At 40.0% G+C, this 144,179-nt stretch overlaps 4 protein-coding genes across 13 annotated transcripts; 1 reads left to right on the top strand and 3 right to left on the bottom strand.

The window, feature by feature from the left end:
- Positions 1 to 3,227: 3,227 nt before the first annotated feature.
- Or10h28 (olfactory receptor family 10 subfamily H member 28) lies at positions 3,228 to 4,178 on the bottom strand. The gene is given in 1 exon segment (NM_001447220.1): positions 3,228 to 4,178. A coding segment is annotated over 1 exon segment (951 nt).
- A 17,555-nt stretch (positions 4,179 to 21,733) lies between these two features.
- On the top strand, positions 21,734 to 37,120 carry Zfp955b (zinc finger protein 955B). 2 transcript variants are annotated; one of them, NM_001432290.1, is given in 5 exon segments: positions 21,747 to 21,848; positions 31,509 to 31,635; positions 31,853 to 31,910; positions 32,752 to 33,329; positions 33,423 to 37,120. In NM_001432290.1, coding segments are annotated over 5 exon segments (1,533 nt in total). In that variant the 5' UTR covers positions 21,747 to 21,827; the 3' UTR covers positions 34,172 to 37,120.
- A 19,066-nt stretch (positions 37,121 to 56,186) lies between these two features.
- Zfp81 (zinc finger protein 81) lies at positions 56,187 to 79,983 on the bottom strand. 3 transcript variants are annotated; one of them, XM_087559632.1, is made up of 4 exons: positions 79,844 to 79,983; positions 62,382 to 62,508; positions 62,118 to 62,172; positions 56,187 to 61,291 (listed from the first exon to the last, which is right to left on the bottom strand). In XM_087559632.1, exons 1-4 carry the CDS (start codon positions 79,844 to 79,846, stop codon positions 59,881 to 59,883), a joined length of 1,596 nt encoding a protein of 531 aa, XP_087415758.1. In that variant the 5' UTR covers positions 79,847 to 79,983; the 3' UTR covers positions 56,187 to 59,880. The 3 variants fall into 3 exon arrangements, 2 of the variants coding, with proteins under 2 accessions (XP_087415758.1, XP_087415759.1); XM_087559633.1 differs by having other exon boundaries at positions 79,608 to 79,983; XR_015625099.1 differs by lacking the exons at positions 56,187 to 61,291; positions 62,118 to 62,172; positions 62,382 to 62,508 and adding exons at positions 68,871 to 73,449; positions 74,156 to 74,954 and having other exon boundaries at positions 79,608 to 79,983.
- Positions 79,984 to 89,686: 9,703 nt separating this feature from the next.
- Positions 89,687 to 105,063, bottom strand: Zfp239l1 (zinc finger protein 239 like 1). 7 transcript variants are annotated; one of them, XM_087555313.1, is made up of 6 exons: positions 104,916 to 105,063; positions 104,650 to 104,727; positions 96,114 to 96,240; positions 95,876 to 95,921; positions 91,255 to 92,390; positions 89,687 to 90,302 (listed from the first exon to the last, which is right to left on the bottom strand). In XM_087555313.1, the coding sequence occupies exons 1-6, from the start codon at positions 104,934 to 104,936 to the stop codon at positions 90,286 to 90,288; spliced, it is 1,425 nt and encodes a 474-aa protein (XP_087411439.1). In that variant the 5' UTR covers positions 104,937 to 105,063; the 3' UTR covers positions 89,687 to 90,285.
- Between the last annotated feature and the right edge of the window lie 39,116 nt (positions 105,064 to 144,179).

Raw genomic sequence — 144,179 nt, forward strand, 5'->3', positions numbered from 1 at the left:
TCAGTTATTCTTCTGAGCCAGGGCATTTAACTGAACCTGGTTTATTAAATAATTAGATAGTATGCTGAAAGTTCTCCTCTAGTTCACCTACACAAACACATCTACAGCGTGCGTGCACATACACATGTGCACACACACACACAATCACATTCATACACTCAGGTACTCATGTGCACACACAGAGAAAGAAAGAAAATGAACTCTCCTATCAGCATTTCCTTATCCCATTCCATCAATAATGGGTATCCAGGTTGGACTAGGCTTCTCGCCACCTAAACATTTCTAGAAAATTGAGTACGATGTCTAGATATATATTTTGGTGACAACATCATTCCTATCTCTGCCTTTATGGAGTTTCTTTTAGATTCATTTGTATTAATTCTCTCTCTCTCTCTCTCTCTCTCTCTCTCTCTCTCTCTCTCTCTCTCTCTCTCTGTGTGTGTATGTGTGTGTGTGTGTGTGTGTGTGTGTGTGTGTGTGTTTGTTAGTGTTTGCTAGTGGGTCTGTGTGAGTATATATCAAATGTGTGAAGTTAGCAGATGCCATCAGATATTCTGAAGCTGTAGTAATAAGTAGTTTGAGACCAGTGTGAGTGCTGCAATCCATCCTGGGTCCTCTACAAAACCAGCAAATTTTCTTAACCATTGAACCATCTCTCTAGCCTCTTAGCAAGTTCTTGACAATGTACAAGTTTCATGTGTGGTTGGGGAAGAAACTGCCCATTGGATGTTTTGTGATTTCTCTTTTATATAATTTTTTCATGAATTTTGTTTGCTACATTGTAATTGTCCATTTTTTATGGCTCACAGTGTGATATCTTATCATTTTTAGATTTTTTTCTTACATTTTTTGTGTATGTGTATGAGCATGTGTGCTATAGAACCTTTGTTTTTACCACATGTGTTACTAGGGACAAAACTCAGGATATTGGGTTTGGTGGCAAGCACTTTTATCTACTGAGCCACCTTACCAGCCTTAATGTGGTATTTTAATGCATACAGTCTTTGGGAAGAAATCAAGGTATTTCTTTTTATTCTTACTTTTCTAAGAAAATGTCTCATTATGTAATCTGTTAGGAATTGGTTCTAATTCTTTGCCTTAATTCAGCTCCCCAAATCAGGAATCTGCATGTCCAAACAATGAGGATCCCCACCCCTAGTTGGCTTTGGTAGTTAATAAAGAATTATAGCCAATGGCTGGGCAGTTAGAAATAGGGGGGGGCGTCTAGGTTAGGGTTGGAGGGGGAGCAAGGAGAGGGCGAATTGCCATTTAGAGCTGCAGAAGAAAAACCATCCAAAATGTAGGTGGATAGGAAAAGTGGCCCAAGGGGAGGAAGTGCCCAGAAGGTATCAGGGTAGCCAAGAGAAAACATAGAACTAGAAAGCATTAAGCCAGGAGTAATGGAGGGAAATGTATACTAGCCATGGGAAGTTTTAAAGGTGCTCAGGCAATGAGCTATCAAGGCATATCAAAATCAGTGTGTGTGTGTGTGTGTGTGTGTGTGTGTGTGTGTGTGTGTGTGTGTGTGTGTGTTTTATTTGAGAATCCAGAGAAAAGAGTTCCTGGGCAGGTACAGACCTGCTGGGAGCCAAAGTGGTTGTCTAATTCACTGCTACAGCAATCCAGACAATGGGTTTAAATGCACAGTCTTCTGTCTCAGCCTCCTGAATGTGGATTTGACTGATAAATCTGAAAAAAATTATAATGGTCCGATCTTGTCCAACATATAAACTCTCTAATACTCATATCTTGTGAATATTACCTGCAAAATATCAATGGCATGACACAGCCACTACAGAAACACTAGGCTTGCCCAAGTTTGGATTGGTGAGCAGTCCATTATGAATTGGGGAGGAGCTCATAGGACCCTATTCCTTCCTGATGAATTATCAGGTACAGAATGATTCTTGGAGGGGAGGAATCACCTTTTATTTTCGGTTGTGTACTCACTAGTAACCCACCAAGCTCCAGTTAATATTTCCAAACCTGTGGTAACACAGATGACCTTGATTAAAACTAATGAGTCATAAAGACATAAATGTGGGGAAAGGATTTTTAGAGAGGAGGTGGAATTTATATAGGTTTGAGTTGTGAGTAATTGAACCACATTTTACATTGTTATGAAAAGGTTAAAGAAAAATTAAACAATAAAATTAATTAACTAATTAATTAATTAATTAAGAAAACTAACCTGGTAATTAAGAGAAGCAGGTAAAGGGGCCTGCTGAACAAGCCTTATGATTTTAATCAGTTCCCTGAATCCCATGCCAAGGTGGAAGGAAAAGCTGGCTCCAAACAGTTAGTATCTGACCTCCACAAGGATGCTATGACACATAGACCCCTCCACACATCATGCACATACACAATTTTTAACTAAAATCAGACTATTTACCCATTTTTTAAAGTGAAGACACAAGTAAAGGTCACTGAATATAAACCACGACGGTATCTTTCACTGCATATTTAATCCGCTGTCTTCACAGCCTTGCATTTCCTAACCTCCTGAACTGTGAAAATGAAATGCTGTTTATAAGCCACCTACTTTATTATATTTCTATCACAAGAGCATGAAGAACTGACATGGTAGCTTTAAACACTGTTTTTTCTATGTTAGTGGTGAGGTAGCCATAGGTTATATTTGCATTCGTTCATTTAATCTGAATCATGTACATGACCAAATATATGTATGTCATAGTTCCTTGTCCTCCTAAATTTATACACCACTGCCTTAAGAATCAGATACAAGTTCCCCCACAAGAACTGCTTTTCTTCAGATATTGTCAATTGGTTTATCTGAAGCACAATATAAAATATAAACCTTTACTTGTAATCGAAGAATTAAGAACTCAGGGCCTATGAGCAGGGGCAACTGACACAGATAGGGGGGTACATATATTGTACTTCAAGAATATCTGCTAAAAATTAAGGAACTAAGTAGAAGTGTACAATATACCTAAAAATGGAAATTTTAAGTGCTCATAAAATATAACAAATACCATGCATGCATGACATGATTACAATGAAGGTACTTGGAAGGATACAATCACACAAGATCACAAACAGAGGAACACAGCTTCCTGAGATTAAGGAAGAAATGTGGGAAAAAATCACTAGCATGGATCAAACACAGACTTACATGAGTTCATCGTTTAAAGATTTCTAGGAAAAAAAAGATTTCTAGGAAAATCTCACCCTTCTATCGTATTTCAGAACAAGAGAATTGACGCTTAGAAACTTTTTTGGCAGATATTCCTGTAGAAGCTTTTATTTATAGCATTTTTCAGCTCCTTATTCCTGAGGCTGAAGATAATTGGACTAAGGAAGGGGGTGAAGACCGTATAGGTGGTGGACATGAGCGTATCAGTGTAGAGTGAGTGGAGTCCCCTGGACTTGAGGTAAATAAGGGAGGCAAAGCCATAGTGCACAATCACCACAGTGAGATGGGATGCACATGTGGAGAATGTCTTGTGCCGGCCCTCAGTAGAGGGGATTCTCAAGATGGCAGCCACAATAAATATATAAGAGAGGACAATGAAGACCAGGCATCCTATGAGGGGTGTGACACACACGAGGATCACTGCAATAGTAACAAAGGCTGTCCCTTCCCCACAGGCCAACTTTAAGAGGGAAAACACATGACAGAGAAAGTGATGGATCACATTAGAGTCACAGAAGGTAAGTTGGAAAATTACTATTGTCAATGTCATCCCAATGAGTGAGCCTCCAGCCCAAGACCAGGCCACAAGACGAGCACAGCCTTGGATGCTCATGAGCACATGGTAATGCAGGGGGCGGCAGATGGCTACATAGCGGTCATAACCCATGACCACGAGCAGGAAGGAGTGAGTGTAGCCAAATGTGAAGGAGAAAAACAATTGGTTAGCACAAGCTATAAATGTGATGGATCGATGGGTGGACAGCAAGTCAGACAGCATGCGTGGCGTGATGACGACAGTGAAGAGAATTTCTGAGATGGAGAGGGCACACAGGAAGAGGTACATGGGTGTGTGGAGTCTGTGTTCTGTCCAGATAGCAGCCATGATGAACAGGTTCCCCAGGAGTGTGAACAAATACATCAGCAAGTACAGCAGGAAGAGAGCAGGGAGCATCTGGTGTGGGAAGGCTGAGAAGCCAAAGAGGATAAATTCTGAGATGGTGCTGTAGTTCTGACCAGGCATGGTTTCTGAGGCTGATGAGATCAGAAATACATCAATGAAAACACAGCTCCAGAACAGAGCAGCAGCAATCTTAAAGGCTTTGTGTTTGACAAACTCAGTGGACATTTCTCATTTTCCCTAAGATTGTGACCCCAGTGAGTTTACAAATGAGTCCTAGTAATTTTTGAAAAACCAGTCACTTAGTATTATTCTAAAGTATAGAAAAGATAATGCTTCCTAGATGATTTCATCATGTTAATTCAATCTCCTAAATCCATGTAAGAATGCTTATGGGCTGTCAGTTGTTGTGGTGCATTCCTTGAATCCCAACACTTGGGAGACAGAGGCAAGTGCACCTCTGAATTAGAGGACAGCTCATTCTATAAAGTGAGTTCCAGAACAGCCAGGGCTACATAGGGGAACCCTGTCTCAAAAAACCAAACCAAACCAACCAAACCGACCAACCTACCAACAAACAAAAAAGTATGTTTATGGGTTGGAGCTGGAGAGATGGGCTGGAGAGAGAGATCACATACTGCTTTTGCAGAGAACCAGAGTTGAATTCTCAGCACCTACATTGGGCAGTCACAACTGCACGGAACTCCAGGGGTCTGACAATTTCTCTGGCTATGGTGGGTCCCTGCACGCACGCACGCGCGCGCGCACACACACACACAGGCACAGGCACATGCTCACACACACGCGTGCACACACACACACACACACACACACACACTTAAAATAATGAAGTAACTCTAAATAAGAATGGGTATGGAAAAATAAAAGTATATGCTCTAGTTAATAAACAGGGCATACTTAAGGTTTTTGTGGTCAAGTGGTATTGGTTTGACTCTTAAATGACAAGGATGATTCAGTGTCAGGAACCCTGTCTTGGGGTTCATCACTTCAATCAATTAAATAGAAACACAATATCATTATTTTAATCCTGATGCAAACACATTTTAAAAAAATGTAGCAGGGTATTCTTCTCTTGAAGTTCCTGCTACTCTCAGGAATTCTTTCTCACATTTGTTCATAAATCTACATTCACTTTGCTTTAAGATACAAAATAAAACAAAAGTTAATTTTGTATCGTGACTCCAAAACACAAAATCTCCATTGAGCACACACAACATAAAATTGACTTATATGAGAGTGTATGAAGAAATGAATTATTTTAGGGTTGAGATACTCACTGTCATGGCTATCCTTTTCCATGTAAATAAGTAAGCTAGATGTGGATTATGAGGGAAGAGACAAATTTAGGAATGGTAAGATAATCAATATAACCAGTTAGTACAATCAAAGGCAACAGGTGCTACAAAAGAGATTGATCGGAAAGAAACAGCACTCCTTACATCAAGAATCTCCCTTCAACTATATCATTTAGATAAAAGTAAACAATGTCCCTTAGCAAAATAATTGTGTGTGTGTGTGTGTGTGTGTGTGTGTGTGTGTGTGTGTGTGTGTGTGCATGTACGTATAATTGGATCTCTGTGAGTTTAAGACCAGCCTTGTTTACAGAGTGAGTTCCAGGACAGCCAGGGCTACACAGAGAAATCCTGTGTCAAACAAACAAACAAACAAATAAATAAACAAACAAACCCACAAAAGAACACCAGTTCTCAGATTTTGCTTTTTGTTTTAACATTCAATAAAAATTGAAGATCCTAAGAGCCTTCTCAGTTGGTTTAACAACAGCTCTTTTTTTAAAAAAAAATCATATTAGGGGCTGGAGAGATGGCTCAGTGGTTAAGAGCACTGACTGCTCTTCCAGAGGTCCTGAGTTCAATTCCCAGCAACCACATGGTGGCTCACAACCATCTGTAATGAGATCTGATGCCCTCTTCTGGTGTGTTTGATGACAGCTACAGTGTACTCATAAAAAATAAAAATAATATCTTTTAAAGAAGATATTAGAAGTTTAAATGGAGAATGTTTTAAATTATTTAATATTTTCATAATTATATAATATGTCTGGGTTAAATGTCACACATACATATACTTCTGTTTTTTATTCTGTCTGTAGAAATATATTAATTAATTGAAAAATGACCTCCTATGTGTCATTCGAAAGAACCCATGAAGACAATGATATGGTTTAAAGATATCCAGTAGATGTTCATGATATTTTAAAACATTGTCTATACAATATACATTGGTTTACCAAAATACTGTAATACTTACAAAGAAGAAAATGTTGTGTTAATAAAAGTATAAAAGGTAATTTAAATATCCAAAGTTTACAGTTATAAGTGAATGATCTTATTTGATATCAGCTCTGCAAATCACCTCCACAGTGAAATTTTATTTGAAATCTCAGTGATTCAGATATAAAATATGATCTTTAAAAAATCTTACCAAATTGCTCCAGGAAAAAAAAGACTGATACTAAACAAATTATCTGAAACAGAAACAGAGCCAGTTTCAGGGACAATTATATAGTCAAAATAATTTATTTTCTTGTATTGAAAATATATTTTCTTATACAATATATTTTACATAATAAGTTTTAAAATATAATATTTGTATTCTTTGACAATTTTATGCATACATGCACACATGTAATCATAATATATTTTGATAATGTCCTACTCCCATCTCTTCCCCTAACTCACTGTAGAATCACTCCCCACCTCTCTTCCTCGCAACTTCATGATGTCCTTATGTTTTCAACATAATCTACCGATTTCAGATTGTGTTCCCATATACTGATCACTAAGTGATGTTGATCATGGATAGACCTGACACCCTTAAAGAAAACTGAGTCTCCCTTTCCAGCAGCCATCAGCTCTCACGTGCTCTTCAACGAGGGATAGGAGTTCCTGAGTCCTTTCCCACACTGTGCCATCATCAATTTTTAAAGTGCAATGTTGAAACACCATGAAGGCGATTTAAACTCGTTAGAAGATTTAAAAATATTAAATTATTCAAAACTAAACATAAGATTTTAAAACAAAACTTGGCATTCCATATGAAGAGAAAGATGTAGATTGTTTAGTCATTTGTATTAGGAAAATGCCTTCAATGAAGCTGTGCGAATCTCATTTGCGTCCAATCCCATGATAAATTGGAATCCAGAGAGATTAAAGGTATGAAAAGTAACTATTAAGGTATTAAGTACAAAGTTTAGGAGAATGAGTTTGCTGTCTTAGGCTGTGAAAGACTAAAATATGTGAAATTCCAACATCAGACAATCATCACATTATAGGGCTCTGGTTGACAAGATAGCTCAGGTATGTCAGCAAATAGATGGAAAATAGTGGAAAAATTAATGGAAATTAATTACATTGTCTAAAATTGACAAGATAAACATATATGGAAAAAATTAAAAAAATTTTTGATGCAAAACTGAGCAGGAATATAAATAGAATGGGCTTAAATGGCACCAGAAGAAAGGGAATATTGGTAGGAATTAAGAACAAAAGCAAATGAAGTCAGGCACTGAATTAACTGTCTGGAGCAAAATTCCATAAAGCAGAAAGTGTCCCATGTTGGCTGGGCTTAGAGGTATGGAAAATCCTCAGAAATGCTGCTGGGAGTGTAAAAAGAGGAAATTTATATTTATATTAAGCATATGATTGCTGAAAGGTAAAGGCACTTACAGCCAAGCCTAATAACTGGAGTTTGATCTCTGAGAACCACTGGTAGAGTGAGAGTCCTTTGACCTCCAGATACACCTCCATGGCATGCCTTGTGGTCCCCAACCCTAGCACGTGTGTGTGTGTGTGTGCGCGCGCGCACACACACACACACACACACACACACACACATGCATATGCACACACACACGAGAAATCAGTGGAAAGCAAAATAAAATTTAAAAATTTACACAGGGTCATGATATGATACGTCATCCAGTAAACATCTCCCAGGTGTCTGTAATAGTTTTCAAACCGGCCTGTGGGTGAGCGTACAGCAGCATGTTTTCTGTGGTATTCATTTCAGTAAGGGGGCTTGCTTTAGTGCCTGCTTGTTCATAAGTGTAGAGAAGGCGGGCAAGATGGAAAGGAAGTAGACAGGGAATCACTGCTAGGACTTAGAAATACACACAACAGTGTAATGAAGGAATAAAGCAAAACCATGGTAAACTCTGGAACATCACTGTGTTTGGGGATGCTGGAATCATGAGTTTGGAACTATTCTGTGTGGCCCAATGCTGTAGCAAGGCACAACTGTGGCAGCCAGATACATGCAGCAGGATTTCTCAACATCACTGGGAGTATTTGAGGCTGGTACTTTCTTATGTGGAAGATGTCTTGTGCATTGTATGAGGTATGACAACATTCTTGACTTCCACCCACAATATGCCAGTAAATCTCTATCTTCCTTTCTGTCTCTGTCTCTCTTTCCAGACATATTCACTAGAGCAGTATCACCACTTACTGAAGGCCTTTAGCCTTGAAGTGAGCACCCAAGAGATTGGATGATAAGGCACTCTGGGCAAACACTCCAGGCAGCCTTGGAGCAGTAAGACTCCCTTCTGTCTAGTCCTACACACCAATACCAGGCTAGGCCAGTCTACAGAAATTAATACTGTTGAGCCTTTTTATCCGGTCACCTGGATCCTTGTTACCTGGGCGAGTGCTCTGTGAGGTTTGACAGCAAAGGAGCTTCTCTTGCCTGGAATGGTAATGTGAACTCCACAGGAAGATTTAGTGGCAAGCACATAGAGTATTTTGAAGTGATTCTCTGTCCCTTCTCCATGTTATGCTTTCCTACAAGCCATTCCCACAGGACTCATCAGAATCCAGCCAAAACACTTTCATTCAGCATCTGGGAATATAAAAGGACCTCAACAGGCCTTCAGGGACCAGAAGTCTTGACTCCTTCCAACACATAACAAAAATTCCCTGCCACCTCTCTCTCCTCAGAGAATGTTCAGCATCTGCCAAGAATGAAGCATGCCTAATCTTTAGAGAGATAATCTTTTGAGACAGATGACTTCAGTTCTTTCTGGTCAAGATAGTGTCACAGGGAAGACAGGAGCTGGGGGACAAGGGCAGTGGGGAGGGGGGTGACGAGAGTGGAAAGCTACAACTGTATTCTGTGGTAAAGGCAGTTTAAAGGCTTCCAAATATCAAGGCAGTTTGAAGCACTGTGTAGAAGCATGCCTTTTCCTGGACATTATATCCCTTCAGCATTTTTTGGTCACACCAAACAGCCCAATCTCTCATTGGTCACTTTCACTCCATTTTTCTAGTGATGAAAGTCAATCTAACACAAGTGATGAGCCTTAAGGATATAATAAAAAAAACTAAAATAAATGGAAGACTGTCCACATTGGTTGACTATCTTCTACACTCCAGAGCAAATGTTTGAAACACCTTGTATACTATATTTCAATAAATTTTAATTTATAAATTTAGCACAGTAAGAGTAACAATATTTAATTTTTTAAGACCACAAGGATTTACCAATATATTAAACAGTCCTGTGAACGTGATCTTAGTCACAATATATCATATCACCCATCTTCTTAATTAATGATTATGATTTATTTATTGTTTATTTTTTGCATTTTAAGAATTTAAATATAATTACATGATCCCCCTATTCCCTCCTACAAATACTATCATATCTCCATCTTGGTTCCTCTCAAATTTATGTCCTGTAATTATTGTTGCAAATATAATGCATAAATATATAAATAAAACTTCCTGAGTTCATTAGTGCTGCTTGTATGTATGTGATTTCAAGAATAACCACTTGGTATTCTCTCGCACAAGTGTTAGGTTGCCTGTTGTCCTTTGTCTAGGAGCGGATCCTTGAGATTTCCCCTTTCCATGTTAGCTTTCCTGTGGGCACTGACATTGTTCAAGTCTTATTTAGGTAGCCATATTGTTGACGTATCATAGGCATAGCTTCTTTGTCTTCTGTAGTTGATACAAACTTACAGCAAACTTCCTGAATTTCTGTTATAGTCTTTCCACCTCTCTTCAGGAGTTCTTCTCCAGCCTTAGGTATATAGGGTGTTTACTTATATGTGTTTTATAATTCTAAGTAAATAGACAATGATTTCCTATAGCCCTTTCAATCATCCATAGCATTATTTATCTTTCCTTCTCTTCTTTTGTATTGACCTCACTCCCTCTCCTCAGTAAACGTCCCCCATTTTCCCACTTCCCACTTCACTTCACTTGTATCCTGCTCTTCCTACTTGAAGCACTCATCTCCATCCCCTTGGTCAGTTTTTATAGTCTTGGTTTCTGTGGTTACTTCAGGTTATATACTCACATGAGAAGATTTGACATAGGAACCACAGCTGAGAGAGAAAATGCTACATTTGTCTTTCTGGATCTGCTTTATCTCTGCAATGTAATATTTTCTGGAGCTATTCATTTAACTGCAAAGTTCATTGTTTTATTTTTCTTTACAGTTGAATAATAGCCCATTATTTTCTCTACCACATTTTTTATTGCCTGTTTATTAGCTGAAAGTCATTTAGGTTGTGTCAATTTCCAAGGCGCTGTGAGTATAGCAGCAGTAAACACAGCTGAGCACGTAGCTATGGAATAGCATGTCAAGTCATTTGGGCATATGCTGAGGAGTAGTATGGTTGGGTCAAATGGTAGATTCATTCTTAACTTTTTGAGCATTCTGCACACTTGTATCTGTGGTGTCTGCACCGGTTTGCAATCCCACCAACAGTTAATGCAACTTTTCCTTCTCCCAGTCCTCTCCAGCATTTGTTGTCAGTTGTTTTGCTGACCTTAGCCATTCTTCCTGGAGTAAGATAAAATCTCCACTTTAAAAGAATTACAATCCTTAATTGTCAAGGATGATGGGTTTATTTACATGTTTCATCTTTATTTCTCATTTTAAGAACTGCCTGTTCAAATCTCCAAAGACCATTTTTAAAATGCGTCCTTTGTTTTTCTTGACCCGTTTCCTAAACCCTCATGTATTGTGGATATTAATCCTCTGTCAAATATGTAGCTGGCAAAGAGTCTCTACCATTATGTGGCATTTCTCTTCACTTGATTGTTTCCTTATGTGTACAGAAGTGTTTTAGTTTTATGAGTTCCTACTTGTCGATTGTTGGTTTTAATCCCTAGTGAAATGGAGTCCTGTTTAGAAAACACTTTCCTACACCTCTATCCAGTAGAGTACTGCTTATATTTTCTTCTACCACTTTTAACATTTCAGGTTTCAGATTGAGGTCATTTATTCATTTGGAGGTAATTTTCCTGCAGTGTGATAGACACAGGTCTAATTTCATTCTTCTACATGTAAACATCCAATTTTCCCAGTACCATTTCTTGAAGATGCTATGTTTCCACCAGTGTATGCTTTTGTTTTTGTGTTTCATTGTCAACCTACGATGGTGTGTGTCTTCTGTTTTCCTTCATTGGTGTACATTTCCCTTTTTTCGTGCCAGTCATTAATGTGTTTTTTCAGTGCTATAGTTCTGTAGTTCATCTTGAAATCTGGAATGCTTCACTTCCACCCCTCAGGATAGTTTTGTTTATTTGGGGGTTGTTTGTGACTAGTTCCATATACATTTTAAGATTTTTTTCTATTTCTGTAAAAGTATTATGGGTATTTTGATTGGGATTGCATTGAATCTGTGAATAGTGTTTGGAAGAATGATCATTTTCACAATATTAGTAGTGATAATCCATGAGAGCAGATCTTTCTACTTCCTAGTGTCTTTCTCAATTTTTTTCTTGAGATATTAAAATTTTTATTGTAGAGGTGGACGTTCATGTCCCTCATTAGGTTTAGTCCTAGGCCTTTTTAAGGTGATTATGAATGAGAGTGCATTTGCGATCTCCTTTTCAGCATGCTCATTGTATATATATGGCTTTTTGTAAGTTGGTGTCTGGTACATTAATGAAATTTGTTTATCAGTTCTAGAAGCTTTCTCATGAATTTTTCAGGATCTTTTATAGCACCATCTGCACGTAGGGATAGGAATAGTTTGCTTCTTTTCCCTTTTGTTTCCCTTTAATTTCCCATTCTTGCCTTATTGCTCCAGGAAGTGCTATAAACACTGCACAGGAAGTGCTGTGAGCACTGTACTGGAAAAGAGGCAGTACAGCGAGCAACCCTGCCATGTTCCTGATTCTAATGGAACTGTTTCTGTGGTTTCCTTATTTTGGATGATGTTGGCTGTGCAATTGTTGTATACAGATCTCAGTGTGTTGAGATTTTTTTCAATGTCTTTTCCAGCTAGAATTTTTTTTTATCATGAAGGCATCTACATCCATTAAGGTGATCATGACATTTTTTTTACTTTAAGTTCATTTATAGGATTTATTTCATTTATTAACTTGTATATATTGACTCATCCTTGCATCTTGGGCATAAACTCCGCTTCATCATGGTGGATAATCTTTTGACATATGCATACACTGAGTCTGTAAATAACTTGTTGGAGATATTTTACTGTGTGTTCAGTGAGGGTATTGGCCTGAAATTTAATCTTTTTTTGTCTTCATCGTGTTTTTATATTAGACTAGTTTGAATGTTTCTTTTGTTTCTATATTTTAAAAACATAATTGACCAAGCCAGCTCTGTCAGTCAACAGAGTCTCTGGGGAGGAAGTAAGGATTGAAAAGAATTAGACAACACTATCACACAACCCCAGCCAGTCTGAAGCTGAAGCAGGTTTGTTTTTTGTTTTGTTTTGTTTTTTTCTAGTCTGCTTTTATATCATTCAAGTTACAAAGAATGTGGTTAGTCTTAAGGCATAAATAAACAAAGTAATCAAGAAACAAGGCATAAATAGAGTAGTTAAGGAACAGAGAAAGCACAAAGGTGCCATAATTACTGTATTCTGGGTTTTAACAAGACCCATCAAGATACAAAGAACACATTCCACAGCTGTATTCATCTCAAGTCTACTTCCTTCTCCCAGCCCAATGTCAAATTCCTGCCAAATTCCTAGAAGCAGTCTCCAAAGCTTTCCACACATAATTTAAGAAGTATTGATTGTATATTTTTTTGAAAGTGTGGTTAGAGTCTTCTGTGAATCTGTCTGGACATGGGTTTTTGTTTTGAGTTGAAAGGCTGCTAAAGGAACAGAGCAACCAAGATGACTTCTAGTGACCACTATAGTGAGTGCCTCAGTCAGCCTACATCAGACAAATTTCTTCTTGCAATAGACAGGAATTTACACAAACACCCACAACTAGGCAATATGCAGAGAGTGATAGACTTTGCAACATTCAGTGTTCAGTTAGATGTTTTCATCAAACCACTCCTTTCAAGGCTCAGATGTCCATGCAGAAGATGAGTCAGGAAGAGTATAAGAGACAGAAGATCATTCCAAGGAAACAGTGTCTTCCAGACACAACAAATCTAATGTTCATACAGCACAGATTATGGTACCACACACAAGACTTGCACTGTTCAAAGCAGATTGGGTCCTAGCACTAAGAAGAAGTAAACACAGGGTCCTACCTCAACCAAGAAGCTTCCTGTAACTGATACCCACTGGCAAAGAGGAATCAGTTTTCTCCAGGAGTCTCACTGGGTATTTCAATCACATTTAAGGGCAGGTCCTATAATTCTCAGTAGCAGATACCCAATGCAAAATTAAGTTAATGATATTTTCATGTGCACTTTGTTTTAGTTTGGCTTATTTGGCATTTTGGGGGGTCTTATTATTCTTTTGTTTCTTTTGATTTTCATTTGTTTTGTGTGTGGTTTTTTTTGAGAGAGAGATAGAGAGATAAATAGATAGCGAGAGATAGATAGATAGATAGATAGCAAGAGAGAGAGAGAGAAAGAGAGAGAGACAGAGAGAAAGAGAGAGAGAGAGACAGAGACAGAGAGAGACAGAGAGAGACAGAGAGAGAGACAGAGAGAGAGAGAGAATGTAAGGCTCAAAGTGAGTCCTAAGTGCTGGGGGACCCCCCAAGTGAGACAAGAGAACAGAGTTTGAGGCAAATGCAAGAGGTTTATTTTTCCAGCACATCAGGGTTTCCCCTCATTGACCTTTGAACCTATTGACTAGCAAGCACATGACATGCATTCAAACTCTATCTGGGACCAGAGGGACAGGTGACTCTCAGTCAGTACATTCTGTGGTTTTTCAAAAATGTTCCTGCTCCTCCTGAGAACTGTAAGTGAAGAATGGAACTCGGCCTAGCCTAGACCTGAGTCGGGAAGCTGGTACTTGGCCTAGTCTTGATCTAAGGTGGAGGGTGTAAGGCTGGCAAAAGCTCCTAGGGTCCTTCAAGAACATAAAGTTGAATTAGGAGGGAGGATCTGGAAAGAATTGAAGAGTGGGGAAATGATCAAAACTTATTGTATGAAAAATATTTTTAATAAAAAATAAACAAACGTGAAAACAAAAATCAGTGCAATGAGATATGTTAGCCCCACAACTGATCTTCTGTAGACAGAGAAATTGTGATGGTTATACTTAGGCACACAGAATCAGCATGTGAAAAAATCAATTAGAGAGACAAAAAGCCCTCTTAAAAATGTTTATGTACTTGCTCTCACTTATGGAAAGAATTTAATCAACAGCATGGTTGAAACTTTGTAATCTTGAGATATATGTGCCATCATAGTCTCCATTTTGTATAAAATCATATATTTATAAAATGGGTTGTATAAGAGAAACATCTTAATCTTTCAAAGTAAGAAAACAATTTCTACCTCGTAAATGTATTTGCTTCCTTTTATGATTATAACATGTTTTATGATTATACTATTCTATAATTCTATGATTTTATTATTCTATACAGCTTGAAAGATTTTGCTAGGATATATAAGTTGTGAGAGAAAAAAATAAATCTTGTTAGAGCATGCTTGTTGAAGTTTTGCTCTGTCCACCAAACATGTGTATGTAAAGTGGTTGGAGTTTTGTGTATATGTTTGTCCATTCATCCATCTATCCATCCATTCATCCATCTATCCATCCATCCACCCACCCATCCATGCAACTATCCGTCTGTCCATCTATTCATCTGTTTGTATATATATGAAGTTGTTGGAGCTATGTTCCATCTATCAAATATGTCTGTCTGTCTCTCTGTCTATAAAGTTGTTTGAACTTGCCCCATTGGAGCTTGTTCCATCCACCAAGAGTGTGTAATTGTGTGTCTGCTTTATATCATCACTGACCCCACATCCACTCCTTGGATCAGTGAACATGTTGTCAGAGCTGGTCTTCAACACTTATGAAACAAAATATTTAATTGGGGCTCACTTATAGTTTTCAAGCTTTATTTCATTGTCATCATGGTGCGAGGCATGGTGGCATACAGGCAGATGTGGTGCTGGAGAAGTACCTGAGACTTCCTCATCTCAATCCACAGGAAGCAGGACAAGCCAGACACTGGGCTGGCTTGGGCTTTTGAAACCTCAAAGCCCATTCCCAGTGACACACTTCTTCCAACAAGGCCATATCTCCTAATCTTTTTCAAGAAGTGTCACTCCCTGAATCCTAAGCATTAAAGTATATGAGGCTATAGGGCTGTTCTTATTCAAACTACCACAACTCCCAAGGCAAAAAGAGTTCAATATTAAAAATTTCATCTAATAGTCAAGTTTGCATTTTTCTGGGCATGATTTCTCTCTGTCAAGGTGTCCTGACTAATGATGTTTCATGGTTGAGTATTTTAATCTTCCACTATCCTTGACCTGTTAACTCAGCGCCGTACCAAAGTGTTAGCAAAAGCGCAGTGATGTCACATTCAATCAATCCGCCTCATTTCTGTGTTTTGTTTAGCAAGCTGTCATCCCTTGATTCCCAGCCTAGATCTCGATAATGTATTTTCATTTTCAATGTTTGTGTTCAGAATTAAGTGCAAGCTATATGCCATTTCACAACCTTAATACACAGATTCCCTGTAGCTATGTGGATGCTTGCATGGAACAAAATACACTTTTTTTTAATGAAAAGACATGATTTTTTTCTTAGTTTAACCAAGGAAATTGAAGCAGATCGTGTGCTACTATCTCTTAATCTTGCATATTTGAAAGTGGCCAAGTAACACCTTTCCCTGGACACCCTGCAGCTAATATGTTCGGGCCATAATAATCCACGAAACAATCATGTTGGAAGTATATGTACAAAACAATTTAAAATGGTGAAATTTTCTGGGAATCAAAATATGAAGCCGAGACGATATCTAAATCCTAATTCTGACATTCCTGCTCCAAAATCAGAGGAAGGTGACACAGGCAACACTTGTTACGTTAGAACTTGGTGAGGGATTCTGAAGTCACTGCTCTCAATGGCATCATCTTTTTCTCACAGAAGCAAAACCTAACTTGGAGAATTCTACGAAGTGCTTTGCCAGCCTTCTAGGGCTAACATGGAATGTATTCATGTTGAGGAGTAACAGACTCAGCAGAGAAAGGGAGATGAAATGTGAATATCAAATATGGAAATTAAATTAAAAAGAAATTCTCTGTGTCTATTTGAGAGGTAAAACGGAGTCAACCAAAATCAACCAGAAGATTAAAATTAAAGAAGAAATCTGGGAGAGAAAGAAAGGAAATACCTAGTAGAAAACAAAGGAAACGAATATGGTTGAATCCATGCTCACCCTAGGACATGTAAATCCTGAATGCTGAAAAGGCATAAATATAAAAAGTCTCTTACCTGTGCTGAAGTTTTACATTACAGGGTGGCATTCTCAGATTCATTGGTTTACTCTCCTGGGGAGAAAGTATGACTAGAGAGAAACCTAGGAATCCCTGCCTTCCCATCGCAGTGTGAATGGTATTCTCTCAAGCTAAGCAGAAAAGAGGTGCAGACAAGGGTTGAAGTATGCAGAAACCAGGAGGTAAGAATCCCAGAGAACAGCATATTAACAAGCATCTGCCATGCTGTAAGTCTGAGGGAGCTGGAATCCACAGTGTTACATGCCTGTTGGTATATAAACAACTCATGGGTTTGTGTGCGTGCATGTCTGTGTTGTTAATGAATGAGGTTAATTTTTATTATTATTACTTTTATTCTTTTACAGTCCTGTCATTACCTCTCCATGGGTCCGCCCTCCCACAGTTTCTCAACCCATTCCACCAACCCCCTGTCGCCAAGAGGATGTTCCCTCCACTTGTCATCCCCCACCCCAGTGCTAGGCCTCCCAACTCCCTGGGGCCTCAAGTGGAGGAGTGTCCCTGCCAGCGGGTACCCAGTTATTCAGGGTCCCGAAGAGGCTTTCTACCCGTGGGCCAAAATGGGGGTGAAGAGAAGAAGGAGACCAAGCAAAAGTTCTGTTGTCAAGGTCTCATTTATTGAGAGAAATGTACAGCATTTAAAGCTCTGAGGCAGGAATAGAAGCGGGAACTGAAGCTTAGGGTGGGGGAGTTTGGGAAGTGCCCAAGGATATAAGGTGAATCACTACACTGCAGGATATCCTCCTATGACAAAGAGGCAACAGCCTTCCGGGGACATGTTCTTTGAAAAGGTCGAACCCTTCTCAGGAATCTGCTCAGGGACATCCGGTGTTTTGCTCAGGCTGAAACATCCTGTCATTGCTCCCAGGGTCTTCCTGGGAGAGGCTTTAGTTCAACAATCTCATGTCTGTATGGCAGTCATTTCAAGGTTGAACCTCTGTGGCCATGCAGCCCAGAGTCACGTAGCCACCTTGAGCTAAACAGTCACAAAATGGCCAGGCCCAAATCCACTATGGCTCACTACAGAGGAGAGCTTTCTAATGAGTCCCTACACTTCCTTGGAGAATTCTGGAGAATTTTCTTACTTTGGGCTTTGTAGGGTAAAAAGTCTGAGCTCTTCAGGTTTGAAAACACACCAGACCCCAACAATCCTGAGTTTGAAAAGCAATCATTCCCTGAGCCCAAAATACCACCAATACTTGAACTCCAAACTCCACCCCCTGCTGCCCCCACCCTAAATCACCAAGTTGCTTCCAAGGTCAGGGCTTTAAGTCCTACCAGTCTTTACCCTGGAAATCTCCACCCTGGAAAACTCCTCAAGCAACCCTGTCTCTTGTTCAGATTCATGCTGCTTCTCACAACCCTGAACGTGGGCAGCAGCCACCCTTTTGTGTCTATCCCCGTAAGTCCCAGTAAGGTTTGTTGTGCAGTGTGACTTTGTGCTCTTCCTTGACTCCTGACTATCAGGATAACTTTCTCTTCAGAGCTTCAACACTCCCAATTGGGGAACCTTTTCCCTCAGAGCTATAACATTTACAAGCTCACAAAATAAATCCCACAGAGTATATTTGCATATTTTCTTCTCCAGACAGTCACAGTGATTTCATTCAAGAAAGTAAGATCCCATGGGTAGACTTCTCTTGGGTGAATTTGGCCACAGGTGTTTACCAAGAAATAGGTCATGTCGGAGTCATTGAGGATAAAGCAACATGTTATAGGAGAGGATGCAAAAAAGACAGAATGAGTGAAAGATTACAAATCCTTTCCCACATCTCTGTGATACCCATTTGCTTTCACTTAATTTTTAACTTTGAAGTGCACATCTGAGGATAAATAGCCAATGGTGTTTCTATTATACAAACTGTTTTCATGTACTGCTATTGTAGGAGATATGCCTTCAATAACAATGTGTTCTAGAATGTTACTAGCTTCTACACACTGATGACTATATCCATATTTACAATCTCTCTCAGTCACTTGAGTTCTGTCAAAAATGAGAAAAGTATTACTGCTTTTTTATGATTAGTCAAGAGAATTGTTGGCGATCAGTGTCTTGACTCATGAAATGTTATAATATTTCAGAAGCAGTGCCAGGAGGCTGCCATGTTTGAAGTCAGCTTGACTACTTAGAAAGACACACTCCCAAAGAAAAATAGGGTGTTGACCTTTGTTCTTCAAGAATTTGCAAACCTAAAAGGAGTGACTATTCATCAGAAGGTCTGAAGGGCACAATAGAATCACATAAGGTTGTGCAACACTCCTAATTTTAGGCTTTTTGACAAGTATTTGTGCTATAGTGAACACAATTGAATCAGACGTTGTAGAACTTGGAAGAGTTGAATATCCTTAATTTGTTGAGGATTCATTTCAACATAAATATAAAAGTAGTATTTCCTTGTTATCCAACTTACATTAAAAACCAAAAGATGACTTGATAAAATGATCAGAATATGTGTATGTGTATGTGTATGAAAACATTTTTCAATAAAAATGTTTTTATTAATAATTAAATTATTAATTAAAATTGTTTAAAACAATAAAAATGTTTTAATAATTTTTGCACGGAGGAAAGTTTTTGCATAATGAGTCACTGTAAAAGGTCTTACAGCAATAAATGTTTCACCACATTTTAACAATATTAGGACATTCCAACACTGAGATCCTTCAATTTGGAATGGCCAGGCTTAGCATCTTCATTTCTCATCTTCCTGAATACTGTTATTATAGGCATGAAAATCAGACCTATTACTAATCATTTGTTCTGATAAGATGTGTCAGAAAGTTTATATTATTAGTCTTAATAAATCTTTAAAATGTTAGTTTTCCTTTTCATTATCATGTATAAACCCTGTAGAACAATGCATTCCACTGTGAGGGTTTCATACATGCACATTACAGACCTTGATACTCAGTATTTTTATTCCTTCTGTAAGTAGTGCGTTAGGAACTACTTAGGTGCCAAACACTTTTAATTTGTTCCATTAAGCATCCACAACAGGTGTTAAACATTGCATTTATAATTTCTTCTTTTCATTGGTTTTTCTGGATATAGTAATTTATCAAACTTTTCTTTCAGGATTTGATAATTTATACTTTCATTGGCGTAGACTGTAGATAGTATATTTTAGGATTGTTGCATTTTTTTGTGTGTGTTTGAGTGTGTGTGTGTGTGTGTGTGTGTGAGAGAGAGAGAGAGAGAGAGAGAGCGTGTGTGTGTGTGTGTGTGTGTGTGTGTGTGTGTGTGTGTGTGTGCAATCGTGCATGTGTGTCACTTTGAGTGTTTGGATATCAGAACAACTTTCAGGACCCAGTTCTCTCCTCTGTTTCTGGTGAGCTGTGTACTCCAGGCTAGATATGGTGCTGCATAACTATAGTCCAATCCCTTGGGATTTGAAACAAGACAATCTTCACAAGTAGGAAGACAGTTTGATTCACATACTAAGTTCCCGTCCAGGTAGGGTATACACACAGTAGGATCTTGTCACACACACATACACACACACACGCACACACACACACGCACACACACAGAGAGAAAAAATTAAAAATTCCTCAAAATCTAATTAGCCAAATTATTAATCCATATTTTTAAACCTATTCATGGCTTTCCTTGTGACATATTGTCACATATATATGTGATATATATTATGGATTGATCATATCTGACCTCCCAATGACTGCTTTATTATTTCCTCTCTTTCTTGTAGCCTCTGAAATCCTCATGTTCTTCTTTAATAGTCCCTCTACTACTTTTGTTTTGTCTTTTTTTTTTGTTTTTGTTTCCAGATTGTTGTTTCCACATATGAGTGAAAGTATGTGGTAGCTTTCTTTAGGTAAAACATTAATATGAATGGGGATTACACGGTTCCTCTTATGAATATTAAAATATTGAAAGAAAGATTTCATGATAGAAGAAACGAGAGATGTCCTAAGGACCTCTAAGAGTTATACTGTTGGAATAGTGTCTCTGACTCATCAATAATGACTCTGGGGGTCTCTGACAGCAGCTACTATGATTCGGAGTCTTGGGGATGTTTGCACTTGTGAACTAGGCTTTCTCGGGTATAGAACCCCCCCCCCTTTTTTTCTTTTGAAGAACTCTAAGAGTTCCCTTTCATACCTCTTGCATCTTTTGTATACTATTGCTACAATGTAACTACACAAACAGATACATGTACCTCTCACATTGAGCAATTGTATCCTTGTTGGAGTATTTTAATTTTCTTGCCTTGGTGGAAACATTAGGTGGACAGGTTATCAAGGAGGAAAGGTCTTGAGTAGGCCTTCTAATAGTGTTCTTGTCTTTTTGGATGGTTACAAAATTAGTGGTCTGTACATTCCAAAGGAAACTACTGTTCTATTGCATATTCCAAATGATTTTCACAGTAGTCATATAGTTGTTAGGTCAGGTAAAAACTCCCCCAACGTAATGGACTTGTAACAGTCTAAACCCTTTCCAATTCCTGGTGTTCTATATCAATAGAACTGATATCAATATATCAGCCTTACAGAAGGTTCAGTTTATTTCACCTGCATCATCCTGGAATTTACATGTCAGGTCCCTCTTCTGATCCCGTGTCCAGACTGATTTTAGGGATCTCTCCTACCCTGTAATCATGTATTTTGATTCTGAAGTACTGAATCTCCACACTACCCCATCAATCTTGTTGCAGTATTTTTAAGTGGAAAACTCCACTGTGGTCCACTATATACACCGCCAGGAAAGCTGCTCCCAAAACCCTGACCGTATTTTTCTCAAATACTTGGTTACTCCAGATTGGGCCAGGTTTATCCCAGAAGGAAAACAGGTTTATCCCAGAACAAGGAACTGACACCTGTCCATTTGACTGTAACCTTCCAGGGAAAGGATGCTCTCTATTCTCCAACCCAACCGGGTCCCGCAGCCCCGCTTATCAGTCGCCAATCAGGAAAGCTGTTACGACTTAGCATCAACGGTCCAATGAGAAGCCTGGATATTCGGAAGGTGCGGCCGTTGCCGCCATGTTTGAGTCCCGAGAAGCCCTTGAGAGGTGTGCTCCATCGACCTTGTTGACTGTGTTTTCGCTTAGGGAGGACACCTGGATGCATCGGAAGCAGAAGATGGTGAGTGTGCCCTGGGCTCCTTGAATCGTTTGTGGCAGGTTTGTGACACTGCGGTGACTTTGGCGTACTGTGGCGCTGCCGCCCTGACGTTCCCCTGGCGCTGTGCAGCTGAGTGTGAGGAGGAGTCTGTCTCCGGTTCTGTCTTACCACCTGCTCTTGAATTGTGAGCAGAGAAGACAGCAGGGAGTCTGGGGCCCTGTCCTGTCGCCGTGAAGCTGTTTTACTGTAGTTCAGGTCTTGTCAGGATGAGTCCGGGTCACGAATTTGAGCTGCTGCAGACGTTGCAGCGCTGACTGGTTAGTGCTGCTCAGACTCCAACGCGGGGGTAGTGGGTGGAGAGTTCTGTTTGCCCGCCCTTGTACTCCCACTCGACCTGCTTTAGCTTACTCCTGTGATCCTTCTGGGTTCTTTTTAAAAATTTCTCTTTAGTCTCGAAAATCAATCCCTATTTCTCGTTCAAAGTCCTATATATTTCCAATAGCCTCTCTTCCAGCTTCATCATCATCATCATCATTATTATTATTCCCCAGTAAGTGTTGCGAGTATGTGCATGGATGTTTGGAAAGGGAACCTTACCAGTGGCTACTTCTTCTAAACAGAACTATTCTCCAAAAATACTGTTAATTGCCAGTAATTACTTAGTAAGTTGTGGGCCTGGACTGTACCTCTCCCCACAGCTGTTGTGAGCTCCTAAGTACAATAACCCTGCCATGTCCAGAAGACAGCATATCACAGAACTCTTTCATGCCCAGCATTTCGCAGTATTTTTCTGTCTTCTCTGGTTCTTAAGCTCCTTTTGCCTCCTCTCCCGAGATGCTCCTTGAGCTGTGGTGGACGCAGCTGGGGGTTAGGTATAGATGTCCCATTTACAACTGAGCACTTTGTCTTTTATTGTCAGCATTTCTTTTGACCTTTTATACATCTCTTTGTTGACTGCTCCTAGAATGTAAAAAAGAAAGAGAAAGGAAGGACCTGAAGTTGCTCCTAGGTATGGTGGAGGAGAAAGTTTATTGTAGCTAACAGGGAGAGCATAGCCAGAGGCAGAGACATTTTGGAGAGTCCACAGTGGAGAGGACCCTGAGCCCTGTGAGGAGAAAGGAGGAGGGGAAAGGAGAGGGGAGAGAGGGGAACTGGATGCAGCAGCCAGGAGGGCAGAGGTACAAAGGTGAGTGACCAAAATGGTTTAATTACATAGAGAATAACAGCCTTGGGCTGGAGAGTTCAGAGTAGGGGGCAATATGCCAGCCAAGAAGGCCCATAATGGATAGGTGCTGAGGGATGCTGGGAGAACCTGACAGTCAGTACCTGCATTGACATGTTAAGTAGGCACTTCATCCTTTTGTTCCAGGATTTGAGACTTAACACTGCCCATTGTAGAAAGAAGCATCTGTGATCTAGGTTGAGTGCTAGTGGCCAGATCTGAGGCTAAATATAAATATGTGTAAGGCACACTGGCAGTGTAACAGTTTAGCAAAAGAACAAAATCAGGCACTGTCCTCGGGCCTACGAACTCCTCAGCCATTGTCTTTTGACCTTTATTATAGTCCCAGACATGGAATTCTGTCCTGTGGAGGAGGCCTTAAAATACACTTTTAAAGTGGTTAGCTACCCTTGTAACATTTGTGGCTCTTGCCTGGCAGATCAGTATTGCCACACGGAGGGTCCAGCACGGGGTCAGTAAGACTGTTTATGCCTTTTCTCACCTCAGCAGCCTGCATCGCACCTTCTGGAATCTTGAAAGCTAGAGAGCAGCAGGATTTGTTATGCCCTGCGGCCAGAGTCTGTGGTTCCTTCGGTGGTTCCATTTAAAGCGTAGTTGTGATTGGTGACCAAAAGCAATGACAGTGGTCTGTGTAGTTTGGAAACCCCCGCTCCCTCTTTACAGTGTGGCATATCTTGTTCAGGCTCACATAATAGAACACATTTCTACTGTCTTTGTATTATGAAATAATAGAGGAAACCCCCTTTTTTCATTGGTTTTCTAAACATGAGATAATGCAGGATAATTTCTCGGCACACATTCACACGCACTGATCAGTCTTTAAGCCATCTCTGTAGTACTACAGGTATTGGCATCTTTATAAAATTTGTGTTTCAATAGACTAATTGTATTTATTTATTTCTGTGTATACATGGTGGGGACTGGGGGAGATGCTGGTATGGTACAGTTGTGGAAGTCCCAGGACAGCTTGTAGGTATCTGTTTTCTCATACCATGTGGAGCCCAGATATCCACTCAGGCTATCACGCAGGTGGCAGGCACTTTAACTGGCTAAGCCACCAGCCCCATCTGCCTTTTTTGTATGTTACAGTAGAAGAGGTTGCCTGGATTGCTGAAAAGGATTCTTACTTCTGGGCATGGTGGCCAATCCTAGCATTTAGGAGGCAGAGGCAATCTCTAAGCTCAAAGCCAACATGATCCAGTTGGTCTAGGCTAGTGGGTTCTAGGTGAACCAGGGCTACGGAGTCATACTCTGTCTCCAAACAAAGGAGAAGAACAGAATGGATTCTTTTTCTATTGAGTAGCATACATCCATTTTATCTGTTACAGTTTAACCCTCAGGTTTTCTTGTTAATTATTAGTTTATGTAACCTACCTAGAACTGAGTGTGGAGTAGGATGTTACTGTGTAGAGATATATTGACATTTTATGACTCCTGTGGAGTGGGCCTCAAATTCAGTCAGAAAGCTGTCGGTTACCTCCATAACTTTAAAAAAAAAGATTTGTTATACATAAGTACACTGTAGCTGTCTTCAGACACACCAGAAGAGGCCATCAGATCTCATTACAAATGGTTGGGAGCCACCATGTGGTTGCTGGGATTTGAACTCATCTCCTTCATAACTTTTAACTTGATGACTTTTGTCCCCCAACAGCCTCCATAGGACCTAAGGGATTATTATGAAATGTAGCCAGGAGGGGAAAAGCCTCAAGATCAGTCCAGCCTGATGTGTCAGTGTTTTGATTATTGGATTTTGTCTGAGCTCTGTTGCATTGTTTCTCTACTCACCTGCAGATGCACATCCCATCTCAGAATAGCACTATTATACAATTGGCCTAGCTGAACATCATGCATGATTTGTTAAATTCTAGTGTGTGTGAGCTACACTTCACAGACTTATCTGTGTATATATGATGGTATATACGTATGTGTATGTGCACTTACTGTATTAAATTATGTACTGTATTATGCAGCCACAAAAATGTAAAACATATTGTACTAAAATAGATTGAACTAAAGATTGTACTATAAACATACTAAACTAGAGTCAGAAAGAATTTGTAAGATATGCTTTATTCCGTATGTGGAATCTGGAAGAAAATAAAAGACTTCAAAGTAGCAGGCAAAAAGTAAAATGTAACCGTTAGGGTAGAACATGGGTCTAATGAAGACAGCGAACATGGTGAAAGTCTGTAATTTACATGTATGGAAACTTCATTGTGATCTGTGTTGTTTTATAGCTTTTATATAGTTTTATATGCTAATAAAAACACTTTAAAGATCTGTTCCACTAGCAGTGTAAATATGCTGTGTGTCTCCATTAAGACGAGTAACTGATGCCGTGAGTGTTTGTGATGGTGGAGTGACTCATCCCTACTCTTCCCACTTTCTGGGTTTATCCTTGTAATTTTTCACTATGCAGTGCTTTGCTGTTTGGGGGTTTTGAGACTGTGTTTCACTGTGTAACCCTGACTAGGCCTGGAACTCATCCTGTTGGAGGAGTCTGCCTGCCTCTGCTTCTTAAGCGCTGGGAGTAAAGATGTATGCCACTGTACTCAATCTGTATACTGTTATTACAGCTTTAACTTAGAACTTTCAAAGAGTGACTGGTTATCACAAGCAAAAACATTCTAAGTTCTTTTCTTTGGCATGACTCACACTTGCTAATGTCTGCAGTTAAGATTAATTTATCTCTCAATTTGAGTTAGTTGATACAGTGTTAGGACATTTTCAACAGGACTTTAGAGATGTTTAAAATAAAACAGTAGTCATAACACTAAGAATAAGCCCAAAGTATATTCTTTGTCATTAGAGAAATGTGACCCGGTATAGATTGCATTAAGGTTTATATTATAGGAAATAAGAGTGATGAGAATTGGGTAATCGGTGTTATGTGTAAACTATTGGTATTCAGTAGTTTTCATAACTACACATTTTACTTGTTAAGTTCCTCACCCAGGGCTGTGGATCTTGCTTCCTATGTTTTATTTTTAGCGGATATTTTCAGCCATGTCTTTACTTGTGACATTTTGTGTACACTTGTCCTTTGATGTGTAATTTGCATGCACTGCAGATACTCCCACTGTCCTTTAATTTTTGTGTATTACATGTCTTTGTATATTCTGTCTGAGAACTTGTTCTCTCTCACAAGAAGTTAATTGCATAAATACAAAGGTTAGTTAACCAGCTTTCAGACCGCCCAGGGTTTTTTTTTTTTTTTTTTTTTTTTAATTTATTTAGACAAAATCTAGCTGTTAGACAAGGGTGGGAAAAAGCTGGCTATACACATAGTCTAAGTTGGATTTCAGTGTTCCTTCTGTCTGTGTCTGCATCACTATTTCGTAATTACGCATTCTGGAGTCCAGCTCCTGCAGGGTTCAGGCCCCAAAGAGAAGGTAAGGAGCCAGTGAGGGAAGGAGACTGATAACATTCTGAGGGGAGTCAGGATAGCTCGTGTGTTTATTGAAACATAAGAAGGGCACCCTTTTTAAATTCTACATTTGCATAGTAGCTTAAGCACAGGTAATTTTGAAAGCAGAATTAATGATTCTAAGAGAGGTATCATCTTTTTACAGATTGTTTTGAACCTATTTTAGCCCCATTTTTTAGCATCCAGAACGAAAGACGTAATGAGCAGTATTTTTCTTTGAAGCCAAAGCAGTGAGTTCAGCAAACATCTAAGTCCCTGTTTTCTAAGGTTCAGTAAGGTACCTGGTGCTCTGTGCTGTTTCTGCCATCAACACCCTCAGCCTCTGTGGTCAGGGCTGCCGGACACTTGAGTGCTGAGATGCTGAGAAACAAGCTTATAAAAGCTATTCTCATCCCTCAGGGGGCAGTGCGTGGCCATATAGCATAGTAAGGGCTAGCTGTTTCCTAATGCGTTTCCTATGGGCCTGTACTTCTCATAGGCTCCCCAAAGAGCAGGTTCTCATATCTTCCTGGTTTTCCAGTATGCTGTAGCATCCTATTCCTTCAGTGCCTGCTCCTGTACGTGGACGGCAGCGTGGGATCGAGCCAGTGTGGCTTCTTGATATAGTCTGCTTCTCATGGAGCATATCAGATCTTGCCATTCATCCTGTAACTCATGCGCCTAGGGAATCAATCGTGGACACTATTCTGTACTTATCAACTGTACTCTTGCCCTCAGTGCTGAGGCCTCAGGTCTGGGTGCCTTGTTTCTATCAATTGTGTGCTTTCACCCTTGGAACGGGTGTGCCTATGTGTTCCTGGAACCATCTTTCAGTTAAAAAATCTTTAACTTCTCTATTCTTGGTGTAAACGGGTGGGAGGCAGGGGGTCGGAGGTGAGAGCACACAAAGAGGGATCCTTGTGTAGAAGTAGGCCAAGATTTTTTCCAAAGAATTATGTCGTTTAAAGAGACTGCCAGTGTATACATTCACATCTTCTACTAAAGTCTATACAAAATACCCCAAAGGAAAACAGCATACAGAAACTCCCATTACATATTGTGAAAATCATCATGCAGTTGAAAGAATGCTGGAGAATTGTGGTTTGTGATATTGGTCTGCTGGGATTTTGTCCAGTAGCCCTGATCACCATGCACTCCACATCATACTTTGAGATTACTACCTATACCACATGATTCTACTTCCTTTTTAAAAAGGATTCTCTCATATATCACGACTGCATTTTCCCCTCCCTACTTTCTCCCAGTCTCCCACCAACCTCTCCTCTCCCTCAGATTCCCCCACCCACTTCAGAAAGGATCAGGCCTCCCACAGAACATTGACCAGACTTTAGCACCACAAGTTATAATAAGACCAGGCACATACTTTCATATTAAGGCTGAATGAGGCAATCCAATAGGAGAAAACAGCTCCCAAAAGCAGACAAAAGAATCAGACAGCCCCCGTTCCCACTGCCAGGAATACCTCATGAACATCAAACTACACAATCATAACGTGTGCAGAGAGCCTAGGTCGGACCCATATAAGCTCCCTGATCTCTGGAAGCCACCGTGAGTCCTCAGTTGATTCTGTGGACTGTTCTTGTGATGTCTTTGACCCCTTTGGCTCCTCCAGTCCTTCCTTCTCCTCCTTCGAAGGACTCCCCGAGGTCTGCCTAATATTTGGCTTTTGGACTTTGCATTTGCTTCCATAAATTGCTAGATGAAGTCTCTCTGATCTCTCTCATGACAGTTATGCTAGGTTCTAGTCCCAGCATATCTTGCATGCAGGACCAAGTGTAGATCAAAGGTTTAAGATGGTTGGTTCACGGATATAGATCTCTTCTGAGAGACACAGCCAGAATACAGCAAATACATAGGCGAATGCCAGCAGCAAATCACTGAACTGAGAATGGGGGTCCCCGTTGAAGGAATCTTAGAAAGGACTGAAAGAGCTTGAAGGGGCTTGAGACCCCATATGAACAACAATGCCAACCAACCAGAGCTTCCAGGGACTAAGCCACTACCTAAAGACTATACATGGACTGACCCTGCGCTCCAACCTCATAAGTAGCAATGAATATCCTAGTAAGAGCACCAGTGGAAGGGGAAGCCCTTGGTCCTGCCAAGACGAACCCCCAGTGAACGTGATTGTTGGGGGGGGGGCGGTAATGGGGGAAGGATGGGGAGGGGAATACCCATATAGAAGGGTAGGTAGGGGTTAGGGGGATGTTGGCCTGGAAACCGGGAAGGGGAATAACAATCAAAATGTAAATAAGTTAATAAAGATGGAAAAAATGAAAAAAAAAAAAAGATGGTTGGTTCAGCTACCATGTTGCCTCTTACTAGTAGTCTTTGCTAAGATCACCCTCATAGAGTCCATGGAGTTTCCATTGCACTAGGATTCTGCCTTGCCTCTGAAATGCCCCACAATTCCAGTGCTTTCTCCCAGTATTCTTCCCCTGCCCCAAGCTAATATCACCCTTGTATTCCCATCACCACCTTCCTCAATCCACCTGCAACATCTATTGTTTTCTCTTTGTATCTCTGTCTCCCTACACCCCTTAGGCTCTCCTTGTTATTTAGCTTCTCTATGCTAAGGATTGCAGCATGGTTGACTTTGAATAGCTAATGTCCACTTAAAAGTGAATACACACTGTGTTTGTCTTTGTGGGTGTGGGTTGCCTCCCTCAGAGTGATTTTCTTTTTCTAGTTCCATCCATTTGCTTATCCATTCTCTGGTTGAGGGACATTTAGGTTGTTTCAAGTTTCTCTTTATTAGGTATAAAGCTGCTATAAACTTAGTTGAGTAAATACCCTTGTGGTAGACTGGAGTCTCCTTTGTGTATTTGTCTAGGAGTGGTTTAGCTGAGTTTTGAGGTAAAACTGTTTCCAATTTTCTGAGGAACTATCAAATTGGTTTCCAGAGCAGTTGTACAAATCTGTACTCCCACCAGCAATGGAGGCGTGTTCCCCTTGCTCTACATCCTTCCCATCATGGGCTGCCACTTGTGTTGTAAGATGGGATGTCACAGCTGTTTTGATTTGCATTTCCCTGATGGCTAAGGATATTAAGTGTTGCTCAGCCATTTGAGATTCCTCTGATGAGAAATAGAGAAACATGGGGTACTATTTCATCTTCCCCATTTCTTATAAACCTTGCTTGTTGCCAATGGAATAGTCACTTTATATAGCAATCAGATTCATTGTTGATCAATGTTTTCTCTCTTATTAATGAATTTCTGTTTAAATTTAATTTTTTTACATTTTTATTGGTTATTTTATTTATTTATATATCAAATGTTATCCCCCTTCCCAGTTTTCATTCTGAAAACCCCCTATTGCATCCCCCCTACCCTTGCTTTTATGAGGGTGCTTCCTCACCCATCCACTTCCACCTCACCATCCTAGAATTCCCCTGTGCTGGGGCATCAAGTCTTCACAGGACCAAGGGTCTCTCCTCCCACTGATTCCAGATAAGGCCATCCTCTGCTATGCAGGTGGAGCCATGGATCTCTCCATCTGTACTCTTTGGTTGATGGTTTAGTCCCTGGAAGCTCTGGGAGGTCTGGTTGGTTGATCTTGTTCTTCCAATGGGGTTGCAAACCCCTTCAGTTCCTTCAAGCCTTCCCCTAACTCCTCCATTAGTGTCCCGTGCTCAGTCTGTTGATTGGCTGCAAGCATCCGCATTGTATTGGTCAGGATCTGGAAGAGCCTCTCAGGGGACAGCTATATCAGGCTCCTGTCAGCATGCACTTCTTGGCATCAGCAATAGAGAGTGGGTTTGGTGACTCCAGATACGTTGGATCCTGCGGTGGGGCAGTCTCTGGATGGCTTTTCCTTCAGTCTCTGCTCCACTCTTTGTCCCTGTATTCCCTTCAGAAAGGAGCAGTTCTGTTTGAATTTCATGTCACTGAAATCTACTGTTCTCTGTTCTGTTCATCTTGTCTTTATGTGTAGTACCCTAAGTAGTATTGTTTCAAAATGTGTCTTTTTTTTTTTTTTTCTAGTATTTGCTCTCCAGTCTAGGCAGGTCTTGAATTTAAGGTCTTGAATTCAGTCATCTGAATCAAACTATCATTTTCTTATTTCTAGTGCTTTTAATGGTAGCAAACATTTATTATGACATACAGGTTTGATGAGTATTCTTGTTAGCAGTCTAAAAGTTTTGTGGGAATTACATGATTTCACACAGCCATGATATAATTTTTTTCCTCCCTGTGGTGTCATTGTCCACTGACATTTCTTTTAAAACGCATATTATTTGTAATTGAGGACAGAGAATTGTCATTTGTAAGTCTTACTTACTATTAAATCAAGGTTGGTCTATGAAAACCCACCTGTTTTGCATTAATACTTTTATAAGATCATTTTATAATATCAGTTTTCTTAATGATGCCACTCATGTTGAATACATCATGAGAGAATGTGATCAAGTGACCACTAGGTGGCAAATTTTGTCAGTTGATGTTTCCTTTCATCTTTGAGACCAATGATAGGTTTTTCATGTGAACCTTCTTTGGGTTTTGTATCATAAAGACCACGTTTCAGTATTTAATGACAAGGATAATAGTTTACAAAATACTGTTTTATCTTGTTACAAACTTGTGAGTAGCAGTGAGCTCCTCTTTAAAGAATTGAGCTGGTTGTATTCATTTTATGTGAAATGTCTTGGCTTTAGAAGTAGATGAAGTTTGCTGACAGACATTAATAATTGTGCATGCTCAGCAGAGCTGATGTTTATTCTTGGTTCTAAGTTGTAGAAACTTGTGCTGGAAGGTACAAAGAGTAGTTTGAAATCAACATCACCACAAAGCATGTGATACATTTTTCCTTTACTATATAGACATACAGTATCCTTAGAACTGTGTGACAAGATGAGAGGATAATTAATAAACTTATAGTGGCTATGATATACAGTGACTATACTAAGAAAGCATGAAGGAAACATATCAAGTCACTGATATATTTGCAGTTTTTTCCACCATTCTTCTAATAACTTCATTTTAATAATATCTATGGATAATTTTAGGAGCCAGTGACCTTTGAGGATGTGTCTGTGAACTTCAGTCTAGGAGAATGGGCTCTGCTGGATTCCTACCAAAAGAAGCTCTACAGAGATGTGATGATGGAGACCTTTATGAACCTGATCTCCATAGGTAAGAACAACAACAAAAACAACTACCACCACCACCAATATAATTTCTTTTCTTATTCATGTGGAGAAAACCTGTTTCTTAGTCATCTGTATAATTTTATGACTTGAAATGTTGAATGGGAACATGGTGGTAAATATAACATTATACCAGAAAAAAGTAAGTTATGACTTGTATAAAAGGATGAATAATGTAATGATTTCTTACTGTTCATTTTTAGGAAAGACAGAGGAAGAAAGTATGGATGTGAATTACCCAATGGTCCAGAGAAATCGGAGGTAATTTATACATACAGAAAGGCAATTTGCATCAGATATTTGAGAAGGACAAGTCAGAGAAATAAGAAAGTGATCCAAGTGGATCAAAATGTAAATTGACTTAACTTCAAAGTTTTTTTGTCAACCATTACTGGGCTTGAGAATTCCACAAGGATGATCCTAACTCTCATGTAGTCCTTATGTGGATTTTGTGGCCTACACCTCTTACTGAACTTTTGAGGGAGTAATAGCAGAAAGAATTCACCTTTAGCTATTTTCCAGTGGTTCATTATACAAAACTGCCTTTTGTGTAGAAATGTATTTGATGTACTGTTAGCTTTGGGCTTTATGAATATGAGGTTTGTGTGTGAAGAAAGGTAAGTTTGGAGTTTAAATCAAAATCCATCTTCAGTAAATTTTACAAAGGATGTTCAACCATTTAGAATTTGATATATGATCTGCATTATATTGCATTAGGAAAGTTCACCTTTGTTCACTGTCATAGACAGTGTTTATCAAAATAAGCCTACAGAACCTTTTGTGATTGTGTGCTGTCCTTAGCACTTCTTGCCGAGTGTTTAGTTCTTTTATGTTCATAAATTGTAATAAACTCAGTGCCTTCTTACTTGTCTTGGGACAGGCCTAGTTTACACTCAATTGCTTACTTCCTGAATACTTTCTGTCTCCTGAATACTGCAATAACAGGTAGAGGCCACAAAATCCATCATGTAGTACCTACCTAGCTTATTTAAAGAGAAATAATGCTTCTCTCTCTCTCTCTGTCTGTTCTCTCTGTCTCTCTCTGTCTGTTCTCTCTGTCTCTGTCTCTCTCTGTCTCTCTCTCTCTCTCTCTCTCTCTCAGAATTCAGGTGGTTGAGAAATTCTGTGACTGTGAACATGGTAGTCAGTGTGGAAAGACCCACCAACAGAAGACAGAGCATATTGCTAATGGGGAGAGTCGTCCTGCAATCACAGCCTATGAAAGCAGTGTGAATATAAAAGACATCAATGGTCACTCATCCTCAGATGCGCTCCTTAGAGGTCAAAATGAAGAGAAACCATACGGATGCCAAGAACTCAGGGAAAAGGCTATTAAACATGAAAAATGTTGGAAAGATGTTATTTATTCTGAATCCTTCCAGACACTTGAGAGGGTTCATGCTACAGAGAACATTTGTGAAAATAAACACACCAATGAATCTTACAGGATTCCCACTTCTCATCAAGATTATGAGAGAACTCACACTGGAGATGAGCTACACAAGTATAAACAATTTGAGAAAACCTTAACGGGAGAAAGTTATATTCAAATATATGAAAGGATCCATACTGGAGAAAAACCATTTGCTTGTAAGCAGTGTGGAGAAGCCTTTATTAATTCCAGTCACCTGACCAAACATCAGAGAATTCACACAAGAGAGAAAACATACTCATGTAGACATTGTGGTGAAACTTTCCTGTATTCCATGGCCCGTCGTAATCATGAAAAAACTCACAAAACACACAAAAGAGAACATAGTTTCATATGTAGACATTGTGGTGAAACTTTCCTGTATTCCACGGCCCGTCATAATCATGAAAAAACTCACAAAAGAGAACGTAGTTTCATATGTAAACATTGTGGGAAAGCATGCATCCACTCTTACCAACTTCTTCAGCATGAAAGACGTCACACTCGAGAAAAACGTTACACATGTGATCAATGTGGCAAAGCATTTAGACGGTCCTCAAACCTTCACAAACATGAAAGAATTCACAGTGAAAAACGTTATGCATGTAAACATTGCGGGAAAGCTTTTATCACTGAGGGCAACTGTTACAGCCATGAAAGAATTCACACTACAGAGAAAACATATGTTTGCAAGCAGTGTGGGAAAGGATTTACACTTCCCTCATACCTTCGAAAACATGAAAGACTTCACACTGGAGAAAAATGTTACACATGTGATCAATGTGGCAAAACATTTAGACGGTCCTCAAACTTTCTCAAACATGAAAGAATTCACAGTGAAAAGAAACGTTATGCATGTAAACATTGCGGGAAAGCTTTTATCACTGCGGGCAACTGTTACAGCCATGAAAGAATTCACACTGCAGAGAAAAAGTATGTTTGCAAGCAGTGTGGGAAAGGATTTACACTTCCCTCATACCTTCGAAAACATGCAAGAATTCACACTGGAGAGAAGCCCTATACATGTAAATATTGTGGGAAAGCCTTCACCCATTCTAGTGCTTATTACAAGCATGAAAAAATTCACACTAGAGAGAAACCATATGTATGAGTAGAGTGTGGGCAGGCATTCACCTTTTCCAAATCCCTTCAAATTCATGAAAGAACTCATACTACTAGAGAGAAATTTTATGAGTGTAACCAGTGTGGGAAAGCTTTTACATGTTTCTTATACCTTCAAAGGCATGAAAGATCTCACAATGGGAAGAAACCCACTGGGTAGAACTCATACCTCTGTAAGCTGTGTAACTAGTCAACTTACTGTTGAGAATATTTATTTATTTATCATTTGTTTATTTGTATGAGGTTTGGGTTAAGAATACACTCGCCTCAGTGTACACATGGGGAGCCCCAGACAGCTTTCTGGATTCAGTTCTCATATTTCCTTTATGTGAGTCCTGATGATGGAGCTCAGATCCTTAATCTCCTTAACCCGAACGACCCTTCTGAGCCAGCCCACCAGCATTTAACGTGCTTTTTTTATGAATGACAATTCTTAAATAAGTTTTATATTTTGTAATTTTCTATGTATACTTTTTCCAACAAACTAATGGATAGACGGGGCTTGAAGGATGGCTCAATAGTTGTTTACTTGCTGTGATTGCAAAGAGAGGACCTGGCTTGAAGTCACAGCACCCATGTGGTGACTCACAGCCATCAGTAACTCCAGTTCCTCGTGATCTGACACCCTCTTCTGGGCTCTGAACATTGTGTATACACACTACAGGCAAAATACATAAGATAATAAGCCTTTAAAAGAATGAAGATATACTGGATAAAACTTGTAAGTGTAATTTTCTCCATAAGTGCAAGTGTATATAGATGCATACCTGCCCTTGCATCAGGCACCATAGTGTATACCTTTTATTCCAACACTGGGGACAGAGGCTAGAAAAGTATAACACTAAATATAGGGGTTTTGAATACAATTTGTGAGACTTGAGAAAAGACCATTTACAACCAAATTAAGTTGTCACTGTTAAAACATGAGAGGTCCAGGTGTGCCGGCACACACCTTTTATTTTACCACTTGGAAGGAGGAAAGAGTTAGGCAGGTCTGTCTGGATTCCAGGCCAGTCAGGGATACTGAGACCCTGCCTCAAAAAAGGTGGGGGTGGGGTGGGGCGCTAGTTTAACATAGCTACTTTTAGGTCAGCCCGAGCTACATGAAACTCAGAAAAAAAATGTTGTGAAGAGGTAAAAATTCTAAATTTTCTTATACAATTGGATTTTGCAAACGTGAGTGTAAATACCTTAAGCAAATTAACATATGCAAATAAAATATTCCTGAAATGATCACAAAAAATTAAGTACATGTTACTCATGTTTAATGTTTATAATACTTGCCTATTCTTACTCAAGACTTCTTGACTGTATCATACTTCTTTTTTCATTGAAAGTATAACTTAGTGAATAATTTATGATTGCCCATGACTGTCATCCCTGATGTATAAAAATCTGAGATGAGAGAGTAAACTTAAGCTCACATTTGAAGGAGCAAAAACATCAACTCTTTGAATTGTGATAATGGAACTTTTGCCAAATCAATTGCGTTTCGGCCAGGTAAACTGGTATCTCTAACGGGTGGTAAGTCATGAGGAGATGCGTTACCCTTTGCTGGAGAGCTGTATTGAGTTCATTGATTGAAAAGCATTTACAGTCTAGCAGGCTATATTTGCAGACACTTTCTGAAGTTGCAGTTGGTTACTCCCCACATGTGTCTTTAGGTTTGTGGGTCCCCAGTGTACATTTGGGTGTCCGGGAACAGTCTCCTTAACACATGAGACCTGAGGATAGTACTCAGGTTGTCAAGCTTTTGATGTGTATGCTTTTCACCAGCCCTTTAAGTAGTTTTTGAGTAGCTGTATTTGATGTGAGATTGAAAATGTATCAGTGTTCCTTTTTTGTTGTTTTTTAATACAGTGTATCCCTGGCTCTCCTGGCATATGCTCTGTATACCAGGCTGGCCTCAAACTTGGAATCTGACCTGCTTCTGCCTCCCGAGTGCTGTATCACAGGCATGCGCTACCACCACCCAGTGTGATGTCTATTTTCTCCAAATAACAGAATTTTGGGGTTTTGTTATTTGTGTGTGTGTGTGTGTGTGTGTGTGTGTGTGTGTGTGTGTGTGTGTGATACATGTGATGTATTAGTGGTTAGTGCAGATGAATAAGAGTGGAGGTCAGAAGACAGCCTTTAAGAGTTGTTACTTTGATAGGCTGGAGTGCCTGCTGAACCCTGCCACCAATGCCAAATAAGATTTTTCTTTATAGTTTTTAAGCACTGTAACTAATTATAAGGAATATTTTATAGTATTGAAAATGTTACACTGTTGAAAATGTTTCAACTGTTAAGAGCATGTACTGATGTTGCATAGGATCTGAGTTTAGTTCCCAGAACCTGTGTCCAGCAGCTCAGAGCCACATCCAACCCCGACTCTGCAAGATGCAAGACATCTGACTTCCCAGGAGACTGGCACTCACAGTCATAAACCCACACAAACTGGTCACCATTCAGTATAGTTTGGTTTTGTTATTGTTGAGCAGTACTGAGGGGTTGAATATAATTATATCATCTTAAATAATTTTCTTACGTGGAAGACTGTAGTGAGAAGATGTAAATCACGTTCACAAGTTAACCTCATCTCAAAAATGTTCATTGCAGGATGTGTTGGCACACTCCTTTCATCCCAAACTTGGCAGATCTCTGAGCTTAAGGCCCACCTAGTCTACATAGGAAGTTTCATAAGACTGACTTCTTATAGGCGTTCATAAAATATATTGGATTCTGTCTTCCATCAGTATCTTTTAGCTTCACAAGTCTTATAAAACAACATTCAAATCAGTTATGGTAAAGAAAAATGTAAATGAGATGTGTGTTGAATACATCCAAACTAGTGAACATTATTACCCCATAGCCTGCACTGTTAAGGCTTCAGTCACTTGGTGTAAAGTTGGTTAAAAACATGGAGATTTTTAAATAAAGTATTCATTGTGTGTAATCTATATAGTACCAGTTTTGTCCATGTGGACATAATCATCATAACAGAGATCACTGCTGATATTCGTAGTCATCAGAAGGTACAATTTAGCAAGCATGTTGTTACCCAAGAAGAAAGCCAACTTTAAAAGACGCAGTTCTCCTTGCCTTTTTTACACCCTTTTATTAAAAATAGATTATTTTCTCATAGAATATACCCTAATTGCAGTTCCCCTCCCTCTACTCTCACTTCCCCTCTCCTCTGGATCCACTCCCTTCTCATTAGAAAAGAACAGTTTTCTAAGAGATAACAAAAGGGCAAAATCATCACATCAAAGCCGGACAATCAGCTCCTCAGAAATAGAGGCCCATTTCTTTGCTCTCAGGAGTCCAATAAATATACTAAGCTGGGAGCTGTAAAGTATACACGTAAGACCTGATGCAGGCCAACCTAGGACCTGTGCTTGCTGCTTTTGTGAGTTCACATGAGCTTGTTCTGGTGACTTCCATTTCTTCTTGATTTTATACTCTGCCTTTTCCTTGGGGTTCCCTGAACTCAGGGGTGGGTGGGGTAGACATCTCCTTTAGAGATGTATGCCAAAGTTCTCTAATGGTGTCTGTGGGTCTCTATCTCTCTCTACTCCTTCCTCCACTGACCTGTGTGTGTGTTCAAGACAACTCACTATTGACTGACCTAGCTGCCCTTGAGCTTACAGTTGTCCTGCTCCTGCATCCCTAGTTCTGGGACTGGAGGTATAAAGCATCACATCCAGCCTTTCTTTGCTTTTCAACTGACATCAAAACAAACAAACATACCAAGTCAGACCTTGGCAAGTCATCTTTCTTAGCCTAGGAGAAATAGACAAATCTATTTACATAGACGACTTACAATCTTGATCTCATGCGAATTAAGACAAAAAGTTGAGGTTTCCTGGCATAAGCTGAGTGATGGCCAGAAATAGCACCACTTGTGTTAGATATTATTTTTCTATCATAGTCATAAGGAACCTGAACTGCACATATGAAATAGAGGCATTCTTTGTATAAGAGTTATGAGAAAACTAATTTGTTGATAATTCAGTTAGTAACATAAGGTAGTGAGAAAACTAAATATTTATGTGATGCAAATGAAAGATCGGTTCTTTTAAACAGTCTTTAATCTTTTTTTACAGTCCAGATTTTATTCTCCGTCCTTGTCCACCCTCTGACTGTTCCACATCCCACACCTCCCCTGCATCCCTCGTCTTCACGAGGATGTTCCCCCCACCCCTGAAAGATCAGTTTTTAAACACATCCTCAACATGTTGAGCCTTGACTTTAATCCCCATTGCTGCCAATAGAGCAACAACAACAACAACAAAAACAAATATTAAACTAAGGGTTAATAAAGTAAATTTGTAGATATGATTTTCTCAGAGGCAAACTGTACTTCATTTGTCTCCAGAATGATAGCACAAACTTACTACACAAAGGTAGCAGCAGTTCGTGGAGTTCTGTATTATTGTGGAGTTCTGTATTATTGTGAATGGTATCTTGGATAAAAATGAGGGGCTAGTTGCACAGATTTGTTTACAACTAGGTATTCTACTGCATTTATTTACATGTCGATATTTGTACCAGTATCCTACACTTTTGCTACTGTCTCTGTGGAATAACTCAAAATCTGATATGGTGATAGCACCAACATTGTCTGTCTGTCTGTCAACCTATCAGAATTGCTTTGGTTATCTATTGTCCTTTGTGCTTCCGTATGCATTTTTGAGTATTTTCCCCCTATGAACAATACCTTTAGTATTTTGAACTGATTGTATGGTGCCCCCGCCTGCAAGGTAGTCAGCGGAGGTTGGGGACCACCTAGGAGAGAATGGGGGACAAGAGACACGAAGAAGGACACCAAGACAAGAGTGTGATCAAGGTGACAATTTTATTTTTTTTCCCCAAGGCTGAATTTATACCATAGCAGGGGTAACAGAGGGAGGGGGGAAGTGGGAAGCATCTATGCAAGTCAAGGACACAGAGCTCTTGTGATCAGCTGATGTCAGCAGGATGTTGGTTTCTCAGAAAGGTCACAGGTGTGTCATATCACTGGGTATCCTGACCACCAGATTTGTATTAGTCTTCTGCAGCTGGCAGGGATTTTCCGTGAACCTAGTCATACTTAACTTTAACTATACTATTAACATCAATATTGGAGGGTTTTAAGGGTATCGCTCCCAACACTATGGAATATGTTCATTACTTCTCTTCTTACATTAATTCTGCTAATCCATAACTATGGTGATTCTTTCCATCTTGTACTGTTGTCTTTAATTATTTTCTTTAGTGTTTTAAAATTCTCATTGTAGCTATGGTTTTATGCTTCTAAGAGTGGTGCTTGTCAGATATTTCTGGTGGAGTTTTTAGAATTTCTGTGTTGTTGATCAAATTTTTGCAAATAAGGATATTTTCACTTCTTCCTGTTTAAAGATGTATTTATTTTTATTTATATGAGGACACTGTAGCTGTTTCAGACACACCAGAAAAGGGCATCAGATCCCATTACAGATGGTTGTGAGCCACCATGTGGTTGCTGGGAATTAACTCAGGACCTCTGGAAGAGCAGTCCTTAATCCTTAGCAATCTCTCCAATCTCCTGCTTATAGTCATTTTGATTTCTTTCTCTTTATAATTACTCCACCTAAGTTATCGCACACTAAATTGAACTAGCAATGAAAGAAATTGTGCATCCTTGTCTTATTCTTGAATTTAGTTGAACTTCTTGGGGTTATCGCCCATGCACTATAATGCTCACTAAAGGTTTTTTATATAGTACCATCCAGAGCAGTAGACTGTCCTGTAATTTTTTTCTTAAGTCTTCATCCAGTTTCAAATCAAAGTAATACTGGGTTTATAAATAGGATTCGTATTATCCTACCACTTATGTTTTATGGGATAGTTTGAATAGCATAGAATTCTCATAGGATTCAGAAGGAATGAGGGTCTTCTATGCCTACCCTTCCTTGCAGGTTTTTATATTACAGTTTCAATGTTGATTGTTATAGATGTGTTTAAGTTGTTTCATCTGTCAGTTAAATTTGATGAGTCCCATGTATCTAGAAATTAATAGATTCTTTTAAGAGTTTCCAATTCATTGGAATATAAGGTTATAAGGTATTTCTTAGTGATTTTCTGAATTTTGTTGGTGTCTGTTCTACTTTTCACCTATAGAGAATTTAAGTGTTCTTTCTTTTTTCTTAGTTTGGCTAAGAGTTTGTTGAACTTTGTTGTCTTGGCAACAACAATGCTGTTGTTCCAAGACTTGGTGCCTAACTTGTTTGTTCTCCTTTTTTTTTAGAGTGTTTTTTTCTCTCTCCCTCTCTCCTTTCTCATCTACCATGCCTGTTGTTTGAACTGTAACTAGCTATATATAGGGTTTTTGAGATTTCATCTAATTCATTCTGTTAATCCTACTGATGGAGAGTAAAGACCATTACTCAAATGAAATGAACTAAGCAAGCTCTACTTTTCTGTGCACCAGAATAACTCTTCAAAGCAGGGATTGAGAGGGCAGTGTGGATGAACATTTTAGGCCTCCTCATATAGGAGCAAAAGGTGCAGACTGGGACTTCCAGAGGAAATTGGGAATGTAAGGACCTGGCAAGGGAATCATGGAAGCAGGCAGCAGATAGGGTTATTTGACAGGTCATCTTGGCAGAATATCTCAAGATTCTTGGGAAGAACATCTTATCAGGGCAGAGTTCAGGCTACAGTTAGATGACATTATGTGGAACATGTCACACTCCAGGAATGGGTTAAAGCTCAGCCACCTGGAGTTTTGCAGTAAATAGAAAGGAACTTATTCTGACCTTGTAACAAGATGGTTTCTAATCTTAAGATGGCGTCAGGTTGGTCCTGGTAAATGATTTTTGGAATCATTTACTTTGGATGTGATACTTTGCAAAGTGACCATCCTGTGTCATATAGTCATGTTTCTTTTGTTTATTCATTGGGGATCCCACAGCTCAGTTTATTTGTGGGTTAAATATTTTCTCCATACCTGTTATATTCTTGTAGTATTCAAAGGGAGCGAGTCTGTAGAAAGTGGTACTTTATTTTCTTCCTCAGTGGACAGTGTAGGTCAGTAGCTAAATACTGATTCCACATTCTCAGGTCTCCAGTTGTGATCCTCAGCACCACTCCAAGAGAAAAATATTAGTTGCAAATATGACACAACAGCTAACTATAATAGCTAAAAAAAATGATTTCTTTAACTTTTAACATCAGGGGTCAGTTAAGTAGGCTAATATATGCTAGATAAGAGTTGTTACATTTAGAAATAGATTGGGAATTGGTGAGGAAAGAACATGGATTAATGTTAGATCAACTCAAAGCTTAAGGCTTTAAAAGTGGACGTGAAGAGTATAAGGCCTAGTGGTGCAGACCTTTAATCCCAGTGTTCAGGAAACAGGCAAGGAGATCTTTGTGACATGTAGGCCCACCTGCTCTCATATGTTCCAGAAAAGGTAGCGATACATAATGAGAGACGGTTTGAATAATGATGATGGCGACCGTGATGATGGATGATGATGATGATGATGATGATGATGATGATGATGGTGGTGGTGGTGGTGGTGGTGGTGACAATGATGATGATGGCCATGATGAGTAGATGGAATGGACAAGGAACCTAGAATGTTCAATTAAAGATTTTTATGGCTGTTGAAAGTTTTGTTTAAAGTTAAAGATGGGTTAAATGTATATGGAGGCAGATAAAACAGGAGGGAAAGTATTTGGGTTTTGTGTAGAAATTCTGGAGTCCACTGTAAAGTGGTTGCCGATCATGCAACACCTAGTTCAGTAACAAATCTACAGCAGGACTATTCAGAGGTATTTGTGCAAGAGTAAAGACTTAAGTTTTTTAGAGTCAGTGTTTTTTCTTTGGTGGAGTAGATTTTTATTTCTTTCCCTCCTGGTGCCACCATAGGAACAATGCTGAAAAGAGTAGTGACTGTGAAGTTTGACCCAATAAATCTACGTTTGTGAGTATGTAGTGTCTCAGGCCACAGGAAAAAGCAGGATCTCTTACCAATGGGACTAGAACATAGGGGTGAAGGCTCCATACTGATACCAGCTTTACCTCTCTACATTCAATGAGCTGTGCAGATGTTATCCTCAGCAATGGGGTCCTCCTGCCAGTTTTCAGAGAGTGACATTCTGTCCTAATATCTGCCTGGGTTACTTAGGTGTCTTTACGGACCAGTGCACCCTGCAACTTAACTGAATGCAGCCCAGTCCCACAATAGCCGTGCCTGGCTACGAAAGGTAGCCTGTTCAGGCTCTGTATCCTCAATTATTAGGAATCCTCACCCTCAGATTCCTAGAAGTTTTCACTACATTAGGTTTCCACACCCTACCCATGGTCCCCAGTCCCAGTTGTCTCTCCCCATACTCTTTCCCACCCCACCACCTAATCCTTCCTGCTCCTATTCCTGTCCTTTCCCAATTCACCCACAATATTCTATTGCCCCTTCCCTGGAAGGTCCATGTGCCCTACCTTCTACCAGAACCCTTTAACCTTTAACCATTCTGGGTTCATAAACTATAGCTTGATTATTTACTTAACATTAATATCCACTTACAAGTCAATACATACCACCATTGTGTTTATGGGACTGGGTTACCTAGATCAGGATGATTTTTAAAATTATTTACCACCTTATCAACAGCTTCCCATCCTTTCCCTTCTCTCCTCCCATTCCCTCCCTCTCACCTCCCCACCTCTGTTCACCCAGCTTCCCTTTCTCCCCAGAAAAGGTGTGGTCTTCCATGAATATCAACGGGCCTTGTCATATCAAGTTGTAGTAAGATCAGACTCATCTCCTATTGAGGCAGCCCAGTTAGAGGATGGGGTTCCGAAGGCAGGCAATGAACTCAGACAACCCCTGCTCCTGCTATTAGGAGTCCTACAGAAAGACCAAGCTGCACAACTGTTAGCATATATGCAGAGGGCCTAGGTCTGTCCCAGGCATGGTCTTTTGGTTGGTAGTTCAGTCTCTTGAGCCGTTATGGGGGCAGAGACACAGTGAAGATGATGATCTGCAGGATCCTCAGGCTTGGGTGGGTGGGAGATGCAGATGTTCTTATGGAGCAGAGCAAATGGGGACCCTGAGAATTCCAGCTGGAGTTAAGAAAGAGCCAGAAACTGAATTTCGTTCTTTTTTTTTTTAAGATTTATTTATTTTATGTATACACTGTTGCTGTCTTCAGACACAACAGAAAAGGGCATCAAATCCCATGACAGATAATTGTGAGCCACCATGTGGTTGCTGGGAATTGAACTCAGGCCCTCTGGAAGAGCAGTCAGTGCTCTTAACCTCTGAGCCATCTCTCCTACAATGTTGCATGGTATTTCAGATTAACTTCCCCAGACAAAAGTTATAATTGTCAGGGACATCCTATTTTGGCAAAAGGTATACGATACAAAAAATTGGTATAGTTAATTAATGAAGGTAGTTGAGAATCTTAATGATCAAAAGAATACCAAAGTCTGGCTGCCCTTGCTGATAGCTCAAAAGCAACACCCACGAGCAAACTTGAGCCGTGGGACCGCAGGTAAGACCAACTTTTCTGCTCCAAGTGATCTGACTGGTGGTCTCAGGACACACAGAGGCAAAATTCCTCTAGGACCGGACACTTCCAGTTTTAGCTGGATTCCCAACCTCGCTGATCCCCGCCCCGCATCCCACTGCTCCCAAACCCCATTGGAGAGAGAACTCACCGCCTGGACAGGTGGGCACTCCTGAGACTGCAGAGCGGAAGAGACCACCAACACTGCCCATCCCTGCCCACATCCCTGGCCCAAAAGGAAACTGTATACGGCCTCTAGGAACCTGTAGATAGGGGCGCTGGAGTAGCAGGTCCCCTGCGCCACAGACACCGCCGGAACCTGAAGGGACCGGATCAACAGTTCTCTGCACCCAAATCCCATGTGAGGGAGAGCTAAACCTTCAGAGAGGCAAACATGCCTGGGAAGCCAGAAGAGACTACACTCTGCCCACATTTCTGACTCCAGAGGAAATCACGAAACGCCATCTGGGACCCTGGTGCATGGGGGCTCCTGGAAAGGGCGGCGCAGGTCCTCCTGGTTGCTGCCCTGACGGAGAGCTCATAAGCAACACCCCACAAGCAAACTTGAGCCTCGGGACCACAGGTAAGACCAAATTTTCTGCTCCAAGTGACCTGCCTGGTGAACTCAGGACACAGGCCCACAGGAACAACTGAAAACCTGTACACAGGAAAAAAATACACGCCCGAAAGCAGAACACTCTTTTCCCATAACTGGCTGAAAGAAAACAGGAAAACAGGTCTACAGCACTCCTGATACACAGGCTTATAGGACAGTCTAGCCACTGCCAGAAATAGCAGAACAAAGTAACACCAGAGATAATCTGATGGCGAGAGGCAAGCACAGGAACCCAAGCAACAGAAACCAAGACTACATGACATCATCGGAACCAAATTCTCCCACCAAAGCAAAGACTGAATATCCAAACACACCAGAAAAGCAAGATCTAGATTTAAAATCATATTTGATCATGATGCTGGAGGACTTCAAGAAAGACATGAAGAACTCCCTTAGAGAAACGCAGGAAAACATAAATAAACAAGTAGAAGCCTATAGAGAGGAATCACAAAAATCCCTGAAAGAATTCCAGGAAAACACAATCAAACAGTTGAAGGAATTAAAAATGGGAATAGAAGCAATGAAGAAAGAACACAGGGAAACAACCTTGGATATAGAAAACCAAAGGAAGAGACAAGGACATAAATACAAGCATTACCAAAAGAATACAAGAGATAGAAGAGAGAATCTCAGGAGCAGAAGATTCCATAGAAATCATCGACACAACTGTCAAAGATAATGTAAAATGGAAAAAGCTACTGGTCCAAAACATACAGTAAATCCAGGACTCAATGAGAATATCAAACCTAAGGATAATAGGTATAGAAGAGAGTGAAGACTCCTAGCTCAAAGGACCAGTAAATATCTTCAACAAAATCATAGGAGAAAACTTCCCTAACCTAAAGAAAGAGATACTCATAAACATACAAGAAGCCTACAGAACTCCAAATAGATTGGACCAGGAAAGAAACTCTTCCCTTCACATAATAGTCAAAATACCAACTGCAGAAAATAAAGAGACAATATTAAAAGCAGTAAGGGAAAAAGGTCAAGTAACATATAAAGGCAGACCTATCAGAATCACACCAGATTTCTCACCAGAGACTATGAAAGCCAGAAGATCCTGCACAGATGTCATACAGACCTTAAGAGAACACAAATGCCAGCCCAGGTTACTGTATCCTGCAAAACTCTCAATTAACATAGATGGAGAAACCAAGATATTCCATGACAAAACCAAATTTACACAATATCTTTCTACAAATCCAGTGCTACAAAGGATAATAAATGGTAAAGCCCAACATAAGGAGGCAAGCTACACCCTAGAAAAAGCAAGAAACTCATCATCTTGGCAACAAACAAAGAGAAGAAAAGCACACAAAAATAACCTCACCTCCAAATATGAATATAACAGGAAGCAGTAATCACTATTCATTAATATCTCTCAGCATCAATGGTCTCAACTTCCTAATAAAAAGACATAGATTAACAAACTGGATACGCAATGAGGACCCTGCCTTCTGCTGCCTACAGGAAACACATCTCAGAGACAAAGACAGACACTACCTCAGAGTGAACGGATGGAAAACAAATTTCTAAGCAAATGGTCAGAAGAAGCAAGCTGGAGTAGCCATTCTAATATTGAATAAAATCAATTTTCAACTAAAAGTCAGTAAAAAAGATAAGAAAGACACTTCATATTCATCAAAGGAAAAATCCACCAAGATGAACTCTCAATCCTAAATATCTATGTTCCAAATACAAGGGCAACTACATATGTAAAAGAAACCTTACTAAAACTCAAAACCCACATTGCACCTCACACAATAATAGTAGATTTCAACACCCCACTCTCATCAATGGACAGGACATGGAAACAGATATTAAACAGAGACGTAGACAGACTAAGAGAAGTCATGAACCAAATGGACTTAGCAGATATTTATAGAACATTCTATCCTAAAGCAAAAGGATATACACTCTTCTCATCACCTCATGGTACTTTCTCCAAAATTGACCATATAATTGGTCAAAAAACAGGACTCAACAGATATAGAAAGATAGAAATAATCCCATGCGTCCTATCAGATGACCACGGCCTAAAGCTAGTCTTCAATAATAATAAGGGAAGAACGCCCACATATACATGGAAGTTGAACAATGCTCTACTCAACGGTTACCTGGTCAAGGAAGAAATAAAGAAAGAAATTAAAGACTTCTTAGAATTTAATGAAGAATAAGGTACAACATACCCAAACTTATGGGACACAATGAAAGCTGTGCTGAGAGGAAAACTCATAGCTCTGAGTGCCTGCAGAAAGAAACAGGAGAGAGCATGTGTCAGCAGCTTGACAGCACACCTAAAAGCTCTAGAACAAAAAGAAGCAAATACACCGAGGAGGAGTAGAAGGCAGGAAATAATCAAACTCAGAGCTGAAATAAACCAAGTAAAAACGAAAAGGACCATAGAAAGAATCAACAGAACCAAAAGTTGGTTCTTTGAGAAAATCAACAAGAGAAATAAACCCTTAGCCAGACTAATGAGAGGACGCAGAGAGTATGTCCAAATTAACAAAATCAGAAATGAAAAGGGAGACATAACTACATAATCAGAGGAAATTCAAAAAATTTTCAGATCCTACTACAAAAGCCTATATTCAAGAAAACTTGAAAATCTGTAGGAAATGGACAATTTCCTAGAGAGATACCAGGTACCGAAATTAAATCAGGAACAGATAAACCATTTAAACAACCCCATAACTCCTAAGGAAATAGTAGCAGTCATTAAAGGTCTGCCAACCAAAAAGAGCCGAGGTCCAGACGGGTTTAGTGCAGAATTCTATCAGACCTTCATAGAAGACCTCATACCAATACTATCTAAACTATTCCACAAAATTGAAACAGATGGAGCACTATCAAATTCCTTCTATGAAGCCAGAAATACTCTAATACCTAAACCACACAAGGACCCACAAAGAAAGAGAACTTCAGACCAATTTGCCTTATGAATATCGACGGAAAAATACTCAATAAAATTCTGGCAAACCGAATCTAAGGGCACATCAAAACAATCATCCACCATGATCAAGTAGGCTTCATCCCAGGCATGCAGGGATGGTTTAATATACGGAAAACCATCAACGTGATCCATTATATAAACAAACTGAAAGAACAAAACCACACGATCATTTTTTAGATGCTGAGAACACATTTGACAAAATTCAACAGCCCTTCATGATAAAAGTCTTGAAAAGAATAGGAATTCAAGGCCCATACCTAAACATAGTAAAAGCCATATACAGCAAACCCGTTGCTAACATTAAACTAAATGTAGAGAAACATGAAGCAATCCCACTAAAATCAGGGACTAGACAAGGCTGCCCACTCTCTCCCTACTTATTCAATATAGTTCTTGAAGTTCTAGCCAGAGCAATCAGACAACAAAAGGAGATCAAGGGGATACAGATTAGAAAAGAAGAAGTCAAAATATCACTATTTGCAGATGATACGATAGTATATTTATGTGATCCCAAAAGTTCCACCAGAGAACTACTAAAGCTGATAAAGAACTTCAGCAATGTGGCTGGGTATAAAATTAATTCAAATAAATCAGTAGCCTTCCTCTACTCAAAAGAGAAACAAGCTGAGAAAGAAATTAGGGAAACCACACCCTTCATAATAGACCCAAATAATATAAAGTACCTCGGTGTGACTTTAACCAAGCAAGTACAAGATCTGTACAAAAAGAACTTCAAGCCTCTGAAGAAAGAAATTGAAGAAGACCTCAGAAGATGGAAAGATCTCCCATGCTCATGGATTGGCAGGATTAAAATAGTAAAAATGGCCATTTTACCAAAAGCAATCTACAGATTCAATGCAATCCCCATCAAAATACCAATCCAATTCTTCAAAGAGTTAGACAGAACAATTTGCAAATTCATCTGGAATAACAAAAATCCCAGGATAGCTAAAGCTATCCTCAACAATACAAGAACTTGAGGGGGAATCACTATCACTGAACTCAAGTAGTATTACAGAGCAATAGTGATAAAAACTGCATGGTATTGGTACAGAGACAGACAGATAGACCAGTGGAATATAATTGAAGACCCAGAAATGAACCCACACAGCTATGGTCACTTGATTTTTGACAAAGGAGCCAAAACCATCTAATGGAAGAAAGATAGCATTTTCAGCAAATGGTGCTGGTTCAACTGGAGGTCAACATGTAGAAGAATACAGATCGATCCATGCTTATCACCCTGTACAAAGCTTAAGTCCAAGTGGAGCAAGGACCTCCACATCAAACTAGATACACTCAAACTAATAGAAGAAAAAGTGGGGAAGCATCTCGAACACATGGGCACTGGAGAAAATTTCCTGAACAAAACACCAATGGCTTATGCTCTAAGGTCAAGAATCCACAAACGGGATCTCATAAAACTTCAAAGCTTTTGTAAGGCAAAGGACACTGTGGTTAGGATAAAATGGCCACCAACAGATTGGGAAAAGATCTTTACCAATCCTACAACAGATAGAGGGCCTATATTCAAAATATACAAAGAACTCAAGAAGTTAGACCGCAGGGAGACAAATAACCCTATTAAAAAATGGGGTTCAGAACTAAACAAATAATTCACAGCTGAGGAATGCCGAATGGCTGAGAAACACCTAAAGAAATGTTCAACATCTTTAGTCATAAGGGAAATGCAAATCAAAACAACCCTGAGATTTCACCTCAATCCAGTGAGAATGGCTAAGATCAAAAACTCAGGTGACAACAAATGCTGGTGAGGATGTGGAGAAAGAGGAACACTCCCCCATTGTTGGTGGGATTGCAGACTGGTACAAACATCCTGGTAATCAGTCTGGAGGTTCCTCAGAAAATTGGACATTGAACTACCTGAGGACCCAGCTATACCTCTCTTGGGCATATACCCAAAAGATGCCCCAACATATCAAAAATATACGTGGTCTACTATGTTCATAGCAGCCTTATTTATAATAGCCAGAAGCTGGAAAGAACCCAGATGCCCTTCAACAGAGGAATGGATATAGAAAATGTGGCACATCTACACAATGGATCAGCTATCAAAAAAAAATGACTTTATGAAATTCATAGGCCAATGGAGGGAACTGGAAAATATCCTGAGTGAGGTAACCCAATCACAGGAAAACACACATGGTATGCACTCATTGGTAGGTGGCTATTAGCCTTAATGTTTGAATTACCCTAGATGCACAGAACACATGAAACTCAAGTTGGATGATCAAAATGCGAATGCTTCAGTCCTTCTTTAAAAGGGGAACAAGAATACCCTTGGCAGGGAATAGGAGGCAAAGATTAAAACAGACGCAGAAGGAACACCCATTCAGAGCCTGCCCCACATGTGGCCCATACATATACAACCACCCAATGAGACAAGATGGAGGAAGGAAGTGCAGGCTCACAGGAACCGGATGTAGATCTCTCCTGAGAGACACAGCTAGAATACAGCAAATACAGAGGCGAATGCCAGCAGCAAACCACTGAACTGAGAACGTGACCCCCGTTGAAGGAATCAGAGAAAGGACTGGAAGAGCTTGAAGGGGCTCAAGACCCCATATGAACAACAATGCCAAGCAACCAGAGCTTCCAGGGACTAAGCCACTACCCAAAGACTATACATGGACTGACCCTGGACTCTAACCTCATAGGTAGCAATGAATAGCCTAGTAAGAGCACCAGTGGAAGGGGAAGCCCTTGGTCCTGCTAAGATTGAACCCCCAGTGAATGTGATTATTGGGGGGAGGGTGGTAATGGGGGGAGGATTGGGAGGGGAACACCCATATAGAAGAGGAGGGTGAGGGGTTAGGGGGATGTTGGCCCGAAACCAGGAAAGGGAATGACAATCAAATTGTAAATAAGAAATACTCAAGTTAATAAAGAAAAATGGAAAAAATAAAAACAAAAATAATACAAAAAAAAAAAAAGAATACCAAAGTCTGTTTTCCTGTCTGCAGGTATCATATCCATATATTTCTATTTCAGCATATGTTTTGAAGAAGGAATAGTATAATTTTAAAAAGATTTTTGAAATTACACTTAAGTAGAAAGAAGTATCATTAACCTTATCTAGTCTCACCTCCCACTGCCGTTACATGATGGTCAAATCCTACTGCAACCCATCATGAGAATGGGAAGAGTAAAATGTCTAATAACTAACATGTAAGGGATTAACAAATTAGTTATCAAGTTTATAATTCTTCATTGTCTACACTGCATGAAGAGTACAACCTTTGGCTTTCCTATGGGAAGAGTATTTTGTGTACTCAATCTACATACTGAGAACCAGATCTCAAATGACCAGACAAGTCCCAGGGACATGTCTCAGAGGAGGAGATTCATGAGAATTGTATCATAGGAAAATTTTAATTTTTTATTATTTTATATTTATTAATTTCTATTTTTTTCTTTGAAAAATTCATATATGTATATAATGTATCTTGATCATATCTGTCCCTCACAGTTGGAGAATTCCCCAACTGACTCCCTCTGGATGCTCCAGCACATCTCTATACTTCATGCCATCCTTCGTATTTATTCTTAACTGAGTATAACTAGTAGGTACATGGCTGTGGTGTCATCTACTGGGGCTTCGGGTTCTGATCAGTAGACACTCTCCTAAAGAAAATGACTCCTTTCCCCTAATCCATCAACTTCCAACAGCTCTTCAACCATAGGGAGCTCCTTCCCAAACTATGATGGAATTTATAGCTGGTTTGATTTTGCATTTGTATAAGTAACAACTATTTTGAGTTCATGTATACAACAACCATGCCATGCCCCAAGGACAACATTTTGCAGCTTCCCCTGCCCATGCCTTCTGATGTTCTTGAGCAGTGTAAAACAGAATGAAACAAAGCAAAACTAGGGGACTATTTATTTGACTTAGCCAATAAGATGTTATTGGTACAAAATATTAGTAATAAGGGCTCAGTACCATCCAATTGCTACAATTACATGCAAAGTGTTTCTGCTCGTAATCATATTAACCCACGGAGGAGTCAATGTCTCTAAAAGAATGCAACCAAAGGAATGTATACAGCACATTAAGAGATTTATTAGATTGACTTATACAGTGAGGGCATAGAAAGTACAACAGTGCTATGTACAGGCTGGAGAGACTGCTAAAAAAGTACACAAAACAAGAGATAGATGATACAAAAGCAGTCTGAACCTAAGGCTTGGAGCCTCTTGAAGAGTTGACAGAAGTAAAGGATGAAGATGGACTCTATTGTTTTCAGATACTGGCAGGAAAAAAAATGCAAGTTTAAAAAAAAAATCTCAAAGTTTGTTCACTTCAGCAATCCTGCCCATAGTATGATGCTTGTATACAGGCCGGGAATCCCCAAGGTCATTTCACTGATCTATGTCCACTGCTTCTAGATATTTTCTCAGTGCCTCATTGTGAAATGGAGTTGACATAAATGGTGACCTTCAATCTAACCACTCAGTCAGGATTAATCAATAAACCAAGAGAGAACAATAGATGGGCAATACATAGCATTGGGATCTGAGTTTGCAAAATTTAATTTTGTTAGGCAGACTCAAGCCCTCATGATTACTGATTTTGAAAGCAAATTATTGTGTGTTCACATGTGGGCAACTATACACACCACTGTGAGGGGGGAGGTCCAAGAACAACTGCTTGGAGTCAGGTCTCTTCTTCATCTTTTCAAAACAGGGTTTCTCCGTGTAGACCTGGCTGTCCTGGACTCCCTTTGTAGAGCAGGCTGGCCTCAAACTTAAGAGATCTGCTTGCCTCTGCCTTCTAAGTACTGGGATTAAAGGTATGTGCCACTACCACACATCTCAGGCCACTTTATTTACTCTGAATCCTGGGGATAGAGTTCGAGTTTGTGTAGTATTTTAACCCACTGAACCATCTCACTGGCCCACGAACGTTTTTGCAATTGGTCTGGTGACTGAATTGCATTAATATGCTCTTATATTTAACACCTTTGCAATGAATACAATATGCATCCCAGTCTTTTATTTTACGTTTGTTTTTCAATCTTAAAGGCAAGTGACTTTGTCTTTCCTTTGTACTTATTTCTGTCTCAGATTTTTTTTTTTAAAGAAAGATTTATCATTTGGGTATATTCCCAGGAGTGGTATAGCTGGGTCCTCAGGTAGTACTATGTCCAATTTCCTGAGGAACTACCAGACTGATTCCCAGAGTGGTGCACCAGTTTGTAATCCTACCAACAATGGAAAAGTGTTCCTCTTTCTCCATATACTCACCAGCACCTGCTGTCACTTGAATTTTTGATCTTAGCTATTCTGACTGGTGTGAGGTGGAATCTCAAGAGTTGTTTTAATTTGCATTTCCCTGATGACTAAGGATGTTGAACATTTCTTTAGGTGTTTCTTGGCCATTCAATATTCCTCAGTTGAGAATTCTGTTTAGTTCTGTAACCCATTTTTAAAAGGGTTATTTGATTCTCTGGTGTCTTGAGTTCTTTGTCTATATCGGAATTTAGTCCTCTATCAGATGTAGGATTGGTAAAGATCTTTTCCCAATCTGCTGGTTGCCATTTTGTCCTATTGACAGTGTCCTTTGCCTTATAGAAGCTTTGCAATTTTATGGGGTCCTATTTGTCAACTCTTGATTTTAGAGCATAAGCCATTGGTGTTCTGTTCAGGTAATTTCCCCCTGTGCCCATGTATTCGAGGCTCTTGCCCACTTTCTCTTCTATTAGTTTCAGTGTATCTGGTTTTAAGTGGAGGTCCAAGCCCCACTTGGACTTGGGAGGAGTTAGAGAAAGGACTGATGAAGCTGAAGGGGTTTGCAACCCCATAGGAAGAAAATAGTATCAACCAACCAGAGCCCCCAGAGCTCCCAGGGACTAAACCACCATCCCAAGAGAACCTATGGCTCTATCGGCATATGTAGCAGAGGATGGCATCAGTAGGAGGAAAGGCCCTTGGTCCTGTGAAGGCTGGATGCCCCAGTACAGGGGAATGTCAGGGAGGAGAGGAGGGAGGGAGGGAGCAATCTCATAGAAGCAGGGGACAGGGTGTGGGATAGCGGGTTTCTGAAGGGAAAATTGGGAAATGGGATAAGATTTAATATGTCAATATATTTCTTTATGTAACTCAGAGCCTCTTACCTAAACTGGTGGGTTGATTTTGGGTTTTGTTTTTTACATTTGTCTTGAAGATATTGACTGTTTCTTCCATTTGATAAGGACCAGAGCTAAATTAAAAAAAAAAAAAAAGACTTATTTTCATGTGCGTTTGTGAGGGTATATGCAATTATCTGTGAGTTCCCACAGAATCTAGAAGAGGGCATTTGATCTGCTGGAGTTGGACTGATAGGCTATTGTCAGTCACTCAACTTGGGCACTGGGAGCTGAGTTTAGCAAATGTTCCTTACAGCTAAGCCATCTCTCCTATCCCAGGACTCAATTATATCAAATGTGCACATGTGCACGCACACAGAAGCCAAAAGACAACTTAGGTGCTGTCCACATTTTGTTGTTGTGACAATCTTTCACTGGCTCAAAACTCATAAAACAGGCTAGGATGGCTGTTCAGAGTCCCATGGTCTGTCTCCACCTCCCCTAGAACTGGGTTCTAATTTTATCTTTTTAACTTGAGTTCTATGGTAAAAACCAGGTCTCCCTACAATTATTTTACTCAGTCCCTAATACTTGTTGCATTTTCTCCTATAACTCCTTTAAAACGCGTTTTTCACAATAATACTTCAATTGTGGTTGTCATGAGAAAATTAATAGAAGTTTGTTCTTGGTCCTGGTGGTAAGGGTGATACTGTGAAAAGGTCATGTTTCCAGCTTCCAGAGCTGGATAAATGCCTTACCAGCTGCAGAAGTGACACTGCACCCACTTGCTATCAAATGCCCTACCATATGCTGTTGCCCTATGAATCCACGGCTTCTGATCATGTATACTATATAGAAAAGTCTTTGCAATCTTTTCTGTCAAATGTGTTTGTGCATCTTAGTTCTGTTCTCGTGTATATCAGTGGCTTATGTTGCCATATTTAAAACTAGTGCTGCTTATAGCTAATTTTGCTTGATGGCATTCTCCCACCCAACTGCAGCTAACTTGTGTCCACCTAAAATGTCTTAACTGAAAAAAATTAGGGCTGATTGGATGGCTCAGCAAGTGAAGGATTTCTCCTTAAAAAAAAAATAAAATAAAATTATCCATTTCTTTTTAGAGATAGTAGATCAAGCTTTGAAAGGGAGGCCAGAGAGATGGTTCAGTGAGTGAAGGCTCCTACTTCGAAACCTGAACTTGACCCCAAGGACCACAATAAGAGCACTGGTAGCACTTCCAGAAGACACAAAAGATGCAGACACACAGCTCAGCAGCGGTGGTGCATGCCTTTCATCCCAGCACTAGGGAGGCAGAGGCAGACAGATCTCTCTGAGTTCCAGACCAGCCTGGTCTACAGTGAGTTCTAGGACAACCTGGGCTATACAGAGAAACCCTGTCTCAACCAAACTAAAACCAAAAACATCAAGAAAAACAAACCTTGCTAGAAAAATCCCAAAGCAAAGTTAAAAACATAAAAATTAAAAAAAAATGTTAAGGACAACACTACGAGATGTCAGACTTTTCTCGTGTTTATGGACTGGCAGAATTGGTGTTGTGAAAATTTAAGCCTATCAGCAATCTACAGATTCCATGCAATTGATATAAAAATTACAAGTTCTTCACGGAAATTTAAGAAATCTGAAAGCTATATGAAATCAAGAGAAGCGTAGAAAATTAAAGGCACTGAGCAAATAGCACACTGCAAGAAATGCAGACATGCACATCAATGGGACAGAACAGATGGAAATCCATGTGGTGGCAGAAACCTATTCCACAAACCAGTACTCCTTTACTAGGTATCTATGCTTAGAAGATAGAAACTCTTATCTTGCTTTAAAAAATTAATAAGTTCTGAAACTCCAAAACAGTTACAGGAAACAGAAGGACAACAGTTCAAAGTAGGTACATGCAAATACATTAAAAAAAAAAAATCCAGGGGCTGGAGAGATGGCTCAGCGGTTAAGAGCACCTGACTACTCTTCCAGAGGTCCTGAGTTCAATTCCCAGCAACCACATGGTGGCTCACAACCATCTGTAAAGAGATCCGATGCCTTCTTCTGGTGTGTCTGAAGACAGTTACAGTGTACTTATATATAATAAATGAATAAATCTTAAAAAAAAGTATGTTAAAAAAAGTCCAGAATAGAGACTCTATTTAGACTCCTAGCCTTGGTGCTGGAGGGGGCCAGGGGAGTCTAGCCTGTCCCACTTTGGTCTAGACAGATGACAATATTTTGCATTTGATCCACTAATTCAGCCCAGAACTATTCCCCAGATGAGCAAATCTTTTACAACCTGGAAAATGCAGCAAGTAACATGTTTCTTTTCTGTTAAATCTTGCAGATACATATGCAAACAACCCCTACTTGGGATAATTTCATTAAAAAGTTGCAGTACATGAAAAGGACCAATTTTCTAAAAAGCCTACAGAAGCAAATCTTTGTTGATAGAGGATTGGTATGTATTGCCAAGAGAGGGTTAATATGTATGCAAACAATTACATTCACATGTTAAACAACAATAACAACAAAAACTAAATACGAGGCTGGAGAATCAGGTCAAGGGTTAGGAGCACTTGCAGAGGACTCAGGTTCAATTCTTAGTACATATGGTTAACCACCTGCAAGTTCCAGAGCCTCCCATGCCTCTTTCTGTGGGCTGTTGCATGCATGTAGTGCATATAAACTAACTCCCTCCACACCACCACCACCACCACCACCACACACACACACACACACACCAAGAATTCAAAGAACCCCAAAAGAGTCTGATAAGATGAATATGATTCTAAGCAAAGAGCTCCAAATACTCAGTAAATATATGAAAGTTATTTATTTCCTCCTCATAGCAACTCTCAAAAACTAGAATTACTTTCTATTGTGGTATTCAACATTTACAGACATATTGTTTTATGGAATTCTATTACCCGGATTATTGTACATAAAATACTTTTCCAAAGGCCTAGACAACAGAGACCAACAGAAATGAAAGGATGAGATGAGGTACACAGCTGTCTTTTAAAAATGTCTGTGTTATTTTAAATAACAAAACCAGAATTTACTTGATGAAACGAAGTACAATACTCGGAGTAAATCCTATTTACAAAGTTTCATTTCATTACAACCCTTACTTTGATCCTTGCTTTCTGCTCTTATTTTGGGAGTGGTGGTTATCAAAGCCAAGGTGAAAAAGCGTTTGATAAGCGCTCTAAAACTGTTTTGCTTTTGTACCTGTTGTTTTTTTTTGAGACAAGGAGTAGCTATGGCATCTTCTCTGCCACCACCACCTGGCCTACATTTATTTTTTTTGTTTTTTTGATACAGGGTTTCTCTGAAACAGTTTGACTGTCCTGAAACCCTGTAGACCAGGCTGGCCTTGAACTCAGAGATCCTCCCTCCTCTGCCTCCTAAGTGCTGAGACTGAAAGCATGTGCCCTCACCGCCCACAAAAACTGAATTCCAACTAGCTTTATTCCCATCTCATAAGTATCTGTTTGATGTTTGCATACGACTTTACTTTTTTTCCCCACCAAAGTATCAACACCAGACTTTGCAATAGCAAGTTTTCCCCTAACAGTGTAGAGCACAAAGAATACCTCTATATTGTATGCTAATTCTGAAAGTTCCTAATCTACCATGCTGACAAGTGAAAGTAGTCTAATACACTTCCTGAGAATCATAAACTTGTTTCAAACAATGGTACTGTCTCTGTCCACCACTAGGAATGTACTAGAAACCTCATATATACATATACCTTGCTTTACAATAATAAAGGACATTAGCAGATTTAAAAAATCTGACTGGAGTCATGTATTTTCATTGGCATAACTGACTTACCTGCCTTATGATATAAACAAACTTTTACAATAACATGACAACAGGAAAGCAAAAGAGCAAAGTGAAGGACATATCCTATGCTCGCAGCGATGATAAATTCTATTTTCTAGTATCACAATCAGGAGTAGCACTAGTGATGCACTGTGGACATATGTCTACATATACACAAAGTAGCAAGCACTACATAGCCCACGACACCCAAATGGTCTAATACAAAATACATGATTTGATGTTTTTAACGAACTTTACACTAATGAAGGCAATATAACACTGTAGGCTAAGAGTTAGTGTTCCCCAGTTTGAATGCATTAAATATACATCTTATTCATGTTTTCTGCATTTACCAGGATTTATCACGATGCAATCTTACGGTATCTAAGAAAAGCACTGGTATTAATGGAAAACAGAGTTCAGTATATTTTAATGAAATACTGAGTTGACATCAAACAAAACAGGGAAAAACAAGCCCACACAATTGGGTCTGAATGTCCAAAAAAGTGACACTTGCAAAAGTAAGTAATTCCCCTCAATAACTAGGAGAGATTAAAAACAGTGACACCTTCGAGATCTGTCTGAAAATGTAAACATAATCTGAATCATGAAAACACCACCACCTTTTAAAACTGAGATTCACTTGTACTGATGAATTTCTACTTCCTTTGAATCACAATCTTCTGTGTGAGACTAATTATAAAAGACAGAACTATATTCAATCACAAAGTATTTTTAACAGAAACATCAAACTACATTAAAATGTAATCAACTCATTTAAAACAAGCACCAGGCAGGTTAGAAATTGCATCTAATGAAGAATAACATCAAGATTAATCTTACTAGAAAAGATTGGTAGGATTCATTACATTGTGTTGGACTAAATGGTATGGTCTGACTCAGTTTTGACCAGAAAACTACTTGTACCAATATGGTAGTTTTAGTGAGCAATGACAAACTTGCAGTAACAGTTGAGCAACATAAAGTAAAAATTACACGTTATACATTGGTTTCAAAGTCTTCCAACATGACAATGGGTTTTAACTTATAAAGATAATTCAATTTTAAACATTTTTTTAAAAGAGAATTATTTCTTTATTTTACACTTATGAGTACACCGTCACTGTCTTCAGACACACCAGAAGAGGGCATCAGCTCTCTTTACAGATGGTTGTGAGCCAGCATATGGTTGCTGGGAATTGAACTCAGGACCTGTGGAAGAGCAGTCTGCACTCTTAACCACTGAGCCATCTCTCCAGACCCTTTAAACAACATTTAATATGAAAGGGTAACTGAAGGTCTCTTCTGAGTTAATGGGAAAGTGAACATTCTTTGATCTACTCACTAGAAAACAGTTAAAGAATGTAAAAGGAGAAGAATGCATAAAAATCAGCCAGGCATAGTGGCACACACTTTTCTAATCTCAGCGCTTAGGAGGCAGACAGGCAGGCAGATCTCTGCAATTCAAGGCCAGTCTGTTCTCCATAGTTGAGTTCCTGGAGAGATTGTATCTCAAAAAACAAAAAACAACAGGACAAAAATCATTTTTGGGACTGATAACAAGGCTCAGTGAGTAAAGGTGCTTGCTAAGGGGAAGTCTGGCAGGAAAGAAACTCTTGAATGTTCTCCATACCTGTGCTGTGGCACGTGCACGCACATGCGTGTACACACACACACACATACACACACACACACACACACACACACACACACACACACACACAGATACAGTCCTACAAATTAAATAAAACACCAAAAACTTGTTGGAAGAAAGTATACATTAAAACTACAAAATATAAAATCTATGTAAGAATGTTACTTTGAGAAAATCCAAGTATGCACATAAATGTAAGGAAACTGCAATGTAGCTCTACAGCAAACATGATTACTCGAAATGTACCTAAAAATTAAATATACTGGATGATTACAAATACATTTGAATTTAACAAATCCAATACAGCCTTCTAACAAAAGAAACTGCATTGCTTTAAAAAAAACAGCAGCCATTAAATTGAAATTCAATTAATTTACCGAACAGACGTTTATGAACAAAATTCAAGTAGTTTCTTTATACAGTTGCTACTGTTGTGCCCTGCAGCGTCCTGGGGTTTCGGGCTGTGGGCTCAAGTTCTCGTCCTGCCCCAGTTTTCCCGCCATCGAAGAAATGAGGCAGGTGAAATAACGCCAAAGTTACTTCACCTGCCAGAGCATCCTTAAACTCTAAAGTTATTTTTGAGTATATTCGTAAGAAGGAACAGAAGAGTCAGCTCTAGTCTTTACTGTACTTCAGTAACAGTCCCTTCACATTTCCTGCTTATACTATTGAACTACATGGAAAGGTAATGACTCGTTTAAAACACAACTTTCTTTGATTTTGTACAGTGGACAATTTTATTTGAGTAGAAATGGTACTTCTTAAATTTCTCAAGCAGTACTCAGACCCTCCATGTAGCATAAGGTTTACTGAATGTTGTAATTCTCTAAACTTCCCTTGCCCTAGTGTTGGAATAAAAGGCAAGCACCGACAAACTTGCTACGACAGGTTTTATCCTATGTATATTTGCATATGTGAGTAAAAATGACACAGTTGCTCATATTCTCTTGATTTCCCCACAGCCTTCCTTCCTTGCAGCAACAGCAAGCTGGATACAAAGACTCTCAAATGATCTACATTGGTAAAAGTTCTATCCATTGGATTTCTTTTCACTGTGAGTTCTTTCATGTTGGTGAAGATATGTAGAACATGTGAAGGCTTTCCCACACTGCTTACATACATATGGTTTCTCTCCAGTGTGGTTTCTTTCATGTATTTGAAGGGATTTTGAAAAAGTGAATGCATGCCCACATTGCACACACACATAGGGTTTCTCTCCAGTGTGAATTCTCTCATGATTGTAACAAGCCCTATGTTGGATGAAGGCTTTCCCACACTGCTTACATGAATAAGGTTTCTCTCCAGTGTGAATTCTTTCATGCTTGTGAAGGTATGTGGAACATGTAAATGCTTTCCCACACTGCTTACAAACATAGGGTTTCTCTCCAGTGTGAATTCTCTCATGAATGTAACAGGCGCTGGAATAGGTGAAGGCTTTCCCACAATGCTTACAGGAGTAAGGTTTCTCTCCAGTGTGAATTCGTTCATGGATCAGAAGCTGAGAGGAACGAATGAAGGCTTTTCCACACTGCTTACAAACATAGTGCTTCTCTCCAGTATGTGTTCTCTCATGATTGTTACGGGTTGTGGGATCACTAAAGGCTTTTCCACAGTGCTTACATAAATAAGGTTTCTCTCCAGTATGAATTCTTTCATGTTTGCGAAGGTATGAAGAACGTCCGAATACTTTCCCACACTGCTTACACGCATAAAGTTTTTCTCGGGTGTGACTTCTTTCATGTTGGAGAAGGTGGTAAGAATGAATACATGCTTTCCCACATTGTTTACATACATAAGGTCTGTCTCCAGTGTGAGTTCGTTCATGGTTATAACAGGCTCTTGGATGAATGAAAGCTTTCCCACAATATTTACATGCAAATGTCTTCTCTCTAGTATGAATTTTATAATGTTTGATAAGGTGACTGGAATTAACAAAGGCTTCACCACACTGCTTACACACAAATGGTTTATCTCCACTTTGGATTCTTTCATATGACTGAACATAACTGCATGTCATGAGAGCTGTTTCAAGTTGCTTGTATTCACGGAGATTATCTCCATTATGTGTTGTCTCATAACCTTGATAAGAAGTGAGACTCCCGCAGGGGTCATTAAATTGTTCATTTCCATAGGGTTTCTCTCTGGAAGGCTTCTCATGGGTAAGAAAGGACTCAGAATATACGAAATCTTTCCAACATTTCTTATGCTGAACAGGTTTTTCTGTACATTTCTGACGCTCATCTGATTTCTCTACAGTTAGAACTCTGGGGTGCACATCTGACTGTGAAAGATCAATGACACCATTTTCACATGCAATGTTTTCATATACTACAATTCCCGGAGGCATGTACTTATGAACAGCATGCTCTTGAATGTGCTGGTGGGTTTCTTTATACTGAATACCACGTTCAAATTCATAGAATCCTTCAACCATGTGAGTGCTGGAAAAAAAAGAAAAAAGAATACTACTATAGTCTTATGGCTAGCCCAGAGAAGTGTTGGAGGCTGGGTATTGTGTCCCACTTCTTATTGCAATATTTAGAAGGTAAAGGCAGGGAACTGCAGGTTTGAAGTTAACTTGAGCCACATAGGAAGACCTCATACTAAGGGGAAAAAGAGTGTTGTCTTTACTGCCACAACAGTTTATAAACTTGAAAGGACTGAACACCTAGCCACAGGCCCTGAGAACATCATACGATCTTAGTTTCTCTAATATCATTGCTGTCTTCTAAAGGAATCCATGTACATTTACAAAAAGAATGGTGAAAACACTGCAGATACACAGTGGTTTATTTGCTCATTTTACACTGTGTTCTTTACTTATCCTTATTTCATGGCTGGCTCATATTTGGCAAACATGGTCTTCTCCAAAGTTACCAAAATTGAATGTTCATTATGCAAAATGGGGAGGGTCAGGCTTTATGGGATTAACATACTTGAATATTTTTCATGGATTTTATTGAAGGTGGGTTACAATATATCCCATACACACATATTTTATATTCAAAGTCTAAAGGTAACTTGGTAAGAGTACAGTAAATAATTTTGTACTCAAAGGAAAGTTTCTGTATAATGAGAGAACTGGAAAATATTTCATACACCTTAAAGTTGCAAGACATTGTGTAACATTCCATTACAGAGCTGGGATTCCCCCAATTCTGAATGGTCAAGTTCAATGCAGTTCACATCTAGATATAAATTTGGATTATTTACTCGAGTCTCAGATTTTCTATTACTTTCAAGTATTTAATTTTGATTATACATTACCTCAGATTTCTCCTAATATTTTGGTAATCTTCAATATTTTCTTCCTCGGTTTTCCCTGAAAGGTAAACCCAAGGAAAGAATTATTCAACATTACATTAAAAATCATTACATTTTAGCCCCCCCTCCACTACCCTATGGTATAATGTAACAAGGCATACAGTATTCACCAACATCTTTCAGTATTTCAAATTATGCAAGTAAACAGATGAACAAGAGTTATTTTTCTGAACAAACAAAGAAAAGTTATCATGCTGTACTTTTTACCTATGGAGATCAGGTTGCTAAAGGTTTCCTTCATCACATCTCTGTAGAGCTCTTTTTGATAAGAATCCAACAAAGCCCACTCTCCTAAGGTGAAGTTCACAGCCACATCCTCAAAGGTCACTGGTTCCTAAAATAATCCACACACATTTACAAGACTCATGGTAGAAAAACACTGGGAACATAGCGTGACTTGATTCCTTCACTTCATGATTTGTTCTTCATATATTCTCTATACATCATGGTTGGCATTGCATTTTAGTATTTATAAATAGTAAACTACACATTTACTATTCATTCTAACTCTCACACTGCCACATAGTTCTGATGCTAACTGCATCTTTATTAATTTGGAATCCATCAGAGTAGACACCAGCTCTAGGGAGCCTGTATAGTTAGTAGAATGTCTATTTGTCAATAACAGTTAATAATGAAGCCTGAGGACACTCATTGGAAGAGAAACAACCAGTTTAATGGTAAAGGGGAATCACTGTCATGCAATACATTATAACAACAATATAGTATTTTAAATACTCCTAGTATCTTTCCAACTTTTTGCCTATTTCTGACAGACTAAGAGATTTTCTCTGATCAAAGACCCACTGAAATCTGAACTCTTATCAAGACTGAGAATGTGCCAGGCACAGTGGTGCTTGCCTTTAATCTCATACTCAAGAGGCAGGGGTGGATCTCTGTGAATTCAAGGTCAGCCTTATCTACATAGCAAATTCTAGGACCTGAAGAGCTATATAGTAAAACCTTGTCCCTCCCCTCAAAAGACTGTGAATGTCAGTCCTAAAAACATTTTTATCAGCTCTACCTCCACCCACTCCAAGGCTCAGGGAACATCACAAAGAGGTGGAAAGAATTTAAGAGCCAGGGGGTGGACAGGAATGCTATAAAATGCTGACTTCTGAACATGAGATGGATAGCACTTGTGAATTCACAACAGCTATAGTTACCTGCACAAGATCAAGCCAGCCAAAATTCTGGCATTAGAAAATTCTCTCCAAGTTCCCACCTTTATTAAGAAGCTGGTGGCAGTGGCTAGCTGCTGGAGAATGGAGAAGCACTCTTCTTTTAGAGTGTAGCCACTGGCAGTTTCCTATGCTCCAGTGGATGGTACTATACCAACGTACATATGGGCAGTACTAATTGAGCTTAATGGCTTATAAGGAAGGAAAAAGATATGAAGTTGGGAGAGGAGCATGTTAGGAAGGACATTCAGGAAGTTTGAGGCAGAAAATGGAAGGCCGATATGATCATTATTTTATTATGCATAAAACTCTCATAAAATAAAAAAGTATATAAACACAGATAACATGAAATATCTGCTGCCAAAGTGTGTTACACCAAGGCTAGACAGGAAAGCTTGCTGCCAAGCTTGGCGGCCTGAATTGCATCACTTGACTAATAAAGGTCAAAGAAGAGAACTAACTTCTGAAGGTTCCTCCTGAGGCCCACTTTCTGTGCTCCAGTAGATGGTAGCATAGCCCTGCATTTTATGGGACCAACCCATTGTAGGCATTACTACTTCTGGGCAAGTGGTCCTAGGTTGGATAATAATTCACCCTATGAGGTCAATACCATAATCAGAAAAGTACAAGTAATACAAGGTCATAATAGAGGAGAAAACTCTTTGAATAGAGTTTAAAATCCTTCCCATATAATAGATTATATATGAGTATGCATGTGTCATATATATGTATGTGTGTGTGAGTGTGTATGTGTGTGTGCAGCCAGCAAATAATCAAACCAAACCAAATCAAAACCAAACTCTATTATTTAGGTCAATAAACACACTTATAATTTCACTAAAGGCATCTTCAAGAAGGGTATTCTAGGTTCTAAAAGAACTCTATGGGTCAGAATCAGTTTTCAGACCAACTTTCATTTAATTCTAAAGAAGATTAATCATGGGTAATTTCCTATGCTGTATATGAATATTATAATTTTTATTGACGAATGTCAATAGACAATGATACAAGAAGAAGAATGAGCATCTCTGCTGGGCTAAAGGTTCTCTGACCCAATCATGCACACTGGTTGTGCATACTCACAAACATATACATACTCATACCTGTGTGCAAGTGCACGCACACACAGTAAGTATGAGAAAAATATTTTAAAATGCAGAGTACAAAGTCACATACAGGGACAAATGCCTCATAAGGTAAATGTGTATACCTGCCTAGAGGACTGGTCTATAGTTACTAGGTCATACTTGGTCGTTGCTAAGGGACTAAATTACAAAACAAACAAACAAACAAACAAACAAAAAACCAAAACCGCCCAAAAAACCCCAACCCCCCCCTCCAAAATAAAAGAACAACCAAAAAACCACCAAAACTATTTTTATTACTAAACAGGTCCACTTCCTCCATATCCTAATAACTTTTTTCTTCCACTACCTTTGCTCTGCTGGGTAATAGACCAAAGGAGAGGTTGAACCCTTATTAAAAATACGTTACAAAAATTTATGCCTAGGGTTAGTGATACATTTCACCAATTTTCTTCATCTTCCTGAAATACACAACCACTAGTCATTCATTTTGATAGGAATTCTTAGCAAATTAGTTATTAATAAAATCTCTGAAGTGTAATTTCTTTTTAGAACACAGAAACTACAGGAAACAATGTGTTTCATTATGAAATTTGGTACATACATTCTACAGACCTGGACTCAAAAGTCTGTTGTTCCTTCAGGAAACACATTCATACCCAATTACATGCCAAGGACTTTTAGTTTGGTCTCTTAATCTTACCAAAAAGGTCTCTATCATTATGTTTCTAATTTCTTTCCCTCTTTTCCTTCCTTCCTTCCTTCCTTCCTTCCTTCCTTCCTTCCTTCCTTCCTTCCTTCCCTCCTTCCCTCCCTCCCTCCCATATTCCTTATTTTACACAGAAAAAACTGTCTCAAAAAAAACAAAAAACAAAACAAAACAAAACAAAAAAACAAAAACAAAATTATAGGCTCCTTGAACTTCCTCGGCACTCAAATAATTAGACATTCTAATTGTTTCTCCAACATTTTATCCAATTTGCTATGTTTGGATTCAGTTAGTAAAGAGTTGTGAAGAAACACAAGGTAATCTGTCTCTGACTCTGAGTTAATCCCTGGCATTCCCTGTCTGGACTCACACAATAAAGACTCTTGTGTTTACATCGGTGTCAAGATTTCTGGTGGTCTCCTGGGGTTCCCGTGAACTGGGCATAACATTCATGAACTTTTGGAGAGTTATACTGACTTCTTTTTCATATTTATTGTCAAGTTTTAGATTTGCATATGTACATTGTGTTACTCTAAGAAGACGGATGTTTGGGTCCAGCCATCTCTAGACAGCTTATCCATCTTGCTCCTGGACTCAAACTAAGTTCATGTTCCCAGGCATAGGTGGCCCAGATAAGTCCAAACCACAAATGTTAATGCACTTATATAGATTGGCTCTAAGCTGGGGTGAAACCACAATGGAAATATCCTTGTACATTACCTGTCATTGACCAAGATTATACCTCATCCAACCTGTGTGGTTTTTTGCCCTTAAAAATGTTCTTGTTTCTCTGACATGGTTCAAATCCTTAGCTGGTTACCTCCCAGAACACAGAAAATAAAGCTTTCATTTTAAGCTTCTGGTCTCTGAAGCAAGGGTTCTAGACTTCTCCCTGAATCCAACAGGACTGTCAAGGCTACACAGAGAAACCCTGTCTCGAAAAGCAAAAAACCAAAATGAACCAAAATTGTAAGTTTCTTGAACTTCCAGGGCACTCAAATAATTAGAAATCCTAATTCTGAGGGGGAAAGGTTTCCCCAGTGGACTGTTGGGGTTGAGGGTGGGGTAAGGAGGCTTGGCATTGGGGTAGGAGTGGTGGGCTTCCATAAAGCAAACGTTACATCTCTGAGGGGAAGGGCTTCCTGTCAGTCTGGAGGCAAGAAATACCACAAAGTCACACTGCACAACAAACCTCATATGAGAGATGTTTTTATTGGGAGGGAAAAACTCAGGAGGGTGTTCTGTTCAGATAAGAAATAGTAGAGAACTGAATAGAAGACAGGGTTTATATAGCATTTCTTAGGGGTGAAACCTTATAGGAAGATAATTCCAGGGTAGGGATTGGTGGGTTTTCTTTCTTTTTTTTTTTTTTTTTTTTTTTCCGGAGCTGGGGACCGAACCCAGGGCCTTGCGCATGCTAGGCAAGCGCTCTACCGCTGAGCTAAATCCCCAACCCCGATTGGTGGGTTTTCAATCCAGAGCTTGGTGGGTCACCTGCATTTGGAGGGGCTGAGTGTGTTAGACCCAGTGTTCTGTAGGTAGAGCTGGTGGCTGGAGCCCATGTCCAGTGGATTACACACAACTTTCCTCCCCAAACACCCTCCTCGCAACTCACTGCTTTATCCTAGCCACCAACCCCAACAGGCATTCCCTGGGAACATGCTGGCCACTCCAACTAGGAAAGGAAGACATCTAATCCAGATCTTCACCTCTCTTTCTGCTCCTCCAAAACCAATATCCTAATCTTATACCCAGATATATAGCAGACCACCTAATGCAGCCTCCCTTCTTGTCTTAGTTAGGGTTTATTGCTGTGAACAGACACCATGACCAATGTAAGTTTTATAAAGGACAACATTTAATTGGGGCTGCCTTACAGGTTTAGAGGTTCAGTCCATTATCATCAAGGCAGGCATGGTGCAGGAGGAGCTGAATTCTACATCTTCACCTGAAGGAAACCAGGGACAGAACATTTCTGGGCAGCTAGGAGGAGGGTCTTCAAGCCCACACCCACAGTGACACACTTGCTTCAACAAGGCCACACATTCTAATAGTGTCACTCCCTGGGCCAAGCATATGCAAACCATCACATTCCACACCCCGGCCTCCATAGGCTTGTTTAAACACATCAGTCTATGGAGGCCATATCTAAACTTAGCATAATAAAAAAATACATTTAGTTCAACTTCTAAAGCCCCCATAGTCTATAGCAGTATCAATAATGTTAAAAGTCTAAAGTTCAAAGTCTCTTCTCCCTGAATTAAGACAGGCAACCTGCGGGGCAAACTCTGAATTCTGCCATCTCCAAATCTGATGTCAAAGTGGTCTTCAGCTCTTCAACTCCTTTTTCATCTTTGTTGACTACAACAAACTTCTTTTTCCTGAGCTGGTTCCACTCCCTGTTAGCAGTTTTCCTCAGCAGATAACCAGCAGCTCTGGCATCTTTAACATCTTTGGGTGTCCAAGGCAACTTCAATGTTACAGCTTGTTTCAATGTCTGGGATCCACACATGATCCTGGCTGGCTTCACTTCTCCAGCTCTGCCCTCTGTAGTAGTTTAACTTCAGGTTGATCCACACTACACCGTTGCTGTTGTTCTTGGTGATCATCCCATGGTACCGGCATCTTCAATACATTGGGGTCTTCTGTTGCATTTGGGCTTCACCATTAGCCTCTTATAGGCTCTCTTCATGGTGCCAAGCCTCAAGTCCTTTGCCTGACCCCTTCAGTCCTGGGCCATCAATTGCAACTGAGGGTGCACCCTCACCAATGGCCTTCCATGGCCACTCATGGTGCCCAGCCTCAGCTGTTCTTCTTTGACCCCAAACCAGTATCACCTGGGTGATTCTGACACACTACCAAGTCCAGCCACAGCACGAGGTACAACCTTGGCATCTCTGGAACACAGCTCTCAAAAAACACTTCCCAGATTTCACCTTTGTGATACTGATCTTTCTTAGCTCTAGCTAACCAGCATCAATTGTCTCCTTCACCTCTTAAATGCCAAACTTGGCTGTCCTGGATCTTACTCTGTAGATTGACCTTGAACGTAGAGATCTGTATGTCTGTCTCCTGGGATTAAAGGCTTGTACTAGGTTGCTTGGAGCCAATCACAGGTAACTTAGCTCGGATCTTGCCCCAAGGTCATTACTTCCTTAATTCAATTTAATATTTTTGAACACAGGATTCGGTTCCATTTCACTTCCAGGTGTCCCTTTAATACTCAACCATATATTTTGTATTTTTCATTTCTCAAGGTCCCTTCTTTTTATTAAAATGTTCTTCATGAGACTTAACTAGAGAACAAAATGTATGGTGGGTCTTTCTGAGACTTCCTTTGTCAACGTAATTAATCTGAGTCTTTTCACCTTAGCCTCAGGCAGACTCTTCCTCCACAAGGACAAAAAGCAGCCACATTCTTCACCAAAATACCACACAGCAGTCTTAACAGCACATATTGATTTTTTTCCTCTGAAACCTCTTGGGCCAGGCTTGCACAATTCAAATCACTCTCAGTAACAAAGACTTCCGCAGTCCTAATAAGATAGCCCATTAATCGCCATTTAAAGCATTCCACTGCTTTCCAAAGCCAAAGTCCCAAAGTCCACATTCTTCCAAACAAAAGCATGATCAGGCCTTTAACAGCAATACTGGACTCCTGGTACCAACTTCTGTCTTAGTTAAGGTCTTATTGCAGTGAAGAGACACCATGACCAATATAAGTTTTATAAAGGACAACATTTAATTGAGGCTGGCTTACAGATTCAGAGGTTCAGTCCATTATGATCAAGGTGGGAGCATGGCAGCATGGCAGCATCCAGGCAGGCATAGTGCAGGAGGGGAGTTGAGTTCTACATCTTCACTCGAAGAAAGGAAGCCAGGAACAGACTGAGCATCCTCAGGCAGCCAGGAGGAGGGCCTCCAAGCCTGCCCCCACAGTGACACACTTCCTCCAACAAGGCCACACCTTCTAATAGTGCCACTCCCTGGGTCAAGCCTATGTAAATCATCACACTTCCCTTGCAACTCCAATGCATCTTTTTCTCCAAAGTTCTTTCTTCCAACTCATTGCTCTATCCCAGCAACTAAACCCAGCAGGCTTTCCTGGAAACCCACTGGCCACTCCCGCTAGGGAAGCAGGCAGGCTAACTGCATATCTTCATTTCTGTCTTTGTTTTTCTAAATCCAATCGTCTCCCTTCTCATTCCAAGCTCTGCAGCAGACTATCCGTTGCAGCTTCCCCTTCCTCTCTGTCTCCTTCTCCAAGGGATCACACAGATCTTCCTCTCCAAAATTCCTTTACCTCACTCATTGCTTTAACCCAGCTCCCATATCCAAAAGGCATTCTCCATTAACCAGTGGGCCACTCCAGCCAGCAAAAGAGGTAGGCTAAATGTAGACCTTTACCTTTTCCTCGATTCCTCCAAGTCCAATCTCCCATTATCCCTAGCTCTGTAGCAGACCCGCTGCGGCCTCTCCTTATTCTGTGCTCCCATTCCCAGGAGACAAAGCAGATCCTAGTGGAACACCCTGCTTTCCTCCCTCCTTTGGGCCCTTTAGCCCCCTATCCTAACTTGTATCCTGTTACTACTGTCAGCTCACAATACCTAGAAACGCATTTTACCTGGAATCTCTAGTGACCATAGTATCCGGCAACACAGCCACCACATTATCCTAAGAACCAGAGATGACAACAGAAACCAAGGAACAAAACACTGACCTAACAAAAATGACCAAATATCAGCACCTAGAATTACAATCTTTCCAAACCTAGACACCTAGATGACAACATAAAACAATAATAGCCAGGCCAATGTCTGCACTAAAGCCCAGCAACCCTACCATAGAAGACCCCAAGTATTGCAACATAGTTGAAGCACAAGAAAAAGACTTAAAATACCCCTTATGAACACGATAGTTGGCCTCAAAGAGAAAAAAAAAAAAAAAAAAAGAATCCCTGAAAGAAATCTAGAAAACACAGCGAAAAGAAATGAATAAAACAGTTCAAGACCTGAAAATGGAAAGAGAATCAATAAAGAAAAGGCATAATAATGATGATGATGATGGTGATACTATCTGGAAACGAAAGGTTTAGGACCTCGAATAAGAAACTCAGAGGAGGGGTTGGGGATTTAGCTCAGTGGTAGAGTGCTTGCCTAGCAAGCTCAAGGCCCTGGGTTCGGTCTTCAGCTCCGAAGGGGGGAAAAAAAAACTCAGAGGAAGACTCACCAACAGACTACAAGAGATGAAAGAAAGAATGTCAGGCATTGGACACATAATAGAAGAAATGGAGATCTCAGACAAAGAAAATGTTAAATCTAAAAAACTTCTAGATCAAACATCCAGAAACCTAACAGGAATAGAGAAAGCAGAAGAAACCATGTCAAAGGCACAGAAAGTATTTTCAACAAAACCACAGAAGAACATTTTCAGTGTAAAGAATACTCAATAGACTGGATCAGAAAAGACATTCACCTTGGGAATTTCTTAACATATAAAACAAACAACAAAGAAAGAATATTAAAAGCTTTCAGGGAAAAAGACCAAATAGAATATTAAGGCAGACCTATTAGAATAACACCTACCTTTCCACTGGAACCTCTAAAGTTAGACAGAAAGGCTACTATATTCAGCAAAACTTTCAATCACAATAGATGGTGAAAGGAAGAGCTTGCATGATAAAACCAAATTTAAGCAATATCTATTTACAAATCCAGGTGTACAGAGACTCCAAGATCAAGAAGTTATCATATCCAAGAAAACACAGGGAATAGATCCCAGACCAGCACGCATGCACGCACGCACACAAGCACACACACACACACACACACACACACACACATACACACACACACACACACACACACACACACACACACACACACACACACAAAATAACAGGACAACAAATACTACTATTTGGTATCTCTCAACATCAAAGTTTGTAATTCCCCAATAACAAGAGACTGGCTAACAGATTGGGTTTGAAAACAGGATCTATATTTCTGTTACATTCAGGAAACACAATTTAAAATGGAGAATATACACCATTTTTGGTTAAATGGATGGACCAAGACATTCCAAGATAATGGACCGAGAACCAAGCCAGTGTAGCCATTTTAATATCTGACAAAATTAACTCCAAACCAAAACGAATTAGAAGAGATAACTAAGGACTTTACATACTAATCGAAGAGGGAAAAAAATCCACCAGAGGACATGTCAATTCTTAACATCTATGTCCCAAACACAAAGGACACAGGTTTGTGTAGGCTGATGTCAAGGTGATACATGATTGGACAGTAGAGAGTGGGGCGGGGACAAAATTTTTGTAAGGGAGGAGAGAGGAGGAAGGAGAGGGATCAAAATGGAGTCTACAGAGGAAGATGGTTCAGATTTAGGTTAGATCGATTTTATATTGTCTAGGTGGCAGTTTATATATTTATTAATTGGCAGTGAATTTATTGTGTGGATGAATTGTGGATTGAGAATTTAACATGTAAATCTAATTGCTAAATTACAAATTTCTGGAACTTTGATTTCAACGGGGCTAAAGAGGACAGTGTGTAAGAAATGTGTGAGAGGCAGTTGGAGCATACAGATCTGGTTCTGTTGCCCACAAGGAGTGAGAATGTGCAGGGCCCACAGAACCTCATGTGTGTATGTGTGTGTGTGCCAGGCATGGTAACTACCGCCTAGGGGACTAAAAGGAAAAAAGCGGGGAGAGGGCAGCTTGCAGACCTTGTGGCAGAGTTGCAGCTAGAGTGAGCAGATCCAGCTCTCAGGAACTGATAGCAAACGATCCTCATTAATTTTTACCACAACGGATTTGTAAAAGAATCACATTTACAATTTAAATCACATGGTGAACCTCACACACTGAAAGTGGGAGACTTTAATACCTCATTCTTGCCAACAGATGATAGAGATGAAAACTAAATAGAGAAAACACGGGAGCTAAATGAAGTTTTAAGCTAAATGGACTTAACAGATAGATATGGAAAATTACACCCATACACAAGAATATACCTTCTCAGCACCTCATGTAACGGTTTCCCAAACTGACCACATACTTGACACAAAGCAAGTTTCAAAAGGTACAAGAAAACTGAAATAACTGTCTCTCCTAACTGACCACCTTGTATTAATGCTGGGTATCAACAACAGAAACAAGTGAAAGGTTATAAACTCATGGAAACTGAACAATCTCTATTGACTGAAAAAATGAATCAAAATAGAAATTAAAGACATTCTAGAATTGAATGAAATTGAATTCACAATATACCCGAACTTATGGGACATATTAGGGGTCTAAGAGGCAAGTTCATAGTACTAAGTGCCTATATTAAAAACTTGAATAGATTTCATACTAATAACTTATCAGCACACATACACACAAAAAGACAAACAAACAAACAAACAAGCAAACAAAAGTACAAAGAAACAATGGAGTTGGTTCTTTGAGAAAAATCAGTAAGACTGAAAAACAACCAAATTAAATAAAAACCAGAGAGATGATCCAAATTAACAAAGTTAGATATGAAAACAAGGACATAACAGACACTGAAGAAATCCAGAAATCATAAGGACATACTAAATAAAAAACAACAACAATAACCACCCCCAGACTTTGGTGGCTTTGTAAAGAATTCTACCAGACTTTAAAAGCAGAATTAATGTCAATTATCCTCTAATTATTCCACAAAATAGAAACAGAAGGAACACTGACTAATTCTTTTTACCATGCAACAGTTACCACGATATCTAAACTTTATAAAGACCCAATAAAGAAAATTATGTATCACTTTCACTTATAAATATACATGCAAAAATTCAACAAAATAACTGCAAACTGAATTGAAGGACACATCACAAAGATCATCTACTATGATCAAGTAGACTCCATTCCAGAGATGCAGGGATGGTTCAACATACATAAAACACATGTAGGCCACCATATAAAGAAACTGAAAGAAAAAACGAAACAAAACAAAAACACGATCATCTCATTAGCTGCGGAAAACGCCTTTGACAAAATCCAATGTCCCTTCATAATAAAAAGCCTGGAGAGATTAGGGATACGAGTGACATACCTCAACATAACAAAAGCAGTTTATAGCAAGCCCATAGCCAGCATCAAATTAAATGGAAAGAAACTCAAAGCAACTCCACTAAAACAGGAACAAGACAGGGTTGTGCACTCTCTTCATATCTATATATGGTTTTTTTTTTTTTGGGGGGGGGGCATGGGACTGCAGTCTTTCTTTTATTGACGCTTACAGTTTCCTGGACTTTTGGCCCTAAATGGGAAGGAAAAAAAAAAGTAAATTAGAATCAACATTAGCAGAAGGATGTGACAATGCCCCTGGGGAGAGAAGCTGAGTGGAACGTGGTAGGCCAGTAAGGGGTCAGAGTTTTGGAGGTCATGAGCCTCATCAGATATGGCCGAGATGGCAGAATGCCCAAGCTTCTTGCGCAGGCAAAGCCTCAGGAAAATTAATGTTAATATACAAGGATTGAGGGAGCCGGGGAATCCCACGCTCTGGTCCCAGCAAATCTCCCTCCCGCTCAGTCTGACTCCACTGTGCAGAAACTGGGCTCTTCTGACCTGGTGGTCTCGGTGAGAGATGACAGGTAGGCCAGCCAAGGGGCACTTAGCACTGGCATCAGGGAGAAGAGGGGAAAAGCCAGAGGCCAGGACGGCTAACCAGACGCTAACTCCATTGCTACTCTAGGGCCCCTACTCCAAGGCCATGCCACTCCACAGCCCAGGATAGCCAACCTCTGTCCTTTCTAGCTCAGGCTAGGAAACACTTTTTGCTAGGAGAGGAGGAAAGGAGAGGCCCACATCCCCTGGTGTGCTCCACACCCTTTAGGCAGGCTGGGTCATAGCATCCTTGAAGCCGTCATGGTGACAAAGTCCTCAAAGCTGAGCCGGATGTTGCCCTGTACTGCGATATCCTTCTCCCGGAAGGCCTCAGTCAACACCTGCAGCTGGGTACACACCTTGATGAAGCAGTCCCGCTGCATGGCGGGAATGGCAGAACGCGTGCAGTATCGGGAAACCAGGAGCTTCGTGAACTGAGGGCTCAGGTTGTAGCCCATCTGGGACAGCGCTTGCTGCAGCTCTGTGGAGCTGAGGGATCCCGAGTGGTCTGGGTCACACTGCTGAAAGAGGTTCCTCCACAGCTGGAGGGATTTCCATTAGGCTGAGAAGATGTCGGCATCAATGCGGCCAGCCTTGGTCTTGTCAAACACGTTAATCTTCATGAGCCACGTCTCGTCATTGAATGAGGACCAGTTGGAGTTGACCAGGGCCTGCTTCAACTCCTTGAGTGAGATATAGCCATGGTGGTCAGCATCCACTGACTGGAACCAGGAGTAGGCCTCAGGATCGACATTGGGGGGGACAACACTTTGTCCATAAGGTCCAGGCGGCTGGGTACCATAGGGACTTGGAGGTAGCTGAACATAGGGGCCTCCTGGAGGTACACGGCCATATGGTCTGCCTGGAGTTCCAGAAGGGGTTCCTTCAGCACTGGGGTACCCATGGGGTCCTCCAGAGGCAGGAGCTCCGTAACCACCACCAGGGGGGAAATCCACTGCCATACTGGCCCCCACAATGAGGAGGTCCAGGATAGTAGCCACCTGGGGGTGGTCCAGGTACCTGTCCTGCAGCTCCTGGGTAACTCTGCCCGTCTGGTAGCTGGCCATGGCGGTTATGACGTCATACAATTGTACATATGTATTTTTAAGTTTTAGCTAGAGTAACAAGAAAACTTAAGGCGATCAAGGGGGATACAAACTGGAAAGAAAGATGTCAAAGTCTCATTAATTTGCAGGCAATATAGCAGTATACAAAATAATCCTAAAATTTCCACCAGGGAACTCCTACAGTTGATAAGCACCTTTAGCAAAATAGCTGGATACAAAATCCAGTCACAAAAATCAGTAGCTCTCGTGTGTGTGTGTGTGTGTGTGTGTGTGTGTGTATAATCTATACTATAGATTTACAGATATATGTTACATAGGTTAATATAGTAAAAACGATCATCTTATCAAAATTAATTTAAAGATTCAATGCAATCCCCATCAAAATTTCACACAATGATTTACAGATCTTCAAAGAACAATTTTCAGCTTCATTTAGAAACATAAAAAAACCCAGGATAGTTAAAACAATCCTGACGAATAAAGAAGCTGCAAGGAGCTATCACCTTCCCCAATTTCAAGTTGTACTATAGAGTTCTAGTAACAAAAACAGCCTGGTGTTGTACAAAACACAAAGATCAATGAAATCGCACTGAAGACCCAGACATTAACACACGCGCCTATTATCTTAGTTTGGGTTTCACTGCTGTGAAGTGACAGCATGACCACAGCAATTCTTATGAAGGAAAACTTTTAATTGGGGCTGGCTTCAGAGGTTTAGTCTATTATCATCATAACAAGAAAGAAGCATGTCACCATGCAGGCAGACACGGTCCTATAGGAGCTGAGAGTTCTACATCTTGATCCTCAGGCAGCAGGAGACTGTGTGCCACACTGAGTATAGCTTGAGCACAGACTTCACAGCCTGTCCCCCCAGCCCCCAAGTGACACATTTCCTCCAACAAGGCCACACCTACTCCAACAAGGCTGTGAGTCTATGGGGCTGTACCTATTCAACCCACCACACCTACGGACTTTTTTTTTTTCTTATGTAGAAGCCAGAAATACAGAATAGGAAAAAAAAGCACCTTCAGCAAATCGTGCTGGTCAAGAAAGATAGCTGCATATAAAAGAATTCCAGCACACTCGTACTCATCACCCTGCACAAAACTCAACTCTAAATGGATCAAAGTCATCAACATAAAGCCAGATACATTGAACCTGACAGAAGAAAATGGGGGAAATAGCCTTGAAGGCATTAGCATAAGAAAAAGTTTCTGAACAGAACACCATCAACACAGGCACTAAGAGCAACAATTGATAAATGGAACCTTATGATACTGAGAAGCTTCTGTACAGCACAGGACACCATCGTTTAGTAAACTAGTATTCTATCCTACGGTATGTAAAAAATTCTTACTGACTCTACATCCAATAGAGAACGAATAACCACAATATATAAAAGAACTAAAACCAAAACAAGAAAACTAAAACCAACAAACCAACCAAAGAAAAGACCCACTAGATATCAAGAAAATAAATAACCCAAGTGAAAAATGGAGTACACATCTAGAGAATACTCAAAAGAGGAAACTTGAATGGCTAAAACACAATGAAATATTCAACATTCTTAGCCACCATGGAAATGTAAATCAAACTACTTTGGATATTCCAACTTTTACCTCTCAGAATGGCTAAGATAATAAAACAAGTGACAGGTCATGCTAGTGAAATGTGGAGTAAAAGGAACACTCAACCATCCTTCGCTGGTGGGAGTGCAACCATGCACATGGGTGCTTCTTCCCTTGGCATATACCCAAAGGACCCTCCACTTATATAAGGACACTTGCTAAACTGTTTTCTTTCTTTCTTTTTTTTTTTTAAAGACATTCCTGATTCTCCTCCTCCTCCTCCTCCTCCTCCTCCTCCTCCTCCTCCTCCTCCTCCTCCTCCTCTTCTTCCTCCTCCTCCTCCTCCTCCTCCTCCTCCTCCTCCTCCTCCTCCTCCTCCTCCTCCTCCTCCTCCTCTTCTTCTTCTTCTTCTTCTTCTTCTTCTTCTTCTTCTTCTTCTTCTTCTTCTTCTTCTTCTTCTTCTTTTTAACTTGAGTATTTCTTATTTACATTTTGAATGTTACTCCCTTTCCCAGTTTCCGGGCAAACATCCCCCCTAACCCCTCCCCCTCTATATGGGTGTTCCCCTCCCCATCCCCCCCCCCCAAACTGTTTTCATTACTGCTCTGTTGATACCCAGAAACTGGGAACAATCTAGATGTACCTCAAGAGAAGAATGAATAAAAACAAACAAAATAACGTACATCGACACAGTGGAGTATTACTCAACCATTAAGTAAAAAGGAAAGTCAGAGGTAAATGGATGGAACTTAAAAAAAAAAAATCATCCTTGGTGAGGAGGTATCACAGACCTAGAAAGGAAAACATGATCACTGCCTTGCTTAGCCATCATCAGAGTAGCTTCGTTCTGGAGCCTATGGGAACAGATACAGAGAATGAAAGGCCTTGGAGCGCCCACCCCTAAATGAGATGTCTCTATTAAATCCTTCCCTCAGAGCTCAGGGAAGCCTTTGGAAGAGGAAGCAGAAAGAGCATAAGAGCCAGAGGGGTTGGAGAACATCAAGAAAACAAGGCCATCTAAAATCAACCTGAGTATGAACTTACAGAGACTGAGGCAGCATGCCCAGGGCCTGCACAGGTTTGCACATATTATGGTTTCCACTTTTTAATTGGGATCCCTAAGTGGGTCCCTGATTCTTGTGCCTTCTCTTGGGCTCTTGTCCTTCTGTTTGTTTTGTCCAAATAAGGTGTGTCAATTTTTGTTTTATCTTATATTTTATCATTATCCTCTTGAGACCTGTTTGTTTTCTAATGAGATTCAGAAAGGCAGTGGATCCAGTTAGGAGGGGAGATGGGGAGGAACTGTGAGGGGTAAAGGGTGAAGAAACCACACTCAGAATATATAGTGAGGAGGGAAAAATCTATTTTCAATAAAAGTGGTAAAACAAGACAGTAGCAAGAGGTAAGCTCATAGCTACAAATGTTTACATACAAATGCAACATAGGAGTAAAAAAAAGCTATCTGAAGATTTAACATCAGAAAGAAGCCAGTCAGCAAAGGAAGATCTTAAACCCTTTCTTTTACTAAGGAAAAGAACAGCTCAAGAAAAGCTCCCGGTATACAAACTAGGGAGAGGCAGATGTTTTGCAAATGTCTCACATGTCCTGGACCACATTTTCTCGGACTTTGGGGGCTCCTTCCTCAGTTCACCAGTCAACTGTTATTCTTAGGAGTGCCTTTCCTTTCTCAGTAAGCTGTGTCCATTTTATTTCTAACCTGGTATCTCTGGAGTAATCCCTCAGTGCAATGAAACAAGACCCTGTAAATCAGGTTCCCTCTGAACTCAGATCCAAGTTCAACACTTACAAAGTATGCTTTCCTTAACTTACCTGGGCTTCCTCACTGTTTCTCTGATCCATGTTGAACTTAAAAGGCATCTTTCTGTTTTGTTTTCTCTCCTATCTGATGAAAAATGGCAGCATTTAAAGCTTGCCTGCACTGTTTTCTGCCTTTCCCCTCTCAACCTCAAACTCCATTAAATTTTCCTCTGGTTTCCTTCTAAGTTCATCTTTAATTTAGAAGAACCAAAAAAGTTACTCCAGCTTCCTCTAGACACATTGAGAACTCAGAGACACAACAAATAAACAACTTAATGACTCAAACACAGGTTTTAGGAAAACAAGAACAAGCCACATAGAGAAGCAAAGACAGCAAGAGTCCAAAAGAATAAGGTGAGAAATTAATGAAATTGATCCAAAGAATACACACCGTCAATGTCAATCTCAGGAATGGTTCTTTTAAAAAACAGTAATACAGGAAAAACTCGGGTAGCAGTAGGGAAAAAAATAGGCAAAACTCTAGCTAAAATAACAAAAAACGAGGGAAGAGACAAGTGAATAAAGTCATAAATTAGAGGAGGTTACAAGAACAGGGGGGAAAAAAGCAGATTATTTGATAATGTTTTGAAAAAAATATCCCCAAAAAGAAAACGCAGAATATAAAAGAAATGGTTAAATTCTAAGCCACATACAACAAGCTAAAATTAAATCTAGAGGATACACAACTTACGAATATCTGTAGCAATGAGACGGAAACAGATATAACCCTCTATCCTTTCTGTTCAAGTCCACAGCTAAAGAAACCACCACGTTCTTGTTTGTTTTTAAAATTAAATTATTCACCTCATCTCATGCTTTTTGCAGAGCTAGCAATGCAAGAAAAGAAACATTTTCCGCAAAATCCACCTTGGCCTAGACAATTGCCAAATTGGTTGGTGAATCCAAACAATTTTGAAGCAAATTGAAAATCCTCTCTTCCTTGCAAGCCTGGGTATTTTCTCCCACTCTTGGACCAGAGGGAGCAAACAAATCCTCCCACATTAACACTAACAGCAAAAAACCAGAATGCGGGATAGGTTTACAGTTCATTGGTGAAAGGTTTGAACAAAGACTGAGGTTCGATGCCCACTACTTAAAAAAAGAAAGAAAGAATGAGAGTGACGGAGGGCGAGAGGGAGAGGGAGGGCAAGAGGGAGAGGGAGGGCGAGAGGGAGAGGGAGAGGGAGAGGGAGAAGGAGAGGGAGAGGGAGAGGGAGAGAGAGATAACAGCGCTTATCAAAGTCTCCCTACAACAGTCTGAACGCTACAGAGCATCACACCCACACCAACTCGCCAGAGATGCTATGTCTGGAGAGGCGCAGTCTCGCTCGGGAGCACAGGGGGCTGGATGACACTACCTCAGAAGCGGGGCAGGGGAGGGTCGGACCGAGGGGACAAGACCCCAGGCTCTCCGCAACCTGCTCTGCAAGCAATTAAAACGCACGTGGGTGAGAGGGCGCTGGTGACAAGACTCCACCTCGGACTGCAGAACAGGATCAGGCGAACATCAGGGCGGCGGCACCACACTGGGACAAAGCCTCCGTAGCGTCACCAACATGTCACGCACGACTCCAGGAACCCAGGGCACACTCACCATTTCCTGATTCAAACGTGAGCAGTGTTCTTCCTAAAGAGCCTTCAGTAAGCAGAAGGCTCAGAGAGCCAGGCCAAGCCACCACCAGGCTCCCTGCAAGTACACAGGACTCAAACAGGGCGGCAATGGCGGCACCCTCTGACTATCCATGTCCCTCATTGGACAGTTCAAACAGGAAAGTAACAGCGTCCCTGATTGGTGAACGATACCGACCCGCCTCCTCAACTCTTATCAGCGCATCATTCACGTTCAAATGTAGCTCACCTGGCAAATTAATAGAACCTCCTTAACTCTGGCTTCCCCACTGGAATAAATCAGGAATATATTGGGCTCTATCATTCTATTTAAAGAGAATTATACTTCGGGATTTTTAGAGCACGCATTTAGTTCCTTGTGTAGTCAGTGAGTTCCTCGTACCTTTTCCACATATCCACACTACTTATTTTTTGAACATTCCAGATCCAGTGACATTAGGACAAAGCCGATGACATCCCTATCTCCAGCTTTAGAGATAGAGGCTTGACCGGCTTTTTATGTGGGTTCTGGAGATCCAAACACAGGTCCTCATGAAGGATAATCAGGCATTTTTCCAACCAACTCATCTCACCAGCGCTTCTTTGGGCTTGTAACACAGGTTGTCATTGCCCTGCTTGTCTGCAGCGTTTGGGTTTTATAACATGCAGAGAATGCTGAGCTCAGAACTTATCTTCAACATGAAGAACTTCTGTGGTGGTCAAGATTAGAGATGCATTTACCAAAACCCTGGAAATAGTGTTTGTGAACTGGAAGATTTATTTTGGTTAGGAGTGGTAGAGCTGGGTGGGCCTCGAGATACAACTATTCCAGTTTTCTGATAGACTGCCAACTTGATTTCCACGGCGGTAGTACAAGTTTGCACTCTGACCAGCAGTGAAGTAGTGTTCCCTTGCTCCACATCCTTGCCAGCATATTCACTCTCTTGAGTTTTTGATTTTACCCGTTCTCATGGGTGTAAAATGGAACCGCAGAGTTGTTTTGACTTACGTTTCCCTGGTGACTAAGGACTTTGAACATTTCTTTAAGCGTTTCTCGACCATTAGCGCTTCCTCCGTTGAGAATTCGTTTTAGCTTTGTACCCCAATTTTTAAACTGGGTTATTAGCTTTCTTGGGGTCTAACTTCTTGAGTTCTTTATATATTTTGGATATTAGCCCTCTATCAGACGTAGGGTTAGTGGAGATCTTTTCCCCGTCTGTAGGCTGCTGTTTTGCCCTGTTGACAGTGCCCTTTGCCTTACAGACACTTTGAAGTTTCAAGAGGTCTTATTTATTAATGGTTGATCTTGCAGGCTGAGCCATTGGTGTTCTGTTCAGTGAATTTTCTCCTGTAACAATGCATTCCAGGTTATTTCCCACTTTCTCTTCTATTAGATTCCGTGGATCTAGTTTTATGTTGAGGTTCTTCATCCACTTGGACTTGAGGTTTGTATAGGGTGATAAATATGGATCATTTTGTATTCTACCTGCAGACCACCACTTAAACCAGCACCATGTGTTGAAGACACTTTCTTTTTTTCACTGTATGGGTTTGGCTCTTTTTGTCAAAAATCAAGAGTCCATAGATGCGGGTTTATTGTCTTTGATTCTATTCTATTAATCAACCTGCCTGTCTTTGTACCCATACCACGCATTTTAATCACCACTGATCTGAAGTACAGCTGGGCTGGAAAGATGGCTCAGCCATTAAAGGCTCACAACCAAAAATTTCTCAGCTTTTTTCAAGTCCTCTGAGAGACGCCCCTGTCCTTTATTATTATCAAAATCCTTAAAATTATTTCTAGTCTCGCTTAAATTCCCACATCTTTACCTCAGCCTGCTTTCTTTACTCTTTCAATTCCTACTTCTATGTATGTTCCTCTCCTTTACTTTGTATATACCAACTAATCTGATCAATATCCACACTAATTTCATTATTCTTTTCATTTTCTCATTCACTAAACCGTTAACACACACAGTACTTTTGGGTGGCTCTTTACTCACCTCAAAAATTTATACTTAAGTAATGATTGTTTTGTGGCTGTCTCGCACTTAATTTTCACAGTGGATCCTGTGAAAATTTGATCCTGACTGTAGTTGCAGCCAGTGTTTAACTTTCAATAAAAATCTGGAAAATCAGCCTGCTACCCTGGAGAATAGTCTAAGAGTAACTAACACTTCAATCCTATTACAGCAAAGTCTTTGCTGAACTCTTTTATGTACTCTCACCAAATGTAGATGTAACTGAATTAAAAAGACAACAATAAATATAGGAGTCAACAATATAACCCAGGATGGGCAGATCTCAATCCCACAATACCAGAAACATAAATAAGAAATAAAACTTGTCTTATCCCAAAATTATTCATCCTACAGAAATTGTCTTCAACAAAATGACGTAGATGAAAGTTCAGACACACAAATAAAAAGAATGATTACAGATCATTCAGACAAGTTAGAGAGTTCAGACAAGTTAGCGAGTTTTCTAAGGGAACACAGCCACTGGATGAAAAAAAGAATTCAAGTAAGATATGAAAATAGAGATCAATAAAGAGACAGCATAATGAAGGAAAAACAAAATCAAAAGATGATGGGAAAAAGAAGTTCACTGGACTCAAACTGTATAGTTCTTCCCTTCACGGAGGGAAGAATTTTGGGGTTTGAATACAAGGTAGAGGAATTGAGTCATTCAGTTGAGGTAAGTGAGGAATTAAAAGGTGAATGTGAAAAGAACATGTAACATCTTCTTTGGCATTCCACAAAAAAAAAAAAAGCAAATTGTACATTATATACATAAGATGAGAAGAACTTAACTGCAAAGAAATAGGAATTAATTTGAATAACGTTAGAAAAGACAGTTTCAAAATCTAGGAAGAGTCCCCTCAAGATACAAGAAACTCACAGAACACTGAGGAGCAGGCCAGAAAACAAAAACAAAAACAAAGCAACACCCTACAACATATATAGCACAGTTAAAACACTAAGGAAAGAAGGAAGGGTATGGAAAACGCCATGAATGAAGTTCAATCTTATTAGTTGCTGATTTCTCAAGGGACCTTAAAAGCTTGATGGAATTGGGAAGAAGTATTTTAAATTATTAAGGAAATAACTGACAATCCACCCTAATGTAACTGGAAACACTGTCCTCATTCTCAGAGGGAAAAGGGAAGCTGTCCTTTGGAAAACAACCCCAAAAGAATTGATGACCAAGAAGTAAGCCTGACCGAACCTACTACAAGAAAAAATTCACACTGAAGAAAAAGTTAAGTATACCCAACAGGCTCCAGGGGGGAAATATACAAGGATAAGACTATTGCAAAGCAAAGAGGACAAAACTAATAACAGAATGCCCCAAATCAGCCCCCACACACTCTGAATAATAAATCTAATAATTTGATTATTACTTAAGAAAACAAACAGACTAGCAGACTGGATTAGAAAAGAAGATCCCCCCTTTACTACCTCCTAAAAGTACACTGGGTCATGGAGGATACAGGTTATCTTAGGGTGGGAAAAAAATGGAAAAAGATCTTCAATGAAAATCAAAGTACAAAGCAAGTAAAGTTCACTATTTCAACATCTGACAAAACAGGAAACAAAATATTATCAAAGGAGATAAAGAAACTCACTTCATTCTGTCCAAAGAACAATTCATCAAAAAGTAATTATAATTATATGTAGTATGTCAGAACTGGAATCAGGAAAAGAAGGGGAAACAGAGATGAGTTCACAAAGATGCCAAGATTTCAGACTCTGGAAGCCAGCATCAGGATGCAAATTTAACTTTGATTATCTAGTACAATAACTTAGTCACAACTTTTCTGCTAATAAGGGTGTGGTTATGTAAAAAAGGCCAAAGTGGGCATTACACACTCTGTACCACTCAATTCACTTGACTGTGACTTTGTAGGAGAGGGTCCTTTGTTCTGTCTTACTGGTTTATCTGAGATCACTTGCAGTGCACAGTTGGATCAAAATTTCTTGAGCAGTCACAGGAGTCCATGGCACTTTGTTCTCCATCCCACTTCTTCTTCCCCTAGATTCACTCTACATCCCCCTCATACATATGGAAGCAAAAGCTCACTCAAATTCATAAAACAAATACTACTAGATATATTCGTTTATTAACTAATGCAACAATAATGAATTTAAAATCACAGTGTCATCATTAGAACTACACACACACACACACACACACACACACACACACACACACACACACACCAGAACAACTATAATTAAATAGCACCATAGACCAAATGGATCTAATAGTCAAATACAAAACAACAAACAAACACAACAAAATAATACTTTACTCAATAGCTCATGGAAAATACTATAAAAGTTCATTTATGAGGACACAAGCAAATATCAACACACACAGAAAAACTGAAACAATTCCTTGTATTCTATCTGATCACCATAAAAAAGAGTGCGATAGATAGCAATAGATATTATAGGAAACATAAAAAAAAACCTATGGAGATGAAATAAACTATTATTTGATGAATGGATCATTGAAGAAATCTATGAGTTATTTGGCTGAAAGAAAATTAGCATATAACATGGAAATCTATGTATTACAATGAAGGCAGAAGGGGCTGGAGAGGTGGCTCAGCGGTTAAGAGCACCCGACTACTCTTCCAGAGGACCTGAGTTCAATTCCCAGCAACCACATGGTAGCTTACAACCATCTGTAATGAGATCTGGTGTCCTCATTATAATAAATACAATGAAGGCAGAATTAACAGGGGAATTTATAGCTCTAAGTGACAACATTTAAAATCCAAAAAGTCCTTAGTCATCAAGGAAATGCAAACCAAAACGACTCTGAGGTTCTATCTTACACCTATCAGAATGGCAAAGATCAAAACCTCAAGAGCTCATACGTGGTGGTGAGGATGTAGAGCAAGGGGAACACTCATCCATTGCTGGTTGGGGTGCAAACTTTTACAACCACTTTGGAAATCAATTTTGGGGTTTCTCAGAAAACTAGGAATAGTTCGACCTCAAGACTCAGCTATACCACTCTTAGGCATAGCTCCAAAAGATGCTCCAACATCCCACAAGGACACTTGCTCAACTATGTGCACAGCTTTACTCATAATAGATAGAAACAGGAAACAATCCAGATGTTCCTCGGCTGAAGAATGGATAAAGAAAATGTGGTACATCTACAGAAGGAATGTTATTCAGCAGTTAAAAACTTAACATCATGAATTTTGCAGGCAAAAAGGATGGAACTATACAGGAAGACCAAGAGAGTCAACTAACCTGGACCCTTGGGGCTCTCTGAATCACCAACCAAAGAACATGCATGGGCTGGACCTAGGCCTCCCTGCACATATGTAGCTGATTGCAGCTTGGTCTTCATGTAGGTCCTGAACCACTTGAACAGGGGCTATGCCAAAAGCTGTTAGGCAACAGTGTGGGATATGTTCTTCGAGCTGGGCTGCCTTGTCTGGCCTCAGTGGAAGAGAAAGTGCCCAGCCTCACAGATACTTGATATGTCAGGGTGAGGTGATACCCAGGGAGCCCCCCACCTGTTCAAATGAATAGGGGAGGGAGGCTGAGGGAAAAGATTCTGAGAGAGGGGGACCAGGAGAGGGGCCTTGAGTTGGATGTAAAGTGATTAAGTTAAAAAAACTAAAAGAAACAAAAATCAAAGAGAAGGAAAAAATTCAAATAGTAGCAGGAGAGGGCTCAGGGGTAAATGACTTGGTGCTCTTCTATGCTACCCGGCATCCATGTGGAGTAGCTCACAACTGCATATAATTCCGGCTCAAAGGGCTCATGTCCTCTTCTGACCTTCTTAGCTACTGTCTCTCTCTCTCTCTCTCACACACACACACACACACACACACACACACACACACACGTACTTACATTCAAAATACATAAATGGACATAAGCAAATAAGTTTTTCAAAAGAATCAGACATTAAATAAACAGCCTAATGGTATACTTTATGGCATAAAAAACCAAGAACTCAAACTGACTATCACTGAATGGGAAAAATAATGAATAACAGGCAGGAAAAAAAAGACAATAAAAGAATGAATCAGGGAAATAGAGTTGGTTCTTTGAAAGATAAACAAGATGGGCGAACCCTTTTAAATTAATGAAGAAAACAGACATGAAGTAATAAATTAGAGAAAATAAAGACATTGCAATAGTCAAAAGTAACTTCAGGCTTGTGACAACAGACTTTAAAAGATTTTATTCTACTAAACAGGAAAAATGATATGAAATGGACAAATTCATTGGCTGTGGTGGTTTGGATATGCTTGACCCAGTGAGTAAAACTATTAGAAGGTATAACCTTGTTGTAGTAGGTGTGGCCTTGTTGGAGGAAGTGTTTCACTGAGGGGGGTGGGTTTTGAGACTCTCCTCCTAGCTGCCTGGAAGCCAGTCTTCTCCTAGTGGCCTTCAGATGAAGGTGTAGAACTCTCTTCTCCTCCTGCACCATGCCTACCTGGACACTGCCATGCTCCTACCTGGATGATAATGGACTGAATCTCTGAACCTGTAAGCCAGCCCCAGTTAAATGTTGTCCTTATACGAGTTACCTTGGTCATGGTGTCTGTTCAGAGCAGTAAAACCTGAAGACAAAGGTATAAAAAACCTAAGACATATAGGACTTATTAGAGCTAAATCAATGTAAAGTACAATAATTTCAAAATTCTAGTAGACATAAAATACCAAAACTGCTTAAGTTATTCTGTAATACAAAAATGAAAGGATTCCAAATACCCCTTTTCCATGAAGCTAGTTATTATCTTGATTCCAAATCCTAACAAAGACACAGTAGAAAAGAGAGTTAAAGTCCAATTTCTTTGATTAACATACATGCCAAAGTTCTTAAAAACAAAACAAAAATTCAAGAACCATAACCATTCTAGGCATGGAGAGATGGTTGTAAGTACATTAAAGAATAAAGACATAAATTAAATGTTGTCAGGAACAGAGACTACACAATCATGGTAATAACTGCACACACATACACAAAAGGGTTTAAGAAAATTCAATTTCAATTCATGACAAAAACCTTGGAAAGTGAAGGGATAGAAACAATTGGATAAAGTCTATATGACTAAATTATCGCCAATTTTGTGCTAGGTGAAAAAAACTGAAGGCATTCACATTACGATCAGGAACAATAATAATGCATCTCCTCTGAACAGTCCAAACTAGTGCATGATATCTTAGCTTGATCAGTAAGGAACATAAAAACAGAACAATGTTCAGAGGGTCTGCAAAGGTCTAAATTCATGCTGACCAAAATTGAAGTGGACATTGGAAAATAACAAAAAGAGTAACGATTCTGCAGTCTCAGTGATGTGGAAGACTAATACCATTAAAAAACTTTCAGAGAAGAAGAAAGAGGAGGAGGAGGAGGAGGAGGAGGAGGAGGAGGAGGAGGAGGAGGAGGAGGAAGAGAAGGAGGAGGGAGATCTCGAGATCAAAGTCTGCACAAGTACACTAACTCAATTTTTTTTACAAAAAGCCAAACACATACATCTGAGAAAAGATTTTCTCTTTAATATACTATTTATTATAGGAACATTGGTTATCTTCTGGTAGAAGGAAACAAGACCTTTGTCTCCTACTTTGGGAGAAAAAATAAATTCCAACTGTATCAACTCTCCATGTTATACTCAAAATTCTGCAACTATTAGATGAGATCAGGGAATGTGTTTAACGATATATATGTATATATGTATATATACATATATATCTATATACACATTTTTACATACATACATACACACACACAGACACAGACACACAGACACACACACACACAGACACAGACACACACACACACACACACACACACACACACACACATCATTCCCTATAGGGAGCTTTTCTGAAGGGGATTCCAATCTTACAGGATATGTTATCACCTCTCTAGTGTCCCTTCTAAAAACAAATGGTTTCCATATTCCCAAATCAACAAAACAGAAAAGCTCATTAAATGAAAAGGCAACCTACAAAATGCCAGTAAACTTTCCCAGCAAAGTAGGCTGGATTAGTGTCTGCAATATACATGTTTATGAACATCTAGGAATAAAGCAAGTGATTTACATATTCTATGGAACTGAACAGAGTACTGACACATACAGAGTTAAATGGCTAATACATACTCAGAAATTTTTCAAAATTTTTAGCCAACAAGGAAATGCAAATTAAACATTGTGTGATTTCATCTTCCTAGTCACATGGCTATTTAGACAAAAATGTTAACAATGACATGGGAAAACAGGAACCCTTACAGTTTACACTTGTGTTGGTGGTAAAGTAGGTTGGTATATGTGGTGGTAAGCTGGCACATGCCAGGAAATATGTGAGGAAGTTCATCAAAATATTAAAAATTGAAGTGTTATTCTTTTTATGCAGCTCTTAGCAGGGCACTCCAGGTATGAAGCAGACATACGTAAATATGTTATGGGAACTGTCAATCAAGTGTTGTCCTTGCTATGACACCTCAAACATGGATAAGTGAATAATGAAAGTTTTATAACTGAAGACAGTATCCATTTTGGTCACAGGACATTGCGAAGTCAAGCTAGAGATGAGCTAAAAGCTTTTTCCCTTTAGATGGCCTTCAAGCTACAAGAGCTTGCTATGCAACTTGCTGGGAAGAGATTAGCTGTGTATTCGGTGAGATAAAGCCAGGTAATGCACATATTGTAAAATACTGAAATGAAAGTTATGAGCCTGCCTGGGGCTGATCTAGGCCCTCTGCACATAGGTAACAGGTGTGCAGCTTGGTCTTCATGTGGCACTTCTAACATGGGAAGCAGGGACTGTCTCTCAGTGTTGCCTGTCTTTGGGACCCTTTCCCCCTATTGGGTACCTTGTCTAGCCTCATTAGAAAATGTACGTGGTTTTGCTGCAACTTGATATGCCAAGGCTGATGGATATGCATGGGAGTCCTCATCTTTAAGAGAAAGGGAGGTGTTGATGGAGGGGGAAAGGGGGGGTGGAAGGGCTGGGAGGAGGGAGGGGAAACTGCAGTCAGGATGCAAAGTAACTTAATTAATTAAAAACCATTATGACAGCTGCCCTTAGGTTCTTGGACTTTTCACTAGCTACACAAACAGGAACTCAATCTTATTTCATGTGTCTTTGGATGTGTTATATATTTGTAGTTGAAGAGTCCTTGATTCTTGGAAGTTATGGGTCACTGTAAAACACTAAGTGTTAATACTGGAAAGTGAACTAGGAGCCTTTGGAAGATTAGTAAGTACTCTTAGATGCATAGTCATCTCTTTAGCCTTGATTCTTGAAATCTCGTCAAGAACCTGTGGTTGGGGAGGCCACCCACATATAAGCAGGTCCATATTACTTTCTTGATATATGGTCATGTTAAAATGCCCTGCCAATTCCCATGTTCATACTCATACTCATACATTAAAGAATGGGTCTATTGAGAAGGGTTGAAAGGACAGAGAGATGAAAGGAACTGGGGATATAAAGTCCTAAAGTTTATTATAGAAACACAGGAAACTCCAAAAAAAAAAATCAGTTGGAACTGTGTTTAAAAATATAATCATTGAATTTAATGGAACATTTTAAAAAGAGGGCCACAGAACTTATTTAAATACAGGGGCTGGACTTTGGTTCCTAGCATTCACCTTAGGGCACCAAAACTGAGTCTACACCCTCCTCAGATCCCAGACACTTGAATTTATGTGCATATACACACACTGAACACACACAAATAAGATATCGAATTAGAAAAAACTATATCACACAGGAAAAACATTTTTACATATAAAGCTAATTACCAATGAAATAATAGGTCTTTTGAAAACAGAATCTGCTATGTAAGGGAACACTGAATCACCAATTTCTTTTATTTTTCTTTTCAGATTATTTGTGTATGCACAGACCAGACATGTGTTCAGGCCCCTTGGAATTGAAGCTATAGGTAGTTGAAAGTCACTTAACACATATGTTGGTTATTAAAGTACAGCCTCCGAGAAGAGTAGCAAACACAGTTAGTCACTTCTATAAACCATTTCTCCAGGCTGCAATCCATCTCTTCAAATGCCTGATATTGTTTGACACAGTTTCTTGGTAGCATGTCTTTCAAGTGACCAAAAAATTATGCCAATGTTATTAAGAAACTCTTTTTTTTTTAAATTAAGCAAATCTTAACTCCAATATTACAAACAAAAAAAGCAAAAATAAAAGTCTTTTGTGGGAATGAACCACAGATCAAAATGCTAAAATTTTATTGTACTTCTTTCTGGTTATTTCTAAAATACACAAACTCAAATTCTCTTTATACAACTTAACTACATGAAAACATTCACATAGCTTTATTTTTACTTTAAAATTTACATTTGGTTTGAACAGGTCCACTTTAAAAGTCCTAAGTGGTATTCAAATGTCCTGTATTAGATACTATATTTTGCTATCCCTCTACCCGACCTGTAAGAAAAACAGAAAGATATGAAAATATGTATGGGGACAGGATTTCATCCCACATATGCTTTATATTAGGGCTAAAATTAGATTCTGCTGCTCATGTTTGTTTCCCCTTCAAGATGTTTTCATTTTTTCTTGTTTAGCACTACATTTATTTACTTCATGGTGCATATACGCACATGCATTCAATGTTGTGCATATGGAACTCAGAAGACAACTTTTGGGAACCGATTCTCTATTTCTACCATGTGAGTTTCAGGGTGAAAACCAGGCTATCCTTAAGAACCATTACTAGTTAAGCCATCTCACGGCCCTTCCAAAATCTTTCTTTGTACCTCACAATAAAGGCAAATTGGCCACACAGAATGTCACGCTGTTTACAGTTATATAAGTTCTGTTGCTCTGAGATTTTATATAGGTTTCTAATGGGGTGTAGGACATATTGCTTACATGGACAATGTCTCAATAGTGTGAATTCTTTCATGCTTGAGGAAATTACCACAGTAAGTGAATTCTTTCCCACAGTGCTTACATACATAAAGTTTCTCTTTCATAGAGTGAATTTTTTTATGAGTGTAATAGGAACTCTGACTGTTGAAGGTTTTCACACAAAGATTACATGCGAAATGCTTCTCCGCAGTGTGAGTTTTTTCATGACTGTTACGGGTACTGGAAGTGGTAAAAGTTTTTGTGCAATGCTTACATGTATAAGGCTTTTCTCCAGTATGAATTCTTTCGTGACTATTACGGGCACTTGAAGTAGTAAAAGCTTTTCCACAGTGTTTGCATGCATAAGGCTTCTCTCCAGTGTGAATCCTTTCGTGCTTGATAAGATCACCAGAAAGAATGAATACTTTCCCACATTTTTTACACAGAAAGGATCTCTCACCAGTATGGATTCTTTCATGACTGTTTCTGTCACTTGAAGTGGCAAAGGCTTTTCCACAATACTTACACGGATAAGGCTTCTCCCCAGTATGAATCCTTTTATGATTGATAAGATAATCAGAACGACTGAAGGCTTTCCCACATGTTTTACATACAAAGGGTTTCTCTCCAGTGTGTATTCTTTCATGACTGTTTCTGTCACTGGAACTGGTGAAGGCTTTTCCACAATGTTTACAGGCATAAGGCTTCTCTCCAGTGTGAATTCTTTCATGATTCATAAAATGACCCAAACGTTTGAAGGCTTTCCCACATTTCTTACATACGAAGGGATTCTCTCCGGTATGAATTCTTTCACAACTGTTATAGTCATTGGGACTAGTGAAAGCTTTTCCACAATGTGTACATGAATAAGGTTTCTCTCCACCTTCAATGTTTTCATGAAGATTATGGGCACTGGAAATAGTGAAAACTTTTTCACAATGTTTACATTCATAAGAATTCTCTCCATGAATCCTCTGGTGCATGAGAAGGTATTTCAACTGAATAAATCCTTTTCCACATTGCTCACACACAAAAGGCCTCTCTCCACTGTGAATTCTTTCATGTTTTTGGAAGCATGACAAATACCTAAATGTTTTTCCACATTGTTTGCAAATATAACACTTTTCTACTATGTGAATTCGTTCATGACTGATAAGGTGACTGGAATTAACAAAGGCTTCTCCACACTGCTTACACACAAATGGCTTTACTTCACTATGGGTTGTTTCATCTATCTGGTCATATGTACATTTCATAAAGGTGGTCTCGTTGTGATTATTTCCATTGTGAGTTTTCTCTTGATGTTGATCACAATGGAGACTCCCACAAGTTACATTGCATTGCTGATTTTCACATGAGTTCTCACTAGAACTTCCATGCACCTGAAATGACTCAGAATGACCCATATCTTCCCAACATTTCTCATGTTTAAAAGCCTTCTCCACCAGTTCCTTACACTCAAATGGTTTCTCTTGAGTTTGATTACTGAGGTGCACATCCAAGGGTGAATTACCGATGACTTTTCTTGTATCCAAACTGCTTTCACATAGTGTTATTGCAGGAGGCATGTCCTCAGTAACAATATGCTTTGGAATCTGTGCCTGAGTTTGTTCACACTGACTACCGTGTTCACATTCACCATCTTTCTCAACCACCTGAGTTCTGGAAAAAACAAAACACAAAAAACAAACAAAACAAGAAGAGCATCATGGACACTGGAGAAAACAAAGGCTTTTTCACAATGCTTAGATTAGTAAGATTTCGCTCCAATGTGATCTTTTTAGTGCATGAGAAGGTATTTTGAATAACTGAATCCTGTGGTACATGGGAAGGTATTGATACTGGTATGTTTTTGATTTGGCAAACAAAGTGTTGGTGACTGACCCCAGTGGTCCACTACAGTTATAGTACTCCAGAGGCAAGAGCAGAAAACCTTCAAATTTAAAACAAGTCTGGGCCACATATAAAGATCCTGTCATGAGTAAATAAATAGACGTTCAACTTTGACTTTATAAGAATTACGAAGACTCTGGAGCAATAGCTCAGTAGTTAAGAGCACCTCTTCCTCTTCCAGAAGACCAAAGTTCATCATCGCTATGGGTGGGTTTGCAGTGGCATATGACTCAACCTTCAAGGGACCTATAGCCCTCTTCTGGTTCCATATATCATTCTCAGATATGTAGCATGCATTCACCTGAACCTGCACATACACATAAACTTAAATAATTTATGACCTTAAAAAGAGAAAATATTCAACCAAGGTGCTAGTGTTAGCATAAAAGAATATCACATAAAATTAGGAAGTACTACTCTACTTAGGCATTTGAAATACATAACATATATTGATTAGATTTTTACCAACATGGTATAAGATAGGACCAACCGAGAAGCTGGAACTTTAATTTAAAAAAAAAATGTCTCTATCAGATTGTCCTGTAGGTAACTCTACAGGGTGCTTTCTTGAGTTACTAAGTTATGTGGGAGGGCCAAGCTTACTCTGATTGGTCTCTCCTCTGAGCAAGTAGGTATGGGTTGTACAAAAAAATTGCAGAGCAAATTAGTGAATGGTGCTCTTCCATGGTTTCTACTTGAGTTCCTGCTTCCAGACCTTGCCCAGCTTAAGCTCCTGACCTGGTTCCCATGGAGACAGAGTGTGACATGAAGTATAAACCGAAAGAAACCATTTTCCTCCCTGGTCGCTTTTGATTGTGGGATTTAATCACAGGACAAGAAAGCAAACTAAAGCAGAAATGGGACCAGGCCCACAGGGTATTGTTATAGACTAACCATATTGTTTTTGAAAAGAAAGTGAAAGTGTTTAGAACTTTCCATTGGAAAAGTCAATGAATGCTTAGAGTTTAATGATTTGTTTTGGCAACTTGGAATGTAAGAATGTTAAGAGTAATGTAGACAATGGAAGTCTGCCTTGTCAAGTTTCACAGGGATGTCTGAGAGTGTAAAGGTCATATGGCTCGACTTATGTCACTCCCATTGATTACTGATTGATATGGTTGATATGGCCTCTTTGTTCCCTTACAGTTCCAAGTATCTCTCTCCTGAAGCTGTGTACTTTGTCAAAGAGGATGGCCTTGCCTGAGGAGAGGAACACCAGTCTTCAGTTAAGGGTATATAAGCTATCCTCCCATGTTATAACATCCAATCAAACTCTCAAAGGGATGTTTAAGAGTGCCTCAAAGACTCTAAGAGTGGTTCATAAGATATTTTGTATTAAGAATCTATGCTTTCTGGTCAGCTGGGGGTGAAGAACTGCTATGATAAACAACAACATCATTGAGATGAAATCTTTAAGAGATTTCGATCAGCCCAGAGACCACAGGGGACTAAGGCTACACTTCAAACTGGCAGCAAAACATGGCAATGTGTAAGATTCTGCCAGGTGGTATTAATTTTGGCATGGTTATGCAATGGTACTGTCCTCTCTAATATGCTAGGGTTACCCCTTCACCATTCACTTTCTGGCCTTTCTTTAGGAACTCCAACCTTGGCACTTGGCACAAAATCTCATCTGTTCTCAATAAACCCTTCGATCCCGGTGTTTTCCCTGTAACTCAGGTTTCAGCTTCAGCAATGGCATATTCTGGCCTTTCATGGTACCCTGACTCAGCTTCTCCATGACCCCTTTGTTCTTGCAGCTCTCATACTGTCAAAATTAATGACAGTACCATTGGTAATTTCCAAGAAGAGCAATAGTTATGGGCTGGAGCCAGCATGCGCCTATAGTCAAGTGATGAATGTGTGCTGTGTATGGCAGACTCAGAAATGTGTTACCCAAGCCCTTAGGAGGCCAGAAGATCATGAGTGAAGCCCAGATGAAATACACGTAGCTACAGAATTAGATTAGCATTGCTGAATTTCGGATTTACTTTGATCTAATTGTAAATGTGCCCTTCTTCTTCACTTTTTAAATCAGAAATGCATAACTTTATATTTGATTTACAGGAGCCCATAGCAGAGAACTTTTGGATTTGAGGCACTGAATATTTAATGTGTACGGCCCTCCCCGCTTTAAGACTGTGAAATTCCTAAAGTTATGCTACGATTTATATTTTGATATTAACATGAGATCATGAGGACAAACAAGGAATCAATTGTGCTGGTTAGGGTTTTTTTTTTTTTTTTTTTTGGTCAATTTGACACAAGATATGGTCATCTGAGAAGAGGGAACCTCTATTGAGAAAACAGTTCTATCAGATTGGTTTGTAAGCAAGTCTGTGGTAGTTATTTTCTTGATTAATAGTTGATATGTGAGGGCATCACCCTGGGTGTTGCTGCTCCTGACCAGATGGGCCTGTGTTCTTTAAGTTCTATAAGAAATGAAGCTGAGTAAGTCTTAATTTAGGAGTAACCCAGTCAGTAATGTTTTTCCATAATCTCTGTTTCAGGTCTAGTTCCCAGATCTCTGCCCAGATATCCTATGAAGAGGGGCTGTGAGCTGGAAGTCAGGATAGGAACCAAAATAATCTCTTTCCTCCTAAGTTGTATGGACAGTTGTGTGGTCCTGGTGTTTATCTCAGCAGTCAAAAGCAAATTAAAAACAGCTCTAAAATGAGGACTCACTGACTCAGCAGTGAAGAGGACTAATAGCTCTACCAGAGAACCTATCTTTGATTCTCAGCACCCACACAGTGGCTCACAATTGTCTGTAACTGCAATCCAGGGACAGAGAATCTTAGGCCCTCTTCTGGCCTCCAAGGGAACTCTACATGAATGTGGCACACAGATACATGCAAACCAAGCACACATGAAAAGCAAATAATTTTATAAACCAAGATAACAACAAGAAAACAAACCAGCTCTTATATATAAAGACTTAAGAAAAGGTCATTAAAAAAATATAACAAATACTTGTGAGTATGAAGGCAGCTTTTTAGGTAATGCACCGCTGGGGGGAAAATCTCTTATATAGCTAATTGTTATGCAGCATTTTGGTGACATTCAGAAATTACAGAGATGGCATACTCAAATTCTGAACGATCACACCCAATGCAGTTTTATAAACATTTATGTTAGAATGAATTTATACTTAGATATATTTGGATAATTTACTAGGTTCCCAGCTGTCCTATCATTCCCAAATGTTTGATGTAAAGTACTCTTTCTTGAGTTTAAATTACCCCAGATTTCACCTGAGATTTTGGTAGTCCTCTTCAAAATTTTCTTCTTGTGTTTTCTCTAGAAAATAAACCCAAAGAAATCATTATGGTATAATTAACATTATAAAAATATATTACATTCTAAATCTTATGACCTGACCAGGCACATTAAAATAAGTATATGTTCCCTTTCAAGCCATAAACCACTACAGACAGAAGCAGGAAATAGTTGTCTGAATGAATGAGCATAGGAAGCAGAGTGTGTTGTTACCTATGGAGATCAGGTTCAGAAAGGTCTCCTTCATCACATCTCTGTAGAGCTTCTTTTGACTGGAATCCAACATAGTCCACTCTCCTGAGGTGAAGTTCACAGCCACGTCCTCAAAGGTCACTGGCTCCTAAAACAGGGCACATATTAATTAGGATGGTCAGTTTTAACTGCATGGCTGACAGGATACAGAACCACCTAGGACCGGAGCTTCTGAAGACACCAGGAAGTGTTTATGTAAAGGTTAATTTGAAAAACTATAGTGACTACACCGAATCACTATTAGAGAACCCACTCACTGGGTGTAGAAGCATTTTCTGACTTGCACGAAGAATTTTATTAGAGGAAATTTTAGACATGAGGTATTAAGAAAGCAGCTGTAATTGCTGTGACATTAATTCTAGGCACTGTGACAATAGTGAGGAACGCAGGCACAGGACATCTTTGTGATGAGACTTTCCTTGGGCTTTGCACCCAGTCGTCTCTGAACAATGCAACTAACTACCCTGTAGATATTCTTTTTTGAACAGTCATCTGTAGGCAACCTTGGACCATATCAGCTATCAGGTTTCAGCCTTTTAAAAGAGGCAGTCTCTTAGTCCCGCCAGTAACAACTTACTAATTTCCCGTATCTAATTCAACTACGTTTTGGAACACATCTGGTAACAACTGAAAATGGTCTAAAGTAATGGGCTACTTTCAGACGCATGTACCATAAGGGGAACTGTGTTCTCAAATATTTAAGGAGAATCTTTCATCATTTTGTCTTTGAGTAAGGCATATGATTAAAATTAGATACATGATGGGAAATAACACATGCAGTGAGCAAGGCTTACCAGATGTACCTATCAATCAAAACACAGAATGCTTAGCAAATGCTCCACCCTTAGCAGCCAAATCCTTCCTCTCAGAGCCCCAGATAGTAACTGTTGCCCTTGAGAACTGTCTTAGAGTTTTATTGTTGTAAAGAAACCATGATAACATTTAATTGGGACTGCCTTACAGTTCAGAGGTTTAGTATATTATTGTTTTAGTGGGAAACATGGCAGCATGCAGGCAGACATGGTGCTGGAGGAGCTGAGAGGTAGCTTGATCTGCAGGCGGCAGAAGGAGAACGTATGTCACTTTGGTCACACCTTGAGCATATATGAGACCTCAAAGTCTGTCTTTTCAGTGACACGCTTCTTCCAACAAGGTCACACACCCTAACAGTACCACTCCCTATGGGCCAAGCATTCAGACACATGAGACCAAGGTGTGGGGGATTGCTATTTATAGCACTATAAGTACCCTAATTCAGTGGCCTGCTGTCTTTCTTTACAGAACATTTTAAACCTGTACTATGGCTTAGCTTTGAATCAAGCTACCTTGGGCCCACTAGCAATGCCACCCATACTCTTTCATCAGTTGGGACCTTGAGAGTCACCAGAAGTACATGCCAGGAGCAGTCTTGAGGATTCAGGTGTCTGAGTCAGATACAGGGTTTGATACTGACACAAAGACCATAAAAATGAACTAGGATCCATCCCTTCATTTGGGATGCTTTAAATTTAGCAGATAAAGACACAGCGGATACTTTGTGCTTGGAGGTGTTGCAAAAGAAGATAGTGAATTTATTTTACTAAGGGAAATATGGAATCAGTACAGAAACAGGAATGGAATCATTTTTGCATAAACTAGGTATGAAATATATGTATAAAGCGATGTGACTCTGTCCAAGACCACAGTTTGGATTATACTTTAGGAAGACTATTGAATAAAGGGTTTGGGAAAGACTTTGATTTATTTGATACTATACGATGAAACTGGCCAAGACACTTGCTGAACCCACATTTGCGACTCATGCACTTTCTGATCCTTTCTAATGCTCCTTTCACGTCTCTCCTTGTACGTGTTGGCTACGCTTCTGTGAGCTTATACTTCTCAATAAGGAGTGAGGCCTTGCTACAAGAAAAAATTGATGAGCATGATAAAAACAGTCTGTGTGTTACGTTTTAAGCTTTGCTACGAATCACCCTATAATTAGAGGAGGTTAAGTCAAGTATGACAATGCAAACCTGCCATATCAAGAATCCTGAGACTAAGCAGGAGGATCATTAGTTTGAGGCCAGCCTGAGCTACAAGGTCTCAAAATAAATTATCAAAACGGAGAGAGAAAAAGGAAGACTGGCTCCAGGGGTAAAATTGTGAAAATGACATTCTTCCTCTTATTTATTTTCTTTTTTTCCCAAGGACTTCAGACATATCATTAACATATCAATTTGGCAACCTATCAAAAGGATCAACTGTTTTTGTTTTTTTTTTTTTAATGTGGACAACCAATACTATAAACTTTCCTGAGACCTGCCTTCATTTTATCCCACAAACTAATCACACTGTGTTTTCTTTCTCACCCAATTTTAGAAGTTTAAAATATTTCCTTCTTCATTTGTTCCTTTAATTATCATTCAGTAGTGTTTTGTTTAGTTTCCATGAGTCTGTGTACTTAGTTCTACTGCTGATAACAAAAGTGGACTTTTATTCCCTATTTAGAATGCAATTTCCTGATGTTTATAGAGACTCTCTTTGTGTGGGTGACTTTGGAGAAAGTTTCATAGGCTCTTGAGAAGATTGTCTATTTTTCAGTGTTTGGATGGATTGTTCTGCTTCACATCTATTAAGTCCATTGATTTATTAATTCCAATTTTTCTTTGTTTAGTTTTTGTCCAGATGAGTCACATGGTGAGAGTAGGCTACTGAAGTCATCCGTTATCATATTATTGGGCTTCCTTTTTTTTTTTTTTTTTTAGTATCTTAGGGTTTTATTGCTGTGAAGAGAGTTGAAGGCAACTCCTATGAAGGCAAACATGTAATTGGTGCTGGCTTACGGTTTCAGCGATTCAGTCCGTTATCGTCACAGCGAGACGCATGGCAGCCTGTAGGCAGACATGGTGCTGGAGAAGGAGCTAAGAGTTTTACATCTTGATATGAAGGCAACCAGGAGAGACAGGCTTCCTCAGGCAGCCTGCAGGAAGCTCTTGCTGGCCCTGGGTGGAGCTTGAGCACTAAGAGTCCTCAAAGCCCATCTATGCAGACACTCACTTCCTCCAACAAGCCCAAGGCTACCAATAGGGCCACTTCCCGTAGGCCACCACATGTATATTCAAACCCTCACAAGCAGGGAGGAATGACTAGGGATATAAAAGGAACTGCACTAGTGAGGAATGCCCTCTAGCAGGACTTAACACTCCACGGGTCACAACAAGGACTCCATTTATAAGTCAGTGCAGCTCCCGCTCTGTTCCACCACCCCTAACAGTGTGATCAAGCCTGAGAGGAAAAGTGAGGCAGGAACGGCTAGGGGTGAGGGCTGGGGGCGATGAGACCTCAGGCATCGAGTGAGAGAGTGAGAATCAACTCTCAGGAGGCAGGCTTCAGCAAGACAGATCATTTAATTGGGAGAGGGGGGAACAGATTATTTAAACCTTTTGGGTAGTGGATAGCAGGGTCTTCCGGATGAGTGTACATCATTGGCTAGCGCCAGGGTGCTGGGGATGTATTGGGCTTCTTCTGTAATTTTAGATATAGTTGCATGTCTTTTACAAAATTGGGTGCACCTGTGTTTGTTGTGTGTGTTTATTGTTGTAATTTCCTCTCGGTGGATTATTTCTATAAAGAGATGAAGTGACACTCTTTATCTCTTTTGACTAGTTTGGTTTGAAGCCTATTCTGTCAGATAAAGAATAGCTATGCCTTCTTTGTTCCACTTGCTTGGAATACCAGCTACTCTTCTTTTACTTAAGATGAAATGCATTTTTGATGATAAGGTAGCAATTTGATTTTAACAGTAAGAGCTATTAATGGTTAGGCATAGTGGTGCACACCTTTAATTCTGGCAGTTGGGAGGGCGAGGCAGGTGGATCAAGGGCATCCTAACCTACACAGTGAATTCAAGGACAGTTAGACCTACATCATGAATTGCTGTCTCAGGAAGAGAGACACTTCTAGAAAGTGAGCTGCCTAGAAAAGGCTCAGACCAGCAGAGTGACTTGGGGGAAAAAAAAAAAAAGAGAGACTGGCCAACCTCCTTGGAAGAGGGTCAACTAGCTGAAAAGGACAGTGTCCACCTTGTTGAGGTGTCTGCAGGCTGTATAGGATTCTCCAGGTGTCTAGCTTTCCTAAAATGTTACCCATAGTGTGTGGTTGGCTTTGGTGATACAGCTATCTTTGATTCATTTCTCACCCCATAAGTAACTCTTCACTTATATTTGAATAATAATCCCAATAAAACTCAGTGGTTCAACAAGCTGGACTTTGGTAGGTATCATACTTTGGTCTTTTGCTGTTTCCTTGTCTAGCTTGACAAGACACATCTAGTAGAATCCCATCAAAGAACAACGACATATAAAAGTCACAGTTTAATTGAAATTTAATAATACTCAGTGATTCACCAGTCAACAAATAAACTAGATAGAAAATAAACAGAAAATCTCTAATTCAATGACATTATGACGTCAGGCATGCCTTTAATCTCAGCACGCAGAAGGGAGAGGCTAGTTGATCTCCATGAGTTTCAGGGCATCCTGGTCTACATGCCAAGTTGCAGGCCAGTCACAGTTGAAATTTTAGATCTAGTTGGATGTCTTTTACGAAATTGGGTCTACCTCTGTTTGTTGTGTATGTCTAGTGACTGAGTCTCAAAAGGTAGATAGATAAATAAGCAAATAAATAAATGACACCATAAAACAAATAAACCAAGTAAACATACAGAGAATATTCCACTCAAACGTAAGACACACATTTAATGCAAGCAATGGGAAGTCTCTTAATAGACTGTTATGTATAGACACAAAAATATGGAAAACGTAAAACAATGTCTTGTATTCTATCCAATTACAATGCAATGAGTCTGACAGCAACAGGAATTCCAGAAAATCCATAGAGATTAAATAACATACTACTGAATGATGGATGTGTTACTTAAGAAATAAGAGATCAAATACCTTCCTTGAATTGAATGAAAATGAAGGCATAATGTGAGAAAACACATAAAATTCAATGAGGACAGTAGTAACAGCAACATTTATAACTCTAATTTCCTACATTAAAATTCAGACAAGGGGGGTCCTCTCCACCCCCAAGTCCTGCCTTGCAATGGCCCTCTTAGCTCCTTATTCTGCATTGGCGGGGGTGGGGGGTGGGAGAGCTGGGGGTGGAGGGGAGTGTCTCAGAGAACAATCCACTGAAAATGATCTACTTTGACACTGGTGTCTTCTGTGTTGATCAGGATGCACACCCACATCACTAGCAGCTCACCCTGGAAGAGTGGTGGTGTCCTCTGATGTTGGGGCTCAGAAGCCTGGGACGCTCCCTCCTTGTGCCTCCAGGATATCCTGCTGATTAGAGGGGTTTCCCTGGGCCTCACAGGTGACATGGAAGACTACCAGGACAATGTTAACCACATTTTGATACCCTGTTCTACGCTGGTCCTTCCTATGTGACAGGACATGTTCAGGTGAGAAGCAGGGGTTCTGATGTCCAACCTTTCACCTTTGATCCCTCACCTTTCCGTAATGGATCTAGAATACCCTGACTTTCAGCCAAATCACAGTGAGTTATTACCCATCATTCTCTATCAGCGATTTCTACCTTAGTGACTCCACCATGACCTCCTCCAACCTATGCTTTCTGACTCAGAAACCTGCATTACTGGAAACCTGGGACTTTTATCTCATGTGGCAGGGAGGTCAGGGTATCATTCTGTGCTACCTTTGACCCAAAGGACTCTTGTATTGGTCCCTGACCACCTGACCATGTCATTTGCCTTCCACTCAGACCTTAAGTACCTCTAAAGAAAATCTGGATCTCTGACTTGTCCTCAATCATTAGAGTCCTATAGGTCTACAAGGTGCAAGTGTGGGATTAGGGGCTTCTTTCTGCTCAGACCTGATCCCACCAGCTATTAGAAGCCCAGATGTCCCCTTCCCACCCTGCTCCCCAAAAGTGAAGAGAACTCCACAGTGTAAGGTAGAACCATCTCCTCCCAGTCCTTGAACCTTAGGGTTCATACCTTCCACTCATTCTCCTGCACCCCAGCTCCTATTTCCAGAGCTCGGTGCTATAGGGATGAAATTTCTGACACTGTGCCTTGCAACTCAAGGTTTTTGAGAAGGATTTGCTGTTGCCTTGGAGACTGACGAATCCTTTTTAGCCATGCACACCGGGATGAGAGTTACACATCCGTCTTAGGGGGCTAGGGAGAATGCATCACCGTGGAAGCTAGGGCAGTATTATTCTTCAAGCTTTTCCTATAAAATATGATTTTGTACTTTGACAGAAAAGTCAGACAGGAAGACGGAGAGATGGCTCTTCAGTTAGGCCACTTGTGGCTCTTCTAGAGGACTCGAGTTTGGTTCTCAGCTCCTACCTGGTGAGGTGGCTCATACCTGCATGTGAGTCCAGCTTTAGCGGATCCAACACTTTCTTCTGACTTCTGCAGAAACCCAAGCGTACATGCGAACGCGCATAAGAACATGAAAGCACACACACACACACACCCCAAAATATCTTTTTCCAAAATAAATTAGATGGATTTCAGATGAACGACCTATAGCAGCACCTTAAGGCTTTGAGAAAACAAGATCCCAAAGTCCAAATCACTAAGTGGAAGAAATAATGAAGATCAAGGCTGACATGAATGAAACAAAAGTAAAAAACAAAATAAAACTCACTGAAGTGGAATGATGGCTCAGAGAAGTATGTGTGCCTTTTGCATTGGATCTGAATTTAGTTCCCAAGACCTACATAGTGGATCCTAACCATCTCTAAGGCCATTTTCCAGGGATCTAATGCTTTCTTCTAACCTCTGTGAGCATTTGGAAAACATGTTATATATCCTTTCTGGTAGGCAAAATGCATACACACACACACACACACACACACACACACACACACACACACACGTTGGTGTTTGAAAAGATAAACATAATTGATAAACCCTTAGCCAAATAAAACAAAAAAAGACACACATTAATGAAATGAGAGATGAGAAAGGAGGCATTCCAAAGACACCAAAGAAATTCAGAGAATCATGGTAATAATATACTTGAAATTTTATATTTCAAGGTTGGATGTGGTGGCGCATGCCTTTAATCCTAGTGAAGGCCACAGTAACAGTGGTCTTCTGTTTTTCATAGGGCATGAACTGACGGAAAACCTCCATCGAATGTTCTAAGAATGCTGAAGGGGACTTAGGAGGCAGGGGCAGGCTGATCTCTGTCAGTTCAAGGATAGCCTCATCTATATAGCACGTTCCAGGCCAGCAAAGGCTACATAGTAAAAACTCTGTCTCAAAATAAAAAATATCCCAATAATCTCATTAATATGTGTTCCATGTTTGCCACTAAGCAGTCAATGACACACATGCTACTCAGGAAACTCAGAAAATCTTAGGATCTTCCTGTCAGAATCTGAGGAAGGTTGTACAGCATGGATGAGGATGTGGCTCACTTAGTAGAGTGTTTACTTAATATGCAGGAACTCCTTCCCTCTGTCTTATCCCCAGCACCACATCAAACCAAGTGCTGACTCAGGCCTTGAAATTCCAAACTTGAAAACCTGAAGGCGGGAGGATCACTAGTTCAAGGTCATCTACAGCTACGTGATAGTCAGGAACACACGAAACCCAGTTTTAAAATAAAAGTAAAAATAAATGAGGGCAAAGAAATGGGTCAGCAGGTAAAAGCAGCCGTCTAGTGAGCTTTGTGACCTGTGTTTGAACCCTGAACCCAGGAGAACCAACTTCAACCCCACAAGGGAGTCCTTTGACCTACACAGTATGCTATGGCATGGGAGCCCAAAGATTGCCTCACCACACATGAACAACACTAATAAATTTTTAAATGTTTTGCACACTCAAACCGACTCTCAAACAAAAAATATTTTATCCAGAAGATAGAAGAGATATATGTTTTTCTCTCAGCTGGACCCTCTCAACAGCTTCCCAATAGTCACAAACTACACTGTCTAGAAAAACCACTTATACAAAGGCAAAGGAAACAACTGAAGACGTTAATATTTTTCCAAAAGGCAGTAATCTTGGTAAATACTAATTAAGGAGCCCACCTTGTAGGGCATGATGGTGCACGCATCTAAATTGCAATTTTCAGGAAACAGAAGCAGGTGGATCTCTTGAGTTCAAGGTAGGCCTGGTCTAGGCAATGAGTTACAAGAAAGAAAACAAACAGTCTGAGTTTGAAGTGAGTTCCAGGATAGCCAAGGCTACTGAGAAACCCTGTCTGAAAAACAAACAAACCAACCCACCAAACTAAACCACCACCACCACCACCACCACCACCACCACCACCACCACCACCACCACCACCAACAACAACAACAACAACAAACGCACACTGCATATCCTTTCTCTTTGGAGAAGTAGCCTAGAGCAAAACTAATACAAACCCAAGGAGATCGCAGCAAACAACAAAGTAGGCCAAACTCAAATGCAAGGTCAGACTAGCAGCAACGCTCACCACCCAAGTCCCTTCACAGCACTGACCAGACTCCGCATCACCAACCCGTCCGCGCTGCAAAGTCTGCCGGGTGCATGTCCATCGCGCGGATTCCCCATGATAACCTGGGGACCGAGAGAAAGCAGTTTCACAGCGACAGGACAGGAAGAGCTCCGACTCCCGGGTCCTCCGGTGCCAGCCTCCACCTCAGACTGCAGCACAGCGCCAGGGGAACGTCGGGTCGGCGGCGCCAAGCTGCGCCAGGCTGCGTCCAGGCCGCGGCCCACGACTTCAGAAGCCACCACGCACTCACCATTTCCAGCTTCGGACGCATGCAGAGGTCCTTCGGAAGGGCCTGCTGACAAAATAGGCAGCACTGACTGAAACCAGCTGTCACTACACCTCACAAAAGCTACACGGGATTCAAAAATGGAGCCAGGGGCAGAAACTTCAGAACATCCGTGTTCCTCATTTGACAGTTCCAGCAAGGAAGTAACAGCGGCTCTGATTGGCGAAAGATGCTGGACCCGCCTTCTTATTCGTGAGTAGCAGGATCAACGACCTTTCCCATCCCAGGCAAATAAAAATGATAGATAAGATCAACACCCAATCGTAACCCAGGCCTTCCCTTTGGCGTAAACCCGTGGGATCCTTGCATTTAAGCACAACGCCCTCTGGGATTTAGTGCAGGCACTCGCTTCGTCGTGTACTCAGCGGGATTCTGTTTCACATAAGACAGTCCTACAGATTGGCTCTGGACATCCCAGACTCAGTGCAGGGAAAGGAAAATCCATGACCCCAAACAGGAAGGTTACCCGGTCAATAAAAGGACATTGCCAATAAAGAGTGATAACTTAAGAATTTGAGATGAGGCAAATGGACTTTCGCACCTATATTTTTTGAAAGTTAAGATTTAAAATGTTGATTGAACTCCAGGTTTGAAAGAAACCTGTACAGCGTGTTAAGACTTTGTCTGACGAAATAAAAATTTAAAACATGTTTGATAAATACGTACGCTTTTGTAAATAATGCCTGTTCTTATAAGCTTTACTTGGATTACCTCTGGGTACTGAACATTGTTACTATAAACCAAGCCAAGAGCAGAACGCTACATATATGAATTAATAATGTCAATAGAAAAAACTTGTAAGCAAAGGATTTGACTCCTATACTGGTTAGCCTTTTGTCGACTTGATATAAGCTGGGTCATGTGAGAGGAGGAAACCTCAACTGAGAAATACCTCCATTAGATTGGCCTATAGGCAAGACTGTAGGACATTTTCTGGCTTAATGAATGATGTGTGTGTGTGTGTGTGTGTGTGTGTGTGTGTGTGTGTGTGTGTGTGTGTTCCAGTGTACTGTAGTCTGCACCCTTAGGCAGATTGTATAAAAAAGGGAAGGTGAACAAGCAGTATTTCCCCATGATCTCTGCTTCAGTTATTACCTCCAAATTTCTTCTTGAGTTCTTTAATGTTTGTTTTTTGGTTGTGAACTTGACTACATCGGTAATGAACTAAAATCCAGAAATGGAGGGCATACCTGTGAGAAGATTTTTGCTTGCTTTGAAGTGGGTGAATCTACTTCAGATATGAACCTGTGAGGAAGGAAGTCACAGGCCTTTGATCCAAATCTTGAGGCAGGAAGACACGAGCTCTTAAACCTCTAATCCTGGTCACATGTTTTACTAGACCTGTAAGAAGAAGCTTTTGCTCTTGTCTGCTTGCCCTTCCTTACCTTGCTAGCATGTACATTCCTTCCCTGGCATTAGACTCTTAGTTCTTTAGGGATTCCAACAGATACTGAAGACCAGCTGAGACATCAGGTTGTGGACTGAGAAACTACAAGATTCTCAGACTTTCCATCCATAGACAGCCATTGTTGGATGAACTGGACTGCAGTCTGCAAGTCATTCCAGTAAACCCCCTTTCTATACATATGGGAAGATTCACTCTATAAGTTTTGTTACTCTCGAGAACCCTGGCTGATAATTTTCCTTGATGATAGACTTGAAGCCCTAAGGTAAAATATATCCTTCCTTCAACAAAGTTGGCTTTAAAAAAAAAGAAATAGAAAGAAAACATAGAACCATTTAAAATAAACTTACTCAGTGACCAGAAAGTGAAAAGGTATATTAGGAAATGAGGTTACGCTTGAGATGTCCTTTTTCAAACTACTAACAGCCAAGTAGCTCACACAAAAGACACATGTCTTATGATTGAGGAGTCATAAAATTACCAATTTTTACTTCAGCCTTTAGAATATGTTCTGAATTGAAATAAATGGAAGGGAGAGGGAGAGGGAGAGGGAGAGGGAGAGGGAGAGGGCGAGAGAGAGAGAGAGAGAGAGAGAGAGAGAGAGAGAGAGAGAGAGAGAGAGAGAGAGACTCAGTGACTGGGTGAAAGTTCTAATCAGAAATTTCTCAAAACCAGTACAAATAGTCAATGAATATATAAAAAATGGTCAACTTGTTTTGCCAAGAAGGAAATTCAAAGCAAAGAAAAGAAGTAAACAAGATCAACATTTGATGAGTTAGAAAGATAGCTAAGATGTATAATTCTGATAGTGCCAAAGTAAAAACAAAGAAAACAGACACATTTTGACATTGGTACCAAAAGTCCTTGTTTTCCTACACGTACAGTGGGCATTTCATAGACAATAAAGGGAATGTAATATTTACAAAATTTATATGACTACAAATTCATTCTGTATGCAGGGGAGTTTTGTCTGTATGCGTACTATTTACATGCCTCGTAACAGTGAAGGCTAAAAGAGGGTGTCAGATCCCCTGGAACTGGAGTTACAGGTGGTTTTGAGCTGCCAGATTTAGAGGATTCAAGTATATAAAGAGATTGTGAGCCAGGTGATGATGGATGCTAGGAGCCAAGCTCCAGTCTATGCAAGGGCGCTCTTTTGACAACCAAGCAATATTTCCATCCCTAGACCCTGATAATCTTTCTTCCTGAGGAAGTATTCTATCAATAAGGCTTTCCACTGAAATTCTTTAATTTGTTTTTGTTTATTTTTAAAGATTATATTTTTATCATACCCTTCCTCCCTTCCTTTTCCTCTCTTTAAACCAATGGGTTGTGACGTCTTTGGCGGTTGAATGAACCTTTCACAGGGGCCACCTTAGACCATTGCAAAAATTAGATATTTACATTACAGTTCATAGCAGAGCCAAATTTATATTTATGAAATGAAAATAATTTTGTGGTTGGGTGCTCACTATAACATGAGGAACTGTAGTAAAGGGTAGCAGCATTAGGAAGGTTGAGAACCACTGCTCCAAACCCTGCCATTTACCCCTCCCTGATCTCCTTCAAATTCATGGGTGTATATGTATATGTATATGTATATGTATATGTATATGTATATGCATATATATTTTTTCCATGCTCTCTTGAAAATTACTCATCCCTTGACTTGAATACATTTTATTTTTAGTATAATTGAAATGTTATTATATTACCCCCCTCCTTTGTCTTGCAACCCTTTCCATGTCTTCCTATTCGCTTTCAAATCCATGTACCCTTATTCTTTAATTACTATTGTTTTACAAACACACACATATGTATATATATATTTATGTACATATTGTAAGCATTTATTGCACATACACACATACACACATACACACAAACATGTACACATAGACAATCTCTTCAGATACAATCTGTCGAGCCCATGCTATTTTATGTATGTTTTCAGATCTGACTGATTAGCCCTGGGCAACCAATTGTTCTCTTCTCTAGGGAGGACTACTACTCATACTCAGTCACCTGTAGGTTTTGCTTTTGTGTGTGTGTAGGGCTGAGACCTTGCAGGCTTTTCCCCGTGAAGTCTGTCATGTTTGTTGGTATCCTCCTTGATCAGCTTATGTTTGGGTGGTCATGTTGGTGAGGCTTTATGGATGTAGACTTTGATGTTACTAGGAGACACAATCTCACTGCCAAGTCCCTGATCATATGGTTCTTATAATTTTTCTGTCCGTCTTTCACAATGTTTTCTGAGACTTAGGTGTAAGAGTATTTTGTAGATGTAACCTTTGGGACTATGTTCCTCAGCTCTGCATATTGCTTGGTTGTGTTTTCTTTAACAGTCTCTCTTTGTTGCAAAGAGAAGTTTTCTTATTGAGGGGTGAAGGCTATGTTTATCTGTATGTAGAAGAACAAATGTTTATAGATTGTTGCTAAGGATTATACTGGTTTGGTGAATTTTTCTTCAATAATTAGCTAGGTTTCTAGTACCAGAATACCTCTTGTGTATCAGGTTTCACTCAACTTTTTATTTCACTGTTGAGCTTTCTTTTTAATTCCATTATCACTTTTGGTTGGGTTATAATATGTATTTCTCTTAACTGAATTCTATTTTCATACCATGAATTTACTTCCTTGTTTGATTCAGCTGATTTTCATGTTCTCTTGAAAAATATTCATGCCTTGATTTGTTTGAATATATTTTATTTTTAATGTAACTGAAAGGTTATTATATTATCCCCCTTCTTCTTTCAACCCCTTCCATGTCTCGCTATTCCCTTTCAAATCCATGTACCCTTATTCTTTAATTACTATTGTTTTGCACACACACACACATACACACACACACAAATAAACATGTAAATACAATATGATGAGTACATGTGGTGTTCCTTGTATGTATATTTTTAATGTTGATCACTTGGGATTGGATCACCATTTAGGGGGAAAAGATTAGCTTTCTCAGACATTGTTATTTGTCTATAGCTCTTCATCTAGGGTTAGGACCCTGTGCAATTTCCACCATCATTTTTGGTATACTAATGTGTTTTCACCGTTAAGGTCTTGTTTAAGACACCATATTGTTGAGATTTCATAGATGTGGCTTCCCTGTCACATGTTGAAGATATGATTTCACTATAGACTCTGGTTCTCTGGCTCTTACAACCTTTGTGGCCCCTCCTCTTTGATGTTCCCTAAGCCTGAGATGCAGAGGTTGTTTTGTAGATGTAACAACTGTACCTGGACACCCTACAGTTACTTGTTCTCTGGATTTTGAGTAGTTGTGACTTTCTGTAGTGGTCTCTGCTGAAGAAAAAAAGGATTTTTTTGGGTGAGACTTGAGAGCTACACTTATCTGTAGATAAAAGGATAAGGCTTAGGAACTTGGTAGTAGCAGGTCTTCCTCTAAGATGCATAACAGTAGTATCCCCAGGTGGTTGGCTAAGTTTACTGTGCCAGGTATGATGTTTGTCCTGTTGAATAACCTTAAGTCCAGTCAGATACCTGGGCACGTCAAAGATACGAGAGGCACTACTTTATGAATATCCTCCTCCCCAGCTCTGTGTGTGTGTGTGTGTGTGTGTGTCTGTCTGTCTGTCTGTCTCTCTGTGTGTGTCTGTCTGTCTCTCTTTCTCTATGTCTCTCTCTCTCTCTCTCTCTCTCTCTCTCTCTCTCTCTGTGTGTGTGTGTGTGTGTGTTCCTTCTTTCCTTTTTTTAAATTTTGAGACAAGGTTTCTCTGGGCCCTGCTGTCCTGGAACTGTTCTCTAGATCAGGCTGGCCTCAAACTAATGGACATGTGCCTGCTTCCATCTCCCCAGTGCTGGGATGACAGGTGTACATCACCATACCTGGCCACATTTATCTTTTAATGATGCCCATTGTAGTGATTCATGGGGGATGCAGCAAAGTACAACTACTGTATCCTTTCCTCCTTTGATATCTTGCCTAGCAACTTCTCGGTCTATGGAAGGACTTAGTCCTCAGGGTGGTAGGGTTTAGATCAGATCCAGTTCTATTCCTTGAAATCAGTCTCTGAAGTACATGGAATCCAGCAACATAGACTTATGTTCTTTTTTTTATTTTTTTTTATTAACGTGAGTATTTCTTATATACTTTTCGAGTGTTATTCCCTTTCCCGGTTTCCGGGCAAACATCCCCCTAATCCCTCCCCTCCCTTTCTTTATGGGTGTTCCTCTCCCCATCCTCCCCCCATTGACGCCCTCCCCCCAACAATCTAGTTCACTGGGGGTTCAGTCTTAGCAGGACCCAGGGCTTCCCCTTCCACTGGTGATTTTACTAGAATATTCATTGCTACCTATGAGGTCAGAGTCCAGGGTCAGTCCATGTATAGTCTGTAGGTAGTGGCTTAGTCCCTGGAAGCTCTGGTTGCTTGGCATTGTTGTACATATGGGGTCTTGAGCCCCTTCAAGCTCTTCCAGTTCTTTCTCTGATTCCTTCAACGGGGGTCCTATTCTTAGTTCAGTGGTTTGCTGCTGGCATTCGCCTCTGTATTTGCTGTATTCTGGCTGTGTCTCTCTGGAGCGATCTACATCCGGCTCCTGTCGGCCTGCACTTCTTTGTTTCATCTATCTTGTCTAATTGGATGGCTATCTATGTGTGGGCCACATGTGGGGCAGGCTCTGAATGGGTGTTCCTTCTGTGTCTGTTTTAATCTTTGCCTCTCTCTTCCCTGCCAAGGGTATTCTTGTTCCCCTTTTAAAGAAGGAGTGAAGCATTCACATTTTGATCATCTGTCTTGAGTTTCATTTGTTCTAGGCATCTAGGGTAATTCAAGCATTTGGGCTAATAGCCACTTATCAATGAGTGCATACCATGTGTGTTTTTCTGTGATTGGGTTAGCTCACTCAGGATGATATTTTCCAGTTCCAACCATTTGCCTACGATTTTCATAAAGTCATTGTTTTTGATAGCTGAGTAATATTCCATTGTGTAGATGTACCACATTTTCTGTATCCATTCCTCTGTTGAAGGGCATCTGGGTTCTTTCCAGCTTCTGGCTATTATAAATAAGGCTGCTATGAACATAGTGGAGCACGTGTCTTTTTTATATGTTGGGGCATCTTTTGGGTATATGCCCAAGAGAGGTATAGCTGGATCCTCAGGCAGTTCAATGTCCTATTTTCTGAGGAACCTCCAGACTGATTTCCAGAATGGTTGTACCAGTCTGCAATTCCACCAACAATGTAGGAGTGTTCCTCTTTCTCCGCATCCTTGCCAGCATGTGCTGTCACCTGAGTTTTTGACCTTAGCCATTCTCACTGGTGTGAGGTGAAATCTCAGGGTTGTTTTGATTTGCATTTCCCTTATGACTAAAGATGTTGAACATTTCTTTAGGTGTTTCTCAGCCATTCGGCATTCCTCAGCTGTGAATTCTTTGTTTAGCTCTGAACCCCATTTTTTAATAGGGTTATTTGTCTCCCTGCGGTCTAACTTCTTGAGTTCTTTGTATATTTTGGATATAAGGCCTCTATCTGTTGTAGGATTGGTAAAGATCTTTTCCCAATCTGTTGGTTGCCGTTTTGTCCTAATCACAGTGTCCTTTGCCTTACAGAAGCTTTGCAGTTTTATGAGATCCCATTTGTTGATTCTTGATCTTAGAGCATAAGCCATTGGTGTTTTGTTCAGGAATTTTTTTCCGGTGCCCATGTGTTCCAGATATTTCCCTAGTTTTTCTTCTATTAGTTTGAGTGTATCTGGTTTGATGTGGAGGTCCTCGATCCACTTGGAGTTAAGCTTTGTACAGGGTGATAAGCATGGATCGATCTGCATTCTTCTACATGTTGACCTCCAGTTGAACCAGCACCATTTCCTGAAAATGCTATCTTTTTTCCATTTGATGGTTTTGGCTCCTTTCTCAAAAATCAAGTGACCATAGGTGTGTGGGTTCATTTCTGGGTCTTCAATTCTGTTCCATTGGTCTATCTGTCTGTCTCTGTACCAATACCATGCAGTTTTTATCACTATTGCTCTGTAATACTGCTTGAGTTCAGGGATAGTGATTCCCCCTGAAGTCCTTTTATTGTTGAGGATAGTTTTAGCTATCCTGGGATTTTTGTTATTCCAGTTGAATTTGCAAATTGTTCTGTCTAACTCTTTGAAGAATTGGATTGGTATTTTGATGGGGATTGCATTGAATCTGTAGATCGCTTTTGGTAAAATGGCCATTTTTACTATATTATTCCTGCCAATCCATGAGCATGGGAGGTCTTTCCATCTTCTGAGGTCTTCTTCAATTTCTTTCTTCAGAGTCTTGAAGTTCTTATTGTACAGATCTTTTACTTGCTTGGTTAAAGTCACACCGAGGTACTTTATATTATTTGGTAGACTTACGTTCTGGTAGGTAATCGATGGCAGACTATAGTGCTTTGGGAGTCTCTTAGTTTCCTCTGATAACAACTCAAAAGGAGGTTTCTTATATCTGGTACTGGGATTTTGTTGATAGTCTATGACTTTGTGTGTGTGTGTGTGTGTGTGTGTGTGTGTGTGTGTGTGTGTGTTTATCATATCAAGTGGCATAATTTTATTTAAACCATATATATTATGTGTACCTTTAGATAAATCTGAAATAAAGATTTTATGGCTTGTTCAACCATTCTTAGAGCTATTCCCTTCATCTTCTATGTTGACCTCCCTTCTTCCCCTTCAGTGAAAGTCCTCAATTTGTTATTTTCCCCTTTATATTAACTCTTTCCTGCTATTTTCCTCTCCAGAGGCACTCTCCTCTTACGGTTTCTTTTTATTTTCCTTGTTTCTAAAGTTGCATCAGGTAATCTATTCACATCTATATCACATTATTTGGAGGTAGGAGCTAGAGAGGAGAGAGAACATTATGGCATATGTCCCTTTTGGGTCTGGGTTATCTTATTTAATATAATATCTTTTAGTTCTGTCCATTTACCTGAAAATTTCAATATTTCGCTTTTCTTTACAGCTAAATACGGTTCCATTTTATATATGTACCACATTTTGGTTATCCATCATTCCTGGAAGGATATTTAGGTTGTTTCCGTTTCAGTTCTTTCCTCTTCTTCCTGCACTTCCTCTTCTTTGTCGTAGTTTTTGGTTGTTTGAGACCCTGTTTCTCTAGCCCTAGTAAATGCTTTTCTTCATATATGTTGCCATGTTTATGGTGTCTTTTCACAGCAATAGAACACTAAGAAAGACAAAATTCTGGTTGTTTCAATTAACCTATATTTATTGAGATTTGCATTGTTTTACTATGGAGGTTGATTTGAGGGAGAGTTCCGTGGATTGCTGAGAAAGATTTTTTATTTACATTTCAAATGAAGGAGTGTTGAATATTGTCAAATGCTTCCTCAGCATCTAATGAGATAATCATATGGTTTTTTCCTTTGAGTTTGTTTATATGGTAGATTACGTTGATGGATTTCCATATATTGAACCATTCCTGCATCCCTGGGATGAAGCCTACTTGATCATGATGGATGATTGTTTTGATGTGTTCTTGGATTTGGTTTGTGAGAATTTTATTGAGCATTTTTGCATCAATATTCATAAGGGAAATTGGTCTGAAGTTCTCTTTTTTTCTTTGTTGGGTCTTTGTGTGGTTAGGGTATAAGCATAATTGTGGCTTCATAGAAGGAATTGAGTAGTGTTCTGTCTGTTTCTATTTTGTGGAATAGTTTGGACAGTATTGGTATGAGCTCTTCTATGAAGGTCTGATAGAATTCTGCACTAAACTCATCTGGTCCTGGGCTTTTATTGGTTGGGAGCCTTTAATGACTGCTTCTATTTCCTTAGGAGTTATATGGTGGTTTAGATGGTTTATCTGTTCCTGATTTAACTTTGGTGCCTCTTATCTGTCTAGAATATTGTCCATTTCCTTCAGATTTTCCATTTGACTCTATAGGATTTTGTAGTAGGATCTAATGATTTTTTTTAAAAATTTCCTCAGATTCTGTTGTTATGTCTCCCTTTTCATTTCTGATTTTGTTAATATGGATATTCTGTGCCCTCTGGTTAGTCTGGCTAAGGGTTTATCTATCTTGTTGATTTTCTCAAAAAAAACCAGCTCCTGGTTTTGTTGATTTTTTATATAGTTCTTCTTGTTTCTATTTGGTTGATTTCAGCCCTGCATTAGATTATTTTCTGCTGACTACAGCTCTTGGGTGAATTTGCTTCTTTTCCTTCTAGAGCTTTCAGGTGTGCTGTCAAGCTGTTGACATATGCTCTCTCCAGCTTCTTTTTGGAGGCACTCACAGCTATGCCTTTTCCTTTTAGCACTGCTTTCATTGTGTCCCATAAGTTTGGGTATCTTGTACCTTCATTTTCATTAAATTCTGAGAAGACTTTTGTGTCTTTCTCTATTTCTGCTTTGACCAAGTTGTCACTGAGTAGAGCATTGTTCAGCTTCATGTACATGTGAGCTCTCTGTTGTTTTTGTTTTTAAGTGATAATTTTTTAATTGGATTTTTAAAATTTACATTTCAAATGCAGTTTATAAGCCTCCTATCCCATTGCCCCTCTGCCTTCTTCTATGGAGTTCCCCCTCTCCAACCACCCCTCTTCCTGCCTCCCATCCCTGAAATTCCCCTACACTGAGGGGGGTGTCCAGCCTTGGCAGGAGCAAAGGCTTCTCTTCCCATTGGTGCCCAACAAGGGCATCCTCTGTTACATATACAGCTGGAGCCAAGGGTCTGTCCATGATAGGATGCATGGGATTATTTCAATCTTCTTGTATCTGTTGAGGTTTATTTTGTTTCTGATTATAAGGTCAATTTTGGGGAGGGTACCATGAGGTGCTGAGAAGAATGTATATTCTTTCATTTTAGAATAAAATGTTCTATAGATATCCGTTAAATTCCTCTGCTTGATAACTTCTGTTGGTTTCTTGGTGTCTATGTTTAGTTTCTATTTCCATGATCTGTTCCTTGGTGAGCGTGGGCTGTTGAAGTCTCCCATTATTATCATGTGAGGTGCAATGTGTGCCTTGAGCTTTTAAAAGGTTCCTTTTATGAATGTAGGTGCCTTTGCTCTTGGAGCATAGATATTCAGGATTGAGAGTATCTTGGTGGATTTTGCTTTGATGAATATGAAGTGTTCTTCTGTCTTAGTCAGGGTTTCTAGTCCTGCACAAACATCATGACCAATAAGCAAATTGGGGAGGAAAGGGTTTATTCAGCTTACACTTCCACATTGCTGTTCATCACCAAAGGAAGTCAGGACTAGAACTCAAGCAGGTCAGGAAGCAGGAGCTGATGCAGAGGCCATGGAGGGATGTTACTTACTGGCTTGCTTCCTTTGCCTTGCTCAGCTTGCTTTCTTATAGAACCCAAGACTACCAGTCCAGCGATGGCACCACCCACAATGGGTCCTCCCCTCTTCGATCACTACTTGAGAAAATGCCTTACAGCTGGGTCTCATGGAGGCATTTCCTCAACTGAAGCTCCTTTCTCTGTGATAACTTCAGCATGTGTCAAGTTGACACACAAAACCAGCCAGGACACCTTCTTTATCTTTTTTGGCAGCTTTTTGTTGAAAGTTGATTTTATTGGATATTAGAATGGCTACTCCAGCTTGTTTCTTGGGACCATTTGCTTGAAAAACTGTTTTCCAGCCTTTTATTCTGAGGCAGTGTCTGTCTTTGTCACTGTGTTTCATGTATGCAGCAAAATGCTGGGTCCTCTCTATGTATCCAGTCTGTTAGTCTATGTCTTTTTATTGGGGAATTGAGTCTATTCATGTTAAGGGATATTAAGGAATAGTGATTGTTGTTTCCTGTTTTTTTAGTTTTTGTTGTTGCTGTTGTTGTTGTTGTTGTTGTTAGAGGTGGAATTATGGTTGTGTCCCCCACACCCCCTTTTTTTTTTAATTTTGTTGCAAGGAGATTACTTTCTTGCTTTTTCTAAGGGGTAGTTTCCTCCCTGCTTGTGTTGGAGTTTTCCATCTATTATCCTTTGTAGGGCTGGATTTGTACAGAGATATTGGGGGCTGGGGATTTAGCTCAGTGGTAGAGTGCTTACCTAGGAAGCGCAAGGCCCTGGGTTCGGTCCCCAGCTCCGAAAAAAAAAAAAAAAAAAGAACCAGAGATATTGTGTAAATTTGGTTTCATCATGGAATATCTTGGTTTCTCCATCTATGTTAATTGAGAGTTTTTCTGGATACAGTAGCCGGGGCTGGCATTTCTTAGGGTCTGTATGATATTTGCCCAGGATCTTCTGGCTTTCATACTCTCTGGTGAGAAGTCTGGTGTAATTCTGATAGGTCTGCCTTTATATGTTACTTGGCCTTTTTCCCTTACTGCTTTTAATATTCTTTCTTTGCTTTGTGCATTTGGTGTTTTGACTATTATGTGATGGGAGGAGTTTCTTTTCTGGTCCAATCTATTTGGAGTTCTATAGGCTTCTTGTATGTTTATGGGCATCTCTTTCTTTAGGTTAGGGAAGTTTTCTTCTATAGTTTTGTTAACAATATTTACTGGCTGTTTAAATTGGGGTCTTTGCTCTCTTTTATACCTATCATCCTTAGGTTTGATTTCTCATTGTGTCCTGGATTTCCTGGATGTTTTGGGTTAAGAACTTTTTGCAGTTTACATTTTCTTTGATGGCTGTGTTAGTGTTTTCTATGGTATCTTCTGCTCCTGAGATTCTCTTTTATTTCTTGTATTCTGTTGGTGATGCTTATGTCTACGACTCCTGATCTCGTTCCTAGGTTTTCTATATCCAGGGTTGTCTCTCTTTGTGATTTCTTTATTGTTTCTATTTGCATTTTTAGATCCTGGATGTTTTTGTTCAATTTCTTCACCTGTTTGTTTGTGTTTTCCTATAATTGTTTAAGGGATTTTTGTCTTTCCTCTTTAAGAGCTTCTACTTGTTTACCTGTGTTGTCCTGTATTTCTTTAAGGGAGTTATTTATGTCCTTCTTAAAGTGGTCTATCATCATCATAAGACGTGATTTTAAATCTAAATCTTGCTTTTCCAGTGTATTTGGATATCCAGTATTTGCTCTGTTGGGAGAACTGGGCTCTGGTGATGCCAAGTAGTCTTGGTTTCTGTTGCTTAGATTCCTGTGCTTGCCTCTCGACATCTGGTTGTCTCTGGCATTAGCTATTCTTGCTGTCTCTGACTGTGGCTTGACCCTCCTTTAAGCCTGTGTGTCAGCACTCCTGGAGACTGACTTTCTCCCATTGGGATCTGGGTACAGAGAGTTGTATCACAGTGTCAGCTCCAGGTGCAGGTGGAAGCCGGAAGTATTCTGTCCTAGACTGCTCCTGGGTTCCTGTGTCCTGAGGGCTCCAGGCATGTCCCTTGGAGCAGAAGTGGTGATCTTACCTCTGCTCTTAAGTGTGTCAGAGGACCTGGAGACTGGTTTTCAGCTTTGCACACAGGCAGAAAGCACAGAGGGCTCTAGTCGGGTTCTTCCTCAGCCAAGAATGTGAGAAGTGGTGGTCTCCCCTGAGCTTTCAGGATTGTCAGCAGTTTTGAGAGTCCACCTCTTTCTCCCATGGGATTTGGGTACAGTGAGCTATGGGACCAGGTCAGCTCTGGGTGCAGGCAGAAACCAGAGAGATCCTGTCCCAGACTGCTCCTGGGTTCTGTGTCCTAGACTTTGTTTTTTAATGCAACCTCCTAATCTGTGTTTCTTTATTTGTAATAGAGACCATTAAGATGAAAAGTTATTAATGAGCAATGTGTATTACTTTGTGATGTTTTGTTAGACTTCTTTGTTCTAGCTGTTGTGCAATTGTTTATTTATTCCTTCGGGCCTCTTGGGTATGTTTGTCCTTCAGACTGAAGTATTCCTTTCAGATTTCTCTGTACATCTGAATTATTGATCACAAATTCCTTCGTCATGAATATTTTTCTTTCTTTCTTCTATACTAATGGGCAGTTTTCCTGGGTATAATATTCTGAGTTGCCAGTTGTGGTATTTCTAGTGTGGCATACATTTTTCCAGACTGCTCTGGCATTAAAGTTTTCTGTCAATAATGTTGTTCTGGGAATCTCTTCGTTTCCCATGACTAGCAGCTCAAAAGGAGGTTTCTCATATCTGTACTGGGATTTTGGTTAAAAATCTATGACATTCGTGTGTATGTGTCATTATTACATCAAGTATCATAATTTCATTTAAACTATATAGATATGTATATGCATATACTTAAATGTATTAAATGCAATTTTAAATAAATATGAAATAAGGATTTTTATTAACTGTTCAAACACCTTTAGTGCTATTTATTCCTGTTTAGTGCTATTTATCCGCCATCTTCTTCTTTGTTGACTGCATGAATAGATTGCTTGACCTTTTCTTTTGAAGCTTTCAATATTATTCCTTTACTCATTTTTTAACATTTTAATTATAATATGTCATACAGCATTTCTTTTCTCATTTTGTCTATTTGGTATTCTGTAGGCCTCTTGCATGTGGTTGGACATTTCTTTCTCCAGGTTTGAGTATTTTTCCTATATTTTACTGAAGATGTTCTCTATCTTAATTACAGTATTTTTCTTCTATACCCATAATTCTGAGGGGATGCCTTTTCATGTTGGTTCCAATCTCTCAAATATTCCAATCAAATTAAAAAAAAACAACCTTAATTACCTTTACTGAGTGGTCCAATTCCTTGTCTTTATCTTCTATTCTCAACTCTCACACTTTTCAATATGAAAAATTCTGCTGTTGAGGCTTTCCACTGACATTTTAAGTTATTCTATTACATTTTCATTTTCTACATGGTTTCTGTTTGACTTTTCTTTAAAAAGCCAAACTACTTTATTTTCTGTACTTGGGGAGACTTTCTTACCCATCATTTTTGTCTTTCTATTCTTTTCGTTATCTGACCATAGATATCATGATTCTTTTGAATATTTTGAGACTTTGGTCCAGGTCATTTTCTGTAGGGGCCATTATTATATAATTTTTTCGAGGAAGCATGATATTTCAGTTTTACGTTTCTGTTAATGCTTTAGGAATTGCAAAAGCAGAGTTAGTTTTTGTTTGTGTCTTTGTTGTTGTTCAATTCATCTTTTTTTTTCAGTAGGGGGAATTTATAATGTTTAGGATGGAACTGATTCTTGGCAGGCTTAGAACATGTATTTCCTTTATCTGTATGATGTTTGGTGCTGCGTTCTCTGTCTCACCTGCTTTGGTTGTCATCTATAGTCTGATGCTTTTGAAGTGTTTCTTCAAGGAGCTTGTTACAGGTTCTTGCTGGCAGTGTCAACTGGTTTGTGCTGAGGAAGTAGAGAAGGTAATGTTTATGTTTTTACCAAGCACCTGGACTCTGATGTGTCTTTTTTTTCTTTAAAGAAAAAGATTTATTTATTTATTTTATGTATGTGAGTACACTGTCACTGTCTTCAGACATACCAGAAAAGGGCAATGAATCCCATTACAAATGGTTGTGAGTCACCATGTGGTTGCTGGGAATTGAACTCAGAACATCTGGAAGAGTAATTAATGCTCTTAACCGCTGAGCCATCTCTCCAGATCCCTGATATATCTTGAATGGTGGGAATCACAGAGAAAGGGAGAGAAACTACAGGATGTCAGGATCTCTGGCAGACAGAGATAGGGGCAACCCAAGAGGGCAGGCTTTGCTGGGAGTATTTCTTTATGGTATAACACCTTTATGTTTTAATCTTCTCATCATTACAGTATTTCAAAATATTTATTTATTTATTTAATCTGTATGAATGGTTTGTCTGCAGGTATGTTTTTGCATCTCAAGCATGCAGTGGACACTGAAGCCAGAATAGAGAGTTGAAATCCTGGGAACTAAAGTTGCAGATGGTTATGAGCTACCATGTAATTGTTCCAATTCATCCATCTGTGGTCACAAATCTGTACTTAGACACATTGATTCTAATTTTCTCTTCTATTTTTACATAGACCTTATGGGAATTGGGCAGATCCTTTAAATTTGTCAGAGATTGGTGACTTGTTTAGAAATATACTAAGGGCAACTGTTTCTTTTATTGATGGGAAAAATGAGATCCCCTCCCCTAAATTGGATCAAGGACCTCTACATAAAACCACATATACTGAATCTAATAGAAAAGAAAGTGGGAAATAGCCTCAAACTCATTGGTACAGGAGGAACTGTTCTGAACAGAACACCAATAGCTCAGGCTCTAAGATCAGCACTTGATAAATGGGACTTCATGAAATTGGAAAGCTTCTGTAAGGTAAAAAGATACTACCAATAGGACAAATCAGCATCCTAAAGATTGGGGAAAAAATTCCACTAACTCTACATCCAACAGAGGGCTAATATCCAAAATATATAAAGAAGTCAAGAATTTAACCTCCAAAAAATGAAATAACCCAATTGAAAATGGGGAATAGAGATAAGCCAAGAATTTACAACAGAAGAATCTTGAATGGCTGAGAAACACTTAAAGAAATGTTCAAAGTCCTTAGTCATCAGGGAAATGCAAATCAAAATGACCCTGAGATTCCACCTCACACCAGTAAGAATGGCTAAGATCAAAAACTCAAATGACATCACATGCTGGTGAGGATACAGAGAAAGAGGAACACTCCTCCATTGCTGGTAGGATTACAAGCTGGTACAACCACTCTGAAATCAATCTAGTGGTTCCTCAGAAAATTGGAAATAGTTCTACCTGAAGACCCAGCTATACTACTCCTTGACATATACTCAAAAGATGCTCTACCATACCACAAGAACATATGCTCCACTATGTACATACAGCCTTATTTGTAGTAACTAGAAGCTGAAAACAACCCAGATGTCCTTCAATAGAGGAATTGATACAGAAAATGTGGTTCATTTACACAATGGAATACTATTCAGCTATTAAAACTGAGAACATCATGAATTTAGTAGGCAAATGGATGGAACTAGAAAATATCATCCTGAGTTAGGTAGCCCAGACCCAAAAGTACATGCATGGTATATAAGTGGATATTAGCCAAATATACAGAATATCTAGGGTACAGCCCACAGATCATAAGTTTAACAAGCAGGAGGCCAGCCCCAAATGAGGATACTTCAATCTCACTTAGAAGGGAAAACAAAATTATCATGGGAGGCAGAGGAAGGGAGGGCTCTGGGTGGGGAGGGGAAAAGAGGAATAAGAACAGAAATGGAGCAAGGAACAGAAGAGAAGCCAAGAGGGCCAGGAGAATAAATGAAAATATGAAGCCTCTAGGTGTGGGAGGTGAGGGGGACCCTCTAGAAAGTACAAGAGGCCTGGGAGGTGAGACACTCTCAGGATTCAATGGGGTGACCTTAGCCAAAATGTTCAATAGTGGGGAGAGGAAACAAAGAGTCCACCTCCAGTAGATAGACAGGGCTTCAAGTGGAGGGATGGGGTTACCAACCCACAGTCAAAATTTCTGACCCAGAAATAGAGCAGAATTATAAGGATGAATCTTTTAAGAATCTGAATGCTTCAGTCCTTTTCAGAGGTGAAACACAATTTCACAGGAAACAAACTGTGGAGCAGAGATTCAAGGAAAGGCCATCTAGAGATTGCCACACATGGGGATCCATCCCATATGCAGTCATCAAACCCAGTCACTATTGGGGATGCCAAGAGGTATGTGCTGACAGGAGCATGATATAGCTGTCTCCTGAGTGGCTCTGCTAGAGCCTGACAAATACAGAGGCAGATGCTCACAGCCAACCATTGGGCTGAGAACTGGGTCCTCAATGGAGGAGGTAGAGAAAGGACTGAGGTAGTTGAGGGGGTTTGCAACCCCATAGGAAGAAAAACAATATCAACCAACCAGACACCACAGAGCTCCCAGGGACTGAACCACCAACCAAAGAGTACACATGGAACAACCCAGGTCTTCAGCTGCATATGTAGCAGAGGATGGGTCTTGTTGGACATCAATGAGAAGAGAGGCCCTTGATCCTGTGAAGGCTAGATGCCCCAGTATAGGGGAATGACACTGTGGGGAGGTGGGGGGGGGAGCACTCTCATGGAGGTTGTGTGTTGGGGTATGGGATAGGGTGTTTCTGGAGAGGAAACATGGAAGGGGGCTATTATTTGAAATGTAGATAAAGAAAATATCTAATAAAAGTGAAAATAAGAATCTGGAGCTTGTTTAATAATTTGCAAGTCCCTTCAACTATTAAGACCTCTCCAGATTCTCTCCTGGAGACTTGGAGAATATTGAAGGCCCGTGATGGAAACTATATTTCAAACTCAAAGAAGCTAATGCTTTTGATTCTCTTGATTCATCAGTTGTAACTGGTGATGAATTATGTAATCTGGTGTACAAATTTTTCTATATGTTAGGGGAAAAATCAGAAAATGATTTTGCTGGCTTGTTGCTCTTAGTTTCTTGGGAGAAATTGATGAAGGAAAAGAATGAGCTATATAAAATTGAACAGTTCCAGATGCAAATAAATAATCTAAAGGTTCCTAAATGTGCCCTTGAAGAGAATCTTCTCTGCAGCATCCATAGAACTGAGCTGCAGAAAATTAAACTGAATTCCTCATTATAGGGTTGACTGAATTACAGTGAAAATTCAAGTCTCAGCTTCAGAGGGTGTCAGTCGTTTAAGTAAGGGCATCAATTAGCAAAGAATGGGATCCTATAACCTGAGATGGGCATATGTTGGAGGACCTTCTTGAAGCTGAGAACTTTGAACCTTCAGATTCTCAAGGGTTTACCCCACCTGAGGAAGTAGTACCCTCAGCCCCACCCCTTGAAACAATGCCTTTTTCACATGAGGTAACTAATCCCCCAGAGTCTGATAAAGCAGCAGTGACTTTCTCTGAAGAAAATGCCAGACAATACAATACTGATGTTCCTCAAGGCCCAGCAATAATTTCTTCTAGACCTATAACCAGACTCAAGGTAAAACAGGCCCCTAAAGGGGAGGTAAAAAGTGTAATCCACAAAGAAATATGCTATATTACTAAGGAGCTTAATGAGTTTTCTAATTCATTCAAGCAGAATTCTCAGGAATATGTGTGGGAATGGATTTTAAGGGTATGAGATAACATGAAACTATATTAGTCTGAGTTATTGACATGGGCCCTCTGAGTGGAGATTCTAGGTTTAATATGGAAGCTTGCACAGTTTAAAAAGGTGTCAGAAGTTTGTTTGAATGGTTGGTTGAAGTGTTTATCAAAAGATGGCCTACTGAAAAGGACTTAGAGATACCTGATATCCCTTGGCTTAGTGTTGATGAAGGGATTTTAAGGCTCAGGGAAATTGCAATGTTACAGTGGATAAGTTGTGTAAAACCTAATCCTCCACAATGGGAAGGCCCAGAAGATATGCCCGTCAAAAGTCCTATAAGACACAAACTGGTGAGAGGGGCACCAGCACATTTGAAGAATTTATTCTTGCCCTTTACCTTATGTCGGACCTTAGGGTTGGAGATGCTGCTGCTCAATACAATGGGTTTAAATGGGCCCCAAGGTAACAAGGGCCAGGTGGAAGCATTGAATCACCAGAGACAAGGTGATCAAAGTTGTTATAATGGACAGCATAGACAAAGCAACATTTTAATGGCATAGCCCATAATGGTCGCATAGGAGAGGTGAAATTTATAATGGTATAACTTGTTTGGACCTTTGGTACTGGCTAATCAGTCATGGTGTTTCCAAGCATGAAATAGACAGGAAATTTACTGCATATCTGTTTGATCTGTATAAGCAGAAAAAATTTCAAACAAATGAAAGAAAGGCAACATTGGATGGTGGCAAAAGGCAGTCTAGGTCAGTGAATCAATTTCCAGGCTTGAGCCAGTTTGCAGACCCAGAATACCTTGAATGAAAGGGTAGCCAGGTTCCCCTGAGAAAGGATCTTGATGAGATCCTAAAAGTTTTGCTGTTAGCCTTTCTCCAGTGCTTCCCCAGAGGGACATATGCCCTTTTACACTGGGGGAAAGGAAATAATCAGACTTTCTAGGATTTATTAGATACTGGTTCTGAATAGATGCTGATCCCAGGAGATCCCTGTGGCCTTCCCGTTAAAGTGGGGCTTATGGAGGACATGTGATTAATAAAGTTTTGAATGATGTCTGACTCACAGTTGGTCCAGTAGGTCCCTGAACATATCCTGTGGTCACTTCCCCAGTTCCAGAATGTATAATTGGGATAGATATACTTAGAAATTGGCAGAATTTTCACATTGGTTCCCTGACCTATGGAGTGAGGACTATTATGTTGGAGAGGCTAAATGGAAGCCTTTAGAGTTGCTTCTGCCAAAGAAAATAGTGAATCAAAACCAGTATTGTATTCCAGGAGGAATTGTAGAAATTACTGCCACCATCAAGGACTTGGAAGATGCAGGGGTGGTGGTTCCCACCACATATCTCTTTAACTCTCTTATCTGGCCAGTGAAGAAAACAGGTGGATCATGGAGAATGACAGTTGACTATCAAAAACTGTATCAGGTAGTAAGTGTGACTGCAGTTGCTGTACCAGATGTAGTTTTGTTACTTGTGTAAATTAACACATCTGGTATCTGATATATAGCTATTGATCTAGCAAATGCCTTCTCAGTACCTGTCCATAAGGACCACCAGAAGCAGTTTGCTTTCAACTGGCAAGGCCAGCAGTATACCTTTACGGTTTTGCCTCAAGGATATATTAACTCTCTTGCCCTGTGTCATAACTTAGAAGAGATCTTGATCATCTGTCTCTTCCACAAAATATCACATTGGTGCAGTAGATTGATGACATTATGCTGATTGGACCAAGTGAGTAGGAAGTAGAAACCACTTTGGATTCATTGGTAACATATATGGGTATCCGAGAATGGGAGATAAATCGAAGCAGAATTCAAGGAATTTCACCTCAGTGAAATTCTTAGGAGTCCCATGGTATGGGGCCTGCACAGATATTCCTTCTAAGGTGAAAGATAGGTTATTGAACCTGGCCCCTCATACCACCACAAAAGAAACACATTTAGTGGGTCTATTTGGATTCTGGAGACAGCACATTCCTCATTTGGGTGTGTTATTCATGCCCATTTACCAAGTGACTTGGAAAGCTGCTAGCTTTGTGTAGGGCCTGGAACAGGAAAAGGTTCTTCAATAATTCCAGACTGCTGTTCAGGCTGCTTTACCACTTGGACCATATGATTGAGAAGACCTGATGGTATTTGAGGAGTTGGTCCAGATAGAGATGCTATTTGGAACCTCTGGCAGTCCCCTGTAGGTGAATCACAGAGAGACTTTTGGGATTTTGGAGCAAAGCTCTACCATCCTCTTCAGACAATTATTTTCCCTTTGAAAAACAGCTTTTGGCCTGCTATTGGACCTTAATGGAAGCTGAACGTTTTACAATAGGACACCAAGTTACTATGTGACCTGAACTGGCCATCAGAAGCTGGGTGTTATCAGATCCTGCAAGTCATAAAGTAGGACATGCACAGCATCAGTCTGTTATCAAATGGAAGTGGCGTATAGTGATTGTGACTGAGCAGGTTCTGAAGGCACAAGCAAGTTACATGAAGAAGTTGCTCAAATGCCTATGGTTTCTGCTCCTGTTACAATGTCCTCTGCTACCAAGCATGTGCCTATAGCCACATGGGGTGTTAATTATGGTTGACTGAAGAAGAGAAGACTAGGACCTGGTTTACTGACAGCTCTGCATTTTATACAGGCACCACCCAGAAGTGGACAGCTGTGGTATTACAACCCCTTTGTGGGACAACTGTGAAAGACACAGGTGAAGGAAAATCTTCACAGTGGACAGAACTTCAGGCAGTACCCACGGTATTAGTTTGTGTGAAGAAGAAATGGCCAGATGTACAATTGTTCACTAACTCATAGGCTGTAGCCAATGGATTGGCTGGATGGTTCGGGACTTGGAAAGATCATGATTGGAAAATTGGTGAGAAAGACATCTGGGGAAGAAATAGGTGGGTAAATCTCTCCACGTAACCAAAGGATGTGAAGACATTTGTGTCCCATGTAAATGCCCATCAAAAGGTGACTTCAGCTGAGGAGGAGTTCAATAATTAACTGGATAAAATGATCCATTCTGGGGATAGTCAGTCTCTTTCCCCAGCCAGCCCTGGGATTGCTCAATGGACACATCAACAAGGTGGCCACGGTGATTGGTATGGGGGTTATGCTTGGACTCAACAACATGGACTTTCACTCACCAATGCTGATCTGGCCACAGCTGCCGCTGAATGCCAGATCTGTCAACAGCTGAGACCAACACTGAGCCCCAGATACGGCACCATTCCTCGAGGTGACCAGCCAGCAAAGTCGTGGCAGGTTAACTACATTGAACCACTTCCTCTGTGGAAAGGACAACGTTTTGTTCTTCCTGAAGTAGATACTTATTCTGGTTATGAATTTGCATTTCCTACACATAATGCTTCTGCCAAAACCACCATCCATGGGCTTACAGAATGCCTTATCCATTGTTGTGGTATTCCATACAGTATTGCTTCTGACCAAGGAACCCATTTTACAGCCAGAGAAAAGCGACGGTGGGCCAACAGTCATGGAATCCACTGGTCTTGCCATGTTCTCTATCATCCTGAAGCTGCTGGTCTGATTGAAAGATGGAATGACCATTTGAAGACGCAGTTACAGTGACAATTAGGTGGCAGCAGCATGGAGGGCTGGGGCAGAGTTCTTCAGAAGGTGTCCAATATATGGTACAGTTTCCCCCATAGCTAGGATCCACTGGTTTAGGAATCAAGGGGTGAAAAAGGGAATAGTTCTACTTACTGTCACTCCTAGTGATCCTCTAGGAAAAATTTTGCTTCCTGTCCCCACAACCCTAGAAATTTCTTCTGGCCTAGAAGTTTTGGTTCCAGAGGAGTGCCCCTACCAGGAGCCACAACAAGCTTTCAATTGAACTGGAAACTCAGACTTCCCTCTGGTCATTTTGGGCCTAATGCCCTTAAACCAACAGGCTAAGAAAGGAATAACAGTTTTAGGAGGGGTGATAGATCTAGATTGCCATGGGAAATTAGATTACCTCTCCACAAAGGAGGTAAGAAGGATTATGTCTGGAGTGCAGGAGATACCTTAGGGTGTCTTTTAGTATTACTGGGTCCTGTGATTAAAGTCAATGGGAAACTGCAACAGCCTAATCCAAGCAGGATGACAAAGGACACAGACCCATCAGGAATGAAGGTATGGGTCATTCTTCCAGGAAAAGAGCCAAGACCTGCTGAGGTGCTTGCAGAGGTAGAGAAAATATAGAATGGGCAGTAATGGAAGGTAGTTAAAAATTCCATCTAAAGCTTCATGACCAGCTGCAGAAACAAGGATTTTAAAAATAATATATGAGTGCTTCTGTTTTATTTTGTTAAGAAAACATTTGTATAGCTATTTGTCCTTTCTTCCAATTTTTTTTAACATCAATTAGTATTTAAGTTGAGATACTAAAAGAATGTTCCCAAGGGAACTTTGCCCCATTGCAAAGGTGTTTGTGATTGTATGAGGAATAGTTATATTATGTCAGGCATATTCATGACCTTGCTATTGTTTTACATGGACATGAGATATTATTTGGGTCAAGTTGATAAGGACTGGATTATAATGGCTATTCCTGGTTGTCAACTTGACTATATCTGGAATGAATTACAATCCAGAATTGGAAGGCTCACCTGTGATCCAGATCTTGAGGCATAGTGGCTATGAATTTCAGGAGACTAAGGCAAGGAAATTTCTGAGTTCAAGGTTATTGAGGACAAAGCAAGTCCCATATCCAATCATGGTGCTACACACCTTTAATCTAGGCCACACCTTCTGCTGGAGACCTACATAAGAACATTGAAAGAAGGAAGATTCTCTCTTCACCTGCTTGTCTTGTGGGACTGAGCAACTGCTAGATCCTTGGACTTTCACTCACAGTTGACCATTGTTGGGAAGTTGAACTACAAACTCTAAGTCATCATAACAAATTCCCTTACTATATAAAGACTACCTTTAAGTTCTCTGACTATAGAGAACCCTGACTAATATACTGTCTAAAAGAACTGTAGGGTCAAAAATAGAGAAGAGACTGAAATAAAGGCTGTCCAGTGACCAGCCCAACTTGGGATCCATCTCATGGGGGAACACCGAAGCCTGACACTAATACAGATACTGTGATGTGCAACAGTAAGGAGTCTAGCATGGCTGTCTTCTAAGAGGCCCTACCAGCACATGACTGAGACAGATGCAAATGCTTACACCAACAATTGGACTGAAGTTGGAGACCCCTATGATTGAATTAGGGGAAGGATTGAAGAAGCTGAGGAAAGGGCAACCCAATAGAAAGACTAGAGGTCTCAACTAGCCTGAACCCCTGGGAAATTCCAGAGACTGAACCAACAACCAGGCAGCATACATAGGTTGGTCCTAGGGCCACAGAACATGTATAGCAGAGGACTGCCTTGTCTGGACTTTGTGGGAGAAGATGCTCCTAATCCATGAGAGACTTGAGGCCCCAGGGAAGAAAGCTGCACGAACACCCTCTTGGAGGCAAAGGTGAGTAGGAATGTGATGAGGAAATGTGGAAGGGAGTTAGAAGGAGGGGCCATGGCTAGAATATAAAGAAATAAAATAATTTTTAAAAAGTTAATCAAGCTGTTTTATAGCATAGAATTTTTATATAACTATTTTCCTGACAAATATGAGATTTTGCCTGGGCCAATCTCATAATAACATTATACAATTCTATATATAAATATGAGGATCTGATTATGAGTTCCTACCATTCATGTAAAAAGGCCTGATCTGATTGTCCATCTATGTCTATAACTCTAGAATTAGTAGAAAGAAACAGTATAATTCCAGGAGTAGACACAGCAGCAAGTTCCAGATTCAGTGAGAGACACTGTCTCAAAAAATAAGGTAGAAAAACAGTTGAAGAAGGTATCTTGTCATTTATGTAAGGCATCTGTAAAGCAAGCCCACATGTGCACAAGCATCACACACACACACACACACACACACACACACGCACACACACACACACACACACACACACACACACACACACATTGACTCTAAATGGAGAACAAAAGGATAGATTTCTCTTCAATTATAGATGGATGAAGCATATTCAAGGAACAGAAATTCTCTTTCTCTATGTATGTATGTATGTATGTATGTATGTATGTATGTATGTATGTATGTGTCTGTCTGTCTATCTGTCTATCCGTCCGTCCGTCTGTCTGTCTGTCTGTCTGTCTGTCTGTCTATCTACCTACCTACCTACTGGTCAGAAATATGAGACAAATTGTAGCTAACACTGGAATAAACCCAGATGTAAAGATATTCATTCTGGGGGTTGGGGATTTAGCTCAGTGGTAGAGCGCTTGCCTAGGAAGGGCAAGGCCCTGGGTTCAGTCCCCAGCTCCGAAAAAAAGAACCAAAAAAAAAAAAGATATTCATTCTGGATGGTTAGGAGAAAAATTTACAGTAGTAGATTGTTGAGAACACGCCTCATGAGTCTTTCCAAACTGATGTCATGAGCCTATGTTCAGTTTTTAAAAACTAGATGCATTAACTGATCAAAATGTTCACATTTTGACATTAACTTGCTTGCCTTTAAGACATCGAGTTGAGGGCTGGAGAGATGGCTCAGCGGTTAGGAGCACTGGCTGTTCTTCCAGAGGTCCTGAGTTCAATTCCCAGCAACCACATGGTGGCTCACAATCATCTGTAATGAGATCTGATGCCCTCTTCTGGTGTGTCTGAAGACAGCTACAGTGTACTTACGTATAATAAATAAATATTAAAAAAAAAGAAATCGAGTTGAATTTCAGTTATTTTGCATTGAAATCATAATTTGGAAAATATATAAATAAAATATTGGCATTTAATAACATCATGAGCCAAATGGATCTAATAGACATCTTCAGAACAATGGACTCAAACGCGAAAGAATATACATTGTTCCTGGTAGTCCATGGGTCTTTTCCCAAAATCAACAACATATAAGACATAAAGTATCAACAAATAGAGAGAAATTGGAGCAATAATCAGCATTCTATCTGACCACAAAAGAATAAAGCTGGATATCTTCAGCAATAGAAAGTACAGAAATATGGAAACATATTGAAATTAAACAATAGACTACTGAATGATATTAATAAGAAGAAACAAAAACTTAACAACTCCTAAAATTGCATGGAAACAAACCACAATATATATTAATACATGCCATCAACTGAGCAAAAAACCCACAATACATAAAAAAAAATCAATGAGACAGTAGAGGTAGTCCTAAAATAGTTTATAAGATTAAGCACCTGCACCATCACCTTTGAGACATCTCAAATTAATAACTTAATAATGGAGCTGAAGGCCTTAGAAAAACAAGATGACAGTTGAAAGTGACAAATTATAAGGCATAATCAAAGCCATTTCATTAATAAAATCGATGACATAAAGGCTCAACAATAACAAAAATTTAATACAAAGAAATTATGAGAAGGATTCAGAGAAAGGACTGAAAGAGCTTGAAGGGGCTTGAGATCCCATATGAACAACAATGCCAACCAACCGGAGCTTCCGGGGACTAAGCCACTACCCAAAGACTATACATGGACTGACCCTGCGCTCCAACTACATAGGTAGCAATGAATAGCCTGGTGAGGGCACCAGTGGAAGGGGAAGCCCTTAGTCCTGCCAAGACTGAACCCTCAGTGAATGAGATTGTTGAGGGGAGGGCAGTAATGGGGGGGATGATGGGGAGGGGAACACCCATATAGAAGGTGAGGGGGAGGGCTAGGGGGATGTTGACCTGGAAACCAGGAAAGGGAATAACAATTGAAATGTAAATAAGAAATATCCAATTTAATAAAGATGGAGGAAAAAATATAAGATGTTACATCTAAAAAAAAGAAATAATGAAATGAAGATTTTGGTCTTTGAAATTATTAATGGATTGAAAAATTGAATTGCTTAGTTTTTTTTTTGTTTTTGTTTTTTTGTTTTTGTTTTTTTGTTTTTGTTTTTGAAGCAGCATTTCTCTGTGTAGCTCAGCTGTCATGGAACTCAGTCTGTAGACTAGCCTGATCTCTAACTGAGAGAGATCTGCTGGGATTAAAGGTGTGCGTGTGCCTGTGCGTGTGTGTATGCATGTGTTTGTGTGTGTGTTTGATCATCATAACCCAGCTGAATGGCTTTGGGTTTGTTTGTTTGTTTACTTGACACAACCTAGAGTCATCTGGAAAGAGAAAACTTCAACTGAAAAAGTTCCTTCAAAAGACTGATATATAGGCAACTTAATGTGTCATATTTATTATTAATGATTCAGATGTGGGAGGCTCCAGTCCATTGTGAGTAGTGCCATTTGTGTGCAGCTTGTCTTGGGAGGTTTAACAGACCTAAGTCTGAAAGTAAGCTAGAAAGCAACATTCCCCCAGGACATCTTCAGGTTTTGCTTCCAGGTTCTGCTTTGGGTGCCTGTCTTTCCTTCCTTTATGATGTACTATAAAGGATGTACTTGAAACAAACTCCTCTGAATTTTGCTTTTTGTTGTTGTCACAGTTCAGCTCCAGCAGGTCAGGGGTTTGAGGAGGAAATGTGGAGTCATCAATATGAAGACTCTTATGGATAAAATAAGCTCTAATTTTTAATTAATTTTTTTCTTTTATACCTTACATACTTCTCAGAAAAGTAGTCTTTACTCAGAAAGAAATGAACTCATGAGGAAGATAGGGGCATTCAAGCTGCAGGTTCCCTGTGGTCCAACACTGTCCGTATCTGAAGGGACCCGGTCAAACAGTTCCCTGCACCCAAATCCCATGAGGAGGGGGAGAGCTAAACCTTCAGAAGGGCAGACACGCCTGGGAAGCCAGAAGAGACTACACTCTGCCCACATTTTTGACTCTAGAGGAAAACACCTAGCACCATCTGAGACCCCTGTGCCCAGGGACCCAAGAAAAGGCAGGGCAGGTCCTCTGGTTGCTGCCCTCACGAAGAGCTGAAACGTAGCCCCTGAGGAACAACATCAGGCCCGGGACCAGATATAAGACCAACTTTTGTGCTCCAAGTGACCTGCCTGGTGGACTCAGGACACACAGAGGCAAAATTCCTCTGGGACCGGACACTTCCAGTTTCTAGCTGGAGGCCGAACCTCACTGATCCCAGCCCATAGATCCCTGCTCCCAAACCCCATGGGAGAGAAAGCTCATCACTCAGGCAGGTGGGCACTCCTGAGACTGCAGGGCAGGAAGACCGCCAGTACTGGCCACACTTGCCCACATCCCTGGCCCAAGGGGAAACTGTATAGGGCCTCTGGGAACAGGAAGACAGGGGCACTCAAGCTGCAGGTCCCCTATGGTCCAGACACTGTATGGATCTGAAGGGATCCAGTCAAACAGTTCCCTGCACAATAATTCCATGGGAGGGAGACCTAAACATTAAGAGGGGCAGATGTGCCTGGAAAGCCAGAAGAGACTACACTCTGCCCATATTTCTGACTCTAGAGGAAAGTGCCTAATGCCATCTGGGACCCCTGTGCACAGGGACCCAATAAAAGGCAGGGCAGGCCATCCTGGTTGCTGTCCTCATGGATAGCTGAAATGCTGCCCCCGAGGAGCAACTTCAGGCCCGGGACAAGAGGTAAGACCAACTTTTCTGCTCCAAGTGACCTGCCTGGGGGACTCAGGACAGACACCACACAGGAACAGCTGAAGACCAGTAGACAGGAAAGACTACACGCCTGAAAGCAGAATACTCTGTTCCCATAACTGGCTGAAAGAAAACAGGTCTACAGCACTCCTGACAAACAGGCCTGTAGGATGGTCTAGCCACTGTCAGAAATAGCAGAACAAGGTAACACCAGAGAGAACCTGATGGTGAGAAGCAAGCGCAGGAACTCAAGCAACAGAAACCAAGACTACATGGAATCATCGGGGCTCAATTCTTCCACCAAAGCAAAAACTGAATATCCAAACACACCAGAAAAACAGGATCTAGATTCAAAATCATATTTGATCATGATGCTGGAGGACTTCAAGAAAGACATAAAGAACTCCCTTAGAGAAATGCAGGAAAACACAAATAAACAAGCAGAAGCCTATAGAGAGGAAATGCAAAATCCCTGAAAGAATTACAGGAAAACACAATCAAATAGGTGAAGGAATTTAAAATGGAAATAGAAGCAATAAAGAAAGCACAAAGGGAGACAACCACAAAGGAAGAGACAAGGAGTCATAGATACAAACATCACCAACAGAATGCAAGAGATAGAGGAGAGAATCTCAGGAGCAGAAGATTACATAGAAATTATTGACACAACTGTTAAAGATAATGTAAAACAGAAAAAAAAAATACTGGCCCAAAACATACAGGAAATCCAGGACACAACGTGAAGATCAAACCTAAGGATAATAGGTATAGAAGAGTGTGAAGACACCCAGCTCAAAGGACCAGTAAATATCTTCAACAAAAGCATAGAAGAAAACTTCCTTAACCTAAAGAAAGAGATGCCCATAAACATACAAGAAGCATGTAAAACTCCAAATAGATAGGACCAGAAAAGAAACTCCTCCCATAACATAATAGTGAAAACACCAAATGCACAAAACAACAAAACAATATTAAAAGCAGTAAGTGAAAAATGTCAAGTAACATATAAAGGCAGACCTATCAGAATTACAACAGATATGTCACCAGAGACTATGAAAGCCAGAAAATCCGGGACAGATGTCATACAGACCCTAAGAGAACACAAGTGCCAGCCCAGGTTACTGTATCCAGCAAAACTCTCAATTAACAAAGATGGAGAAACCAAGATATTCCATGACAAAACCAAATTTATACAATATATTTCTACAAATCCAGCCCTACAAAGGATAATAAATGGTAACACCCAACATAAGAAGGCAAGCTGCACCCCAGAAAAAACAAGAAACTAATCGTCTTGGCAACAAAACAAAGAGAAGAAAAGCAAACATAACCCACAAACATAACCTCATATCCAAATATGAATATAAAAGGAAGCAACAATCACTATTCCGTAATATCTCTCAATATCAATGGACTCAATTCCCCCATAAAAAGACACAGATTAACAACCTGGATACTCAATGAGGACCCAGCATTCTGCTGCCTACAGCAAACACACCTCAGAGACAAAGACAGACACTACCTCAGAGTAAAAGGCTGGAAAAAAATTTCCAAGGAAATGGTCTGAAGAAGAAAGCTGGAGTAGCCATTCCAATATCGAAGAAAATAGATTTTCAACCAAAAGTCATTGAAAAAGATAAGGAAGGACAGTTCATATTCATCAAAGGAAAAATCCACCAAGATGAACTCTCAATCCTAAATATCTATGCTCCAAATGCAAGGGCACCTACATATATAATAGAAATCCTACTAAAGCTCAAAGCCCACATTGCACCTCCCACAATAATAGTAGGAGATTTCAACACCCCACCGTCATCAATGGACAGATCATGGAAACAGAAAGAAAACAGAGACATAGACAGACTAAGGGAAGTCATGAACCAAATGGACTTAACAGATATTTATAGAACATTCTATCCTAAAACAAAAGGATATACCTTCTTCTAACCACCTCATTGTACTTTCTCCAAAATTGCCATATAATCAGGCAAAAAACAGGTCTCAGCAGATACAGAAACTTAGAAATAATCCCATGCATCCTATCAGACTAGTACAGGCTAAAGCTTGTCTTCAATAACAATAAAGAAAGAACGCCCACAGATATAAGGAAGTTGAACAATGCTCTACTCAGTGATAACCTGGTCAAGGAAGAAATGAAGAAAGAAATTAAAGACTTCTTAGAATTTAATGAAAATGAAGGTACAACATATCCAAACTTATTGGACACAATGAAAGCTGTGCTAAGAGCAAAACTCATAGCTCTGAGTGTCTGCAGAATGAAACAGGAGAGAACATATGTGAGCAGCTTGACAGTACACCTAACAGCTCTAGACAAAAAGAAGCAAATACACCCAGGAGTAGAAGGCAGGAAATAATCAAAATCAGAGCTGAAATCAACCAAGTACAAATAAAAAGGACTATACAAAGAATCAACAGAACCAAAAGTTGGTTCTTTGAGAAAATCAACAATATAGATAAACCCTTAACAAGACTAACCAGAGGACACAGAGAGTGTTTCCAAATTAACAAAATCAGAAATGAAAAGGGAGATATAACTACAGAATCAGAGGAAATTAAAAAAATCATCAGATACTACTACAAATGCCTATATTCAACAAAACCTGAAAATTTGGAGGAAATGGACAATTTCCTAGATAGATACCAGGTACCAAAGTTAAAACAGGAACAGATAAACCATTTAAACCACCCCATATCTCCTAGTGAAATAGAAGCAATCATTAAAACTCTCCCAACCAAAATGAGCCCACGTCCAGATGGGTTCAGTGCAGAATTCAATCAGACATTCATAGCAATATTATCCAAACTATTTCACAAGTTTGAAACAGATGGAGCACTAAGGAATTCCTTCTATGAAGCCACAATTACTCTTATACCAAAACCTCACAAAGACCCAACAAAGAAAGAGAACTTCAGACCAATTTCCCTTATGAATATCGACACAAAAATACTCAATAAAATTCCTGCACACCGAATCCAAGAGCATATCAAAACAATCCTCCATCATGATCAAGCAGGTATCATTCCAGGGATGCAGGGATGGTTTAATGTATGGAAAACCATCAACGTAATCCACTATATAAACAAACTGAAAGATAAAAACCATATGATCATTTTGTTAGATGCTGAGAAATCATTTGACAAAATTCAACACCCCTTCATGATAAAAGTCCTGGAAAGAATTGGATTCAAGGCCCATACCTAAACATAGTAAAAGCCATATATAGCTAACCAGTAGCTAATATTAAACTAAATGGAGACAAAGTTGAAGCAATCCCACTAAAATAAGGGACAAGGCTACCCACTCTCTCCCTACTTATTCAATATAGTTCTTGAAGTTCTAGCCAGAGCAATCAGACAACAAAAGGAGATCAAAGGGATACAGATTGGAAAGGAAGAAGTCAAAGTATCACTATTTTCAGATGATATGATGCTATATTTAAGTGATCCCAAAAGTTCTACCAGAGAACTACTAAAGCTGATAAACACCTTCAGCAAAGTGGCTGGGTATAAAATTAACTCAAATAAATCAGTAGCCTTCCTCTACACAAAAGAGAAACAAGCCAAGAAAGAAATTAGGGAAAGGACACCCTCCATAATAGTCCCAAATAATATAAAATACCTTGGTGTGACTTTAACCAAGTAAATAAAAGGTACGTATGATAAGAACTTCAAGCCTCTGAATAAAGAAATTGAAGAAGTTCTCAGAAGATGGCAAGATTTCCCATGCTCATGGATTGGGAGGATTAATATAGTAAAAATGGCCATTTTACGAAAAGCCATCTACATAATCAATGCAATCCCCATCAAAATACCAATCCAATTCTTCAGAGAGCTAGACAGAACAATTTGCAAATTCATCTGGAATAACAAAAACCCCAGGATAGCTAAAACTATCCTCAACAGTAAAAGGACTTCTGGGGGAATCAGAACTCAACTCTGAACTCAAGCAGTATTACAGAGCAATAGTGATAAAAACTGTATGTTATTGGTAGAGGGACAGTGGTTTAGAACTGAAGACCCAGAAATGAACCCACACACATATGGTCACTTGATTTTGGACAAAGGAGCCAAAACCATCCAATGCAAAAACAATAGCATTTTCAGCAAATGGTGCTGGTTCAACTGGAGGTCAACATGTAGAAGAATGCAGATCAATCCATGCTTATCACCCTGTACAAAGCTTAAGTCCAAGTGGATCAAGGACCTCCACATCAAACCAGATACTCTCAATCTAATAGAAGAAAAGGTGGGGAAGCATCTCGAACACATAGGCACTGGAGAAAATTTCTTGAACAAAACACCAATGGCTTATGCTCTAAGATCAAGGATCGACAAATGGGATCTCATAAAACTGCAAAGCTTCTGTAAGCAAAGGACACTGTTGTTAGGACAAAATGGTAAGCAAAAGATTGGGAAAAGTTCTTTACCAATCCTACAACTGATAGAAGGCTTATATCCAAAATATACAAAGAACTCAAGAAGTTAGACTGGAGGGAGACAAATAACCCTAATGAAAAATGGGGTTCAGAGCTAAACAAAGAATTCACAGCTGAGGAATGCCGAATGGCTGAGAAACATCTACAGAAATGTTCAACATCTTTAGTCATAAGGGAAATGCAAATCAAAACAAGCCTGAGATGTCACTTCACACCAGTGAGAATGGCTAACTAAGATCAAAAACTCAGGTGACAGCAAATGCTGGCGAGGATGTGGAGAAAGAGGAACACTCCTCCATTGTTGGTGGGATTGCAGACTGGTATTTTGATGAGGATCGCATTGAATCTGTAGATCGCTTTTGGTAAAATGGCCATTTTTACTAAGTTAATCCATGAGCATGGGAGATCTTTCCATCTTCTGAGGTCTTCTTCAATTTCTTTCTTCAGTGTCTTGAAATTCTTATTGTACACATCTTTTACTTGCTTGGTTAAACTCACACTGAGGTATTTTATATTATTTGGGACTTTTATGAAGGGTGTCGTTTCCCTAATTTCTTTCTCGGCTTGTTTCTCTTTTGTGTAGAGGAAGGCAACTGATTTATTTGAGTTAATTTTATACCCAGCCACTTTGCTGAAGTTGTTTATCAGCTTTAGTAGTTCTCTGGTGGAACTTTTGGGATCACATAAATATACTATCATACAATCTGCAAATAGTGATATTTTGACTTCTTTTCTGATCTGTATCCCCTTCACCTCCTTTTGTTGTCTGATTGCTCTGGCTAGAACTTCAAGAACTATATTGAATAAGTAGGGAGAGAGTGGGCAGCCTTGTCTAGTCCCTGATTGTAGTGGGATTGCTTCAAGTTTCTCTCCATTTAGTTTAATGTTAGCAACTGGTTTGCTGTATATGGCTTTTACTATGTTTACATATGGGCCTTGAATTCCTATTCTTTCCAGGACTTTTATCATGAAGGGGTGTTGAATTTTGTCAAATGCTTTCTCAGCATCTAATGAAATGATCATGTGGTTTTGTTCTTTCAGTTTGTTTATATAATGAATCACGTTGATGGTTTTCCGTATATTAAACCATCCCTGCATGCCTGGGATGAAGCCTACTTGATCATGGTGGATGATTGTTTTGATGTGCTCTTGGATTCGGTTTGCCAGAATTTTTTTTTTTTATTAACTTGAGTATTTCTTATATACATTTCAAGTGTTATTCCCTTTCCCGGTTTCCGGACAAACATCACCCTCCCCCCTCCCCTTCCTTATGGGTGTTCCCCTCCCAAACCTTTCCCCATTGCCACCCTCCCCGCATAGTCTAGTTCACTGGGGGTTCAGTCTTAGCAGGACCCAGGGCTTCCCCTTCCACTGGTGCTCTTACTAGGATATTCATTGCTACCTATGGGGACAGAGTCCAGGGTCAGTCCATGTATAGTGTTTAGGTAGTGGCTTAGTCCCTGGAAGCTCTGGTTGCTTGACATTGTTGTACTTTTGGGGTCTCGAGCCCCTTCAAGCTCTTCCAGTTCTTTCTCTGATTCCTTCAACGGGGGACCTATTCTCAGTTCAGTGGTTTGCTGCTGGCATTCGCCTCTGTATTTGCTGTATTCTGGCTGTGTCTCTCAGGAGCGATCTACATCCGGCTCCTGTCGGTCTGCACTTCTTTGCTTCATCCATCTTGTCTAATTGGGTGGCTGTATATGTATGGGCCACATGTGGGGCAGGCTCTGAATGGGTGTTCCTTCAGTCTCTGTTTTAATCTTTGCCTCTCCCTTCCCTGCCAAGGGTATTCTTTTTCCTCATTTAAAGAAGGAGTGAAGCATTCACATTTTGATCATCCGTCTTGAGCTTCGTTTGTTCTAGGGATCTAGGGTAATTCAAGCATTTGGGCTAATAGCCACTTATCAATGAGTGCATACCATGTATGTCTTTCTGTGATTGGGTTAGCTCACTCAGGATGATATTTTCCAGTTCCAACCATTTGCCTACGAATTTCATAAACTCGTTGTTTTTGATAGCTGAGTAATATTCCATTGTGTAGATGTACCACATTTTCTGTATCCATTCCTCTGTTGAAGGGCATCTGGGTTCTTTCCAGTTTCTGGCTATTATAAATAAGGCTGCGATGAACATAGTGGAGCACGTGTCTCTTTTATATGTTGAGGCATCTTTTGGGTATATGCCCAAGAGAGGTATGGCTGGATCCTCAGGCAGTTCAATGTCCAATTTTCTGAGGAACCTCCAGACTGATTTCCAGAATGGTTTTACCAGTCTGCAATCCCACCAACAATGGAGGAGTGTTCCTCTTTCTCCACATCCTCGCCAGCATCTGCTGTCACCTGAGTTTTTGATCTTAGCCATTCTCACTGGTGTGAGGTGAAATCTCAGGGTTGTTTTGATTTGCATTTCCCTTATGACTAAAGATGTTGAACATTTCTTTAGGTGTTTCTCAGCCATTCGGCATTCCTCAGCTGTGAATTCTTTGTTTAGCTCTGAACCCCATTTTTTAATAGGGTTATTTGTTTCCCTGCGGTCTAACTTCTTTTTTTTTTTTATTGAAGTTTTGCTGAATTTCCAATTTGCTTGGTAAATTTTTTTTTCTTTTTTTTTTATTAACTTGAGTATTTCTTATATACATTTCGAGTGTTATTCCCTTTCCCGGTTTCCGGGCAAACATCCCCCTCCCCCCTCCCCTTCCTTATGGGTGTTCCCCTCCCAACCCTCCCCCCATTGTCGCCCTCCCCCCATAGACTAGTTCACTGGGGGTTCAGTCTTAGCAGGACCCAGGGCTTCCCCTTCCACTGGTGCTCTTACTAGGATATTCATTGCTACCTATGGGGTCAGAGTCCAGGGTCAGTCCATGTATAGTCTTTAGGTAGTGGCTTAGTCCCTGGAAGCTCTGGTTGCTTGGCATTGTTGTACTTTTGGGGTCTCGAGCCCCTTCAAGCTCTTCCAGTTCTTTCTCTGATTCCTTCAATAGGGGACCTATTCTCAGTTCAGTGGTTTGCTGCTGGCATTCGCCTCTGTATTTGCTGTATTCTGGCTGTGTCTCTCAGGAGCGATCTACATCCGGCTCCTGTCGGTCTGCACTTCTTTGCTTCATCCATCTTGTCTAATTGGGTGGCTGTATATGTATGGGCCACATGTGGGGCAGGCTCTGAATGGGTGTTCCTTCAGTCTCTGTTTTAATCTTTGCCTCTCCCTTCCCTGCCAAGGGTATTCTTTTTCCTCATTTAAAGAAGGAGTGAAGCATTCACATTTTGATCATCCGTCTTGAGCTTCGTTTGTTCTAGGGATCTAGGGTAATTCAAGCATTTGGGCTAATAGCCACTTATCAATGAGTGCATACCATGTATGTCTTTCTGTGATTGGGTTAGCTCACTCAGGATGATATTTTCCAGTTCCAACCATTTGCCTACGAATTTCATAAACTCGTTGTTTTTGATAGCTGAGTAATATTCCATTGTGTAGATGTACCACATTTTCTGTATCCATTCCTCTGTTGAAGGGCATCTGGGTTCTTTCCAGTTTCTGGCTATTATAAATAAGGCTGCGATGAACATAGTGGAGCACGTGTCTCTTTTATATGTTGAGGCATCTTTTGGGTATATGCCAAAGAGAGGTATGGCTGGATCCTCAGGCAGTTCAATGTCCAATTTTCTGAGGAACCTCCAGACTGATTTCCAGAATGGTTTTACCAGTCTGCAATCCCACCAACAATGGAGGAGTGTTCCTCTTTCTCCACATCCTCGCCATCATCTGCTGTCACCTGAGTTTTTGATCTTAGCCAATCGCACTGGTGTGAGGTGAAATCTCAGGGTTGTTTTGATTTGCATTTCCCTTATGACTAAAGATGTTGAACATTTCTTTAGGTGTTTCTCAGCCATTCGGCATTCCTCAGCTGTGAATTTTTGTTTAGCTCTGAACCCCATTTTTTAATAGGGTTATTTGTTTCCCTGCGGTCTAACTTCTTGAGTTCTTTGTATATTTTGGATATAAGGCCTCTATCTGTTGTAGGATTGGTAAAGATCTTTTCCCAATCTGTTGGTTGCCGTTTTGTCCTAACCACAGTGTCCTTTGCCTTACAGAAGCTTTGCAGTTTTATGAGATCCCATTTGTCGATTCTTGATCTTAGAGCATGAGCCATTGGTGTTTTGTTCAGGAAATTTTTTCCAGTGCCCATGTGTTCCAGATGCTTCCCTAGTTTTTCTTCTATTAGTTTGAGTGTATCTGGTTTGATGTGGAGGTCCTTGATCCACTTGGACTTAAGCTTTGTACAGGGTGATAAGCATGGATCGATCTGCATTCTTCTACATGTTGCCCTCCAGTTGAACCAGCACCATTTGCTGAAAATGCTATCTTTTTTCCATTGGATGGTTTTGGCTCCTTTGTCAAAAATCAAGTGACCATAGGTGTGTGGGTTCATTTCTGGGTCTTCAATTCTATTCCATTGGTCTATCTGTCTGTCTCTGTACCACTACCATGCAGTTTTTATCACTATTGCTCTGTAATACTGCTTGAGTTCAGGGATAGTGATTCCCCCTGAAGTTCTTTTATTGTTGAGGATAGCTTTAGCTATCCTGGGTTTTTTGTTATTCCAGATGAATTTGCAAATTGTTCTGTCTAACTCTTTGAAGAATTGGATTGGTATTTTGATGGGGATTGCATTGAATCTGTAGATTGCTTTTGGTAAAATGGCCATTTTTACTATATTAATCCTGCCAATCCATGAGCATGGGAGATCTTTCCATCTTCTGAGGTCTTCTTCAGTTTCTTTCCTCAGTGTCTTGAAGTTCTTATTGTACATATCTTTGACTTGCTTGGTTAAAGTCACACCGAGGTACTTTATATTATTTGGGTCTATTATGAAGGGTGTCGTTTCCCTAATTTCTTTCTCGGCTTGTTTCTCTTTTGTATAGAGGAAGGCAACTGATTTATTTGAGTTAATTTTATACCCAGCCACTTTGCTGAAGTTGTTTATCAGCTTTAGTAGTTCTCTGGTGGAACTTTTGGGATCACTTAAATATACTATCATGTCGTCTGCAAATAGTGATATTTTGACCTCTTCTTTTCCGATCTGTATCCCCTTGATCTCCTTTTGTTGTCTGATTGCTCTGGCTAGAACTTCAAGAACTATATTGAATAAGTAGGGAGAGAGTGTGCAGCCTTGTCTAGTCCCTGATTTTAGTGGGATTGCTTCAAGTTTCTCTCCATTTAGTTTAATGTTAGCAATTGGTTTGCTGTATATGGCTTTTACTATGTTTAGGTATGGGCCTTGAATACCTATTCTTTCCAGGACTTTTATCATGAAGGGGTGTTGAATTTTGTCAAATGCTTTCTCAGCATCTAATGAAATGATCATGTGGTTCTGTTCTTTCAGTTTGTTTATATGATGGATCACGTTGATGGTTTTCCTTATATTAAACCATCCCTGCATGCCTGGGATGAAGCCTACTTGATCATGGTGGATGATTGTTTTGATGTGCTCTTGAATTCGGTTTGCCAGAATTTTATTGAGTATTTTTGCGTCGATATTCATAAGGGAAATTGGTCTGAAGTTCTCTTTCTTTGTTGGGTCTTTGTGTGGTTTAGGTATAAGAGTAATTGTGGCTTCATAGAAGGAATTCGGTAGGGCTCCATCTGTTTCAATTTTGTGGAATAGTTTGGATAATATTGGTATGAGGTCTTCTATGAAGGTTTGATAGAATTCTGCACTAAACCCGTCTGGACCTGGGCTCTTTTTGGTTGGGAGACCTTTAATGACTGCTTCTATTTCCTTAGGAGTTATGGGGTTGTTTAACTGGTTTATCTGTTCCTGATTTAACTTCGGTACCTGGTATCTGTCTAGGAAATTGTCCATTTCCTGAAGATTTTCAAGTTTTGTTGAATATAGGTTTTTATAGTAAGATCTGATGATTTTTTGAATTTCCTCTGAATCTGTAGTTATGTCTCCCTTTTCATTTTTGATTTTGTTAATTTGGTCGCACTCTCTGTGTCCTCTCGTTAGTCTGGCTAAGGGTTTATCTATCTTGTTGATTTTCTCAAAGAACCAACTTTTGGTTCTGTTGATTCTTTCTATGGTCCTTTTTGTTTCTACTTGGTTGATTTCAGCTCTGAGTTTGATTATTTCCTGCCTTCTACTCCTCCTGGGTGTATTTGCTTCTTTTTGTTCTAGAGCTTTTAGGTGTGCTGTCAAGCTGCTGACATATGCTCTTTCCTGTTTCTTTCTGCAGGCACTCAGCGCTATGAGTTTTCCTCTTAGCACAGCTTTCATTGTGTCCCATAAGTTTGGGTATGTTGTACCTTCATTTTCATTAAATTCTAAAAAGTTTTTAATTTCTTTCTTTATTTCTTCCTTGACCAGGTTATCATTGAGTAGAGCATTGTTCAATTTCCACGTATATGTGGGCATTCTTCCCTTATTGTTATTGAAGACCAGTTTTAGGCCGTGGTGGTCCGATAGCACGCATGGGATTATTTCTATCTTTCTGTACCTGTTGAGGCCCGTTTTTTGACCAATTATATGGTCAATTTTGGAGAAAGTACCATGAGGAGCTGAGAAGAAGGTATATCCTTTTGCTTTAGGATAGAATGTTCTATAAATATCCGTTAAGTCCATTTGGCTCATGACTTCTCTTAGTCTGTCTACATCTCTGTTTAATTTCTGTTTCCATTATCTGTCCATTGATGAGAGTGGGGTGTTGAAATCTCCCACTATTATTGTGTGAGGTGCAATGTGTGTTTTGAGCTTTAGTAAGGTTTCTTTTACGTATGTAGGTGCCCTTGTATTTGGGGCATAGATATTTAGGATTGAGAGTTCATCTTGGTGGATTTTTCCTTCGAT

The sequence above is a fragment of the Rattus norvegicus genome, chromosome 7 (assembly GCF_021556685.1).
Source record: "Rattus norvegicus strain SHRSP/BbbUtx chromosome 7, alternate assembly SHRSP_T2T, whole genome shotgun sequence".
Taxonomy (NCBI): Eukaryota; Metazoa; Chordata; class Mammalia; order Rodentia; family Muridae; genus Rattus; species Rattus norvegicus.

Coding starts and splice junctions, on each gene's coding strand:
- Zfp955b (XM_087555492.1), top strand. CDS start 21,747: ATGTTTGAGTCCCGAGAAGCCCTTGAGAGGTGTGCTCCATCGACCTTG. Junction 31,636..31,852: donor TATGAACCTGATCTCCATAG/GTAAGAACAACA, acceptor GTTCATTTTTAG/GAAAGACAGAGGAAGAAAGT. Junction 31,911..32,751: donor ATGGTCCAGAGAAATCGGAG/GTAATTTATACA, acceptor TCTCTCTCTCAG/AATTCAGGTGGTTGAGAAAT.
- Zfp81 (XM_087559632.1), bottom strand. Junction 62,173..62,381: donor TAGCAACCTGATCTCCATAG/GTAAAAAGTACA, acceptor TTTACCTTTCAG/GGAAAACCGAGGAAGAAAAT. Junction 61,292..62,117: donor AATATTAGGAGAAATCTGAG/GTAATGTATAAT, acceptor TTTTTTTTCCAG/CACTCACATGGTTGAAGGAT.
- Zfp239l1 (XM_087555309.1), bottom strand. CDS start 104,936: ATGCGTCCGAAGCTGGAAATG. Junction 104,728..104,915: donor TGCGTCCGAAGCTGGAAATG/GTGAGTGCGTGG, acceptor CTCGGTCCCCAG/GTTATCATGGGGAATCCGCG. Junction 92,391..95,875: donor GAGGACTACCAAAATCTCAG/GTGAAATCTGGG, acceptor TGTTTTTTCCAG/AACTCAGGTGGTTGAGAAAG.